Below are 144,179 nucleotides of genomic sequence, written 5' to 3' on the forward strand. Positions count from 1 at the left end.
TCTTTGGCCTAATGGCCAAGCGTTACGTCTGAAAGAAACCTGGCACCATCCCTAAGGTGAAGCATGGTGATGATGGCAGCATCATGCTATGGGGAAGTTTTTCAGCCACAGGGACTGGACGACTAGTCAGGATTGAGGCAAAGATGAACGAACAGAGATCATTGATGAAAACCTGATCCAGAGCGCTCAGGACCTCAGACTGGGGTGAAAGTTCACCTCCCAACAGGACAACAACCCTAAGCACACAGCCAAGACAACGCAGGAGGGGCTTTGGGACAAGTCTCAGAATGGCCTTTAGTGGCCCAGCCAGAGCCTGTACTTAGACCCGATCGAACATCTCTAGAGACCTGAAAATAGCTGTGCAGCAATGCTCCTCATCCAACATGACAGAGCTTGAGGATCTGCAGAGAAGATTGGGAGAAACTCCTCAAGTACAGATGTGCCAAGCTTGTAGCATCATACCCAAGAAGATGCAATGCTCTAATCACTGCCAAAGGGTCTGAATACTTGTGTAAATGTGCTATTTTTGTTTTTAATTCATTAGCAAAAATGTCTTAACCTGTTTTTACTTAGTCATTATGGGGTATTGTGTGTGGATTTGAGGAAGGAAAAACATACATTTTAGAATAAGGATATAACATAACAAACTGTGGAAAAGGTCAAGGGGTCTGAACTATTTTTGAAGGCACTGTACATCTGTCAGATCCATACAGGGTCCATGTATCTGCCCAACCAACAGGCGTACTACACGTGTTAATAGTATACAGTCATAGAGCTCGCCAGCTTGTCGTCCTAAAACCTGAAATTAGTTACCTTTTGTTCGTTCAGCCATTCCTATGGGGGAAATTAATGGAGAAATATAATGGAGTTTTGGGATAAACGCTGAAAACAAGGTTCACACAGGTGTAGATCTTTTGCGTTTTGTTCTATGGGATAATATCAGTCAGTTAACATGACCTTTATGAATTATGAAGTCTATATACTTTTTTTGATTGCATAAATGTTCCAAAATCCATTGTTAGCTGATGAAGATTCTCATAGAACAAAACATATAAGATCCCCTACGCCTGTGTGAACCATGTTTTCAGCGTTTATCCCAAAACTCTGTTCTATTGCTCAATTAATTTCCCTCATAGGAATGGCTGAATGAACCAGAAGTAACTAATTTACCACAGACCTTATTTTTGCATTTTATCCAAAAATCCCCCCCCAAAATGTAATTTCACCATAGGCTTTGGCTAACAAGCAATGGTAGAGTTCAGTGCCAACAAAAATCTGTCATTACTATTGCTCTCTATTGGTTAAAAGCGTAGAGTGAAATAGTAATGCCGTCTTTTTGTCTGCACTAACTCCGCCATGGTTCCACCCTATTCTTTCCCTATTCATTTTCCCCATAGAGCAGTCAAACAGGGAAATGGTTCCAATATATTTTTCACCATTCATTTTCCCCATAGAGCAGTCAAACAGGGAAATGGTTCCAATATATTTTTCACCATTCATTTTTCCCATAGGGAATTTCAGAAACACTTAAAATAAGGGCTGTGTTTTGTGTAGACTTACACTGGCATGACGTTTTGATAACCATGTAACTCTTTCTCGGACAAAGTGATTTAGGGGAAAAAAACGAGCTCCGACTGGGGGCGGGAACGATTAAACGGTCATCCAACTTGAAATTCCAACCCGGGTACTCGGGCCTCTTTCTAGAACTCCGACTTTCCGACCTGAAGATTCACTGACGTCATGATTTGTTCAAATTTTTCTGAGTTCCCAGTTATTTGCATTGTAGGATCTATAGGGATGGCTGAACCAGAGGTAACTAATTTCTGGGTTTTAGGACTACAACATAGATGTTCTCATTGTTATATCTGTGACTACAAGATGTCGAGCTCTATGTCGAAAGATGGTGTTTAGATGGAAAATAAATATGGCTAGATCGTGTACACATACGAACGGAACTTCTTAATTTGCATTGTAGGATTTTAACCAACCCTACCCCAAACCATTTTCCTAACCATAACCAAATTCTCCTAACCTACTACGTTAATTATCCTAACCTGCTGCGTAAGTTCTCCTAACCTGCCATGAAAAGTAAATTCTGTCCGTAGCTGTATACCATCTAGTCTTGACCGGTTAAAAGGCCTGGTGACTGGTTGAACCACAGCTAGAACTACGTTGGGTTGAACAGGTGGTTTGGAAAGCTGAATTATTTAGCACTAGAGGTAATTGTCACATAAGCAAATACACTGAACAAAAATATACATTTAACATGCAACAATTTCTACGATTTTACTGAATTTCAGTTCATATAAGGAAATCAGTCAATTGAAAGAAATTCATTAGGCCCTAATCGATGGATTTCACATGACTGGAAATACAGATATGGGACATTTTCAGCTTCCAGGAATTGTGTACAGAGCCTTGCGACATGGGGCTACGCATTATCATGCTGAAACATGAGGTGATGGTGGCAGATGAATGGCACGACAATGGGCCTCAGGATCTCGTCACGGTATCTCTGTGCATTCAAATTGCCATCGATAAAATGCATTTGTGTTTGGTGTCCATAGCTTATGCCTGCCCATACCATAACCCAATTCCGCCACCACCATGGGGCACTCTGTTCACAACGTTGATATCAGCAAACCGGTCGCCCACGCAACCCCATACACGCTGTCTGCCGTCTGCCCATCTGCCCGGTACAGTTGAAACCACACTTCTCTAGCGTGCTAGTGGCCATCGAAGATGAGCATTTGCCCACTGAAGTCGGTTACGACGACGAACGCAGACAGGTCAAGATCCTGGTGAGGATGATGAGCATGCAGATTAGCTTCCCTGAGATTGTTTCTGAGAGTTTGTGCAGAAATTCTTTGGTTGTGTAAACCCAGTTTCATCAGCTGTCCGGGTGGCTGGTCACAGACCATCCCGCAGGTGAAGAAGCCGGATGTGGAGGCCCTGGGCTGGCGTGGTTACATGTGGTCTGTGGTTGTGAGGCCGGTTGGACGTACAGCTATATTTTCAAAAACTAAGTTGGATGCGGCTTATGGTTGAGAAATTAACATTCAATTCTCTGGCAACAGCTCTGGTGTACATTCCTGCAGTCAGCATGTCAATTGCACGCTCCCTCAAAACATGAGACATCTGTGGCATTGGGTTGTATGACCAAACTGCACATTTTAGAATGGCCTTTTATTGTCCCCAGCACAAAGTGCACCTGTTTAATCAGCTACTTGATTATGCCACACCTGTCAGGTGGATTGATTATCTTGGAAAAGGATAAAGGCTCACTAACATTGATGTAAACATATTTGTGCAATTTCTTTTTGATAAATAAGCTTTTTGTGAGTCTGTACATTTCTGGGATATTTTGTTTCAGCTCATGAAACATGGGACCAACATTTTTAGCTTTATTTTGTTAAATTAACATTTATTTAACTAGGCAAGTCAGTTAAGAACAAACCAAACCCTAAACCGGATGACGCTGGGCCAATTGTGTGCCGCCCTGTGGGACTCCCAATCACGGCCGGTTGTGATATAGCCTGGAATCAAACCAGGGTTTGTAGTGACGCCTCTAGCACTGAAATGCAGTGTCTTATTAGACTGCTGCGCCACTTATTTTTGTTCAGTATAATTAACATCGTTGAATGTTTGATTTACTAGCATTTAATGATGGGAGCAGTCAAGCAAGTTACCAAATCTCAAAAAATATTTTAGAACAACTTTCATGGACACTGACAGCAGAGGCTCTGTTTTTGAGCCAATGAAAATGCCTGACGTCAGTTGCCACCCAAGTTATTTTCTAATCACGTTCGCTCTCTTGTCTGTCTGTCAAAGTCGGTTGGTAAAATTCTAAACACGAGCCTGTTTTAAGACGACGATTTTGATAAATTAATGAACTTATAATTGAAGACTATTTTAAATACAAATATATCCATCTATTCAGGTAGTTATCAAATGTTTAATTGAGACAATTGTAAGGGTGGTGACTTTTCAGTCAGTGAATTATTGGAAAAGTTTCTGGCTACAGTAACTAACTTTAACTAGCTAACATCTGCTAGCTAACATTACCGCATATTTGTACGTTTACTCTTTTTAAGTTGACCAAATAGTACAATTTCAAAAAGCTATTTAGTTGGATAGCTAGCTATATTCCACATTTCAGTAAGATTAAGTGTAGCTCGTTAACTGTATTTTTATTTAACTCGGCAAGTCGGTTAATAAGAACAAATTCTTATTTACAATGACGGCCTAGGAACAGTGGGTTAGGTTAATTGCCTTGTTCAACAGATGTTTTACCTTGCCAGCTCGGGGATTCGATCTCGCAGCCTTTCGGTTTCTGGCCCAACGCTCTAACCACTAGGCTGCCCGCAGTGTGAAGTGAGTTGACATATAGTAGCTGGAGTGTAACGTTAGCGCAGTTTAGATTAAGACGCGCGAGCTGGATTGATCGATCAGAGCGGGAAAAGTATCTTGCTAGTTAGCCAGAGATCAGCCCATTGATTTAGCTAAGGTTATAGACCCCGGTAACAGACAGATAGATAGCTATGTTGAACATGAAAGTAAGTGTTCTTGTTCTAAGCTGACATTAAGCATGTGTTTCTCTCAACAGGATGTCGATGTCGGTGGCATGTAAAACCATTAATGTGTCACCTGCTTGTAAAACCATTCATGTGTCACCTGCATTGGGGCAGTACAACCCAGATTCTGTCGAGGTGATCATGAGCCAAAACGTGTGTGTTCCAAATGATCAAAGCCAGATTTTGGGCACTGAGCTCAACCTGATGGAGATGACAGAAGTGGAGTACACCCACCTTCAGCACATAATCCAGTCACACATGGAGGCACAAGCAGCTGGTCCAGAGGGATCAGGAGATGCCCGGTTCAACACTACCGTATTCACCGTGGAAAACTCTGCACCCCAACCTACAAACTGCGAAGCAGAATACCCAGCCAAGTCTCCCCCGAACACTCCTCCTGATGCTATGTCAACTTCAACTGATGAGCAGCAGTACATTCTCGGCGGCTCAAACCAGGGTGGACAGGTTGACATCAAGGAAATTAAAATGGTATTGGTCAGTGACGGGAACGTTATACCTGGAGAACGGACCCCCACCACTTGCGGTGAAGTCCCCGGCTCCGTGTTGGCTAAAATCAGGAGTGCAGTGGATGCGACCCAAGAACGTGGCTTGGAAGCATACAACAACGGTAGCACACAGCTATTGTCCAGGCCCAACCCACCCGCCCGAGTTCGCTTGGAGAAGAGGTTCAACTGCACCCCCTTTGACATCCCCAGACAACAGGATGTGCAATCAGCAGCTCTTAGCAAGTACGTTTTATCCCTACATTTTGAGTGACGATAATGTAGGCCTATACTAGCCATACTTTGTTTACAGCTGTAAATTCTCTACTACACTACTAAAAACACATTGTCATAGAAGTACTGAGTTACTCAACATTTGTCTTTCTTTTACAGTTTTTTGACAATGCTTCATCAATCTAATGAGGCGCAAGAAGCAGCAATGCATTCACAACCACAGAAGTGGGTGAGGTCAGATCGGGGCAACCCTATTGAGCTGTCATACCCATATGGAAGCATGTTCAACCCCATCGCTGGCGCCCGTCAAGTATGAGCAACAAACTACTGATGTAACTAAATCATAAAAATGTAATTGTTTTATATTGTTACAAGGAAGGGATTCAGTGCTATGTTTTGACAAGTCTTCTATTCTTAGGGATTTGGGAATGTCCCTCATATGCTTGACCCCAATAAGCATCAAGGGTTGATCATTCCAAAGAACTTCACATTCAGCTATCGGCAAGACAAGATGCCTGACAAAGTTCCATGCGTCAACAGCCCCAACCCAACAGAGGAGAAAGTTTGGGTGAAGGTGGAAGGTATGTATGTTCACTGTTCAGCTTGATTTGGAGGGCACTCATAACAAAACTTAATGTACAGTCTTTCTCCAGCTTATTTTGTACATGTATTGTAGTATTGCTGAACATAACATCCAACTCTTTTTTTTTGTTGTTGTAACTCTTAACACCCTCTTTATCTCTTTCAGATGATGCTGTGGCGAAGCCTGCTAAACGCGGTAGGACCCGTGGAACGTGTGCTGTCAAGACCTCTGGCGTTGTCACAGACTCAGTGGAGGGAAGAGCAACTGGAGGAGCAGGCGCAAAAAAGAGAGGAGGGCCACCAGTGGAAAGTAGCCAGCGCAGAGAGAGACACAACAGCAAGGAGCGGGACCGCAGGTAATCAGACCTACACTTGTGCTTACACTTGTTAGGTTTTAGTTATCAGAGTAAGAACTTGACGGACACTACTATGAAAGCTTAGACCAGGTTTATTCTTCCCAAAGAATCGAACAGCTGAATCAACAAAAAACATGTTTACAATAGTGGTGGTATATGTACCCCACTTTGGGTGGAGTCTCCTCCTTCTCGCTAAACATAGTTTCCTGCCTAGCAATAAAGATACAAAGTGATACAGGCAATAAATGGTTCCTCTTCCCTTAATCTTACCTGACCTCGACCTCTTATCCACAGCTCCCTCCCTTTATCAGTACTGCCACATGCGATTGTTTTCCCTGCACTCATCACATTCTAAGCTTAATTGCACCCACCATAACCCTTCCTCCTACAGATAACCATTAACTCCTGGGTTAGACCCTCGTCTATGGCACCCCTCATGTCTCTAGCATAACTAATGATTAATAATATTCAACGTTTTTAGAAATCTGAACCCATCACACTTATACTCAGACACACAAACTGTTGCTTGTTTTACTCTCTTGGGCACGTTATTACTTTTGCTCATTAGCATTCACACTTTTACATGGTACATTTGTCAAAAAGGGCTTCACAGCACAGCAAACCATACCTAAACCATAAAAGAAAAAAAACACACTGACACTGACACCTCAAACAGAAGCTCCTGTCAGTGACACCTTTTACTCTAGGAGGAGGATCCGCTTCTGCTGTGATGAGCTGAATGTGCTGGCGCCATTCTGTAACCACGAGACGGACAAAGCCACCACCCTGCAATGGACCACCGCCTTCCTCAAGTACGTCAGAGAGGTGTACGGGGACTCCATCAAACAGGTGAGTGCCTGATCTAAGTTGATAGTCCCTACGTGGCTATGACCTCACCAACAGACATATTGCAATGTTGTGCTGCTGTAGTGTCCTGATGCACAGGTATTCCTAAAGTGGTGACTGACTCTGCCCTCTTCCTCAGGAGTTCCAGGGCACGTTCTGTGGCAAGACTGGCCAGCGGCTCAAGCCCAGCAGTGCCTCAGGCCAGGTCATGGTCCGCCAGGAGACAGCAGAGCCATCTAGCACCCTACAGGCATCGGAGCAGTAAATACACACACCTATTTAATAATTATTCTATTTATTAATTTATTTTACCCTCAAGAGTAGCTGTGATCCATCGGGTTTGGCTTTGGAATGTTAGCTATCACGAAAGCATCAGGTATTGCCAGAGGGACAGACATCCATTTGATAGTTTTTTTCGGGGGAGAAAGGGGATTTTGGTGTTCTGTTTATTGCTTTATTTCTCCTCTGTGATTATTATCCCCCTTGACAGAGCATGTACTCCAACATGTAATTTTCCGTCTTGATCTATTTGGGCACAGTTTTTGTATCAAGAGATTTCATAAATGTTTATTTTTGCTTAAAAGTGTTCCAAGTTCGACTAATATTTGAAACGAGCTTCCCTTCCAAACCTCATGATTGACAATAATTAAAATGGGTGAAGGTTTTAAGTTTGACCATGGAAGTAACATTCCAACGTGGTTTTGAGGGTCTTGATTGTACAATGCAAGTTTAACTGCACTCCAGGACTCCTATGGATCAGGTTAGTGTGTATGATGAGGAAGGAGAGATGTTTTTTTATACAACTTTACATAATTGTGATTCTTTGAGCCAACAAACCTTTTTATTAAAAAAATGCTTTACTGAAAGTCATGCACAGGAGGCACTGTTTCTCTAGGATAGGAGTTGAACATGATCTACTGACTAGATTTCAGTTTAGTTAACAGATGTAATATAGTTCCATTTTTAATCATACGTGCATCTTTATCTGCAATTGTAATTTGAATGTGTTTTATACAGTGTTTTTTGGTACTTGTGGCAACAGTAAACCACATTAACAACAAATGCAGCCTTCTAAATGTATATTGTTCAGTGTTGCTCCACTCTGTATATACAACTCTGGAAAAAGTTCAGTTTCCGTGACAGTTTTTCATATTACCTTAATATTAGATATTTAAAATAAATGTGACTTAATGTACTTGCCTTTGTGTTTATCTCCTGATTGTTTGATTGCATAAACATTCAGTTGGTTAACTTGATATGTAGAAAAGAGTAATGTTTTACTGAAAAGTGGCTTTATTTGTTATTTCTTACAACATGGTGCTGTAGCAACTTACTGTACATACAACAGTCACCCACAAATAATAAATAGTATTTAAAGTCATGTATATTTAATAGTTACAGCACCGGTACAAAGTGGATGTGGTCATTGCAAAATAAAAAAAGAAAGCACAAATCGTTAATGAGTTATTCTACAATTACAATTTCTGATGCATCCACATTTTTTTATTTTCAAAACTTAATGGAAGAGATTTTTAAATCAAACATGTAATCATGAAATGTGAAAAAAGGAAAAGGGCAACAAATAAACTTGACAACATAAAAAAAACTAGTCTAGCAAGAGTTGAAAAATAACGTGGTTGCATCAATATACAAAATCGGGGCACATAGGTTTCTTCATTGCCTGTTACAGTACACCCAAAGCTCCATGGCAGAGACTTCATTTTGCTCACTGGCACATATCTTCTTATTTTACATTTTGTAAGCTTGTCCTGTGAGGGAACACTCAGGTCTAAGCAGAAAGGACCTTGACACATTCACTGCAAGGACAATCACAGTTTTAGTGTTAGAGAGTTATCTTCCAGACAGGGGGTGAAACAACTAAAATACATATTTTTACACAAATGTTTTTGAAAATAATGGCCTATAAGCACTTTTCCAGTAAAGTTATTTTTCAGTTTTTTTGTTAAATTGTAATTTACTTTCAATGGTATTTGACACGATTGCATGTGTTCTCTAGTGCTCTTGTGAAACGTTTAATCAGCTTTGTCCACTTCATAGATGGATGGATTCTAGATTTTTGTCTTTGTTTCGTCTCTGTTTTCCCAAACTGCTCTTTTCCTTTTGGGATGTCCTCTTCCTCTCAAAATAAATCTCACATCTGTTGTTACTGTTCCCGTCTTGTTTTAAATACATTCAAGAGGAAACTGTGACTTGTCTTCTCTCCTTCTCTTCCTCTTTTTCACCTCCCGGGGGGGCTAGTTCCGGGATGAGGGAAGTAATGTTTAATGGTTCTTGGGATTGGAGGTTTTCCCATGGACATTTGCCCCCTGGCAGGCGGTAGTGTCACAGATTCCTGGGGAGCCCGAGTGCCCAGTCCTTCCTGTCCTACCTGCCTCTCCAGGCTCACCTGGATCTCCTGGGGATCCGTCACGCCCGTCTTTGACGATTCCAAGCACTCCTGGGATACCTACGGGCACAATGTAGGGAATGAGCCAAGTTTCCCAACAGGGATACATTGATTTAAACAGGGAAACCGGCACTACTCTCTCCAATATAGGTTCAGGTGTCCCACAAAAGGGTTTATACACAGGCAGAGACAGTATACTAATGCAACTCCCCAAACCACTCACTGTGAATGCACAGTGTATAAACTGTCATACCTTGGTATCCTTGGTCTCCAATGGGCCCTTCGATGGCCTTTCCAATGGGACCCTTGTCACCCTGTTCACCAAGATCACCTGTTGAAGAGACAGAAAACAAATGTTACTATAAGAAGGTAATCTATTGGCGCTACAAATTGCAATAGGCCCAACATAGAGATGGTCACACTTGTCTGTACACTTCTTATGAGATATACAGTATGTTTTATGCTGCAAAGTTGCTCTGTGATGATCAGAAAGGCAGACATTTTGAGTATGTTCTTGACATGGACCTGTGTATCTCCTGTTACTTACCTCTGGGACCGGGGTCTCCCAGGTCTCCAGGCAGTCCTCTGTAGCCAGGAGGTCCGCGGGAGCCGGGGTGACCGATAGACCCAGTCTCTCCTACTTTCCCTGGAAGTCCGGCAGCACCGGGGCGACCCACTTGACCAGGGGACAGGGGCCTTCTGAGGTTGGCAGCCAGCTGTGCAATCTGATCTGAGGAAGGACAGAGGAAGATACATTTGCAAACACATTCATGTAAAAAAATAAGCTAATGTCCTTTTTTGGTCATTTAGACAAGGACACTACAGCCCTTTTGATCTCCAAAAGCCTCACCATCAATCATAGATCCACACAATTCTCTAATGTGCTGTTCACTTGCCAGTTTACCCTGAAAACAGATGCAGAAAAGACAGACATTTCATTCAGCAGGTGTCATCAATCCGAGGCATTCTTGGCGCAGGGACACCAAGTTTACAGGGATCGAGGTATTATCCCTGGTTACTCACGGGAACACCAATCTTGCCAGCGATTCCAGGCAGACCCTGTTCACCCTGGAAGCCCATTAGGCCTGGTTTCCCAGGAACCCCTCTGGCTCCGAGCTCTCCCTGTGGTCCCACAACACCTTTAGGTCCCAGCTCGCCACGCTTCCCAGACTGTAAACACAAACAAACAAAAATCGAATCTACAGCTCTTGCGTTCACTCAGTAAATGTCAAACAGATGTTCAGTTGTGAGGAATGAAAGTGTTGGTCTATTGCACTCTGGAAAAATTAACTTCTAAGACATCTTGATCTGAGGGAATCAGACAGCGCAATTGTTCCCTTCGCCTCAGAGCTGGTTCAGCAGTTAATTTTAGGTGACCCTGGAAAAAGAAACTACCTGACTTGTCAAAAGCTTTCTATGAAGTAAAAACTGTAGGCCTGGCCATTTCCCCCCACAATAATAAATAAAGTTGTGCAGTCCCTTGAGAACATCAGTGTGGGAGTGTATATGGCGTTGTATCACTTGATAATTAATCTAATGAACACAACAATAGCTCATAAGTGTCAGAGTTACTGTAGCTAGCTAGCACCATGGAGAGTTGTTGAGCCACATCAGCGCCTTGGCTGTAATTACATTAATTCTAAGGCAAACTGTGCTGCAGATTAGCGTAGCTTCCTTCTTTTCTGTGGGGATGGCAGAGAGTGAGCTAATAACACTAAAGCAACCGTACAGCAAGCCAATCCAGCTAATCCTAGAATGGGAGCTGGGAGGATCCCGTGCAATGAGTTAGTGCGTTGCAGTCTGGCCTGGGCACCAGCGCTTAGTAGCAACACCACATCTCTGGCAACACATCAGACATGGTGCAGCAGGCAGAGATGGTCACCTTGCTTTGCGATTTTAACTAAGCTAATCTGAAAACAATGCTCCCTAAATGTTATCAGTATATTGAATGCGCGACCAAGCTGGCAGCATTCTGGATCATTGCTACTCTAACTTTCGCAGCGCATACAAAGCCCTCCCTCGCCCTCCTTTCGGCAAATCTGACCACGACTCCATTTTGTTGCTCCCAGCCTGTAGACAGAAACTAAAACAAGAAACGCCTGTGCTCAGGTCTGTTCAACGCTGGTCCAACCAATCTGATTCCACGCTTCAAGATTGCTTCGATCACGTAGACTGGGATATGTTCCGGATAGCCTCAGACAACAACATACGCTGATTCGGTGAGCGAGTTTTTTAGCAAGTGCATCGATGATGTACCCACGGTGACTATTAAAATCTTCCACAACCAGAAACCGTGGATTGATGGCAGCAATCATGCAAAACTAAAAGCGTGAACCACTGCTTTTAATCATGGCAAGGCGACAGAAACATGACCGAATACAAACAGTGCAGCTATTCCCTCTGCAAGGCAATCAAACAAACTAAGCATCAGTATAGAGACAAAGTAGAGTCGCAATTCAACGGCTCTGACACGAGACGTATGTGGCAGAGTCTACAGTCAATCACGGATTACAAAAAGAAAACCAGCCCCATTGCGGACACTGACGCCTTTCTCCCAGACAAACTAAACAACTTCTTTGCTCGCTTTGAGGACAATACAGTGCCATTAACACGGCCCTCTATCAAAACCTGCGGCCTCTCCTTCACCGCAGCCAACGTGAGGAAAACATTTAAGCGTGTTAACCCTCGCAAAGCTGCCGGCCCAGACAGCATTCCCTAGAAGCGTCCTCAGAGCATGCGCAGACCAGCTGGCTGGCTGGTGTTTACAGACATATTCAATCAATCCCTATCCCAGTCTTCTGTTCCCACATGCTTCAAGAGGGCCACCATTGTTCCTGTTCCCAAGAAAGCTAAGGTAACTGAGCTAAACGACTATCGCCCCATAGCACTCACTTCCGTCATCATGAAGTGCTTTGAGAGACTAGTCAAGGCTCATATCACCCTACCTGACACCCTAGACCCACTCCAATTTGCTTACCGCCCCAATAGGTCCACAGAGGACGCAATCACACTGCACACTGCCCTAACCTATCTGGACAAGAGGAATACCTATGTAAGAATGCTGTTCATCGATTACAGCTCAGCATTTAACACCATTGTACCCTCCAAACTCGTCATTAAGCTCGAGACACTGGGTCACAACCCCACCCTGTGCAACTGGGTCCTGGACTTTCTGACGGGCCACTCCCAGGTGATGAGTGTAGGAAACAACATCTCCATCCCGCTGATCCTCAACACTGGGGCCCCACAAGGGTGCGTTCTCAGCCCTCTCCTGTACTCCCTGTTCACCCATGACTGCGTGGCCATGCACGCCTCCAACTCAATCATCAAGGTTGCAGACGACACTACAGTGGTAGGCTTGATTACCAACAACGATGAGATGGCTTACAGGGAGGAGGTGAGGGCCCTCGAAGTGTGGTGTCTGGAAAATAACTTCACACTCAACGTTAACATAACAAAGGAGATGATCGTGGACTTCAGGAAACAGCAGAGGGAGCACCCCCTATCCTCATCGACGGAACAGTAGTGGAGAATGTGGATTGTTCCTCGGCGTACACTTCACAGACACACTGAAATGGTCCACCCACACAGACAGCATGGTGAAGAAGGCACAACAGCCTTGTCACTGAAAACACTCAAGCTTTTACAGATGCACAATCGAGAGCATCCTGTCGGGCTGTGTCACCGCCTGGTACGGCAACTTGCTCCACCCACAACCGTAAGGCTCTCCAGAGGGTAGTGTGGTCTGCACAACGCATTAACGGGGGCAAACTACCCTCCAGGACATCTACACCACCCGATGTCACAGGAAGGCCAAAAAGATCATCAAGGACAACAACCACCCGAGCCACTGCCTGTTCACCCCGTCTAGAAGGCGAGGTCAGTACAGGTGCATCAAAGCTGTGACCAAGAGACTGAAAAACAGCTTCTATCGCAAGGCCATCACACTGTTAAACAGCCATCACTAACATTGAGTGGCTGCTGCCAACATACCGACTCAAATCTCTAGCCACCTTAATAATTAAAAATTGGATGTAATAAATGTATCACTAGTCACTTTAAACAATGCCACTTTATATAATGTTTACATACCTTACATTACTCATCTCATATGTATGCCGTCCGGCCATCGCTCATCCATATATTTATATGTACATATTCTTATTCTTTCCTTTACACTTCTGTCTATAAGGTAGTTGTTGTGAAATTGTTAGATTACTTGTTAGATATTACCGCACCGTCGGAACTAGAAGCACAAGCATTTCGCTACACTCGCATTAACATCTGCTAACCATGTGTATGTGACCAATAAAATTTTATTTGAGGGGGAAAAGATAGATGGGAGAGAGGCAATAATAATGGAAAGAGCAGCTAAAGATGTTATGTAAGATAGTGAGAAAGGGACAATGATAGACTGGTCTAGTAAGCCCAACTAAGTAGGGGTTTGGCTAAAATGTGTCTCAATGTAGAGAGTTGGGAACTAGGACCTATACATTTTACACTGGCAAGGATATACTCCACAGTTTGGATAAAGATGAAAAGATAACTCACCTCTCCTTTTTGGCCAACTGGACCAAATGGACCCTGAGAATGACCAAAAGATTGTTGACGAATAAGACAAAGGAAATTGGATGACATACATGTTTTCATTGATTGAATGTATATTCATTTGACTGAATTTAAAATATGAAGGATAACTTACAGGTTCTCCATTCTCCCCGGGCAAACCATCAGCTCCTGCCATGCCCTGAACAGAAAACACAAGTGAATATTTGAATAACAACAATTGGGTGTGCATGTGAGCTTCCATAGAAAATATAATGTATCGTTATGTGCCTACAAAAGTCAAATATACCCTCACATTATCTTCCATAATGAGCCCATAAATCCATATCCCCAACTCCATAACCTTTTCCATTATCTTTTTGACAATATTCTCTCTGAACCCCTTAAGAGACAGAAAATCCCCAATATCAAACTGAATGAAGATAGTGGGAAGGGTGTTACTATGGTATTATCATTCTTAGCTTAATTTGACCCCAAATGTAAGGAGCTACAAGTGTACCATGTCTCCTTTAGGGCCTGATGCTCCAACTGGACCCTGTGAGAGAAACAGAACGAGAGAGTGAGGAGAGAGAGAAATGGGTATGAGTCCGTGGTTGTGAAGTCCAGTAGCAGGCTGTGTGTGCGGAGTGGGATGGAGGTGTGGTGGGATGTGGAGTGGAGTGGGGCAGCCTAGGAGCTGGATAAAGCCAGGCTTTGTTCTGCCCTCGGCTCCTGAACAGGAGGCTGGCTATGTTACCTTTCGTTACAGTATGAATACACACTGCCAAGGCTCCACCCTATAATAATCTGATTCTGAGTGAGCCCACACTGCCCAGGTTATAAGCACATACTGCTCTGCTCGTCATGGGCCTGGCAGGAGGAACTATGTGTGTGTGTGTGTGTGTGTGTGTGTGTGTGTGTGTGTGTGTGTGTGTGTGTGTGTGTGTGTGGACGCACGCACGCTGCAGTGTATGTTTCTGTGTAAAAATACAGTTGAAGTCAGAAGTTTACATACACTTAGGTTAGAGTCATTAAAACTCCTTTTTCAACCACTCCACAAATTTATTGTTAACAAACTATAGTTTTGGTAAGTCGGTTAGGACATCTACTTAAGTAATTCAACCGCATATGTACCGTTGAAGTCAGAAGTTTACATCCACCTTAGCCAAATATATTTAAACTCAGTTTTCACAATTCCTGACATTTAATCCTAGTAAAAAATCCCTGTTTTAGGTCAGTTAGGATCACCACTTTATTTTAAGAATGTGAAATGTCAGAATAATAGTAGAGAGAATTATTTATTTATTTTATCACATTCCTAGTAGGTCAGAAGTGTACATACACTCAATTTGTATTTGGTAGCATTGCCTTTAAATTGTGTTTAACTTCTTGATCCTACTTGAGACGCAGATGTCTCAACTAGGCACCTGGAAATGCAAATGCGCTACGCTAAATGCTAAATGTACTCGTTAAAACTCAAACGTTCATCAAAATACACATGCAGGGTATAGAATTAAAGCTACACTCGTTGTGAATCTAGCCAACAAGTCAGATTTTTAAAATGCTTTTCGGCGAAAGCATGAGAAGCTATTATCTGATAGCATGCAACACCCCAAAATGCCTGAATGCGATGTAAACAAAAGATTTAGCGTAGCCGGCGATACACAAACGCAGAAATAAAATATAAAACATTCATTACCTTTGACGAGATTCTTTCTTGGCACTCCTATATGCCCCATTAACATCACTATTGGATCTTTTTTTCGATTAAATCGGTCCATATATAACCAAAATAGCCATCTATGGAAGCTGTGTAATTCAGAAAAAAACATTGTTTTAAAACGCAGCGTCATTTTTTTTAATTAAAAAAGTTGACGATAAACTTTCACAAAACACTTCGAAATACTTTTGTAATCCAACTTTAGGTATTAGTAAACGTTTATAATCTATCAAAATGATTACAGGGCGATGTGTATTCAATAGCTCCTCGTCTTCAAATCAATGGCCGACAATGTGCACTTCAAAACATCCTGGCGGAGACCGGAAGAAATGGAATCCAGTTAGTTGGATTTACCAACAAAAAACTCCCCGATAATGACGACAATGGCGACATCGTGTGGAATCTGTAGGAATTGCATGCAGGTCCATAATTAATTTTGTGCCCTTTTAACAATCCATGAAAGTGACGCATGGATATTATTTTTAGCTTTCAGTGAGCAGTTTTTCTTGCGCTTTTCGATGAAACACACGATCTGTTATAGTCACAGCCGTGATTTAACCATTTTTAGAAACTTCAGAGTGTTTTCTATCCACACATACTAATCATATGCATATACTATATTCCTGGCATGAGTAGCAGGACGCTGAAAAGTTGCGCGATTTTTAACAGAATGTTCGAAAAAGGAGGGGGTAGGCTTAACTTAACTTGGGTCAAACGTTTCGGGTAGCCTTCCACATGCTTCCCACAATAAGTTGGGTGAATTTTGGCCCATTCCTTCTGAGAGCTGGTGTAACTGAGTCAGGTTTGTAGGCTTCCTTGCTCGCACACGCTTTTTCAGTTCTGCCCACACATTTTCTATAGGATTGAGGTCAGGGCATTGTGATGGCCACTCCAATACCTTGACTTTGTTGTCCTTAAGCCATTTTGCCACAACTTTGGAAGTATGCTTGGGGTCATTGTCCATTTGGAAGACCCATTTGCGAACAAGCTTTAATTTCCTGATTATTGTCTTGAGATGTTGCTTCAATATATCCACATAATTTTCCTGCCTCATGAAGCCATCTATTTTGTGAAGTGCACCAGTCCCTCCTGCAGCAAAGCACCCCCACAACATGATGCTGCCACCCCCGTGCTTCACGGTTGGGATGGTGTTCTTCGGCTTACAAGCCTCCCCCTTTTTCCTCCAAACATAACGATGGTAATTATGGCCAAACAGTTCTATTTTTGTTTCATCAGACCAGAGGACATTTCTCCAAAAAGTACGATCTTTGTCCCTATGTGCAGTTGCAAACCGTAGTCAGGCTTTTTTATGGCTGTTATGGAGCAGTGGCTTCTTCCTTGCCAAGTGGCCTTTCAGGTTATGTCGATATAGGACTCGTTTTACTGTGGATATAGATACTTGTGTACCTGTTTCCGCCAGCATCTTCACAAGGTCCTTTGCTGCTGTTTTGGGATTGATTTGCACTTTTTGCACCAAAGTATGTTCATCTCTAGGAAACAGAACGCGTCTCCATCCTGAGCGGTATGATGGCTGCATGGTCCCATCGTGTTTATACTTGCGTACTATTGTTTGTACAGATGAAGGTGATACCTTCAGGCGTTTGAAAATTGCTCCCAAGGATGAACCAGACTTGTGGAGGTCTACAATTCTTTTCTGAGGTTTTGGCTGATTTCTTTTGATTCCCCATGATGTCAAGCAAAGAGGCACTGAGTTTGAAGGTAGGCCTTGAAATACATCAACTGGTACACCTCCAATTGACTCAAATGATTTCAAGTAGCCTATCAGAAGCTTCTAAAGCCATGACATAATTTTCTGAAATTACCAAGCTGTTTAAAGGCACAGTCAACTTAGTGTATGTAAACTTCTGACCCACTGGAATTGTGATACAGTGAATTATAAGTGAAATAATCTGTCTGTAAACAATTGTTGGAAAAATTACTTGTGTCATGCACAAAATAGATGTCCTAACCGACTTGCCAAAACTATAGTTTGTTAACAAGAAATTTGTGGAGTGGTTGAAAATTGAGTTAATGACTCCAACCTTAGTGTATGTAAACTTCCGACTTCAAATGTAGGTATTGGACTAGGAGTGGTGGTGGGATGCCTTCTAGGGGACATTTTTGTCTTTCAACGTCCAGTTGGTGTTTGTGTGTAAATGCAGCCTTAACAATCATGCCCTAACATGTTCTGTGTGTGTGTGTGTGTGTGTGTTGGTTAGGTTGTGTGTTAAAGGCTCTCTAGTTAAGGGATTTTCATTGACAGATATATCTCCAGTGGATGGACTCATTAACTCAAGACAATATTGGGTCAGTTGGTCAAGAGTTCTAATCAGTTTTAAAAGGCATAGCTACAAGTAAAATGCCTTGTTTATTCATACAAGGACATCAGTGTAGTTGATAGGGATGTTTGGGCTTGGAACCACATGGTGAGCGGTTCAAATCTCTGGGGTGGACACCACTTTTGGTCACTTCAGAGAGGTCTTTGGCCAGTAAGCATTCTGTTCGGAGTCACACTCACCCTCTCACCAAATCCGCCGCGAATTCCGGTTGGTCCGGGAAGGCCAGGGTCACCAAGAGCCCCCTTTATTCCCTGTTGAATATGACATAGACACCATAACAACACTCCAACACTCAATCATTCAATTGATATTTGGTGGGACACCTCATTCCGTATCCTATCATGCTACTGACCTGGAAGCCTTTGCTGCCCTGAACCCCGATGTTGCCCACTGGTCCGACGCCCCCCTAGGAAACGCACATCATGTTAGCACAATAGGAAGTACACGAGGGCCTAAAGACAATGGAAGTAAATCTTAGCCTGACCTGTGACACAGACCTGCATTCCCTCATCCAATATTATCAAACCTTGCCTTTATGAGACTACAATAAAGCAGGACATGATTGTGTTTATAACTTTGAAAGAGGAGGATATTGCAGTTGTGTGTGATGAAAGAGGCACAAGAGTCATAATTTGTGTAGAAGTTGATAAAATCATTTGTTTGAATATGTCTTATCTGAGGAATGCTTTGAAAGTGACACTGCACCCAGCTGTGATGGGGAAGTGCCACCTGGCTTTAGACCCAAGGCTGTATCCTGCATTCCCTCCCTCTGGGGTTCTGATGGGGAACCAAAGACAAAGACCCCTCTGTCTCTGACCCTCTTTCCTCCATCCCCATTTCATACATTCCCATCTTCCCTACTGCCTCCATCTCACTGGAGAAGAATAGCTGTATATGGGGAGGTATGGGAATATATTTTCCCATGTGTGTAAGAACATGTTGTATGTTACTATGCAACAGTCTCCTAGTTAATCACAAACTATTGTGTTTTATCATTTAACTAATAAGTGGAAGTTTTCATCTTTATCCTCTCTCAATCATCCCATGAAAATATGAAACAACAGATTTTTCCTACCAGGGGTCTGTTTTAACCATGCGTTCTAATGCTATGTTGACTACTATTCTGATTGGTGTATGGCTCCACTCTCCCCACTGGCATCTTAACAGGTGGATGCTGCCATGTTTCCATAGTATTGTACTTTGACCTAGACTACTTACAGCCACTCCTCTGGGTCCCGCCTCGCCCCTCTCTCCTGGGATACCAATGTCGCCCTGTGGGAGGAGTCAGATGATGGTGCAGGCAGTTGAGAGGAGCTGATACACCATGACTGCATTGTAACAAAATTACCCACAATACAGAAACCCCTGAAATACCCCACAAGTGCCCCAGAAGCCCATCAGATACATACAGGAATACCTGGCTCTCCAGATGGCCCTGCCTCTCCCATCTCTCCTGGGTCACCCTGGGAAGGAAAGGGGAATGGTTATGTGGTGGCTTATGATCTTTACTGCAACTGGCTAAATGGTGCATCTGATTGTATGATATCATTTATGACATCACTGTCTATATATTTTTCCTGAAAGTGTGATGTAATTTGTGACATCACTGTCTGTATGGTTTCTATGATTGTATGATACAATTTGTGACATCACTGGCTGTATGACATCCCTGTACATATTTATGAGATCACTGATTATGATATCACTGGCTGTTTCTCTGATCCTATGATATCAGTTGTGACATCATTAGCTGTATGTGTTAAAACATCCAGCTTCTGTCAGCTGATTCTAGCCATCTTTTATGGTTAGTTCTAGTCGGGCAGCTTAGTCTCCCATTCAGAGGACCCCCACTTTTGTTAGTGCCTTACTGGTCAAGGTCACGCCAAATAATTATCACCACATCACCTTCAGCTTATCAGTGGCCTTGATTCCCGGGACTTCAGTTTCAGTTAGTCTATGACCCCAGCACGCTGTGTGGTCAGAAACGTGCTTTCCCCATCCCGATGAGCACACCCAAAGTTTTCCCTCGGGCTGAACTTTTTTTCTCCTTTGGACTGAATCTCTGTATGTCTGATGTTTAATTATGTGTGCATCTAAACGACCACATAGTCAGTTCTCACTGGACATTATTCTCAGTTATCTGAACCATGAGTGGTCAGATGTCCACATTTACACACACATCTTCTTCCGTTAAACTCCCATTAACCTGGACATCCTTGTTCTGACCAGAAATGAAGTGGTTGCTACCGGCCTTAAGCCAGCACCTAAGGTTTCTTATTACATTCATGGTCCTTTGATTCACTACAATCGTAACCCTACCCCTATTTTTCAGTATGATTCCATCCTTTCATTACACAATATCAATGTGACATCACTGGCTTTATGACATCACAAAACATTTCTGACATGACCAATGATGTGGCACACCTGTACGACATTATTGCTATGAGTCTTTATGACATTCCTATCTGGATTATGTGCATATGACATCATTGGACATATGACATCACTGTCTGTATGCTGTGCCACAATCTTTTTAACGTCACTGTTTATTCATAGCTGTCACAGTGTGGACTAATGGACATTATTAGGTCCTTCTAGGCATTTATGTTGTGTGTTTGACACCCACTGATTGTGACATTGCTCTTATAACTATGATATCCTTCTCTTTATGGCCTCATTGACATCATATCCCTGTCTTTATGAAATCACTATCTTCATGACTTAGTTATGCATACTCACAACTCCTCCTTTGGCACCCTTTGCGCCAGCCTTTCCTTGTAAACCCTGAAATACAGACATAGAAACATGACTCTGGAGTAGTGTCCACAGTAGTAATATGATGCCATGGGACTCGGGACTGGTTAACAGAGTTAAGGGCTAGTTAGTATATATTTCTTTAGTCTACTCTGTCCTGTGTTCTTTACTGCAGAGCATAGAGGCACTAACTGTTGTCTATTTGAGATGTGAGAATGTCTATATTAATTTTTTTTACCTTTTTACTAGGCAAGTCAGTTAAGAACAAATTCTTATTTTCAATGGAACAGTGGGTTAGAACTGAACTGAACTACCTGTTCAGGGGCAGAATGACAGATTTGTACCTTGCCAGCTCAGGGATTTGAACTTGCAACCTTTCGGTTACTAGTCCAACTCTCTAACCACTAGGCTACCCTGCCGCCCTATTGGAAATTAAAATCCATACAGAGTACAGAGGTACTAACCAAATGGCAAGCATCTCTGTCTGTGTAGTCATTAGAGTGTGTAAGAGAATCAGAGTGTGTAAGGGCATCTCCCAGTAGGAGGTACAGTGGGACACTAACCGATAATGGCCAACTAACCCTACACAGTGGGACGCTAGAAAAATGTAATGCTCGATACTCACAGGAAGGCCGTTGGGTCCTTTCTCACCGGGTACCCCATTCCGTCCAGCGTCTCCCTGGCAACGCAGAGAAACACTGTCACTATGTCATAAAAAAATTGAGATTGCTGGACAATGTGGAGCTGACAAATGAAAACTATCGCCTGCGTCTACATGACTGTGTTTTGTTGATTGTTCTTTCCAGTTGTCTGCCCCTTCCACTTGGAACAAGCTTCAAAAGGTCCTGAAATTACAGGAGCTCGTCCCTTACAGGAGCTCGTCCCTTTTAATGAGTTTAATGCTACAGTAGGATAAACATTATGATAGAAAATGAACTGGGGGGCTGTCAATGTTTTGACCCATACGTAGGATCTTAATTTGCTAACTTTTTTGTTGCTGAGAATTTTAGTGTATTCGAAGTTTTAAAAAGCTTGATTTACCATAATGAACATGGATCAACCCCTACAAAAATGTCCACTAATTATAATCCACATAATAATTCACATTTCCTGTTGCTGCAGGAGGATTATCTTCCTGATGTTGCAAACTGGCTCAAATAAAAATCCTACATCTATAGTTGCACCACACTTTCCCAAACCATCTTGCTGTGTACATTTATGTTTTTAAAACTATAGTGCTTTGTGTTTTATGTTATAAGTGTGTTTGCAACTGTGTGTGCTGCTATTTTGGTCATGTCTCCCTTGTAAAATAGATTGATAATCTCAATGAGACTAACCTGGTAAAAATATATCAGCCACACCCTCACTGTGGACTCATGGGAAAGAGAGCAGAGAGCATGTTGGGAGAAAAGGGTGCCACTTTACCTTCTCACCGTCCAGTCCTTGGGTGCCATCTTTCCCGTCTCTGCCTGGGATACCCTGCGGGAGAGAGAAACACTGTTGGTCAGGGGTCCAAGATATCTGTTATCATTTGAGAGATTTGTATTTTATGGCTTACGGGCTCCCCTTTGGGTCCTGCTCCGCCAGAAACTCCCTTTGGACCAATTTTGCCCTGTTGAGAAATGATGAGAAACAATGTTACAGTACCTGCAATGAACTGTTTGTAGCACAACATTAGATCCTTTAAAATCCCCTGTACTCACACCATTTACCATCATATGACTGTTTAGTCTGCTGTTGGATTAGAAATGACAGTTATCAGACATGCAAATATAAATACAAAAATGTATACTGTATGTGTATTATTTACTCACAATCTCTCCCTTTGGCCCTCTAAATCCCTCTGGTCCTTTCTCTCCAGCATCACCCTGGAATTATCAAATGACACACACAGAGCTTTTTATTGATGGGACCAATGGCAGACATCTAACACAATGACATAAAGATCAGCACCGAAGTGAGCAGTATATGCCTTGTGCAGTACGAGTTATACACTCCTCAACAGACAGTACAAACAAGGAGAGACTCACTGTCTTGCCGATGATGCCAGCAGTACCAGGTTTGCCTCGGAAACCTGGTAAACCCTAAAAAGAGAGAGACAAAGAGAGATAATGCATTTTAATCAGTAAAACTGAGAGCACATCAAGTTTCCACTGCAGCCCATTGAAGTGCTGGTCTGTAAATTCCAGAGATCTTGACAAAGACCTTCAGAGGCGTGGTACTCACCCTGTCTCCTACTGCCCCCATTGGGCCCTGAAGTCCCCTCAAACCACGAGGACCCTGGGAAACAACAGCACAGGATGGTTAGGGACCAGCAGAATCAATCATAATCACCATCGGAACCAATCAGAACATTTAACAGTGCATAGCATTCACACATCAGGGCTCAGGCAGAAAGGAATCGACAATGTAAACGGACAGCCAACAGAAATGTCCGTGTTTTGAACCACATTAGGTGACAAAACTCACCTGCAGGCCGACAGTGCCAGGAATCCCTGGAGGACCAGGTGGGCCAGCATTACCCTGGGAGAGAGGACACGCAGTTAACAACACATAGTTAACACCTGGATAAAGACTTCAGACTAGTCAAATACTCTGATTTTCACTCTTTCAACTCTGATCTCACCTTCTCTCCATCTTTCCCGAGCTCTCCCTTATCTCCTTTGTGCCCTGTGTGACCCTAAATAAAGATAGAGAGAGGGAATGATGAAAGGAAAGACAGACAGAAGAAGCAAGGCATACATATTTAGAGATGGATGGTGAGATATAGAGAAAGAGAGAGGGATAGATGATGGGAGAGGGAGAGATACAACAGTTAGTTTTGCTGACACGTTTGGTAGTGAGTGGTGGAAACGCCAACCGGATGTTTCACATTTATACACCCGGTGAAATATCTGGCTCATTGTTTTATCTGCGGCGACAATGTCCTGTACCCACCTTGAATCCAGGCATTCCTGGAGGGCCAGAGGGGCCAGGAGGACAGATGGCAGGACACTATAAAGGGGACAGACAACACTGCATTAGGTAAAAATAATAGTAAAAATAATGGCACACTGCTGTTCAATGTTGTGCATAGCAGTCAGTACAGTACAGGGTTCATGTCCTTAAATGTGTTGGGTCTAAAAAAAAAAACATTCTGACACTTACCAACAGATCTCCACTGCCATCAGGGAGAGCCCCAGGAAGACCCTTAGAAAGATAGAGAATGACATTTAGATTGATATATAAATGAATGAGTAACATTTCCACCTTTCTTTCTTTAAGCATTTCTTCACCCCACATCTGAGGCCATTTATCTCCATTCCTTGTGAAAGCTGCAATTATGCTCTAGAAATCCACTAGGTGGTAGTACATGGATGCACTGACTGATGGCAGTTAAACAATGACAATGGGGGATTTCACTAATGTGAGAAATCAGCAGATAATGTGGATGTTCTGTTCTTACTGGTGGTCCATCAGGGCCGGGAGGCCCGGATAATCCTGGAAGACCCTCAGGGCCCTGGGAGAGAGAGAGAGAACACACAGGTCAATCAACAGGGTTAATTTGCATATAAACTGCACAAAATCAGTGCATAGAGTCACATTTCCCCTACCCTCATCATGTTAAACTAAATCAAAGCTGACTCTTCCTTGCTGCACCCCTGGTCAGCGACTCTGATAAGAAACTCAACTGAAATCATGATCACTCCAATCAGTCCTAGTTCTCTCTCCAGGGACCTCTCCCCACAGAGATGAGACCTTATGCTGGGGTAGCCCACTAACAGGACCCCCTCCACTCATGGGCATTCTGATTCTCCCACTTGACTACTGTAAACGGTCATTGTTGGTTGATTCAAGCAGAGTTTTTTTTTTAAAGGATTGGACTGAAGAGACATGCCTGTCTGTCAGAGGTCTCTAGCCTTGGTCCTGGAGTGATCATGCTTCTGGTACTGTAGACTTTGTTTGTTTGTCATTCAGTGGTTAAACAGTTAACTCGCCAACTTGATTACTTAATCATGAATTAGCAGTGAGTCCACTAGATATCCAGTAGCGGCAGTCAAAGAGCATATTACACAACTGGTTAAGTGTATATTTCCCTGTTTTCTGTCTGTTTGACATCTTTCTTAAAATCGGGATTGATTAATTAATTGGTCTTCACTCACCGCTGGTCCCTGTGGCCCGATTCCGCCCTCAAGCCCATTGGCTCCAGGTGGCCCCTGGAAACAATAGAAATGGGTTAGGTGAGAGCACACACACACGCAAGCATTCATGCACGCAAACACATGCATAAATGTATAATAAGACACACATATACATGCAAAAAGATCCACACACACACACACACACACAGTGACAACATAAGAAAACTGTTTATAATCATCTGTACTCACTGGAGCTCCTGGTCTCCCTCTGCCCTATGGAAGACAGGGAAAGGCATATTAAGACATACATACACATCAGTTTGTGTACACTCCCACATCGGTGTGTCTCTTGTAGGTAGGGCCCAGCATGTTTCTTGGCCATGTGACCTGACCAGGAAACACTCTGGGCCCTAGTTATGGGTTTAGCTGTAGACAGATGAGGGGGTGTAATGGAGGTTATGAATGTGGACAGGTGGGGGGGTGTTCTGATATAGGTGACGTTGATGGCATGTAACAGTGGTGGAAGATTTAACAGTACTTACAGGAGGTCCACCTGGCCCAGAAGGTCCAGCGTCGCCCTGTAGAAACACAGAGACAACCCCTCAGACGACTTCAACAGATAAAATGAAACATGAGACTAGGTGAGAACTAGGTTAAAAACCTAAAACATTAGTTCCATGTTCTTGTGCCAAAATTGTTTCGGGAACTTTGGGAGGGGATGACATGTGTCAGCATTGAGTCATGTATCAGTGAGCCAAAACTAGAGCAACTGCCTTCGTCCACATAGGTGAGAAACAATTGCAATTATTACATTATTATAAACAACAGACCCTGTGCTGCAGTGACACTCATATGACCCACAGCAAGAGCCTAATAAAGATGTACCACCCCCCCACTCCATCCGATGCTTTCCTTATTTTATTTCGCTTTTCCTGTCCACACTTTCATTCCCCCCTCCCTGTTTCCCCTTGCATCCCCTCCAACCCCTCCTCTGTCCTCCTCAATCCCACTCGATCTCAGCTGTGTTTGGAGTGTCTGTGTGGTGTGAGGGAGAAAAAGACTTACAATCAGACTTAACACAGTGGTGTCACAGCAACCCACAATGCATTCCACCCTGTGTCCGCTGACTTTATTGGATGAGTGTAGACCGGTGTACAACTGCACATACTAACACACACACAGTAAGACACTTGCACACACTCACTCACGCATGTACAGTCACATCACTCATGCACCTGTACACATACGCACGCATATGCACACACAATACAGCCACACGCCTGTATGTCTCCTGTGATGTATGGAATGTAATGTATGGTGGTTAGTTTTCCCTTTTCCTCTCTTTACTGTTATTCTCAGTATCTCTGATGTTATCTGCTTGATTTGAACTAAGGTCCATGAAACTACACTAACCTTTGTGCAAAGTGAGGCTGAAGTCTTCACTGCCACAACAAAGCACACATGAATTACTTGGATTTAACAGTAAAAATGTACAGTATCCTTCCCTACTCTGAGCAGTGAAGACGCTGCATATGGGTATGAAAGAGCATCGGGGCATCTCGTTATCTACTGAATGTTTTGGGGAGGTGGTCCATATGTCTTGACAGAGAAAGGGAGTTCTTCTCTGAAAACAGTTTCAGTCCATATTCCTCAGGGGGAGGGAGAGAACGCCCAAGCTTGTCAACCTTCACCCCATTAGTACATGGATGTTAGCCAGGAAATATCAGACAGGGTTTAAACCAATTGCGGCACGGCACATTTAATCCAGGTAATTAGGCAGTCAGTTAACACTCACATCCTGATTAATGGGACTAATTAGTTGAATTGCAGAGGGCTGCCTCCACCTTGACAGTGGAGCCATTTACACCCTTCAAGTTGTAATCACAGAACCTTTTTAACACCCTTTAACCTACTATTTAATGCATAACTCCCAACACTTAACCATAACCAGTCCTGTGGTGCTAGATAACATTAGTGTAGTTCCTTCAAGCCTTCCTCTGGGGATAACGGTATTTATTTTTCCAATAGCAACCAAGCTGCAGATCCCTCTATTTCCTACAGTCTGTGCCGGTTTGGTGGGAAACTGTGCGCATTCCGGGTGGGATTAGGGAAGCAGCGGCCAGCGGCAGATAAATCTGACTCAGAATCACCCGATCTCTCATTAAAAACATTCCCACAAAGGGTCAGAGCCTGTTCGACAAATCCGTCCCGACAGGGAGAAAACAGAGGCCTGAGTAGGTACCAGCTTTAGCCCACCAAGGTCTCTCCAAGAAGCACACTGTAACTAACCCCCTTTCTCTCTATTCTGGAGGGTCATACAGTAATGATACATAGAGGAAAGAATGGTACCTTCCTCAGCCTAAGGTCATAATGTGACCAGCTCTCTGTGTGTGTTTTGATAAACTGAGCAAACTGAAGAACCTCGAATGGTTATTGACTTTGTCACTCTGGACCTGTATCTCTGTGCGTTTTTTTATTTTTTAGTGGGTGATTGAAATATACACTTAACTGCCCAGAGGGGCAGTCTTCAGTTGAAGAGGTCATTAAAGTCAAGGTTCAGAGGTAAACAGCCAGGAACCCGGAGAGGGAGAGGCACTTCACTTACCACCTCCCCTGGAGGACCGTCTTTCCCAGCAGGCCCATCAGCACCTGTCAATCCCTGAGGAAGAATGACAACATCATGGAAACATTATTAGACATTATATTGTGCTATTTCTGTAAATTGCTAAATTCAACTGTTTAGATAGATGGCAGACATATAATGTTCTTATCAAGTTCTCTAACAAGAGGAAGCTATGAGCCAATTGCTCACACTTGTTCTAGAGGACAGGTTACTCGCTCTGTATGCATGAATGCAGGTAATGTCGGTTCAGTCAAAATCAGTCGAATTCCAGGTAGTTAATTATACAATGGGATACACTGAATACTGGGAAGCAGTCTAAGCCACTGTCAAGGACTACAGCTTGAGATAAATAGCCTCAAACTACTGTTTATCTAATAGGTTCTACAGCAACTGAGTTCTACAGCAATTCAGCCAATCTTTTACGCATCTATAACAGGACCAGTTTGTGTGTGTGAGTTTCTACAGGTCACTTACGTCCACCCCAGGGAGGCCAGGCAGGCCTGGGTTCCCTGGTCCTCCTGCTCCCCCTGCTTTCCCCTTGGGTCCCTGAAACATTGGGACAGCTCAGTGTTATAATAATCACACACCCTACACAATTGGGTTGTTGATCCGTTGTTGTAAAAGGCTCTGTTCTGTTGTTATACTCACAGCTTTTCCTGAAAGTCCAGCCGGGCCATCTTTGCCCTGTTAATCAAGAGAAACAACATTCAATTCCAAAAGGACACGTTTAAGAGGCATCTGCCTTTGATTTCAGTCTGGAAAATTGGACAGATTTGGAACATACCATGCTCTTAAATAAGTTGTCTGTGAATACAAATCTAGTTACAAATGTTACTCAATTACTGTGTGTGTGTGTGTGTGTGTGTGTTTGTGTGTGTGTGTGCACATGCATGTGTGTTTAAAGACTAACACCATTTCAGCAGAAAGTTGTGAAATATGGACATCCTTCTGGCCATTTTTTTTCTCATAAAATTTAAATCGAAACACAACTGAAATGAAACCCACCCTAGAGCTATAAATGGAATGGCTACCAGTGATAGACCGACTGGTAGCCAGCCACCCTCTGCCCTAAATCTCCCAATGGGCAATGGAGAGAAATAAACAGTGCTAAAATGGACCTGACGGAGCAGAGTGGTCACATGATGAAAGCCTCCAGTTGGTTTGGACAGGGGGAAGGGGAGGGGGAGGAGGTGTGAGGGGTAACTTTAGATGCTCTCGTAGAGTATGAATGAATGGGTCCTCTGTATGGCTGGCTGGTCTTCCAAGCTGTGGTGAATTGACTTTACTCCACCAAAGCAACACAAGTATTCAATCCCCAAAATATAATAGACATAAAATATATTACACACAAAATTGATAGACATAAAGATACAGTATGTATATCAAATTTATGGAATTTCTGTTATGATCAGTAAAGTTGTTAACATATGACATTTTTGTAGAAGTTATTTTTGTTTTTAAGCACATAATCCAATTTCCCCTCTAACATATAGTATATGGACTTGATGTCTGGTTTAAGTTGCGATTTATGGCTTTTCCCATATCTGTCTGTCTGGCCAATAGGAGGCCTGTGTGCAGAGTGTTTAATGATTACCAAATAAATACCTGTGGCACAGGGATTTGACTCTCAGTGGGAGGAGTCAATATGTTATAAACTGGATTACTAGAGAGCATTTGACCACAATTTTACTGCAAGAGCCATATTGAAACACCGCTATCAATGATGGGAAATTTAATATACTTGATCAAACTTGATTAGAAAAAGAATATCAGTCATACTTGGATTTTCAGTCCATTTGATTTAGATAGGGGGAAAAACTCAATTTTCTCTAATAAATTGTAGAAACTTAAACGACTTTGATTATTATTAGGATCAAAGACAACACCTTCCCTATAAACAATTGGCATAAAGCTTAATGTACCCTAGATCCACGTAGGTAACTGTTCAAATTCGTTGTGACAAGAAAGTGCTAAAGTGACAAGTTTCTTGATTGCCTCAGCCATGACGACAATTTAAATCAGTAATTGGATGGCAAACCTCTGCTCTACTACAACACTCCACTACCTTACAGTGGTAGTGGTCTCAAAACCAATAAGAGAACCCCACATGCATCGGTGTCTGGCTAACTCACATCAGTGCCATCCTTTCCATCGGGTCCCGGGGGTCCTGGCGGCCCGACTGCTCCTCGTGGGCCGGGTCTCTGCAACACAAAACAATGACCTCAAAAATCAATACAACAAAAATTCCCGGAAAACAGTGATCATCATGCTATAAATGGCCTAAAATCAAACTGCTTATGTCTAGGCTACTGTTAAAATTGACATGGAAGGAATGTGCGCATTAAGGATGAAAACAGACAGGATACAATTACACCACCAACAACAAAAAAGCCTAAAATGCTTTGAAAGTGGTCGAATAAGTGTGAATTGATCGTACATCATTATTCAGAACACAAATAAGTGGTCACATTTTGCAGGTTGCAGTAGGCAAGGTTATAATACATTTCTCTTAATCTCCTAAACAATAAACTACAACAAAGTAAACATACATTTCGCTGATTCCGTTGTAAGAATGTGAAAAATATGAATATGTACTACAAAATATGATGCCAAAGCTATGCGAATCAAATAACCGTTAAACAACCATGCGCACTGGCGCAGAAATGCCCCAAATGACGCATAGACAGTGCGAATAAATATTGGGGTCACAAACTCAGAATTTAAGTGTAATAAAAGGATGAACATATCACAAATAATTCATACAAAGAGTATTTGATATGACTGCAAAAATAAGCTTTCGTTCTTCCTAGAGCTTCCCAGGACCACGGCTGAATGAACAAAGGTGTCATTGTGCACAGGCCACTGGTCTCCAGGTTCTGCATTCCTCAACCTCAAGGAAAACATAACCCCGACTCCAGAAACGTGCAAGTAAATGAAAGAGAACTGCTGCAAAGACAGTCCTTCACGGACACCTGTGTACGATTAAATAAACAAATGGATAGTGAGTTTGCTTAATCTGTACAATTTGACCGCATTGCTTCAATCGACACCTTATAAAACAAATACAAACGCAGGAACATAAACGAAATCTAAAACTGGGTCAAATGTTCATGTCAAAATCGATGGTAAATAGCCTAACAAACGTGCAGGTAGCTAGCTGCCTTACAGGTATCCTAATTACTATGAAAGGATTAGACTGTCACATTTACACCGACAGGGTAGCCTAAAGCAGAAACTAGGAACTGAATGAGAATAACCTCATGCTAGTTATCAAATGCCTCTAAATACATCAGGCAGTTTACAAAGTAGCTACTTCCCGCAACTTCGAACACAGGGTAGCGGATGAAAACAGCAGGCATGGATTGATAACGGGCGCCCCAAAGCCACCACTTACCTGGGCTGTGGATGATGTCAAAAGCTGGCACAGCAAGAGCAGCCCGAGAGCTGAAAACATAGCCATGGCTCCCCGCTTGCCCCTCAAATCCGAGTTTACGCGGAAAAAGTCAAGCTCCGTTCCCAGTCCTTATCGCTCGCTCTCCCCCAGGTTTCGTGACAGACCGCTCCTTCACTTTACAGCGCGCGGCTCCTGAATGGCTTTGACGTTGATTCCAGATAAACCCGAGCCTCCAGCCGAAGGGGCTGAGCTCAGTCGTACTGTAGAGAGGGATGAGGGAGGGGTGGGGACGATTGATGGAGGGAAGAGCGGGGTAGAGGGGCACGATTTCTGAGCCAGAAAAAGCGCAAAAACTTTCTTGCAAATCCATGGGGGCACTACTGCCCAATCCGAAACCGACCTCTACAATCTTATCTCCAAGTTGTGCAGATCTAAAATGTTTGGGTAGGTGAAAGCAACATGGTGGAAACTTCACCCGCCTAGAGGAGAGACACCATATCCAAACCATTGAGAGCAACATGAAGTACCCACCCATAGGGCAGAAGCTACACTAGGTTTTGGAATGTATTGGACCTGAAATCAGAGACTCCTGGGAGGACTGACCCTTCCTTGATCCACAACTAAGCTTCCCTTCCACCAACATGCAACTTCAGTTTGTAAAGCTTACAGACTGGCTCATCATACCAGGTAGCACATTGGATAAGCAAGCTACTCTGAATACATTCACCATTTTGACAGTATCCATGCCACTGCACTACACTGCTCCTCAGTGGTTAGCGTAGTGCAGTATTCAGACAAAACCAAGGTTGGAATATGAAGAAATGTATCAATCTATAAATATTTTTTTTTTAAACAAATTCAAATAAGTTGCACAATCTTTATTTTGTTATTTAACAGGAAAAGGGTAGTTGAGGTTGCATGGACAAAGGAATCTGAAATCCCATCCCTCACCCCACCCAAGTGGAGTATATTTCATTAACAACCCTTTCTATACACAATTTCAATACATGTACAATTAATAGGTTCATTCATTTGTCTAATATTTTAAAATGGAATTCATGACAAAATCTTAACCAGGTTGAAAAACAAAGATGACTCAAACAATCTCAGAGATGGAAGAAATGCCATCCAATTGGTGACAGATTTTCATGCGAATATTAAAAAATCGACATAAAGAAACTTTAAAAAAAACACTATGAATGCTGTATGAATGTGAATTTGCACATCGAATGCTGCAAAACCCAGCATCATATGATGCAAAATGGGTCATGCTGACATGCAAAACATTTGGGACTATATCAACAATGGAGTTTTCCTTTTGGTGAAAGTACATTTTGTGTGCAATGTCATCACGTACTGATTTTAATGCACAACTATTCAGTTTGGAGGAAACAGAATAAGACCCTTGATATCTATTGGAAATTAGCATCAAGCTCATCAACGTGCACTTTCACCAGCCTGTGAAGTTCATCATAAATCATTTCACAAACTGCATGGTTTCCTGAGTCATTGTGGGAGGACCACACAGCATATTAACGTGTGACTCCTAGTTTACTTCGATATGATGGTTTCCGCCGCCATATCGCGCATAATTAATTTTAGACACAAAAAAGATCCCACCATGTCGAACAAACTTGCACCGAAAGTTCCTGTTTCCATCAAAGCGGTCTTGATTTTTATTTTTACTAGCATGCAAACAGGATGGAAACGTGATTATGTCCCAAACATAACCTCGGAGATGGAAGAAATGTTGTGTACCATCTCCCACAGGGTTTTCCTGAGTAAAAAGGCATCTGGCAAATCATATAATACATTAGAAAAAGAAACAATTAAACAATCAATAAATACAAATATGCTCCAGAACATAAGGAAAGTGCACCCACATCCCATTGATGACATCATCCAACAAAGCAAAAGATGTTTTACCAAGTAGCTACGTCTCATTATTCCAATACTGCCAAGAAGACAATACAATCAACCAGTCAAATGTTATTCTATTTTTTTGGCAGTCATCTATAGATCATACCTCTCATACTCAAAATAATAATTGTGCAACTTTCTTGAAATAAACAAAATTACATTACAATCCTGTTCCCATTTCACAGTATGGGCTTTCAGTAAAAAAAAATAAAACAATGTCGTCTGACACATGATACATCATACTAGATGCAAAGTATATTTCCAAAATGTATTTTTCCCACCTGTGCAAAACTGTAAAGTTGTAACAAGCAAGCAACATTTCACTGTATGATATGGAATCTATCATTTCAATGTTAGACATTCCTTATCAATCTCCTCAGTACAAAGCTCCTAACTACTTGCAGTATCAACCATGGAGAACTGATTTTGCAGTCATTACCATAATCCCCTCCCCAACACAAATTCAGACATGTGAACAAATAAATTCAGTAATCCATACCAACAAAAATAACATACCCACTCGAATGTGAACACTGAGGACAGTAGATGTGAATATAATACGGCATGAAAAATGTACTGTTAAAAATCAGTGGAAACCACCCATACCCAACATCCTAGGAATCTCTGTAGAAGTCAGAACGTATGCCATTCTGAGAGGATTGGAAAAGTGTAAGCAATATGCAGAGAATTTAATTTGGCATAGACAGCAATATTACGATTTTAACGTATGGCTTATGTTATCTGATGGAGTCAATTTTGGGATTGGCCATAAATGTACACAAGTGAACATATGTCCCTTTAGTCTGCATTGGATTCTTCCCTCCCTCCCTCCCTCCCTCCCTCCCTTCCTTCCTTCCTTCCTTCCTTCCTTCAGGAAGATCCCATGTCTTGGATGGTAGGTGGATTCCACATCCATCACCTCCACTTCATTTTTCACTTATTTTACATTTGTCTGTCCCTTTAAAGCTTTCTCTGTGTTCTCCCCATCCACTGGCACTGCTTTGTTATCAGTCACATCACTAAAGTCAGTCCTTGGGTGTTTTTCACCTCGTTCTGAGGAGTCCGATGGCAAGTGCTTTTTGGGGGAATCCTTTTTGGGATCATCAGTCTTGACTTTGTGGGATGATGTCACGGACAGGCTCACCTGATTGGAGTGGTGGTGGTTGTTGTTGGGGACAACCGTGCCTTCCTCCCGCCTGTTGCTAGGCACGCCCTTGTGACCTTCCCTTTTCTTCTTCTTTTCTTCTTCTTGGTCGGTTGCTCCAACTTCTCAGACTCCATTTCAGATGCAGCTGGCTTGACATTGACTGAGTTCTGGACGCTGTCCTTGGCTTGACTGTTCTCTTTGAGTCCTTCCTCCATACTGTGGTCTCCTTTAACAGACTCAGGGCTGCCTGAATGGTCCATGTCAACATTGTCAGTATCATTACAGTTCCTGTTTCCCAGCGGTTCAGAGTCCTCTGAGGAGACCGCTAGCCCAGGAGGATCAACAGAAGACCCCTCGGCCAGCTTATCTCGGTCACTACTCACTGCTTCATCAGTCAATTTGGCCGTCTCTGTCACCTCCTCCGTGACATCCTTCGCTTCCTTCTGGGCTCCCCCTGCCTCTCCTCCTCTAGCCTTGGCTCGTGGGCACCCCTCCTCTACTCCCTCTCCGTTTCCCTTCTCTGCCTTCTTCAGCTGTTTCTGGATCTTTCGGGGGCACCACACAAACTTGTCCTTGGGCTCGAAGTGCTGGAAGGCGTAGCGCAGCAACTCTTTGCGCTTCTGCTTGTCACGCACTGCAAACAGGAAGTAGTCAAACACGTTGCACTTGATGCTACTCAGGTTCTTTTTGACCAGCATCTCCTCCAGGAAAAAGTGCACCAGTGGGCTCTGGTAATGCTCAAAACCTAGCTCCCCCAGGCTCTTCAGGATGCGCGTGATGCGGGGGTTATTGTGCATGTTCCTGAGGGGGCAAAACAAGAGAAGACACAACCAATATTTAGATGGAGGACCCCTATTTACAGTTAACACCACCTACTACTAAGACAAATAAAATAGTGTTTAGAAATTGGACCAAGAATGGTCATAAGTGCTTCAACATGGCCCCAAGAAACCACACCCTGTAAAGTTGGCCAAGAAATGACTTCAGCAACTCACCGTTCAAGGTTGGCGAAGCGTTCCTTCCAGTTGTCGGCACGTTTGACCTCGCCTGTGTCTTTATTGACCAGCTGGATGCCATAGAACCGCAACATGAGCTCGTAGGACTCTACCAGCCTCTTCTTGGCCTCCTCACTCTCCCGGAAGGCCTGATTACACAGAGGGACAAGAGCACAGAGATCAGATTATAATCATTGCTTTGATGGAGGAGAAGCTCCATTCATATCAAAGTTGTCTGCTTACTGGACCCAAGGGAGTCCTTCGACAAGTCACCCTATGCTTACGATTTCATTAAACAACTCATTTTGAGAAAGGAGCATTGATGTGCCCCTAATACACCACAAAGATCAAGCAAAACGTTATGGTAAAGCACTCACCAGGATCTCCTTCTTGGTGAGCTCAGAGGCCATGTAGTTCACTCCAGGCTCCCGCAGTGGAAACAACCTGAGAGCAACAGTGAATTATAACTTGAGATGGCTACATATCAAAATTGTATTTGTCACATGTGCCGAATACAACAGGTGTAGGCAGACCTTACCGTTAAATGCTTACTTACAAGCCCTTAACCAACAATACAGTTAAGAAAATATTTACTAAATAAACAGAGTAACAGAAAATAACATATATACAGTGCCTTGCGAAAGTATTCGGCCCCCTTGAACTTTGCGACCTTTTGCCACATTTCAGGCTTCAAACATAAAGATATAAAACTGTATTTTTTTGTGAAGAATCAACAACAAGTGGGACACAATCATGAAGTGGAACGACATTTATTGGATATTTCAAACTTTTTTAACAAATCAAAAACTGAAAAATTGGGCGTGCAAAATTATTCAGCCCCTTTACTTTCAGTGCAGCAAACTCTCTCCAGAAGTTCAGTGAGGATCTCTGAATGATCCAATGTTGACCTAAATGACTAATGATGATAAATACAATCCACCTGTGTGTAATCAAGTCTCCGTATAAATGCACCTGCACTGTGATAGTCTCAGAGGTCCGTTAAAAGTGCAGAGAGCATCATGAAGAACAAGGAACACAACAGGCAGGTCCGAGATATTGTTGTGAAGAAGTTTAAAGCCGGATTTGGATACAAAAATATTTCCCAAGCTTTAAACATCCCAAGGAGCACTGTGCAAGCGATAATATTGAAATGGAAGGAGTATCAGACCACTGCAAATCTACCAAGACCTGGCCGTCCCTCTAAACTTTCAGCTCATACAAGGAGAAGACTGATCAGAGATGCAGCCAAGAGGCCCATGATCACTCTGGATGAACTGCAGAGATCTACAGCTGAGGTGGGAGACTCTGTCCATAGGACAACAATCAGTCGTATATTGCACAAATCTGGCTTTTATGGAAGAGTGGCAAGAAGAAAGCCATTTCTTAAAGATATCCATAAAAAGTGTTGTTTAAAGTTTGCCACAAGCCACCTGGGAGACACACCAAACATGTGGAAGAAGGTGCTCTGGTCAGATGAAACCAAAATTGAACTTTTTGGCAACAATGCAAAACGTTATGTTTGGCGTAAAAGCAACACAGCTGAACACACCATCCCCACTGTCAAACATGGTGGTGGCAGCATCATGGTTTGGGCCTGCTTTTCTTCAGCAGGGACAGGGAAGATGATTAAAATTGATGGGAAGATGGATGGAGCCAAATACAGGACCATTCTGGAAGAAAACCTGATGGAGTCTGCAAAAGACCTGAGACTGGGACGAAGATTTGTCTTCCAACAAGACAATGATCCAAAACATAAAGCAACATCTACAATGGAATGGTTCAAAAATAAACATATCCAGGTGTTGGAATGGCCAAGTCAAAGTCCAGACCTGAATCCAATCGAGAATCTGTGGAAAGAACTGAAAACTGCTGTTCACAAATGCTCTCCATCCAACCTCACTGAGCTCGAGCTGTTTTGCAAGGAGGAATGGGAAAAAATTTCAGTCTCTCGATGTGCAAAACTGATAGAGACATACCCCAAGCGACTTACAGGTGTAATCGCAGCAAAAGGTGGCGCTACAAAGTATGAACTTAAGGGGGCTGAATAATTTTGCACGCCCAATTTTTCAGTTTTTGATTTGTTAAAAAAAGTTTGAAATATCCAATAAATGTCGTTCCACTTCATGATTGTGTCCGACTTGTTGTTGATTCTTCACAAAAAAATACAGTTTTATATCTTTATGTTTGAAGCCTGAAATGTGGCAAAAGGTCGCAAAGTTCAAGGGGGCCGAATACTTTCGCAAGGCACTGTACACACACATACACACTACCTTTCAAAAGTTTGGGGTCACCTAGAAATGTCCTTTTTTGAAAGGCCAGTTGTATTGTTTTTTAAATCAGAACACAGTTTTCAGCTGTGCTAACAATTGCAAAATAGTTTTCTAAATTGATAAACATGGATTAGCTAACACAACGTGCCATTGGAACACAGGAGTGATGGTTTCTGCTAATGGGCTTCTGTACGCCTATGTACATGTTCCATAAAAAAATCTGCCATTTCCACTTACAATAGTAATTTACAACATTAACAATGTCTACACTTTATTTCTGATGAATTTGATGTTATTTTAAATGGACAAAAAAAAGAATCTTTCTTTCAAAAACAAGGACATTTCTAAGTGACCCCAAACTTTTGAACACATGCATGCACACGTACACACACACACACACACACACACACACACACACACACACACACACACACATACATATGAGATGGTTTGGGATTAATTGGATGGCAGAGTGAAGGAAAAGCAGCCAACAAGTGCTCAGTATGTGGGAGCTCTTTCAAGACTGTTGGAAAATAATTCCTCATGAATCTGGTTGAGACAATGCCAAGAGTGTTAAAAGTTGTCATCTACGCAAAAGTGTGGCTACTTTGAAGAATCTAAAATATATTTAGATTTGTTTAACACTTTTTTGGTTACTACATGATTCCATATGCATTATTGCATAGTTTTGATGTCTTCACCATTATTCAACAATGTAGAAAATAGTAAAAAAAAAAATTAAAAAAAACTTCTTGAAGGCGTTCCCATATATTTTTATTTTATTCATTTATTTCACCTTTATTTAACCAGGCAGGCAAGTTGAGAACACGTTCTCATTTACAATTGTGACCTGGCCAAGATAAAGCAAAGCAGTTCGACACATACAACGACACAGAGTTACACATGGAGTAAAACAAATATACAGTCAATAATACAGTATAAACAAGTCTAAATACGATGTGAGCAAATGAGGTGAGATAAGGGAGGTAAAGGCAAAAAAAGGCCATGGTGGCAAAGTAAATACAATATAGCAAGTAAAACACTGGAATGGTAGATTTGCAATGGAAGAATGTGCAAAGTGCAAAGTAGAAATAAAAATAATGGGGTGCAAAGGAGCAAAATAAATAAATAAATTAAATACAGTAGGGAAAGAGGTAGTTGTTTGGGCTAAATTATAGGTGGGCTATGTACAGGTGCAGTAATCTGTGAGCTGCTCTGACAGTTGGTGCTTAAAGCTAGTGAGGGAGATAAGTGTTTCCAGTTTCAGAGATTTTTGTAGTTTGTTCCAGTCATTGGCAGCAGAGAACTGGAAGGAGAGGCGGCCAAAGAAAGAATTGGTTTTGGGGGTGACTAGAGAGATATACCTGCTGGAGCGTGTGCTACAGGTGGGAGATGCTATGGTGACCAGCGAGCTGACATAAGGGGGGACTTTACCTAGCAGGGTCTTGTAGATGACATGGAGCCAGTGGGTTTGGCGACGAGTATGAAGCGAGGGCCAGCCAACGAGAGCGTACAGGTCGCAATGGTGGGTAGTATATGGGGCTTTGGTGACAAAACGGATTGCACTGTGATAGACTGCATCCAATTTGTTGAGTAGGGTATTGGAGGCTATTTTGTAAATGACATCGCCAAAGTCGAGGATTGGTAGGATGGTCAGTTTTACAAGGGTATGTTTGGCAGCATGAGTGAAGGATGCTTTGTTGCGAAAAAGGAAGCCAATTCTAGATTTAACTTTGGATTGGAGATGTTTGATATGGGTCTGGAAGGAGAGTTTACAGTCTAACCAGACACCTAAGTATTTGTAGTTGTCCACATATTCTAAGTCAGAGCCGTCCAGAGTAGTGATGTTGGACAGGCGGGTAGGTGCAGGTAGCGATCGGTTGAAGAGCATGCATTTAGTTTTACTTGTATTTAAGAGCAATTGGAGGCCACGGAAGGAGAGTTGTATGGCATTGAAGCTTGCCTGGAGGGTTGTTAACACAGTGTCCAAAGAAGGGCCAGAAGTATACAGAATGGTGTCGTCTGCGTAGAGCTGGATCAGAGACTCACCAGCAGCAAGAGCGACCTCATTGATGTATACAGAGAAGAGAGTCGGTCCAAGAATTGAACCCTGTGGCACCCCCATAGAGACTGCCAGAGGTCCGGACTGCAGACCCTCCGATTTGACACACTGAACTCTATCAGAGAAGTAGTTGGTGAACCAGGCAAGGCAATCATTTGAGAAACCAAGGCTGTCGAGTCTGCCGATGAGGATGTGGTGATTGACAGAGTCAAAAGCCTTGGCCAGATCAATGAATATGGCTGCACAGTAATGTTTCTTATCGATGGCGGTTAAGATATCATTTAGGACCTTGAGCGTGGCTGAGGTGCACCCATGACCAGCTCTGAAACCAGATTGCATAGCAGAGAAGGTATGGTGAGATTCGAAATGGTCGGTAATCTGTTTGTTGACTTGGCTTTCGAAGACCTTAGAAAGGCATGGTAGGATAGATATAGGTCTGTAGCAGTTTGGGTCAAGAGTGTCCATACCTTTGAAGAGGGGGATGACCGCAGCTGCTTTCCAATCTTTGGGAATCTCAGATGACACGAAAGAGAGGTTGAACAGGCTAGTAATAGGGGTGGCAACAATTTCGGCAGATAATTTTAGAAAGAAAGGGTCCAGATTGTCTAGCCCGGCGGATTTGTAGGGGTCCAGATTTTGTAGCTCATTCAGAACATCAGCTGAACGGATTTGGGAGAAGGAGAAATGGGGAAGGCTTGGGCGAGTTGCTGTGGGGGGTGCAGTGCTCTTGACCGGGGTAGGAGTAGCCAGGTGGAAAGCATGGCAAGCCGTAGAAAAATGCTTATTGAAATTCTCAATTATGGTGGATTTATCAGTGGTGACAGTGTTTCCTATCTTCAGTGCAGTGGGCAGCTGGGAGGAGGTGTTCTTATTCTCCATGGACTTTACAGTGTCCCATATGCAATATGCTGAGCACTTGTTGGCTGTTTTCCCTTCACTCTACCATCCCAAACTCTCTCAATTGGGTTGAGGTCAGGTGATTGTGAAGAACAGATCATCTGATGATCATCTGACACAGCCTGGAGGTGTGTTGGGTCACTGTCCTCTTGAAAAACGAATGATAGTGGGAATAAGTGCAAACCAGATGGGATGAATTATCACTACAGAATGCGGTGTTAGCCATGCTGGTTAAGTGTGCCTTGAATTCTAAATGAATCAGACAGTGTCACCATGCTTTACAGTGGGAAATACACATGCTGAGATCATCTGTTCACCCACACCACAAAGACACGGCGGTTGGAAACAAAAACATCCAATTTGGACTCCAGACCAAAGGACACATTTCCACCAGTCTATTTTTTAAATGTAACCTTTATTTAACTAAGCAAGTCAGTTAAGAACAAATGCTTATTTACAATATCAGCCTACTGGGGAACAGTGGGTTAACTGGACTTGTTCAGGGGCAGAACGACAGATTTTTACCTTGTCAGCTCAGGGATTTGATCCAGCAACCTTTCGGTTACTGGCCCAACGATCTAACCAGTGGCTTCCTGCCACTCTAATGTCCATTGCTTGTGTTTCTTGGCCCAAGCAAGTCTCTTCTTATTAGTGTCCTTTAGTAGTGGTTTATTCGCAGCAATTCAACCATGAAGGCATGAGATGAGATGTGTCTGTTACTTGAACTCTGAAGCATTTATTTGGGATGCAATTTCTGAGGTGCAGTTAACTCTAATGAACTTATCTTCTGCAGCAGAGTTAACTCTTCCTTTCCTGTGGCGGTCCGCATGAGTACCCGTTTCATCATAACGCTTGGTTTTTGCGACTGCACTTGAAGAAACTTTCAAAGTCATTGAAATGTTCCGCATTGACTGACCTTCATGTCTTAAAGCAATGTGATCTTCCTGTCTGGGTTGGCACCCCCCCTTGTGTTGTGCCATGGCGGAGATCTTTGTGGGCTACACTCGGCCTTGTCTCAGGATGGTATGTTGGTGGTTGAAGATATCCCTCTAGTGGTGTGGGGGCTGTGCTTTGGCAAAGTGGGTGGGGTTATATCCTTCCTGTTTGGCCCTGTCCGGGGGTATCAATGGATGGGGCCACAGTGTCTCCTGACCCCTCCTGTCTCAGCCTCCAGTATTTATGCTGCAGTAGTTTGTGTCGGGGGGCTAGGGTCAGTTTGTTATATCTGGAGTACTTCTCCTGTCTTATCCGGTGTCCTGTGTGAATTTAAGTATGCTCTCTCTAATTCTCTTTCCTTCTCTCGGAGGACCTGAGCCCTAGGACCATGCCTCAGGACTACCTGGCATGATGACTCTTTGCTGTCCCCAGTCCACCTGGCCGTGCTGCTGCTCCAGTTTCAACTGTTCTGCCTGCGGCTATGGAATCCTGACCTATTCACCGGACATGCTACCTGTCCCAGACCTATTATTTGACCATGCTGGTCATTTATGAACATTTGAACATCTTGGCCATGTTCTGTTATAATCTCCACCAGGAACAGCCAGAAGAGGACTGGCCACCCCTCATAGCCTAGTTCCTCTCTAGGTTTCGGCCTTTCTAGGGAGTTTTTCCTAGCCAACGTGCTTAAACACCTGCATTGCCTGCTGTTTGGGGTTTTAGACTGGGTTTCTGTACAGCACTTTGAGATATCAGCTGATGTACGAAGGGCTATATACAGTGGGGCAAAAAGTATTTAGTCAGCCACCAATTGTGCAAGTTCTCCCACTTAAAAAGATGAGAGAGGCCTGTAATTTTAATAGCTACACTTCAACTATGACAGACAAAATGCGGGAAAAAAATTCCAGAAAATCACATTGTAGGATTTTTAATGAATTTATTTGCAAATCATGGTGGAAAATAAGTATTTGGTCACCTACAAACAAGCAAGATTTCTGGCTCTCACAGACCTGTAACTTCTTCTTTAAGAGGCTCCTCTGTCCTCCACTCGTTACCTGTATTAATGGCACCTGTTTGAACTTGTTATCAGTATAAAAGACACCTGTCCACAACCTCAAACAGTCACACTCCAAACTCCACTATGGCCAAGACCAAAGAGCTGTCAAAGGACACCAGAAACAAAATTGTAGACCTGCACCAGGCTGGGAAGACTGAATCTGCAATAGGTAAGCAGCTTGGTTTGAAGCAATCAACTGTGGGAGCAAATATTAGGAAATGGAAGACATACAAGACCACTGATAATCTCCCTCGATCTGGGACTCCACGCAAGATCTCACCCTGTGGGGTCAAAATGATCACAAGAACAGTGAGCAGAAATCCCAGAACCACACGGGGGGACCTAGTGAATGACCTGCAGAGAGCTGAGACCAAAGTAACAAAGCCTACCATCAGTAACACACTACGCAGCCAGGGACTCAAATCCTGCAGTGCCCGACGTGTCCCCCTGCTTAAGCCAGTACATGTCCAGGCCTGTCTGAAGTTTGCTAGAGAGCATTTGGATGATCCAGAAGAAGATTGGGAGAATGTCATATGGTCAGATGAAACCAAAATATAACTTTTTGGTAAAAACTCAACTCGTCGTGTTTGGAGGACAAAGAATGCTGAGTTGAATCCAAATAACACCATACCTACTGTGAAGCATGGGGGTGGAAACATCATGCTTTGGGGCTGTTTTTCTGCAAAGGGACCAGGACGACTGATCCGTTTAAAGGAAAGAATGAATGGGGCCATGTATCGTGAGATTTTGAGTGAAAACCTCCTTCCATCAGCAAAGGCATTGAAGATGAAACGTGGCTGGGTCTTTCAGCATGAAAATGATCCCAAACACACCGTCCGGGCAACGAAGGAGTGGCTTCGTAATAAGCATTTCATGATCCTGGAGTAGCCTAGCCAGTCTCCAGATCTCAACCCCATAGAAAATATTTGGAGGGAGTTGAAAGTCCGTGTTGCCCAGCAACAGCCCCAAAACATCACTGCTCTAGAGGAGATCTGCATGGAGGAATGGGCCAAAATACCAGCAACAGTGTGTGAAAACCTTGAAGACTTACAGAAAATGTTTGACCTCTGTCATTGCCAACAAAGGCTATATAACAAAGTATTGAGATAAACTTTTGTTATTGACCAAATACTTATTTTCCACCATAATTTGCAAATAAATTCATTAGAAATCCTACAATGTGATTTTCTGGATTTTTTTTCTCATTTTGTCTTTCATAGTTGAAGTGTACCTATGATGAAAATTACAGGCCTCTCATCTTTTTAAGTGGGAGAACTTTGGTGGCTGACTAAATACTTTTTTGCCCCACTGTAATTTGGTCCCTTTCCCCCCCCTCATAACTTAGCCTACCGTTCTGACTTGGTGGTGCACACGTAGCCTATAACATGTTTTAGAGGAATGTCATCATTGAATATTGTAAGAGCTTTGTGTTTATTATGGATACCCATTAGCTGCTACTGAGAAAGCAGCTACTCTTCCTGGGGTCCGGAAAAATTAAGGCAGTTATATAATTTTTAAAACATTACAATACATTCATAAACAGATTTCACAACACTCTGTTTGCCCTCAGGCCCCTACTCCACTACCACATATCTACAACACAAGATCCATGTGTATGTACAGTTGAAGTCGAAAGTTTACATCCACTTAGGTTGGAGTCATTAAAACTCATTTTTCAACCACTCCACAAATTTCTTGTTAAAAACTATAGTTTTGGCAAGTCTGTTAGGACATCTACTTTGTGCACGACAAGTAATTTTTCCAACAATTGTTTACAGATTATTTCACTGTATCACAATTCCAGTGCATCAGAAGGTTACATACACTAAGTTGACAGTGCATTTAAACAGCTTGGAAAATTCCAGAAAATTATGTCATGACTTTAGAATCTTCTGATAGGCTAATTGACATGATTTGAGTCAATTGGAGGTGTACCTGTGGATGTATTTCAAGGCCTACTTCAAACTTGCTTGATTCATGGGGTAATCAAAAGAAATCAGCAAAGACCTAAAAAAAAAATTGTAGACCTTCACAAGTCTGGTTCATCCTTGGGAGCAATTTCCAAACGCCTGAAGGTACCAAGCTCATCTGTACAAACAATAGTACGCAAGTATAAACACCATGGGACCCCACAGCCGTCATACAGCTCAGGAAGGAGACGCGTTCTGTCTCCTAGGGATGAACATACTTTGGTGCAAAAAGTGCCAATCAATCCCAGAACAGCAGCATAGGACCTTGTGAAGATGCTGGAGGAAACGGCTACAAAAGTATCTATATCCACAGTAAAACGAGTCCTATATCGACATAACCTGAAAGGCCGCTCAGCAAGGAAGAAGCCACGGCTCCGAAACCGCCGTAAAAAAGCCTGACTACGGTTTGCAACTGCACATTGGGACAAAGAACATACTTTTTGGAGAAATGTCCTCTGGTCTGATGAAACAAAAATAGAACTGTTTGGCCATCATTACCATCGTTAAGTTTGGAGGAAAAAGTGGGAGGCTTGCAAGCTGAAGAACACCATCCCAATCGTGAAGCACTGGGTGGCAGCATCATGTTGTGGGGGTGTTTTGCTGTAGGAGGGACTGGTGCACATCACAAAATAGATTGCATCATGAGGGAGGAAAATTATGTGGATAAATTAAAGCAACACCTCAAGACATAAGTCAGGAAGTTAACTTCTTGGTTTCACATCGGGCATTCATTTCATCCGGAATTCAACTGCCTGCTACTCATCCCCAGAAGATAAAATATGCATATTATTAGTAGATTTGGATAGAAAACACCCTGAAGTTTCTAAAACTGTTTGAATCATGTCTGAGTATAACAGAACTTATTTAGCAGGCGAAACCCCGAGGACAAACCATTCAGATTTATTTTATTTTTTAGGTCACTCTTTTCAATGGGTTTTCATTGAGAATCCAGATTTCTAAGGGACCTTCTTGCAGTTCCTATCGCTTCCACTGGATGTCAACAGTCTTTAGAAATTGGTTGAGGTTTTCTTTTGTGTAATGGTCATCTTGAACGAGGGTAACTTGAAGTGTACCGTTAGATAGAGGCGCGTGACCAGAAAGCATGCTACAGATCATCCCGTCTTCAATTTTATTAATCATTTACGTAAAAAAATACCTCAAGTTGTATTACAAAAGTAGTTTGAAATGTTTTGGCAAAGTTTACAGGTAACCTTTGAGATATTTTGTAGTCACGTTGCGGTGTTTTTCTGGATCAAACGCAGCAAATAAATTTACATTTTGGATATATAGACGGAATTAATCGAACAAAAGGACCATTTGTGATGTTTATGGGACATATTGGAGTGCCAACAAAAGAAGCTCGTCAAAGGTAAGGCATGAATTATATTTTTATTTCTGTGTTTTGTGTCGCGCCTGCAGGGTTGAAATATGCTTTTTCTTTGTTTACTATGGTACTATCCTCAGATAATAGCATTGTTTGCTTTCGCCGAAAAGCCTTTTTGAAAGGCTGGATTCACACCAAGTGTAGCTTTAATTTGCTATCTTGCATGTGTGATTTCATGAAAGTTAGATTTTTATAGTAATTTATTTGAATTTGGCGCTCTGCATTTTCTCTGGCTTTTGGCCAGGTTGGACGCTACCGTCCCACATATCCCAGAGAGGTTAAACCTTGGCAGCAAATGGGTCTTCCAAATGGACAATGACCCAAAGCATACTTCCAAAGTTCTGGCAAAATGGCTTAAGGACAACAAAGTCAAGGTATTGGAGTGACCATCACAAAGCCATGACCTCAATCCTATAGAACATTTGTGGGCAGAACTGAAAAAGCGTGTGCGAGCCCGGAGGCCTACAAACCTGACTCAGTTTACACCAGCTCTGTCAGGAGGAATGGGCCAAAATTCACCCAACTTATTGTGGGAAGCTTGTGGAAGGCTACCCGAAACGTTTGACCCAAGTTAAACAATGTAAAAGGCACTGCTCCCAAATACTAATTGAGTGTATGTAAACTTCTGACCCACTGGGAATGTGATGAAAGAAATAAAAGCTGAAATAAATCACTCTACTATTATTCTGACATTTCACATTCTTAAAATAAAGTGGTGATCCTAACTGACCTAAAACAGGGAATCTTTACAATGATTAAATGTCAGGAATTGTGAAAAACTGAGTTTAAATCTATTTGGCTAAGGTGTATGTAAACTTCCAACTTCAACTGTATGTGTCGGTGTTGCTTCACAGCCCCCAGTGCTCCATAAAGGTCTATTTTTATCTTAATCTATTTTTGTCTGATTCTACTGCTTGCATCAGTTACTTGATGTGGAATAGAGTTCCATGTAGGCATGGCTCTATGTAGTACTGTGCGCCTCCCATAGTCTGTTCTCGACTTGGGGACTGTGAAGAGACCTCTGGTGGCATGTCTTGTGGGGTATGCATGGTGTCCGAGCTGTGCGCCAATCGTTTAAAACAGACCGCTTGGTGCTTTCAATGTCAATACCTCTCACAAATAAAAGTAGTGATGAAGTCACTCTTCTCCACTTTCAGCCAGTGCATATTATTAATGTTTGCCCTCTGTGTACATCCAAGGACCAGCTGTGCTGCCCTGTTCTGAGCCAAATGCAATTTTCCTAAATCCCTTTGTGGCCACAAGACTGAACAGTAATCAAGGTGCAACAAAACTAGAGCCTGTAGGACCTGCCTTATTGATAGTGCTGTTAGGGTAGAGTAGCACTTTATTATGGACAGACTTTATTCGCTACTGTTGAATCAATATGTTTTGACCATGACAGTATACAATCCAGGGTTACCTTAACTTGCTCAATTTCCACATTATTTATTACAATATTTAGTTGAGGTTTAGTGAATGATTTGTCCCAAATACAATGATTTTATTTTTATATTTTTTATATTTAGGACTAACTTATTCCTTGCCACCCATTCTGAAACTGCAGCTCTTTGTTAAGTGTTGCAGTCATTTCAGTTGTTGTAGTAGCTGACGTGTATAGTGTTGAGTCATCCACATACATAAACACACTGCCTTTACTCCAGTGGCATGTCGTTAGTAAAGATTGAAAAAAGGGGCTGAGACAGCTGCCCTGGGGAATTCCTGATTCTACCTGGATTATGTTGGAGGCTTCCATTAAATAACACGCTCTATGTTCTGTTAGACAGGTACAGTGCCTTGCGAAAGTATTCGGCCCCCTTGAACTTTGCGACCTTTTGCCACATTTCAGGCTTCAAACATTAAGATATAAAACTGTATTTTTTTGTGAAGAATCAACAACAAGTGGGACACAATCATGAAGTGGAACGACATTTATTGGATATTTCAAACTTTTTTAACAAATCAAAAACTGAAAAATTGGGCGTGCAAAATTATTACAGTGAAATGCTTACTTAAAATGTGAAACGCTTACAAAATCCAAGGGGTATGAATACTTTTGCAAGGCATTGTATATGCTTTTACTCATTACGCACATTTTATAGCCATTGAAAACTGATTAAACAACAAGTGACCTACCATCAGGGGAGGCGGGATATTCATTGAGATAGAATTTTAAATTAAACATTCTTTCTCCTGAGCATTCATCTGTTAGATTCTGCGGAGAGAGAAATAGCACAGTCAGATGTCTAGATTACATCTTTAAGACTATAACAAGATATAAGCAGATGTGTAGGGCCTGGAGTTCTGGTCAGGAAAAACATTGTGTCTTGGTAAGCCCAGGTTATCCTAGCTTTTCCTGTCAAGTTCACATGGACAACAAAAACTCCAGACCCTATTCCTGTGTAATAACAAGGGCCCTTATATTTACAGGATACCCTCGTCTGTAGTTCTGCATGTCCTTCGCAGCCCTCATGTTTCTGGAGGACGTGTTTGACCACTGGAAGACATGGTACATCAGAGATACTGGATGTTACATTTGGCAGAAATCTATTGGCATTATTTGTCCCTTTGTGTACCTAAAAAGACTGACCTGGGTGTCAAGTCAATGGAACCGAAGAGGAGACAATAATCATCCCATAGTTTCCCTGTTTGGCCAGTTGCAGAGAAGGATGACAGTGTAGGGGTAACCTGAACCAGCTCCAAACAGCAGCAGAGTTTGTGCATTCTACACATTCCACATTCCACGTCTACCTGTTAAATTTCTGCATGGCGCCCTGGTTGGTGGTCACCACTGAGAGACTGGGGGATAATCTCAATTGCATACTCACATCCTTCTCAAAAACCCATTGGATGAGAAAGCCAGAGGACCCTCCCCTCTGATCTTCTCCAATGGGTTTTGAGAAGGAGGCAAGGAGAGAACACGAAGAGTATGCAATTGAGACTCTCCCTGAGAGTTCACATATTCACTTCTGATTAGCTAGCTACCTGGGCTAGCAAGCCTTTTAGAGACGTAGTTCAATCTACAGTACAAATCAAGTACACACTACTTCAGGTCACTGGTAGAAAGTGTTTGATATAAACCCATCTTCCCAATAGCTAATGTTAAAGGAGAATTTAACCCCAAATTGTTACCCATCTCCACTGCTGTGGCAGTCGGCTACATAAAATGATACAAAATAATCTCAAATATTTTAGGTAGGAAAGTACACATTTCTTGACCCAAAACCAATAGTACTTTTGACAAATTGCTAATTTGGCCTGTAAGCTTTCAATAAAACAATGAATTTGTCCACAGGTCACGAATTTGTGAATCATGCATTCACTGACAATGGAGCAGTGTGAGGCAGGCCTGCAATCAAGCAACATCACAAGTCACATGACCCGTTTTTGCAGTTCTCAAATCTGCTATCCAGGGAGAGGGGGCAAACTCCACTGAACTAGTATAAATTTGGAACCACTTGGGAGTTTCTAGATTTTGGGTCAACTTTTCCTTTAACATTATACAGTGCAGTCTGAAAGTACTCAGACATTACTTTTTCCATATTTTGTTACTTACGGCATTATTCTAAAATTGATTAAATGGTTCACTATCTACACACAATACCCCATAATGACAAAACGAAAACAAGTTTAGAAATGTTCGCAAGATTTATTACAATTAAAAAATATATATATACCTTATTTACATAAATATTCAGACTATTGAAGGTCCAAGACCTCAGCGGCCTCCATCATTCTTAAATGGAAGACGTTTGGAATCATCAAGACTCTTCCTAGAGCTGGCCGCCCGGCCAAACTGAGCAATCCGGGGAGAAGGGCCTTGGTCAGGGAGGTGACCAAGAACCCGATGGTCACTCTGACAGAGCTCCAGAGTTCCTCTGTGGAGATGGGAGAACCTTCCAGGAGGACAACCAACTCTGCAGCACGCCACCAATCAGGCCTTTATGGTAGAGTGGCCAGATGGAATCCACTCCTCAGTAATAGGAACATGACAACCCACTTGGAGTTTGCCAAGAGGAACCTAAAGGACGATGACCATGAGCAACTAGATTTTCTGATCTGATGAAACCAAGATTGAACTCTTTGGCTTAATGTTTCCCGGAGGAAACCTGACACCATCCCTACAGTGAAGCATGGTGGTGGCAGCGTCATGCTGTGGGGATGTTTTTCAGTGGCAGGGAGACTAGTCAGAAGAGAGGGAAATAGGAATGGAGCAAAGTACAGAAATCCTTGATGAAAACCTGCTCCAGAGTGCTCAGGGTCGCAGACTGGGGGCGAAGGTTCACCTTACAACAGGACAACGACCCTAAACACACAGCCAAGACAACGCAGGAGTAGCTTCAGGACAAGTCTCTGAATCACCTTGAGTGGCCCAGGCAGAACCTGGACTTGAACCCGCTCGAACATCTCTGGAGTAGAGGTCGATCGATTAGTCGGAATGGCCAATTAATTAGGGCCGATTTAAAGTTTTCATAATCTGTAATCTGCCTTTTTGGATGACGATTATATTGCAGTCCATGAGGAAACTGCGTAACAGGTGGTAAACCTGCCACGCGAGTGCAGCGTTAAGGACATTGTGGCTGCAAGGAGCGAAGGTAAGTTGCTAGCTAGCATTAAACTTAACTTATAAAAAACAATCCATCTTCACATAATCACTAGTTAACCTAATAATATCAACCATGTGTAGTTGATAAATTAACAGGCACAGAATTGATTATCGAATCACAGCCTATTTCAACTTTGCCAAACGGGTGATGATTGAACAAAAGCGCATTCGCGAAACAAGCACAATCATTGCACAAATGTGCCTAACCATAAACATCAATGCCTTAAAATCAATACACAGAAGTATATATTTTTTTAAACCTGCATATTTAGTTAAGAAATTAAATGTCAGCAGGCAATATTAACTAGGGAAATTGTGTAACTTCTCTTGCATTCAGTGCAAGCAGAGTAAGGGTATATGCAACAGTTTGGGTTGCCTGACTAATTACGGTCACACAGTTCGCAATGAATTTGCCAAAATTTTACATAATTATGACATAACATTGAAGGTTATGCAATGGAACAGCAATATTTAGACTTGGGGTTGCCACCCGTTCGATAAAATACAGAACGGTTCAGTATTTCACTGAAAGAATAAAAGTTTTACTTTCAAAATTATAGTTTCCGGATTGACCATATTAATGCCCAGAGGCTCGTATTTCTGTGTTCATTATATTATAATTAAGTCTAGGATTTAATATTTGATAGAGCAGTCTGACTGAGCGGTGGTAGGCAGCAGGCTCGTAAGCATTCATTAAAACTTTACTGCATTTGCCAGCAGCTCTCAGCAATGCTTGAGGCACAGCGCTGTTTATGACTTCAAGCCTATCAACTCCTGAGATTAGGATGGCAATACTAAAGTGCCTAAAAGAACATCCAATAGTCAAAGGTATACGAAATACAAATGATAGAGAGAAATAGTCAACGTATCATAATTACTATAATAACTACAACCTAAAACGTCTTAACTGGGAAAATTGAAGACCCATGTTAAAAGGATCCACCAGCTTTCATATGTTCTCATGTTCTGAGCAAGGAACCTAAATGTTAGCTTTTTTACATGGCACATATTTCAATTTTACTTTCTTCTCCAACACTGTTTTTGCATTATTTAAAACAAATTGACCAGGTTTCATCATTTATTTCAGACTAAATAGAGGTTATGTATTTAGTTAAGTTAAAATAAGTGTTCATTCAGTATTGTTGTAATTGTCATTATTATAATGACGGAGTTGCAATCTACTGCAGAGATAGCCTGCAGAGTTCTGTCATACTATCCAGGTCTGTGCCAAAACAATTCGAGCTTCTACTTCTAAAAATCCACCTTTTCAGAAACAAGTCTCTTACCGTTGCCGCTTGTTATAGACCACCTTCAACCATCAGCTGTGCCCTGGACACCATATGTGAATTCTTCTTTAGATCTTTAGAGCTCGTACTGTTAGGTGACCTAAACTGGGACATGCTTAACACCCCGGCTGTCCTACAATCTAAGCTTGATGCCCTCAATCTCACACAAATTATCAATGAACCTACCAGGTACAACCCCAAATCCGTAAACACGGTCACCCTCATTGATATCATCCTGACCAACCTGCCCTCTAAATACACATCTGCTGTCTTCACCCAGGATCTCAGCGATCACTGCCTCATTGCCTATGTCCGTAATGGATCTGCAGTCAAACGACCACCCCTCATCACTGTCAAACGCTCCCTAAAACACTTCAGCGAGCAGGCATTTCTAAATCGACTTGGCCCGGCTATCCTGGAGGGATATTAACCTTATTCCAGCAGACCCGACTGCCCTTGACCAGCACATAAACATCCTGTGGCATACTGCATTAGCATCGAATAACCCCTGCGATAAGCACCTTTTCAGGGATGTTAGGAACCAATTTATACAGGCAGTTAGGAGACCAAAGGCTAGCTTTTTCAAACAGAAATTTGCATCCTGTAGCACAAACTCAAAAGTTCTGGGATACTAAAGTCCATGGAGAATAAGATAACCTCCTCCCAGCTCTCCACCGCACTGAGGCTAGGAAACACTGTCACCATCGATAAATCCACGATAATTGAGAATTTCAATAGCATTTTTCTACGGCTGGCCATGCTTTCCACCAGGTTACCCCTACCCTGGCAAACACATCAGCACCCCCTGCAGCAACTTGCCCAAACTCCCCCTGCTTCCCCTTCACCGAAATCCAGACAGCTGATGTTCTGAAAGCGCTGCAAAATCTGGACCCCTACAAATCAGCTGGGCTAGACAATCTGGACCCTCTTTCTAAAATTATCCGCCGCAATTGTTGCAACCCCTATTACAAGCCTGTTCAACCTCTTTCGTATCGTATGAGATCCCCAATGATCAGAAAGCTTCTGCGGTCATCCCTCTCTTCAAAAGCTGATACAACCCAAACTGTTACAGACCTATATCTATTAGAGGTCGACCGATTATGATTTTTCAGCGCCGATACCGATTATTGGAGGGCCAAAAAAGCCGATACCAATTAAATCGGACGATTTTTATTTATTTGTAATAACGACAATTACAACAATACTGAATGAACACTTATTTTAACTTAATATAATACATCAATAAAATCAATTTAGCCTCAAATAAATAATGAAACATGTTCAATTTGGTTTAAATAATGCAAAAACAAAGTGTTGGAGAAGAAAGTAAAAGTGCCATGTAAGAAAGCTAACGTTTAAGTTCCTTGCTTAGAACATGAGAACATATGAAAGCTGGTGGTTCCTTTTAACATGAGTCTTCAATATTCCCAGGTAAGAAGTTTTAGGTTGTAGTTATTATAGTTATTATAGGAATTATAGTTATAGGAATTCTAGGACTATTTCCCTCTATACCATTTGTATTTCATTAACCTTTGACAATTGGATGTTCTTATAGGCACTTTAGTATTGCCAGTGTAACATTATAGCTTCCGTCCCTCTCCTCACTAGGCTCGAACCAGGAACACAACGACAACAGCCACCCTCGAAGCAGCGTTACCCATGCAGAGCAAGGGAAACAACCACAGGCTCAGAGCGAGTGACATTTGAAACGCTATTAGCGCGCGCTAACTAGCTAGCCATTTCACTTCAGTTACACTAGCCTCATCTCGGGAGTTGATAGGCTTGAAGTCATAAACAACGCAATGCTTGGCGCACAACAAAGAGCTGCTGGCAAAACACACGAAAGTGCTGTTTGAATGAATGTTTACACGCCTGCTTCTGCCTACCACCGCTCAGTCAGAAACTTGTATGCTCAGTCAGATTATATGCTTGTATGCTCAATCAGATTATATGCAACGCAGGACACGCTAGATAATATCTAATATCATCAACCATGTGCAGTTAACTAGTGACTTTGATTGATTGATTGTTTTTATAAGATAAGTTTAATGCTAGCTAGCAACTTACCTTGGCTTACTGCATTCGCGTAACAGGCAGTCTCCTTGTGGAGTGCAACGAGAGAGCGCACAAGGACCAGTTAACTGTAAGGTTACAAGATTATATCCCCCGAGCTGACAAGGTGAAAATCTGTCGTTCTGCCCCTGAACGAGGCAGTTAATCCACCGTTCCTAGGCCGTCATTGAAAATAAGAATGTGTTCTTTAACTGACTTGCCTAGTTAAATAAAGATTAAAGGTGTAAAAATGAAAAGAAAAAAAAGACAAATTCAGTGCCCATAAATACCGATTTCCGATTGTTATGAAAACTTGAAATCAGCCCTAATTAATCGGCCATTCCGATTAATCGGTCGACCTCTAATATCTATTCTATCCTGCCGATCTAAGGTCTTCGAAAGCCAAGTTAACAAAACAGATCCGACCAAATCCCACCGCACCTTTTCCACTATGCAATCTGGTTTCCGAGCTGGTCATTAATGCACCTCAGCCACGCTCAAGGTCCTAAACGATATGATAACCGCCATCGATAAAAGACAATACCATGCTGCAGTCTTCATTGACCTGGCCAAGGCTTTCGACTCTGTCAATCACCACATTCTAATCGGCAGACTAAACAGCCTTGGCTGGTTCACCAACTACTTCTCAGATAGAGTTCAGTGTGTCAAATCGGAGGACTTGTTGTCTGGACCTCTGGCTCTCTCTATGGGGGTGCCACAGGGTTCAATTCTCAGGCAGACTCTTCTCTCTGTGTACATCAATGATGTCACTCTTGCTGCTGGTGATTCTCTGACCCACCTCTATGCAGACGGCACCATTCTGTATACTTCTGGCCCTTCTTTGGACACTTAACTAACCTCCAGACGAGCTTCAATGCCATACAACTCTCCTTCCGTTGCCGCCAATTTCTCTTAAATGCAAGTAAAACTAAATGCATGCTCTTCAACCGATCGCTGCCCACACCTGCCCGCCCGTCCAGGATCACTACTCTGGATGGTTCTGACCTAGAATATGTGGACAACTACAAACACCTAGGTGTCTGGTTAGACTGTAAACTCTCCTTTCAGACTCACGTTAAGCATCTCCAATCCAAAATTAAATCTAGAATTGGCATCCTATTTCGCAATAAAGCATCCTTCACTCATGCTGCCAAACATACCCTCGTAAAACTGACTATCCTACCGATCCTCGACTTCGGCAATGTCATTTACAAAATAGCCACCAACACTCTACTCAGCAAACTGGATGTAGTCTATCACAATGCCATCCATTTTGTTACCAAAGCCCTATATACACTACCCACCACTGCGACCCGTATGCTCTCGTTGGCTGGCCCTCACTACATATTTGTTACCAAACCCACTGGCTCCAGGTCATCTACAAGTCTTTGCTAGGTAAAGCCCTGCCTTATCTCAGCTCACTGGTCACCCTAACAGCACCCACCCGTAGCACACGCTCCAGCAGGTATATTTCACTGGTCATCCCCAAAGCCACTCTCTCTTTTGGCAGCCTTCCCTACCAGTTCTCTGCTGCCAATGACTGGAACGAATTGGAAAACATTTTTTTTTTTTTACATCACTGAAGCCTCATATCTCCCTCACTTTAAGCATCAGCTGTCAGAGCAGCTCACAGATCATTGCACCTGTATATATGCCATCTGTAAATAGCCCACCCAACTACCTCATCCCCATATTGTTTGTTTTGCTCCTTTGCACTCCAGTAGCTCTACTTGCACGTTCATCTTCTGCACATCTATCACTCCAGTGTTTAATTGCTAAATTGTAATTCTTTCGACACTACGGTCTATTTATTACCTTACCTCATTTGCACACACTGTATATCGATTTTTTCTATTGTGTGATTGACTGTACGTTTGTTTATTCCATGTATAACTCTGTGTTGTTGTTTGTGTCGCACTGCTTTGCTTTATCTTGGACAGGTCGCAGTTGTAAATGAGAACTTGTTCTCAACTGGCCTACCTGGTTAAATAAGTGAAATAAAAAAAATATATATATATTTTTTTAAATATCAGCATTCGCTTTTTTTGGACCTCCAATAAATCGGTATCGGCGTTGATAAATCATAATCGGTCAACCTCTACTCTGGAGAGCTGAAAATAGCTGTGCAGCAACACTCCCCATCCAACATGACAGAGCTTGAGAGGATCTGCAGAGAAGAATGGGAGAAACTCCAAATACAGGTGTGCCAAGCATATAGCGTCATATCTAAATCAAATCAATTTATATAGCCCATCGTACATCAGCTGATATCTCAAAGTGCTGTACAGAAACCCAGCCTAAAAACCTAAACAGCAAGCAATGCAGGTGTAGAAGCACGGTGGCTAGGAAAAACTCCCTAGAAAGGCCAAAACCTAGGAAGAAACCTAGAGAGGAACCAGGCTATGTGGGGTGGCCAGTCCTCTTCTGGCTGTGCCGGGTGGAGATTATAACAGAACATGGCCAAGATGTTCAAATGTTCATAAATGACCAGCATGGTCAAATAATAATAAGGCAGAACAGTTGAAACTGGAGCAGCAGCACGGCCAGGTGGACCGGGGACAGCAAGGAGTCATCATGTCAGGTAGTCCTGAGGCATGGTCCTAGGGCTCAGGTCCTCCGAGAGAGAGAGAAAGAAAGAGAGAAAGAGAGAATTAGAGAGAGCATACTTAAATTCACACAGGACACCGGATAAGACAGGAGAAGTACTCCAGATATAACAAACTGACCCTAGCCCCCCGACACAAACTACTGCAGCATAAATACTGGAGGCTGAGACAGGAGGGGTCAGGAGACACTGTGGCCCCATCCGAGGACACCCCCGGACAGGGCCAAACAGGAAGGATATACCCCACCCACTTTGCCAAAGCACAGCCCCCACACCACTAGAGGGATATCTTCAACCACCAACTTACCATCCTGAGACAAGGCTGAGTATAGCCCACAAAGATCTCCGCCATGGCACAACCCAAGAGGGGGTGCCAACCCAGACAGGATGACCACATCAGTGAATCAACCCACTCAGGTGACGCACCCCTTCCAGGGACGACATGAGAGAGCCCCAGTAAGCCCGTGACTCAGCCCCTGTATGACCCACTGAAGAGATGAGTCTTCAGTAGAGACTTAAAGGTTGAGACCGAGTTTGCGTCTCTGACATGGGTAGGCAGACCGTTCCATAAAAATGGAGCTCTATAGGAGAAAGCCATGCCTCCATCTGTTTACTTAGAAATTCTAGGGACAATTAGGAGGCCTGCGTCTTGTGACCGTAGCGTACGTGTAGGTATGTACGGCAGGACTAAATCAGAGAGATATTTAGGAGCAAGCCCATGTAATGCTTTGTAGGTTAGCAGTAAAACCTTGAAATCAGCCCTTGCTTTGACTGGAAGCCAGTGTAGGGAGGCTAGCACTGGAGTAATATGATCAAATGTTTTGGTTCTAGTCAGGATTCTAGCAGCCGTATTTAGCACTAACTGAAGTTTATTTAGTGCTTTATCCGGGTAGCCGGAAAGTAGAGCATTGCAGTAGTCTAACCTAGAAGAAGACTTGAGGCTGTAATTGCTGCTAAAGGTGCTTCAACAAAAGTACTGGGTCTGAAAACTTATGTAAATGTGATATTTCAGTTCATTTTCAATACAATTGCAAAAATGTCTAAAAAGTTCTGCTTTGTCGTTATGCAGTATTGTGTGTAGTTTGAGCAACAACAAAAAACAATTGAATCAATTAGAATAAGGCTGTAACATAAAAAAATGTGGATAAAGTCAGGTCTGAATACTTCCCAAACACACTGTAGCTAACTTAGCCATCTAATCAACAGGGCAACAACGGCAAATCTAGCCAGTGTGAGGATTTATGCTTATGCTCTATAACCCGCTACCATATTACGTAAGATTGAATTGTTTTAACAACAGCTGCTTTGTCTGTGTCTGTGTGTGACAAGAACTGAGCAACATGGTGTGACTTGAATGTTGCAAAGCGGTGTACTGTTTACTACATTTGCCTTGCCCGTCTGTGTGTGAGACAATATTGAGCACATGGTGTGACTTGCTGCATGTTACAAAGTTGTGGTTAATCAGGTATAGGGAGGGGTGGTCATCGCGAGGTTTAACTGAGATGGAAAAATACTGAACACCACAATAGCAGGAACTGAGCAACTGTTATAACTTGGGTGTGATACCAGAACAGTAAGAATCTATACATCGACAGAGGGTGGACTCCAAGAAGCGCCAAGAGGCTGGGACTAGCCTGAGCGCCTGCGATAGGCTGAGCAAGTCTAAACCAGGCTCAGCCTCTACAGTGATAGACATAGTTCCATCACAGTATAAGAACAGCTGTTTACTTACATCCTGTCAGTTCTCTGTTCTACCCTGTGTGGTGTTACAGTGAACCCATATATACGAAAAATTGCATTTGCCATTTATTGACAGATTCTGACTTTTATTTTTCCTGATACCGGATTCGAAAGACGCAGCCTCTAACACCAGCTAGCCAATTAGCTATTGCTAGCTATCAACAATTTCTTCCCGCCAGACTTTGTCAATACTAGTTAGTGTTAGTGATCAAATACTGGAGAGTTGAGACCAAATCACGGACGCTGGACAGAGTGGATTTCAGTTGTAACAAAAGACAGTTTTAATGAGTCAGAGATATCTTGTCCCGCAGTTTTACGTGCACGGACCTAGTTCACATAACTCGGCAAGGAGCCAGGTGAAAAAGAGGCCTATACAATGGTTACATACATTTTTATACATAGAATAAAGTAGGTGGAGTCTTGTCGTTTCGGTCTTCTTGACTGGTCGGAGGGTTGGAGGCGGGCCTTGCTCTAGCCAGAGCGGGCCCCATTGGTGCACAGCAAAAGTTCTTTGCTCTTGGGACCGGCCAGTTAGAGGGAGATGAGATGTGTGTTTATATAAGGAAGAGGGGGTCAGTCTTATGGCTGGGTGTATGTGTTCTTACGACGGAATGTCTTTGTTTATATGAGCTATGTGTATGAATATTTATATAACAAATCCCCCTCTTCACATCTATTAGACGTGAAAACTATAGCAGAAAGGTGGCAGTTGCAATCGTGGGTATACATAAGGTGGTGCTCCTAACCTTGTCTGGTTTGCATGGTGGGTCTGTAGGTGTAGTGCTACGTTTGGGACGGGAGTGATTGGAGGGAGTGATATCAGGAAAGGAGTTAGGGACATGTGTAGGGGTTGGTGTATGTGATGTGGCAGGGTGAAATAGTTGTTCAATTAACCATGTGAAAGTCCTAGGGTTACTCCAAATATCAGTAGGAATATCACAAATAAGGGACCAGATATCCCCAGCCTCACCCAGAGAGGGAGAAATTTCCCTCTAACTGGGCGAGGTTCCCTTCTCAGGGGAGGCGGAGTTTGATGCCGCATCACCTGAGGAAGGAGTGTCTTCATTTGGAATCGAATTTAGGCCGCTCAAATCAGCTCTGACTTCAGTCAGTGTTCTAGAAGGAATTGGGGCTGGGGTGCAATGTGTAAGGCGGTGCCAAGGTGTGCCTGATTTACCTTTGACTTGGACTGAGTGTGAAGTAACCTCCTTCACTTCGTACGGTCCAGTCCACCTGGGTTCCAGCCACTTTCTCTTGTGGACTGTAACCCACACCCCGTCACCAACCTTTACCTTCAGTAGTGGCGTGTCCCCCGGCAGCTCCCCCTCCTGGACCTTGTGAACCTGGGTAGAGAGTGCTGCAGAGAGAACCGTCAGTTTTTTCACATAATTAGACATTACAATTTGTTGTACATCAAGGGCGGGCATATGACCTCCCTCCCTTGGTGGACCATGCATGACTCTACCAGTCATTATCCCATGAGGCACATACTTTAGCTATCTTAGCTTTTGCTTTTGGTTTGACGTTCCACCAGATTTTGGGATTGGGGCCTGTACACAGATCCACATCTGTGGGTTATGCCAAATCTTTCTTCCACCTGTCTCAGGTGTTTGTTAAATGTAAGCCATTTGTCAAATTTGATTTGTCTTGGGATGCCATACCTGGGTATTAGTTTGGTTTGTAGCCACTTAAAGACTGACCTAGCATCCTCCCCTTTTGTTATTATTGCCTCTACCCATTTGGAGAACCTATCTACTATGACTAGGAGATAGAGTTTGCCTTTAGATACATTTTCGGGGCCCATGTCGGTGTAGTCTATACTAATGTCCTGAAAACATGCATTAGGTATTACGTATGAGCCCATTGGTGTTTGATATGGTTTCTTTGGGTTGTGTCTGTCACAACCATTGCATTCGTCACAAAATAAATCATCGTCATAAAATAAGTCAGTCGTATTTTTTATGTGAGGGTGCCACCAGATGTGCGAGGCCTTTTTGGAGGGTCTTTAGTTTGCCTTCGTGTGTGGGGCCATGTGTTTCTCATAAAAGTTCTGGGTCCATCAGTGTGGCCTGCTTCATGGGCATGGGCTGAGTCTGTATAGATATTCAGTCTTTCCTTTTCCTCTGATGAGGACCTGCGTCAATCCGATGATTTCAGCTAATTTGGCCGATGCTGGTTGAGGGATGATGGCTGATTGAAGGGTGACATCACGAGGTGAGCTGTTTTTTCAATAGCTTTTGCTACTGCAGCAACGTATCTGGAGCATGTTGACTGTCCTACCTCAATGTGGTCAAGTTTGAAGAGTAGTACATCAAGACCCTTCTCTCCCCCTCTTGTTTCTGGAATAGGACGGATGAGGTGAATCCTTCCCTTTCAGAAACATCCAAATGGAACTTGTTCTTGTAGTCAGGTGCAGTCAGAGCTGCCGCCGCTGATAGATCTGTTTTCAGGAGTGCTATGGCTGTTGATGCTTCAGCCGTCCAGGCCAGGGGTGCATGGAGGTTCCTTGATCGTAGGATGACCGGTGCTGCCACCCCCTCTGGGCCACACCCAATGGTACAACACCTGATAGGTGGGGTCAGGTGCATCATGTCTTCGTCCCAGTCTGCAGTGTAGAGGCAGTCATCAGTTTCTGTTGCATTGAGTGTGCAATGGATCTCAGCTTTGGGAGTCTTATATGGGTGCAGAGTGTAGATTTGAGCTTTCAGTTGGTTGAACTTAAACTGGATGTGAGGGGTGGCAGGCCCTGTGGGTAGGCATTTTAGCCAGTACACTTCTTGGGCTTCAGACAGTGTGGTCATCGGCAGGAGTGGCATCCTCATCATTCTTACTGGGTGATCAGGTGTTGAAGTGGGAGGGTTGGTTGTAATCTTGCTGCTCCTGCTGCATGTGTCTAGGAGAGGGTCCTCTTCCTCTTCCTGGTGCCCCTCCACGTCCTCTTCCTCTTTCTCTCCATTGCTGTTGCTGCGGGGAGAGTGGTTTCGTGCAATATCTGGCATAGTGACCGGGAATTCCGCAGTTATACCACTGGTAGTTTCCCCCTCTGTATGGTCCAGTGTAGGGGCCTCGTTGAGCCCGTTGCAGGATATACCGCTGTGGGGGAGGGTAATGGGGTGGTGGGGCTGCCTGCTGTTGGATCATCTGAGAGACAGTCTGTGCCACGATCTGAGTGTTATCTGGCTGCTCCCCTTGGTCTTGAGTTTCTACTGCAATCATTTGTTTGGGCGTGATGGCTGCAGACATTTTATCTAAGTCGTCTGATAATGTGCATAATGCGTTATTTAGGTATATTCAATCCTTACTATGTGGTGTTTATTTCTATCGTTGTATGCTTAGCCTGTCCCTGGTCGAGACAAAGGGGGTTATCAGTATGTGACGCCCGCCACGTGTGTATTTCACCGGTATTTTATTTGAATTTGTTCAGCGATTCGTTTAGGTATTTTCTATAAATGATTCTGCGATTTCCTTTTGGAACAATATATCAGTGAATATATGCGGTTCTATAACAATTTTCAGATTTAATTCTAGCTCTTTAGGAAATATAGATAGAATTTCTAGACAACTAAGAGTTGTTCAGTGAATTATTTAAATACTTTCTGTAAACAATTCAGTAAATTCCTTTATGAACTTATATCAGTAAATTCGAGCGATTCTATAGCAATTGTCAGAATAATTATATATCTTTAGGAAATATGGATAGAATAGAAAAACCCAAAAATCAGTGTGTAGCTTTTAGCGTCTGTCAAACAAAGTCTGTACTAAGCTCGGCGGCTTATTTAAATACTTTCTAGAAACAATTCAGTAAGTTCCTTTATGAACTTATATCAGTAAATTCCAGCGATTCTATAGCAATTGTCAGAATAATTTTAAACTTTAGGCAATATCAACAGGAATGAAAAAAACGAAAATCAGTATTCCAGCCCGGCTGCTGTCAATCAAAATTGCACGGCCATTCGATACTAAGGTGGCTTTGTCTACCAGCACGTGTGCCTAATAGCCCAGTTACGTATCCCAACCTACTCCGCGACAAACGTTTCTTTCAATTTAATTTCCCCCATCTCCAAATCATGGAATGTCAACTCTGGTTCATATTATGTTTATTGTTTGATGTGCAATAGCCACCTCATTCCCGATCTCTGTCTTGTGGAACGCCAAACTTACATATCCTGTATCTACTCGACTACACCTCTTACAAAACCTATTAAATAATACACAGCTTTTTTAATAGGGCATTTTTCATGCAGATTCATTCAATCCAACCACACCTCCACAAGACCTATTCGATGTTATATGTATCAACAGGAGATTTTACTTGCAGATCCGGTTCATCCATAATTCAACTATAACCACACCTCCACAAGACCTTATTCGATAGTATAGAACGTATCAAAAATTTGACATTTTTACTTGCAGATTCGGTTCATCTATAACCAACTATAACCACACCTCCACAAGACCTTATTCGATAGTATAGAACGTATCAAAAATAGGACATTTTTACTTGCAGATTCGGTTCATCTATAACCACACCTCCACAAGACCTTATTCGATAGTACAGAACATTTTTACTTGCAGATTCGGTTCATCTATAACCACACCTCCACAAGAACTTATTCGATAGTACAGAACATTTTTACTTGCAGATTCGGTTCATCTATCATTCATTCATTCGTATGAAATTCTCATTGAATTTCCAACATCCATAATTGTGTCCTTTACGTGTTAAAACACAGCCACTATTTAACGTCACCTCTATACACAACCCAATACATATATAATTAGGACAGTTTTCTATGCAGATTTCAGAACAAATAGGGTCCCTGGAGGAATTTAACACATTGGTCAATCACAATTCACACATTCCTATTAAAATAACTGAGTATAGGCCCATTAATAAGAATATATATATATATTTTTTTACAAAACAAGATATCTTTAATCAATGTCTTAGGTTCTTATGTAAAAAATTTGGGCACCGATTCATACTCACGCCCAGTACTTTCTGATCAAAATTTGGTTTAGGCTATAATACAATATGCAGATTTCGATATAACGGGCTCTGCTCACCTTTATATAGAGCGCTCCGATCAGATTTCCTGAGGCAAGATGAATGGCTGGGGAAGTCACTCTTCCGTCTGATTTTTTAGCCGTGATCAGTCTCGTCCTCTCACACTAACTTATAATAGATCGAATTCAAGAACAACCATCCTCTGCTACCAATTTTGTTAGTGATCAAATACTGGAGAGTTGAGACCAAATCACGGACGCTGGACAGAGTGGATTTCAGTTGTAACAAAAGACAGTTTTAATGAGTCAGAGATATCTTGTCCCGCAGTTTTACGTGCACGGACCTAGTTCACATAACTCGGCAAGGAGCCAGGTGAAAAAGAGGCCTATACAATGGTTACATACATTTTTATACATAGAATAAAGTAGGTGGAGTCTTGTCGTTTCGGTCTTCTTGACTGGTCGGAGGGTTGGAGGCGGGCCTTGCTCTAGCCAGAGCGGGCCCCATTGGTGCACAGCAAAAGTTCTTTGCTCTTGGGACCGGCCAGTTAGAGGGAGATGAGATGTGTGTTTATATAAGGAAGAGGGGGTCAGTCTTATGGCTGGGTGTATGTGTTCTTACGACGGAATGTCTTTGTTTATATGAGCTATGTGTATGAATATTTATATAACATTAGCGTTAATATTGCCATAAATAATGTGCGTGTTAGCTAACATACTTTATCTTTCTAACCCTTGTTAGCCAAGGTTGACTAATTATGTACTGACTAGTTCGGTTCAAATAGATGAAAAGCTACTTCCAGTCAGTAATGTTAGCTAGCTAACAGGCTAAAGGCTAGGTAGAGTGCTAGCTAGTTGGCATAGTAGCTTTGTAGCAAACAAAGATTAGAGCCATTTTAATGAAACAATATTCAAAATATTTGGAGGTAGCTAGCTAATGTTAGTTGAATTGGCTAGCTAGGCGTCCATTAGCCCTCGATCATGAGTCCGTTCCATTACAAATTAGAGTTATTGGACGAAGGGGGTCTTCTGTACAGTTTTGTTAAGAGCCACGACGCACGGTCTTAATACTAACACACATTACTTGCAGTACAGTTTTGGAAGAAAGAAATATACATTTTAAAAAGTTGGTACACACCTTTATAGGTTTTGGTTTCCTACACTGCCATATTACTGCCCTTCACTGAAAACAGTACTGCACAAGACTAACGTTACCTGTGCTAATTAGCCATCTGTGTTCTTGTGCAGCCGTTGCTTCCAGAGGCAGTTTGGAACAAAGTAGTGAGTGTTGCAAGTTGATTTTTATGGCTTCAGCTGTCCCGTTCTGTCAATTTAATAATTTTGCACGCCCAATTTTTCAGTTTTTGATTTGTTAAGAAAGTTTGAAATATCCAATAAATGTCGTTCCACTTCATGATTGTGTCCCACTTGTTGTTGATTCTTCACAAAAAAAATACAGTTTTATATCTTTATGTTTGAAGCCTGAAATGTGGCAAAAGGTCGCAAAGTTCAAGGGGGCCGAATACTTTCGCAAGGCACTGTATACTTTTGTATATATATAGTGTATGCTATATAAATTAATAAGGCTGATGGAACAGATCAGAATATTTAGTTAAATTGATAAATGATTATTTCTTCACATTTTAGGTGCAGCAATACACACACACACACACACACACACGACAGTAGGTCTGTGTGAACAATCCAAAATGCGCGCCGCACATGCGAGCGGTTTCATGGACAGAGATGGAAGTATCCATTACAACTATCATGGGTTGATAATATGACTAGGATAATGCCTTTCAAATCTAATTTTAAATTGGTCACATACACATGGTTAGCAGATGTTAATGCGAGTGTAGCGAAATGCTTGTGCTTCTAGTTCTGACCATGCAGTAATATCTAACAAGTAATCTAACAATTTCACAACAACTACCTCATACACACACACACACACGCAAAGGAACGAATACGATTTTTTACATATAAATATATGGATGAGTGATAGCCGTGCGGCTGAGGCAAGAGGCAATAGATGGTATAGAGTACCGTATATACATATGAGAAGAGTAATGTAGGGTAACATTTAAAGTGCCAATTTTTTATTATTAAAGTAGCTAGAGATTGAGTCAGTATGTTGGCAGCAGCCACTCAATGTTAGTGATGGCTGTTTAACAGTCTGATGGCCTTCAGATTGGCTGCTAGACGATGAAAGAGTTTTGGAAAAAAAACAAAAACGCATATGAGTAAATCTTTCCCTCCGTGTTTCTATGGTGGGGTTTTGGTTATAGGGTACCTTGAAGCAAGGTAAGGCATGCCTCATAATAGGAAGTAAAACATCCAAGTGTCGAATAATTAAGGAATTTTGCTAACTCCATCTCATGTACAATAGAAACACTGCTAACCACAGTGCTAAGTGCCTGCACACTTGAATTAAAAGGAAACTGCACTCAAATTTCCCTGATGTAGTTCAAACATTGCTATGGTATTAGAACATACAATTGTATTTCTGTAAAAAAAAATAAGACAGCCTCATTTATCCGTTTCAATAGTAAGCCTACTATTAGCCTACTTGCACAGTACTGCTTTGGTTGGCCTGACTGAAAGACCAATATAAGATAAATTATTTTAGGTCATTCAGAGTGCATGTCACTTTTTTTTTATACATAAGTCGCATTTCCATCGCTGGGCGGGCATTTTGGAAATGTTTTGGAAAAAATTGAGTATGTCCACTTTCCAGGCACCACAACATCACTGGGGTACAGTAACTGTATTTGAAAAATGTTTTGGGATGTGATATGAAAGTGAAGGAATTTATATTTATAGAACTGTACTGCAATTGAGAATCGATTCACGTTTAGATTGAGTATTTGGCTACCAGAGCCAAATTTCCCTTTAAACTGATCATGTAACGCTAAAGCCCTTGGACTGAGGAGTAACGTTAGACTCTTTTAGACCCAATATTGAGCTTCCATTAGCTAATTTAACATACTGTCAATCTAATGTTAGCGGCCTGGTGCTAGATTTAGCATAATCGTTTGCCTTGTTAATAACGCACACATTTTTTTTATAACTGACGGTAACTAGTTACACAAGATTAAGAAAAAAAAATAGGAATGCAACGTACTAAACCTGATTTCCAATACGATTTAGTTTTGTCCTGGTTTAAAAGACGGATTTGGTTCTCTCCTGGGTCGTCTCCATCATCACTCTCTGTGTCCCAGGTTGAATCATACTCGCACACTAAATCGTCATCCTCCATCATTGAAAAAACAATGTGGGCTTGAGAAAGACTAAAAGCGAAATCTGTTTACATACGACAATTAGACATGAGTTGAGCTTCTAGCTCCAAGTTCGACTATTTACGGCGACCAACCATCCCTCCTCCCGGTCATGCAAATCCATCGTGTTTCGCTAATGTGACCACCTGATGAAATGGCCCTTGCAGTTTGTGCCGGTAGGCTCGTTCGACAAAGAGCTCGCCAATTTGTATTCCCAAACCGGAAATTAGTTCTCTCTTGTTTCGTTCATCCATTCCCATCTGAAAATAAATGGGGAAATATTAAGGTTTTGGGATTTAAAAAAATAAAGTCTGAGGTTAACACAGGTTTATGAGATAATAGCAGTCAGTTAACATGACCTTTATGAATTATGAAGCATTTTATGTGCTTTGCGTAATGGATTTGATGCTTTCGAAAACGGCCAATGCACGTCTACAGGCTGAGCAGCTGTTGAGAATAATGCGTTTTTGGAGGATAGAATTACTTTTTTAATGGGGCTATATCGTGTATATTTCAGTAGCCTTGCTGGGCTTTTTGAGAAATGTCAAAGTCATCATCAACACCGCCATCCTCATCACCACTAATGGCATGTCTTCTCTCAGTGATATTATAAGTTTGGACACACCCCTACTAATTCCGGGGTTTTTCTTTATTTTTTTCTTTACTTTCTTTAAGACATCAAAACTACGAAATAACACAAATGGAATCATGTAGTAACCAAAAAAGTATTAAACAAATCAAAATATATTTGATATATTTCAAAGTAGCCAACCTTTGCCTTGATGACAGCTTTACACACTATTGGAATTCTCTCAACCAACTTCATGAGGTACTCACCTGGAATGCATTTCAATTAACAGGTGTGCCTTGTTAAAAGTTAATTTGTGGAATTTCTTTCCTTCTTAATGCGTTTGAGCCAATCAGTTGTGTTGTGACAAGGTAGGGGTGGTGTACAGAGGATAGCCCTATTTGGTAAAAGACCAAGTCCATATTTTGACAATAACAACTCAAATAAGCAAAGAGAAACGACAGTCCATCTTTACTTTAAGACATGACGGTCAGTCAATCCGGAAAATTTTAAGAACTTAGAATTTTTTTTCCAGTGCAGTCGCAAAAACCACCAAGCACTATGATGAAACTGGCTCTCATGAGGACCGCCACAGGATAGGAAAACCCAGAGTTACCTCTGCTGCAGAGGATAAAATAATGAGTTACCAGCCTCAGAAATTGCAGCCTAAATAAATGGTTCACAGAGTTCAAGTAACAGACACATCTCAACGTCAACACTTCAGAGGAGACAGCGTGAATCAGGCCTTCATGGTCGAATTGCTGCAAAAAAACTCTACTAAAGGACACCAATAAGAAGAAAAGACTTGCTTAGGCCAAGAAACACGAGCAATGGACATTAGAATGATGGAAATCTGTCCTTTGGTATGATGAGTCCAAATTTGAGATTTTTGGTTCCAACCGCCGTGTCTTTGTGAGACAAAGAGTAGGTGAATGGATGATCTCCGCATGTGTGGTTCCCACCGTGAAGCATGGAGGAGGAGGTGTGATGGTGCTTTGCTGGTGACACAGTCAGTGATTTATTTAGAATTCAAGGCACACTTAACCAGTATGGTTACCACAGCATTCTGCAGCGATACGCCATCCCATCTAGTTTGCGCTTAGTGGGACTATCATTCGTTTTCAACAGGACAATGACCAACACACCTCCAGGCTGTGTAAGGGCTATTTGACCAATAAGGAGAGTGATTGAGTGCTGCATCAGATGACCTGGCCTCCACAATCACCCGACTTCAACCAAATTGAGATGGTTTGGGATGAGTTGGACTGCAGAGTGAAGGAAAAGCAGCCAACAGGTGCTCAGCATATGTGGGAACTCCTTCAAGGCTGTTGGAAAAACATTCCAAGTGAAGCTAGTTGAGAGAATGCAAAGAGTGTGCAAAGCTGTCAAAGGCAAAGGGTGGCTACGTTTTTGATTATTTCATGATTTGGTTGCAAGTTCAAATCCCTGAGCTGACAAGGTACAAATCTGTCGTTCTGCCCCTGAACAGGCAGTTAACCCACTGTTCCTAGGCTGTCATTGAAAATAAGAATTGCTTCTTAACTGACTTGCCTAGTTAAATTAAGGTAAAATAAAATAAATGATTCCATGTGTGTTATTTCATAGTTTTGATGTCTTAAAAATAAAGAAAACCCCTTGAATGAGTAGGTGTGTCCAACTTGTGACCGGTACTCTACGTACACACACACACACACACACACACACACACACACACACACACACACACACACACACACACACACACACACACACACACACACACACACACACACACACACACACACACACACACACTTCTGACATATCTCCTTCCCACAACAGAAGATGAATGTTATCACCGTTCTGAGTTACAAAGTATGTCCATGTTTAGTATGCTAGTTAAATTGGGATCTATCCTTGACATTCTGGGATGTGCTCTTCCAAACACAAGGATTGATTGCTCAAAGAGGTGACATTAATGTGAACATGTAATTGGATTTACAAAGACTGTGTTCTGCTCATCTTTTTGGCAGTAATTGTAAGCTAGCCGAGGAACATGTCTGCCTTTCTCACGTGGTACCACACCATTAGAAGATATAAATAGTATCCTGTGCTATCAAGTGGGTATTCTGTGTGTAATGGCCGCTGGTTTGGGTTGCTATTTTTGGTCCCAGTTACTGTGGAAACTGCAGGGCTGTGCCAGCATCCAGCATTTTGAGTTAATTTCACAGATGCTGCTATAGCTGGGTCATATTGGATGGATTCAGGAATGATTTAGTTACAAACATACAGTGTACTGTATGTCTCCACCATTTAGCTGCTTGAGCTAAACACTGGAGTTTACAGAGAGTTTCAATAGAAAAAACACATTGATAGATGTCACAGGGTTGGCCTGATCAACAGAACAAAAATTGTTATGTAAATGGTTTTAAAAAGGAAATGGGTTTATGAAGTTTGCTTCAGAATTTAAGTTGATTATTTCCGAGTACACGCATATGTCATCAAACTACTGGCTCCACAAATGTAGCTGGGGGCTGTAACAGAGATCAGGGGCAGCAGGTGAGTGTGTTGCGGGCACTGGCAGACTTACCATTAGGCAGAAGAGGCAATTGCCTAATTTGAAGGGGTGTCCTTTTCTTTTTTGCATGGGCTGCATCTCAATACAAAGCTAATGTTGGCCTTCCACATCAGCGGTGGAAGGTGGCTGAGCTACAGCAGTGTGTGTCAGACCAGTAGACATCCCGAAAACTGTTCTTCTCACAAAAATGCTTCACACTAATATGACCCATCTATGGAATGATGAGACTCTCACAAATCCGATATTTGTTTAATCAAATATATGTATATTTTTATACCTACAAGGATTCTAATATTCTAAATCAAATCGCTAAAAGATCAATGGTATGACCTTCTTAAAACACTTCCATATGTTAATTTAGTAGAAACACACTGGCCCTTAAGCCAGGTTTAAGTGACTCAAATCCATTTTATTTAGCGTATTCTGTTATTTTTCCTACAGTCTGAACTGCCAAAAAGCACATGAATCATATATTTCAAGCCACATTTCAGGTACAAATCTGATTCCTGCCCATACAACTGAATGGTCAAATCTGATTTATTTGCCCTCAAGTGGTTGACTGTTATTTGGAATAACTTGTTGCTTGCTGGCTATTCTGTTGACAGTTTGACGAGAACATCTGGTAGCTAACTAGCATGTTAATTGTTTACAAACAAATTAGTGAATGTGCTAGAAAGCTAAACAGCTACCTAGCTACGTAGATTCATTATGTGGCTAGACAAAAATTAATGTTTTTGAAAGTTGGATCATGCTTTGAGGCTTTAAAAGTATTCTTACTCTAGAATTTTTAACATTCAAAGCAATTTTGGAAATGTCCATGGCAGGGATTTAGCTTGCTATGTAACTTCTGAGTGATAGGAAGCAAGAGCACCACCACCACCAATCAGCCTACACCACTGCGCACACAACCGTCATTGCTATGACAACGAGAGTAGCCATGTCAGCAAATGACTGTTGTCCGAACACACAAAATCCAATTTGGTCACTTGTAACATGGACAGTCAGTATCCCAAAACGGATTTGAAAAATAAAACTGATTTGACCATTAAAAACCACTTAAGGATCGGTGTCCCGCTAACGTAAACTCACCCCATTCCGTACAAATGTGCGTAACCGCAATATTCAAACGAGGCTACAAAGAAAACTAATGGGACTGTAGCGACTGTGTTGACTTCAAAATCGGGGGGTGTGAACTAGGTTTCTATTCAAGCGTAATGGCTCTATATTATTGGGGAAAAGTTGAAAAAACGGACCCTCCATTACATCTAGACGTGTCATGTCGTAACGTACAGCACGCATAAAGCAACTATTTCTGTCTTACAATCTCTCTCCACCAGTGTAGCACTTCTCTCATCCTTTAAAAACAAGAAATGGACAGTGACGGGGGTAAGGGGGGATACTTCGTCATTTTTTGCATCTTCATTGCATGCCATCATCATTCTCAAAGCCGCTGTTTACTTCTAAGATCACTTTAGCACCGCCCTAAAAACCCGATTCAAATTCGACACAAACCTTCAAATAGGTATTTAATGACACATTAAATCAACTCTTTATAGTGTTTTATTTACAATTTAGAGGCGATAAGGTGATAAGTTGGACAGAGCGAGTGAAAAAAAGCAATTTTCCCACACAACATCTCTCCTTCTCACTATCACGCATTAGTTTCGCTTCCCCACCCGCCATTTTTAAAAAGACCCGACGGAGCTCATTGCCTGCTTGAATTATGCAGAAACGGACAGCGTTTAGGTCATGTAATTAATTATGTTGGAAAGGGGAGAAATTGTGCTTTACAATGGTATTGACATTACAGTTACAGTTTTGGGGCGCTAAAATAAGGGCAATTGTACGGACCAAGACGATGTACGAGTTTACGTGAGTTTACGTTAGCAGGACAACTTCCGGTGAAACTGGAGGGCACGCAATTCAAATAAATAATCATTAAAATTATGGATTTTAAACACGTTTCATACATTCACATATAAAGATGAAATATTCACTTACTTTTTGAAAATCTTCTTCTGATTTATCATCCAAAGGGTCCCAGCTATAACATGTAGTGTCGCTTTGTTAGATAAAATCCTTATTTTTATCATTTGACTGCAGGAAAGGGCTGACATCACTGATGTGTCAGGTTTTAAAATATAAAATAAAATGTTATTGGTCACATACACATGTTTATTAGATGTTAATGCGAGTGTAACGAAATGCTTGTGCTTCTAGTTCTGACAGTGCAGTAATATCTAACAAGTAATCTAACAATTTCCCAACAACTACTGTACCTAATACACACAAATCTAAAGGGATGGAATAAGAACATGTACATGTAAATATATGGATGAGCGATGACCGAGCGGCATAGGCAAGATACAGTATATTCATATGAGATGAGTAATGTAAGATATGTAAACATTATGAAAGTGGCAATATTTAAAGTGACTACTGATATATATTAAAGTGGCCAATGATTTGAGTCTGTACATTCATTATGGATATGAAAGGAGAAGACAATCCAAGCCACCCTGACTCAGGCCAGGCCTTAGTCTGGGGTTCTGGGGTTCTGGGAACCCGGGACACCTGCGATTGCCTCATAGATGACAGAAAACACACACTCTCTCTCTTTCTCTCATACACAGACACATACAGTACATTCACAAAGTATTTAGACCCCTTTTCCACATTTTGTTACATTACAGCCTTATTCTAAAATGGATTAAATAAAACATTTTCCTCATCAATTTACACACAATACCCCATAATGACAAAGCGAAAAAGTGTTTTGAGAATTGTTTGCTAATTTCTTAAAAATACAAAACAGAAATACCTTATTTACATAAGTATTCAGACCCTTTGCTATGAGACTCGAAATTGAGCTCAGGCGCATCCTGTTTCCATTGATCATCCTTGAGATGTTTCTACAACTTGATTGGAGTCCACCTGTGGTAAATTAAATTGATTGGACATAATTTGGAAAGGCACACACCTGTCAATAGTTGACAGTGCATGTCAGAGCAAAAACCAAGCCATGAGGTCAAAGGAATTGTCTGTAGAGCTCCGAGACAGGATTGTGTCAAGGCACAGATCTGGGGAAGGGTACCAAAACATTTCTGCAGCATTGAAGGTCCCCAAGAACACATTGACCTCCATCATTCTTAAATGGAAGAAGATTGGAACCACCAGGACTCTTCCTAGAGCTGGCTGCCCGGCCAAACTGAACAATTTGGGGAGAAGGGCCTTGGTCAAGGAGGTGACCAAGAACCTGATGGTCACTCTGACAGAGCTCCAGAGTTCCTCTGTGTAGATGGGAAAACCTTCCAGAAGGACAACCATCTCTCCAGCACTCCACCAATTAGACCTTTATGGTAGAGTGGCCATATGGAAGCCACTCCTCAGTAAAAGGCACATGACAGCCCACTTGAAGGTTGCCAAAAGGCACCTAAAGACTCTCAGATCATGAGAAACAAGATTCTCTGGTCTGATGAAACCAAGATTGAACTCTTTGGCCTGAATGCCAAGCGTCACATCTGGAGGAAACCTGGAACCATCCCTACGGTGAAGCATGGTGGTGGCAGCATCATGCTGTGGGGATGTTTAAAAATTAACAAAGCAAAGTACAGGGAGATCCTTGATGAAAACCTGCTCCAGTGCTCAGGACCTCGGACTTGACAACAACCCTAAGCACACAGCTAAGACAATGCAGGAGTGGCTTTGGGACTAATCTCTGAATGTCCTTAAATGGCCTAGCTAGAGCCCGGACATGAACCCGATCGAACATCTCTGGAGAGACCTGAAAATAGCTGTGCAGCAATGATCCCCATCCAACCGAACAGAGCTTGAGAGAATCTGCAGAGAAGAGTGGGAGAAACTACAGAAACTCCAAATATCAAATTCAAATCAAATGTATTTATATAGCCCTTCTTACATCAGCTGATATCTCAAAGTGCTGTACAGAAACCCAGCCTAAAAGCCCAAACAACAAGCAATGCAGGTGCAGAAGCACGGTGGCTAGGAAAAACTCCTTAGAAAGGCCAAAACCTAGGAAGAAACCTATAGAGGAACCAGGCTATGAGTGGTGGCCAGTCCTCTTCTGGCTGTGCCGGGTGGATATTATAACAGAACATGGCCACGATGTTCAAATGTTCATAAATGACCAGCATGGTCAAATATAATAATCACAGTAGTTGTCGAGGGTGCAGCAAGTCAGCACCTTAGGAGTAAATGTCAGTTGGCTTTTCATAGCCGATCATTAAGAGTATCTTTACCGCTCCTGCTGTTTCTAGAGAGTTAAAAACAGCAGGTCTGGGACAGGTAGCACGTCCGGTGAACAGGTCAGGGTTCTATAGCCGCAGTTGAAACTGGAGCAGCAGCACGGCCAGGTGGGCTGGGGACAGCAAGGAGTCATCATGCCAGGTAGTCCTGAGGCATGGTCCTAGGGCTCAGGTCCTCCGAGAGAGAGAAAGAAAGAGAGAAAGAGAGAATTAGAGAGAGCATACTTAAATTCACACAGGACACCGGATAAGACAGGAGAAGTACTCCAGATATAACAAACTAACCCTAGCCCCCCGACACATAAACTACTGCAGCATAAATACAGGTGTGCCAAGCTTGTAGCGTCATACCCAAGAATACTCAAGGTTGTAATCGCTGCCAAAGGTGCTACAAGAAAGTACTGAGTAAAGGGTCTGAATACTTATGTAAAATTGTTGTTTTTTATTTTTAATAAATTAGCCACACAAAAAAAAATTGAAATCAGTTTTTGCTTTGTCATTATGGGGTATTGTGTCTAGATTGATGAGGGGGAAAAAACTATTTCATCCATTTTGGAGTAAAGCTTTCACCTAACAACATGCACTGTATGCACGCACACACACTCTTACTCTTATTGAAATTATCCCAGTACAATAATCTCTGGATAATTTCTAAGAGGCTTTGCCTGAGTTCCATTAGAGACTTGTTAACACAGGGACATGGAGAGTAATTAAGGTTAGTTTCTTTCAAGATCTTAGTGCAAGTGTTTCAGGACTCAGGAGAAGTGTCTAACATTCCCATAAAAATGCACTCTGCTGAAAGGCAAACTCAACTCAGTGCTTTTAACTGAGTTTTGAAAAAGGATAATTAGCAAAGAACATTTGCAGTCTATGGACTAAGCCAGGGATTGAACTCCTAACCTTCCAATTTCAAGGCAGACACTCTTACTACAAGGCCACTGAGTTTGTTAGCAAAAGGAAGAAGCAAGCAACAAAATCTGATAACAGCAATTACTTAAAAATTTAGCCACCTTATTGTAAACAGAGAAAAAAAGTGTGGATTAAGTTTCAGATTGAAGCAGACCATATTAACAGGGTATCAATCTCCGTTCTAATGCTGTCCTCACCTCATCTGCCATTCTGTCTTGCTCTCTCTCATGATGAGGGAAGTTATCTTTATAGGCAAAGTAACCTGGTGACGGTTGGTTTACGCCTCTAGAGGGCGTTCTTGTCACAGTGAATCTCCCCCTCTGTGTATCTCTCCACTTATCATCAGTACCAGGGAGAGACTTGAGGGCCCCACTACCTCTCCAGTCTTCCTCGTCGTCTCCTGGTCTCCTGCAGCGACATGGTCTCTCTGCGCCAACCAGAAGGATCCTAGTGCATAGAGATTTATGGCAGCACGTTCTGACTCACTGCTTGGTACTCCCTCGCTCCTCTCAAGACATTCGAAGGGGGACACTTGTCCCCTGCCCCACCCCCTCTCCAACAATACCCCATCTGCTTAGGTGACATGTGTGCGCAAGCCACATGGAATGCTCATCACTCTCTCCATCATCACGATGTAGCATTTAGAAGTCATGAGTCAAGGGAGACATCTGCTAAAGGAGCTTGGTTTACAAGCTCTCACAGTCTCCCTTTTGCCATTTTCATCTGTCTGGGTGTCGGTAGGTAGATCCTCTTGTCTGATCCCTCTCTCCTTTGGGCTTGTCTCATTATATTATTACTTTTATTCAAACACCTCTCTTATTCCTGTGGTGCCCCCCTCTCTCTCTGTTCCCCTCATCTCCCTACATGGCACCTCTCTCTCTACTCCTCTCTCCCTCACCTTAGACGTTTATTTATTTCCTAACATTTTACTTATTCTAAGGTGATTCATTTTCTAAGCTCTCCGCCGCTGTGCCACATTTACATTTCTCTCCAGGAATTGATGATGGATCAGCTTTGCTGATATACAAGGATCTTTCCAGGTTCACAGCCTTCTTTTCACTGCCTGATGTGTGGGAGAATAAAACATTGACAAAGGTTGGCACGCTCTCTATGCATTCACCAACGCTGGGATTCTAGGTTCCAGATGTCTGGTGTAAAAGAGATTCAACAGAGGGGGTAAAGTGTGGACTGGGTGGAAGGATGAAACAACCAGGACTTCAATGAGCTGTATTAGCCACTTAACAGAGTTCTGAGAGGAGGATGCTGCTGGGACCAGAGCAACACAATATAGAACAAACAATCCAGCTGCAATAGTCTGATGCGGCTGTTGGCCATTTCAGTAGACAATGTTTTAACTTTCACTTTCCCTTCGCTCCCTTTTCCTATCAAAATATGTAATACTTTGCGGAGGGGGAGAATTTGGGTACATCTCAAGTAGCTCTGTTGTTCAGTGGGATGGATGACATCATTGTGGTGTTGATAAATGAAGGACAGGATCATTGCACTTAATTTGTCAGCTTCAACCTTGGTGAAGCCTGTGGTGCTGGTCTGAGTTACTATGGTAATCACTATCACCTGTAGGTTTGCACATTCACCCAGCACATACACACATGCACACACACGCACACACACATGATTAATTAAGCAATAAGGCCTGAGGGGATGTGGTATATGGCCAATATACCACGGTTAAGGGCTGTTCTAACGCACGACGCAACGCAGAGTGCCTGGATACAGCCCTTAGCCATGGCATATTGGCCATATACCACAAACCCCAGAGGCACCTTATTGCTATTATAAACTGGTTACAAAAGTAATTAGAACAGTACAAATAAATTTCTTGTCATACCCGTGGTATACGGTCTCATATACCACCCACGGCTTTCAGACAATCAGCATTCAGGGCTCGAACCACCCAGTTTATAATAATGAGTATAGCCTATTTCAAATATTAATGAATAAGATTTTGGTACAGTAGCCATTATGTATCAAAATGTATTGCAGGGACATCCCATCAGCATGTAACTCCCATACACCACAGCCATTAGGCTATGCATGAGAATGTTGACCAAATTCACCGTTGGAGAAGAGAGGAGTCACTGATGCAGTTTGATACTGGGGAGGATTGTGTGGCTTTGGTAGGGATTTCAGGGGTGATGGTGTAGAATGGAAATGGTCTCAGATAGGCTTGGCATAGCTCTTTGATAGTCTCTAAACTGTCATTTCTTCTGGGCTTGAGCCAAACAAGTCCTTTATCCAACTGAACACACAAAGTCCAACCTGTTTATCTTTAGGCTAAATAACATGTGTGCCCATTTAATGAAATAAGCCTATTACATAGTCATCTCATGAAATCAAACCTATTGGCACATAAACGCTGCAAGTTCTGGAATGACTGCACTAAAATACCCAGCATGTTGCCTGTAACGAAATGATAGAGCATCTGCCTTCTTGAAAAAAAATTTCTGGGAACAAACACAGTGTGTTTTAATTTGTCTCTTATTGAGCTGAGTGTGTGGGTGGGAAGGGATCACATGGCTATAAAATATATAAAAATGGCACAGGGATATTAATTCTGCTTCCCTGGTGACTGCTGACTTAACTGAATAGTCAATATTTGGTTATTAGTACACTATATAGCAAAGTTATAGAAAGCAATGAGAAAAGTAACACAATGTTGCTAGTAAACCTTAAAAGCTGGTTCTCCTACTTCAATAACCAATGTACTGTTTTCTTACCCTGATCACAGCTGACCCATAGTCTATAGATGCGGGCATCACATCGATCCACCAGGTAGGCTACAAAGTGCGCCTCATAAAGAGTCATCTGTGCCAGTGGGGCCGCTCCTCACTTGGAATAATGGGCCTACATTATCAGAGTGTCAGTCTTTCCCGCGCACACGCTTCACAAAGCAAGGCAATCAAAGCAGTGCAAGCGGAAAAGCCACCTGTTTTCTCACCAGCGCCTCTACCAGGGATGGGAGTTGAAGACTAGATGAATAGGTAGTATTGTTAACACCAGCCTCTCTACGTCCATGTTCTCCATGTAGTCAAGTGGGTCGCAAATTACAAAATGGGGTTATGAAATGTGTTATTTTAGGAGTTTATCAACTGAATTTGGTTTAGACTAGTTTAGACAGCCGGGAAGAACTATTGGATATAAGAGAGACGTCAACTTACCAACATTACGACCAGGAATACGACTTTCCCGAAGAGGATCCTCTGTTTGGACCACCACCCAGGACAATGGATCTAATCCCAGAAGCCGACCCAAAACAACAGCACCGCAGAGGGGCAGACGGAGCGGCCTCCTGGTCAGGCTCCGAAGATGTGCACATCGCCCACCGCTCCAGAGTATACTACTTGCCAATGCCCAGTCTCTTGACAACAAGGTAGACGAAATTCGAGCAAGAGTGGCCTTCCAGAGAGACAGAGATTGTAACATCCTCTGTTTCACGGAAACATGGCTCTCTCGGGATATGTTGTCTGAATCAGTTAAGCCACCGGGTTTCTCCATGCATCGCGCTGACAGAAATGAGCACCTCTCTGGGAAGAGAAAGGGCGGGGGTGTATGCTTCATGATTAATGACTTATGGTGTAATCATATACAGGAACTCAAGTCCTTCTGCTCACCCGACCTAGAATTCCTTACAATCAAATGCAGGCCATATTACTTCCAAGAGAATTCTCATCAGTTATCATCACAGCTGTGTACATTCCCCCTCAAGCAGACACCAAAACGGCCCTCAAGGAATTTCACTCTATGTAAACTGGAAACAATATATCCTGAGGCTGCATTTATTGTAGCTGGGGATTTTAACAAAGCAAATTTGAGAACAAGGATACCTAAATTCTATCAGCATATTGATTGCAGTACTCGCGGGGGTAATACACTCGATCACTGCTACTCTAACTTCCGCGATGCGTACAAAGCCCTCCCCAGTCTTCCCTTCTGTAAATCTGACCAATACGCCATCTAGCTCCTACCGTCTTATGGGCAGAAACACAAACAGGATGTACCAGTGACTAGAACCATTCAACGCTGGTCTGTCCAATCGGAATCCACGCTTCAATATAGTTTTGATCACGCGGACTGGGATATGTTCCGGTCAGCCTCAGAGAACATCATCGGTCTATACGCTGACTCGGTGAGTGAGTTTATAAGGAAGTGCATTGGAGATGTTGAAACCTACCCTAACCATAAACCGTGGATGGATGGATGGATGGCGGCATTCGCGCAAAACTGAAAGAGCGAACCACCGCATTTAACCATGGAAAGAGGTCTGGGAATATGACTGAATATAAACAGGGTAGTTATTCCCTCCACAAGGCAATCAATCAAGTGAAATGCCAGTACAGGGACAAAATGGAGTCGCAAGTCAATGGCTCAGACGAGATGTATGTTGCAGGGTGTACAGGAAATCACAGACTACAAAAAGAAAACCAGCCACATCACGGACACCGACGTCACGCTTCCAGACAAACTAAACACAGCTTAGCATTCAACACCATAGTACCCTCCAAGCTCATCATCAAGCTGGAGGCCCTGGGTCTCAACCCCGCCCTGTGCAATTTGGTCTTGGACTTTGACGGGACTCCAGTGTTGTGGGGCCCCCAGTGTTGAGGGTCAGTGAAGTGGAGATGTTGTTTCCTACCTTCACCACCTGGGGGAGGCTCGTCTGAGCCTGTACTCCCATCTTCACCCACGACTGCGTGGCCATGCACGCCTCCAACTCAATCATCAAGTTTGCAGACGACACACAACAGTAGTGAGCTTGATTACCAACAATGACGAGACAGCCTACAGGGAGGAGGTGAGGGCACTCAGGTTGTTTTCCTGACACCACACTCTCTCACTCAAGATCAACAAAACATTGCGCCTTCTTCACCCCAGTGTGGTGAAGAAGGCGCAACAATGCCTCTTCAATCTCAGGAGGCTGAAGACATTTGTCTTGTCACTCAAAAACCCTGACAAACTTTTACAGACAAACTTTTTTGAATCCCACCGTACCTTCTCCGCTCTGCAATCTGGTTTTCGAGCTGGTCACTGGTGCACCTCAGCCATGCTCTCGCGTGGTTCACCAACTACTTCTCAGACAGAGTTCAGTGGGTCAAATCGGAGGACCTGTTGTCCAGACCTCTGGCAGTCTCTATGGGGTGCCACAGGGTTCAATTCTTGGGCAGACTCTTTTCTCAGTACATATCAACAATGTCGCTCTTGCTGCGGGTGATTCCCTGATCCACCTTTACGCAGACGACACCATTCTGTATACATCTGGCTCTTCTTTGTACACTGTGTTAACTAACATCCTAATGAGCTTCAATGCCATACAACACTCCTTCCATGGCCTCAAACTGCTCTTAAACGCTAGTAAAACCAAATGCATGCTTTTCAACCATTCGCTGCCCGCAACTGCCTGACTAGCATCACTACTCTGGACGGTTCTGACTTAGAATATGTGGACAACTACAAACACCTAGGTGTCTGGCTAGACTGTAAACTCTCCTTCCAGACTCATATTAAACATCTCAAATTCAAAATTAAATCTAGAATTGGCTTCCTATTTCGCAACAAAGCCTCCTTCACTCACGCCGCCAAACATACCCTCGTAAAACTGACTGTCCTACTGATCCTCAACTTTGGCGATGTCATTTACAAAATAGCTTCCAATACTCTACTCAGCAAACTGGATGCAGTCTAACACAGTGCCATCCGTTTTGTCACCAAAGCCCTTTATACCACCCACACAGGTAAAAACGACGCCACTCAAACAAATGCCCCAAAACACAGGGGAACTAAACAGTCCCGAATAACTCACGTAAACGAACAACCGTAACTTACAGGCATGTACACAAGTACACATAAAACAATCCCGCACACCCAGCAGGCGGGCCGGCTGGATAATAAAGCCCAACTAATTAACCTAACTAAACACAGGTGTAACTAATAAACAGACAAGGAGACGGCTCGTTTGGAGAACACACACTTCTCAGCCTTGACGTATAGGTCATGCTCCAGCAGTCTACCATGCACCTTGCGTACCAGAGACACATGCGCGGCGCGGGTGGTGGAATAGATCAGAATATCATCGATATAAACAACCACGCCCTGCCCGAGCAGGTCCCTGAGAATCTTGTCTACAAAGTATTGAAAGACGGCTGGAGCATTCTTTAACCCATACGGCATGACAAGGTACTCATAATGGCCCGATGTGGTACTAAACGCGGTTTTCCACTCGTCTCCATCCCGAATACGCACCAGACTATACGCGCTCCTGAGATCCAGTTTTGTGAAGAACTGTGCTCCGTGAAATGATTCCACCGCTGTAGCGATGAGAGGTAGTGGGTAACTAAATCCCACTGTGATGGCCTTTAGACCTCTATAATCAATGCACGGACGCAGACCTCCCTCCTTTTTCTTCACAAAGAAGAAACTCGAGGAGACGGGTGAGATGGAGGGCCGAATGTACCCCTGTCCCAGAGACTCCATGACATATGTCTCCATAGCCAACGTCTCCTCCTGGGACAATGGGTACATGTGACTCTTGGGAAGCGCAGCGTTTACCTGGATATCTATCGCACAATCCCCTCCCGGTCGATGAGGTGGTAATTTAGTCACTCTCTTTTTACTGAAAGCGATTGCCAAATCGGCGCACCGTGGAACCCTGGTCTGGACTCTCCACCGACGTGGCACCGATGGAAACTCCCAGACACCTTCCAGAACACTCCTCTGACCACCCCTCGAGAACCCCCTGTCTCCACGGAATCTTGGGATTGTGACTAGCCAGCCAGGGAATCTCCAGCACCACTGGAAACGCAGGCGAATCGATAATGAAGAGACTTATACGCTCCCTATGATTCCCCTGCGTCACCATGTCCAGTGGAACCGTGGCCTCCCGGACCAACCCTGACCTTAATGGCCGGCTATCTAGGGAGTGCACGGGGAAGGGAGAATCTATCAGCAAGAGCGGAACACCCAGCTTGATGGCGAGTCCGCGATCCATAAAGTGCCCAGCTGCCCCTGAATCGACTAGTGCCTTATGCTGGGAAGAGGGGAAAAAATCAAGGAAAAAAATCAAGACAAACATGTGACCAACAGGGGGTTCTGGGTGAGTTTGGTGCTGACTCACCTGGGGTGACCGAGAAGCGTTCCGCCTGCCATCTCGACTCCCAGACGGGCCCACCCCCAGCACCGATCGGCCGTTTGTCCTCTCCGACCACAGCTGGTGCAGGGGGAGCCTCCTCCTCTGGTACCCCTCGGCACGGCCCCTCCCAACCCCATAGGAATAGGAGCGGGGGCGCTGGGTGGTGGAATGCACAGGACCCTCTCCAAACACCCGCGGGCAGCTAGCAGATTGTCCAGCCGGATGGACATGTCAATAAGTTCATCTAGGGAGAGAGCGGTGTCCCGACACGCTAGCTCCCTGCAGAAGTCCTCCCGGAGACTACACCGGTAGGGCCCTATCGTTCCATCCAGACCCAGGGAGAGAGGAGAAGGGGGATCCTGGGCTGGGGAAACCAAAGGTGGAGAGAGGAGACCACTCTTCTCCCATCGGTCCATTCTCTCCATCATCTGGCCCATCGCGGATCCGATCCGATGGAGGACGGTGGTGTGGTGGAAGACACGTTCCTCCATTGATGGGAGGGGGTTGGCAGCTGCTCCTGCTGACTCCATTCAATAGGTGCGGGATTCTGTAATGCCCGGGGTGTAGTGGAGGAAGAAGTCAGACGCAAGAAACAGAGTTCAGAGTAGCGCTATTTCTTTATTCATCACACAGGTGAGAACAACGCCACTCAAACAAATGCCCCAAAACCAAGGGGAACTAAACAGTCCTGAATAACTCACATACACGAACAACCGTGACTTACAGACGTGTACACGAGTACACATAAAACAATCCCGCACACCCAGCAGGCGGGCCGGCTGGATAATAAAGCCCAACTAATTAACCTAACTAAACACAGGTGTAACTAATAAACAGACAAGGAGGGGGAGAAAAAGATCAGTGGCAGCTAGTAGGCCAGTGACGACGACCGCCGAGCGCCACCCGAACAGGTGGAGTCCTTCGGTAGGAGTCGTGACACCCACTGGCTCCAGATCATCTATAAGTCCATGCTAGGTAAAGCTCTGCCTTATCTCAGCTCACTGGTCACGATACAACACCCACCCGTAGCACGTGTTCCAGCAGGTATATCTCACTGGTCATCCCCAAAGCCAACACCTCCTTGACCAATGACTGGAACGAATTGCAAAAATTGCTGAAGCAGGAGACTTATATTTCCCTCACTAACTTGAAACATCAGCTATCTGAGCAGCTAACCAATCTCTGCAGTTGTGCATAGCTCATCTGTAAATAGCCCACCCAATCTACCTACCTCATCCCCATATTGTTTTTATTTACTTTTCTGCTCTTTTGCACACCAGTATTTCTACTTGCACATCAACATCTGCTCATCTATCACTCCAGTGTTAATTTGCTCAATTGTAATTACTTTGCCACTATGGCCTATTTATTGCCTTACCTCTTCACGCCATTTGCACACACTGTATATAGACGTAATTTTTTTTCTATTGTGTTATTGACTGTACGCTTGTTTATTTCATGTGTAACTCTGTGTTGTTGTTTGTGTCGCACTGCTTTTGCTTGATCTTGGCCAGGTCGCAGTTGTAAATGAGAACTTGTTCTCAACTAGCTTACCTGGTTAAATAAAGGTGAAATAAAAAAAATAAAATATGCACAATTGAGAGCATCCTGTCGGGCTGTATCACAGCCTGGTATGGCAACTGCACCTCCCTCAACCGCAATGCTCTCCAGAGGGTGTTGCGGTCTGCACAACGCAAACTACCTGCCCTCCATGACACCTACAGCACCCGATGTCACAGGAAGGCCAAACTGATCAAAGGACAACAACCACCCTAGTCACTGCCTGTTCACACCGCTACCATCCAGAAGGCGAGGTCAGTACAGGTGCATCAAAGCTGGGACCAAGAGACAGAAACTGTTTTTCAGTCTCAAGGCCATCAGACTGCTAAACAGACCCAATCACTGGCCACTAATAAATAATCACTTTAACAATACCACTTTAAATAATGCCACTTTAATAATGTCTACATATCTTACATTACTCATATCATACTGTATTTTATACCATCTATTGCACCTTGCCTGGGCCGCTCGACATCTGTATATGTACATATTCTCATTCAGCCTGAGCAGATGTGTGTATTAGTTAGTTGTTGGGGAATTGTTAGATTACTTGTTAGATATTACTTCACGGTCGGAACTACAAGCACAAGCATTTCGCTACACTCCCATTACCATCTGCTAACCATGTGTATGTGACCAATAACATTTGATTTGATTTGAAGAAAGGAGTTCCAATGCGCAGGTCGCCAATGCTCGCCTCCGCTAGTCGCTATCCATGATGCTGAATGTTTTCATTCGGAGAGTCAGCACTCTGTCAATATTGAGTGATAAGAGAGAGAGAGCGGCCATGTGGTCGCGCATTGACTTCGCTTTTTTACATTCCGTGGGCGCTTGGGGATTTACGTAATGTTTTATTATGTGGGTTTATAGGGTTGTGTTGGGACACTTGTTGAATGTGAGTAGGTTTGGATACTCCAATAGAAAACCAGGCGCAACAGTAACCTATGCATTTTGTAGAATAATAAAGTCAGACATTTTTTAATCTAGCCTATATGCTCTCATATCACGCACGCACAAACTAGATGCAAACGCTGGAGGAACGTATCTTTTGGACAGAATGCGTTGGATCTCAATCATCTCGAGGACAATGATTCTCTCTCTACATTCTACAATATACATGGAAGATATGGTGATTGAAAATGTTTAGAAACTCTACAGACTCAGTGCTGGAAATTTTTATTGAGGGAATAATCGAAATGTAAACGCACGTTTTTTTGGAAGGGGAAAAGAACCCAACGTTGCCTACATTTGAAACCTTCCATACACTTCCTATTTTATCTGTGTGCACCTCCTCCCCACGCTACACCTGCTGTTGGATTGATTCTACGCCACAGCCAGAGAGGCGAGAGCTAAACCACAGTGAGCACCACTCCCACCTGTAAGAGTTTCTCCGCCCTGGGGGCTTGAAGATGAAGAAGCAAAATGTGCGGACCCTGTCTCTTATCCTCTGCATGTTCTCCTACCTGCTGGTGGGCGCTGCGGTGTTCGACGCACTGGAATCCGAGACGGAGAGCTCCCGCCGACGCATCCTTGAGCTGAAGCGCACTGAGATGAAGAAGAAGTACCGCTTCTCGGAGGACGACTACCGGGAGATCGAGCGGGTGGTGCTGCAAGCGGATCCCCACCGCGCCGGGAGACAGTGGAAATTCGCCGGGTCTTTTTACTTTGCCATCACGGTCATCACCACCATTGGCAAGTTTTGCTAGCTTCCCTTAGGCTACTTTTCTCATGGCTGAGTTTAAGTGTTACAGGTATCAGGAAATGGTTTTATAATACAGTGTCTCTGCAGTGTTCTGCATCGGCTAATAGGCTATTGTACAGAAGAGTCAGCCATTTGCCTATTGTAAAGTCTAATTTAATACATTGCACATCTATACCGAATATCGTAGCATGTTATTACATATTCTCGGCATCCCTTAACCATTGGCTTCAACAGCATCATTATTAGTCTACAATAACACACAGTAAAGAGTAACGGTGTTCCTCTGGGTGGCCATCTATCTCCACAGGCTATGGCCATGCAGCTCCAGGCACAGATTCAGGGAAGGTATTTTGCATGTTCTATGCCGTGCTGGGCATCCCACTCACCCTAGTCATGTTCCAGAGCCTGGGCGAGAGGATGAACACGTTTGTCTGCTATCTCCTGCGCAGGGTCAAGCAGTGCCTAGGGTTACGAAGGACTGAGGTGTCCATGGAGAACATGGTCTTGGTGGGCTTCCTGTCCTGCATCGGCACCCTGTGTGTTGGGGCAGCAGCCTTCTCCCACTATGAGGCCTGGACCTTCTTCCATGCCTACTACTACTGCTTTATCACGCTCACCACCATTGGGTTTGGGGACTTTGTGGCCCTGCAGAAGAAGGAGGACCTCCAGGAGAAGACACCCTATGTGGCCTTCAGCTTCATGTACATCCTGGTTGGACTGACAGTGATAGGAGCCTTCCTCAACCTGGTAGTGCTGCGCTTCCTCACCATGAACACAGAGGACGAGAGGAGGGACGCCCAGGAGAGGGCCTCCATCAAGAGGGAGAGGGGCCTGCTGACCATGGGGCTCCATGGAGGAGAAGGAGGACCAGGGAAAGGCAGAGGAGTGCTTAGGGTCAGGGAGAGGGACAGGATGGGGCAGAGCCGCAGTCACATCAATCTTTCCCTGCCCATGGAAGAGGGCACTAGCCGCACCAACCTCATCTCCTCCCCAGCAGAGGAGCAGGAGGATAGGGACAGGGCCAGGGGTGCCCCCTGCAGGCAGAGGCTGCATTTACAGCTGCATGGCACTGGCAGACAAAGGCCAGAGTCTCCCCTGGGCTCCTTGTGTTCCTGTATGTGCTACCGTCTGGAGGTGTGTGAGAGCCCCCTGCCTTCCCACAGGGAGCACCCTTTGTGCAACATTAACTCGGTCTACTGCAACTCCATCTCTTACAGGATCCAGAGCTGGAGCCCCAGAGACAACACAGGACTCTCGTCCCCAGGGAGCACACTCTCGCTTGGGCACAACTTCAGGGAGTACCCCTGCTGCCGGAGGAAGTCAGTGTAGCACCACATGGGACAGAATCTTTGTTTGTAACGGTTGGATTAATAAAGTATTTTATACATATTTTTAATACACTACATAGGCAAGGTGTTGTAGTACACTGTAGATGCACACACTCAATTATAAATAAATTGGTGTAAAGTATTGGCAGAGGCAAGATAATCTGTTTTATAACAGGAATTTTAGAACCTATTTTCCCTAATGAAATGATTACAATGCTGTATTTATACAGGATGAATTTAAGTTGTTTTTGCATTATAGCCGCTGGAGATGTATCTTGTGAATCAATTCACTTATTATTTTAATACTCTATGAGTTGTTTGTTTTTTCCCCAATATTGTTTTCCTCCCAGATAGTTTATTATTATTATCTGCATTATAGATTTTTTTTTGCATGCAAATAAGAGTGGAGATGCATGATTGAGATGATACACATGGCATGAAAATTATATTAACAAAAATGTAATGATGCAAATGACTTTCACTATAGATATTTGGGTATTATGATTGTTTTTTAAGTACACACACACACACACACACACACACACACACACACACACACACACACACACACACGAGTAAAGCAGGTCCTCAGCGTGATGGCTGCTGCGGATTCTGTGGAAAGTACTTCATATTGCATGCCTTTAATGGAATTCTGTTTTAATGAGGAGATTAATAGATAGGAACGTGAATATGGTAGCAATGGCCTTTAATTAACCATATCAATGACATATATAAATCATCAAAGTACTTGTCCCTATAGCAGGAGGTTAAAAACAACCCCGCATGCATTTCCCTGTACTAATGCACAACACATGCAACACATGCACAGAGACAGTTTGCCTTCTATGTGTTTATTTACATTTTATGGATGTAGCACATGCCTGATATGTAGCAAGACCTTTCAGAAATATGTAAGCCTATTTATTTCCATGCTCCATGGGCCTTTAAACCATATTATGTTTTCAGATGAGACAAATCTTGTTTTTCTTGCAACTGTCATTGAAATTTATATCAGGTTTGGTTTTTAATCTTGGGAAGCCCTGTCTTGATGTTGACAAAATATTCTAACATATTATTAAAATTTAACTAGGGAAGTCAGTTAAGAACAAATTCTTATTTACATTTGACGGCCTACCCCGGCCAAACCCTGATGACACTGGGCCAATTGTGCGCCGCCCTATAGGACTCCCAATCACGTCCGGATGTGATACAGCCTGGATAAGATGAGAAGGAATCATAAACAAAATGAAAAGAATGCATATTTTCGATGTTTTTCCCCCAATCCCTTAACATTGCTATATAATAAACTCTACAACTAGCTGTCTATCTTTAATAGAGATAACATGCTCCAGGAACCAACACTGAGACCATTTGACTGCTTGAAGGTCATGTGTAGTTTCACACTCATACACACACACACACACACACACACATGCACGCACGCACACACACACACACACAATGGTAGAACAGTTTATTATGGCACAAAAACACATTTAAATGTGACTAACAAGAAAACTGATTCTCTATGGACTTCCCATTTGTGCTGAATAAGACCCTCTGTGCATGAAGTCAATTACCAGATGCTATTGATTCTCTCACTTCACAGAAAAAGTTAGGATAAAAGAGAGTCAGAAAGAGATAATCTCAATAAGATATTTTAGAAAGATACTGTATTAATGACCTTTGGGAAGTATTCAGACACCTGGATTTTATCCACATTTTGTTGTTACATCCTTATTCTAAAATGGGTTTAAAAAAAATCCCTTATCAATCTATACATTATACCCCATAATGACAAAGCAAAAACAGGTTTAGACATTTTTGAAAATGTGTATATACACTGCTCAAAAAAATAAAGGGAACACTAAAATAACATCCTAGGTCTGAATGAATGAAATATTCTTATTAAATACTTTTTTCTTTACATAGTTGAATGTGCTGACAACAAAATCACACACAAATTATCAATGGAAATCAAATTTATCAACCCATGGTCTGGATTTGGAGTCACACTCAAAATTAAAGTGGAAAACCACACTACAGGCTGATCTAACTTTGATGTAATGTCCTTAAAACAAGTCAAAATGAGGCTCAGTAGTGTGTGTGGCCTCCACGTGACTGTATGACCTCCCTACAACGCCTGGGCATGCTCCTGATGAGGTGGCGGATGGTCTCCTGAGGGATCTCCTCCCAGACCTGGACTAAAGCATCCGTCAACTCCTGGACAGTCTGTGGTGCAACGTGGCGTTGGTGGATGGAGCGAGACATGATGTCCCAGATGTGCTCAATTGGATTCAGGTCTGGGGAACGGGCGGGCCAGTCCATAGCATCAATGCCTTCCTCTTGCAGGAACTGCTGACACACTCCAGCCACATGAGGTCTAGCATTGTCTTGCATTAGGAGGAACCCAGTGCCAACCGCACCAGCATATGGTCTCACAAGGGGTCTGAGGATCTCATCTCTGTACCTAATGGCAGTACCTCTGGCGAGTACCTCTGGCAGTACCTCTCGGGCTGTGCGGCCCCCCAAAGAAATGCCACCCCACACCATGACTGACCCACCGCCAAACCGGTCATGCTGGAGGATGTTGCAGGCAGCAGAACGTTCTCCACGGCGTCTCCAGACTCTGTCACGTCTGTCACATGTGCTCAGTGTGAACCTGCTTTCATCTGTGAAGAGCACAGGGCGCCAGTGGCGAATTTACCAATCTTGGTGTTCTCTGGCAAATGCCAAACGTCCTGCACGGTGTTGGGCTGTAAGCAAGACCCCCACCTGTGGACGTGGGGCCCTCATACCACCCTCATGGAGTCTGTTTCTGACCGTTTGAGCAGACACATGCACATTTGTGGCCTGCTGGAGGTCATTTTGCAGGGCTCTGGCAGTGCTCCTCCTGCTCCTCCTTGCACAAAGGCAGAGGTAGCGGTTCTGCTGCTGGGTTGTTGCCCTCCTACGACCTCCTCCACGTCTCCTGATGTACTGGCCTGTCTCCTGGTAGCGCTTCCATGCTCTGGACACTACGCTGACAGACACAGCAAACCTTCTTGCCACAGCTCGCATTGATGTGCCATCCTGGATGAGCTGCACTACCTGAGACACTTGTGTGGGTTGTAGACTCTGTCTCATGCTACCACTAGAGTGAAAGCACCGCCAGCATTCAAAAGTGACCAAAACATCAGCCAGGAAGCATAGGAACTGATAAGTGGTCTGTGGTCACCACCTGCAGAACCACTCCTTTATTGGGGGTGTCTTGCTAATTGCCTATAATTTCCACCTGTTGTCTATATCATTTGCACAACAGCATGTGAAATTTATTGTCAATCAGTGTTGCTTCCTAAGTGGACAGTTTGATTTCACAGAAGTGTGATTGACTTGGAGTTACATTGTGTTGTTTAAGTGTTCCCTTTATTTTTTTGAGCAGTGTATATAGCATTTACATAAGTATTCAGACCCATTACTCAGTACTTTGTACTTACAGATTCAAGTATTCTTTGGTATGACGCTAGAAGTTTGGCCGACCTATATTTGGGGAGTTTCTCCCATTCTTCTCTGCAGATCCTCTCAAGCTCTGTCAGGTTGGATGGGGAGCATTGCTGCACAGCTATTTTCAGGTCTCTCCAGAGATGTTTGATCAGGTAAAAGCCTGGGCTCTGGCTGGGCCACTCAAGGACATTCAGAGACTTGTCGCAAAGCCACTCCTGCATTGTCTTGGCTGTGTGCTTAGGGTCGTTGTCCTGTTGGAAGGTGAATCTTTGCCCCCAGTCTGCGATTCTGAGCGCTCTGGAGCAGGTTTTCATCAAGGATCTCTCTGTACTTTGCTCCCTTCATCTTTCCATCGATCCTGACTCCATTCATCTATCCCTTGATCCTGACTAGTCTCTGCCTCTGAAAAACATCCCCACAGCATGATACTGCCACCACCATGCTTCACCGTACGGATGGTACCAGGTTTCCTCCAGACGTGATGCTTGGTATTCAGGCCAAAAGTTAAATCTTAGATTCATCAGACCAGAGCATCTTGTTTCTCATGGTCTGAGTCCTTTAGTAGCCTTTTGGCAAACTCTAAGTGGGCTGTCATGTGCCTTTTACTGAGGAGTGGCTTACGTCTGGCCACTTTACTATGGAAAGTTCTCCCATCTCCACCGAGGAACTCTGGAGCTCTGTCAGAGTGACCATCAGGTTCTTGGTCACCTCCCCGACTAAGGCCCTTCTCCCCCAATTGCTCAGTTAGGCCAGGCGGACAGCTCTACGAAGAGTCTTGGTGGTTCCAATCTTCTTCCATTTGAGAATGATGGAGGCCACTGTGTTCTTGGGGACCTTCAATGCTGCAGATATTTTTTGGTACCCTTCCCCTGATCTGTGCCTTGACACAATCCTGTCTCGGAGCTCTACGGACAATTCCTTCGACCCCAGGGCTTGGTTTTTGTGCACTATCAACTGTTGGACCTTATATAGACCGGTGTGTGCCTTTCCAAATCATGTTGAGTTTACCACAGGTTGACTCTAATCAAGTTGTAGAAACATCAAGGATGATCAATGGAAACAGCATGCACCAGAGCTCAATTTCGAGTCGCATAGCAAAGAGTCTTAATACTTATGCAAATAAGGTATCTGTTTTTTATTTTTAATACATTTGCAAAAAATTCTCAAAACCATTTTTTGCTTTGTCGTTATGGTATATTGTGTGTAGATTGATGAGGGGAAAAATGTAACAAATGTAACTAATGCTGTAATGTAACAAAATGTGGAAAAAGTGAAAGGGTCTGGAGACTTTCAGAATGCACTGTTTAGTACCTTCAGAAAGTATTCACACCCCTTGACTTTTTCCACATTTTGTTATGTTACAAAGTGGGATTAAAATGGATTTAATTCAAATTTTAACATATAATAAAACACAAATATGTCTTGATTAGATAAGTATTCAAAGCCCCTGAGTCAATACATGTTAGAACCACCTTTGGCAGCGATTACAGCTGTGAGTCTCTGGGTAAGTCTAAGAGCTTTCCACACATGGATTGTGCAACATTTGCCCATTATTATTTTCCAAATTCTTCAAGCCCTGGTTGTTGATCATTGCTAGACATCCATTTTCAAATCTTGCCATAGTTTTTACTTAAATCTGCTTCAGCCACTCAGGAACATTCACTGTTTTCTTGGTAAGCAACTCCAGTGTAGATTTGGCCTTGTGTTTTAGGTTATTGTCCTGCTTAAAAGGTGAATTAATCTCCTAGTGTCTGGTGGAAAGCAGACTGAACCAGGTTTTCCTCTAGGATTTTGCCTGTGCTTGGCTTCATTCTGTTTATTTATCATGAAAAGCTCCCCAGTCCTCAATGATTACAATCATACCCATAACATGATGCAGCCACCACTATGCTTGAAAATATAGAGACTGGTACTCAGTATTGTGTTGCATTGGATTTTCTCCAAACATAACACCTTGTATTCATGGCAAAAAGTGAATTGCTTGTGAGAGCAATTACAAGATTGTTATAATACTTTTATTCCATCAAATGGTTGTTTTATGCAACAGAAGAGGGTTCTTATAACTATATTGTGTCTGTGTGAACTGAAAGTGGGCCTCTGGGAGATTTAACACTGACATTTAACATTTTCTCCTATCACAGCCATTCAACTCTGTAACTGTTTTAAAGTCACCATTGGAGTCATGGTGAAATCCCTGACCGGTTTCCTTCCTCTCCGGCATCTGAGTTAGGAAGGACTGCTGTATCTTTGTGACTGGGTGTATTGATACACCATTCAGAATGTAATTAATAACTTCACCATGCTCAAAGGTAGGGGTGTCAAACTCATTCCATGGAGGGCCTAGTGTCTGCTTGTTTTTGTTTTAAATTGAAACCTAGACAAGAGAGGAGCGAAAACCCGCAGACACTCAATTCTCAGTGGAACGAGTTTGACACGTGCTCAAAATATTATTCAATGTCTGTTTAAAAAAAATAAAAATCTACTAATACCTGGTCTTTGTGGTTGAATCTGTTTGAAATTCACTGCTCGATTGAGGGACCTTACAGATATTTGTATAGGTGGGGTACAGAGATGAGGTAGTCATTCAAAAATGTTGTTAAACACTATTATTGCACACAGAAAGACATGCAATTTATTATGTGACTTATTAAGCACATGTTTACTCTTGAACTTATTTAGGCTTGCCATAACAAAAGGCTTGAATACTTATTGACTCAAGACATTTCAGCTTTACATTTGTAAGTAATTTGTCAAAAGAAATCAAAAAACACAATTGCACTTTGACATTATGCGGTATTATATGTAGGCTGGTGACAATTTTTATTGATTTTTTATCTATTTTAAATTCAGGCTGTAACACAACAAAATGTGGAAAAAGTCAAAGGGTGTAAATACTTTCTGAAAGTAATGTATAGAAAGAGAGCGAGAGAGCAAAACAGAGCGAGAGAGAGCGAGACAGAAAGGAGCTCTGTGACAAGGGCGCCCTCTAGAGTTGTAAATCAACGGTCACTGGGCACTTTGCCAATAAAGACAACTTCCCATCATGTGTTATTGATTGAGATTGACCAGTCAGCTGTGCTAATCTGACTGTCCTTTAATTGTTTAACTCCCAGCAGAATATTTCTGAAGTAATCCAAATCTCCACAGAATGATACAGACATACCAAGCAGAAAATAAGGCCAACAGAGAGGAGTGATTATTACACACGGTCTAAATCATTGAACACCAGAGGCCAGTAGTACTCTATTTCTGGTGAGTTAGGGGCCTTATTGCTGGTGAGTTAGGGGCCTTATCTGTTTGTAATGGAAAATATTGAGGTGATGGAGTTGAATCACCTTGCACAGGGAGCCACGCTTTGGATCCTCAGATGAGAGGTACAGTCTTTTTCAATTCCATCCACTGTCACAATCGTTGTATAACGTTTAAGTAAGCAGTAGCATGCAGTCCCTTGTCTCAGGAGATGGCCCAAACCTCCAGGTCGTTGATTAGGAAGTCGTCAGAGGAGGACAACACGTCATTGTCAAATGTGTCACACCTATGGCTCTGCCCACGGATCAGACCATCGTCTAACCACAGGCCAAAGAGACCCCTGGGAGCATGATAGAGCAGGAGAAGGGGGAAGGGAGAGAAACAAAAGAGAGCATAATTCCTCAACTTTCAAGCACTCCTTTAAACCACTAGTTACTTCTATATGTTGTTGAATTATAGTTAGAGCCCTGGGTTTTGGTTAATTATGTCACATGATCAGGATTTTAACATTTATTTTACACCTATTCCAGAAATCTGAATTAGACCTAAAATGAAAGGAATTGTCTGAGGATGGTACTGGACCATCTGACATAAAAATAAAAGAGGACAGTTTTATGAAAAAGCTTTCATTTAAAGGTTAAAATCCAGGTCATGTGCCGCGATTAAGCAAAACACAGGGCCCTACCCACTGGGCACAGACGTCATTTCAAAGTCCAGTTTTGATTTACATGAGTTTCCAACTAATGAGACTTCAACGTGAAATCATCAACAACAAAACAATTCACCATGTCATTGGATTTAGGTTACAAGTTGGGTGAAACAAAGACAATGTCCTTTAGTCAAAGATTTTTTTTATTCAAATCAAATCGGTTTTCCACGTTAATTCAACGTCATAACATAGATTTTTTATTGTTGAAATGACGTGGAAACAATGGCGATTCAACCAGTTTTTGCCCAGTTAGTAGTTATAGTTTATTAATGATAGAGGACCTATTTTCACTTACCCTCCTCCACCAAATGCCAGGTAGTCTGGACTTCCCTTCACAAAGAAGGAGTTACTAAACTTCCATTTATAAACCTGTAAAATAAACAATGATCATAGCTTGTTGTCAGTTGTTGTTTGGAAACAGCAACACTCATTTATGCAGTAATACAGTATTGGTAATTTAGGTTAGATTGAATCCAGCCCTAAACCAGTGATACTGAGACTCGACATGGGGATATCTCACCTGGAGTTGTGGAGAGAAGGAGAAGAGGAATGTGTGTCCTGTTCCATAGTATGACAGACTGATTCGAAGAGTAGTAGGACAAAATGCACCAAACACCTAGGACAAAGAAATAGAGTTACAGAGCAAGGGATAAAAATCCCAGACAGCCTTATGGCATAGGTGGGAAAACTTGGTTTAGGCAAGTAAAAGGCCTCAGCTTTTCCTCACCTGTCCACAGTTGTCTCTGATGACAGTGAGGGTACTGGTGCTGCAGTCCATGCCCCCCATGCTCTTGTACAGAGTGCCCAGGCTGGTGCCGTGTCTCTGGGTGCTGTAAACCAGAGACCAGGGGCACTGCTCTAGCCGGGCAGGAAGATGCTCATTTAGCTGGAAACCACAGGGAATTACACTGACATTACTATTTGTATCACTGATATTCATGTGGCAATTTATCATGACTTGTATAGGGAGCATATTTAGCACAGCAATAATTTACCACTGTACATGTGATGCATTGATTTAACGGAGAATGGTGCAACTGCAGCCTGCATTTCGGGGCGTCCTGCTGTTTCAATATGCTTGGTTTTCTAATCATGACAGATATATACATTAAAGATATATAGATATATACATTAAAACAAAAATATACACACAACATGTAAAGTGTCGGTCCCATGTGTGACGACCCTCCCACTCTGTCTGCCGTATTTTCTCTTTGTTCTTGTTTCCTTATTAGGATGCCGGTGGGCGGAGTTGGGAGGGTCGTCAGCTACATGGGAAACACCTGGGCCAGGTGTGTCCCAGGTTAAATAGACCTCTTCCACATTCATGGAGGAGACTCTCTCCATGCAGACACCTTTGTAGATTGTGTTGTGGTTCTTGGTGGCCTTTTGTTTGTTTGCTTTGGCACCTTTCAACACCCTGCATTATCACATTCATGCATGCAAAACACTCACTTACACTACTGATTACACACACCATTGTATATTTTCCTTCGTTGCATTAGTTAATAAATATATATTTTGTTACTCCTTATCTCCACGTTGTCTCCCTTTGTTACGGGCTTTGAGCCGGTTCGTGACACATGTTTCAAGAGCTGAAATTATAGATCCCAGAACGCACAAAAAGCTTATTTATCTCGAATTTTGTGAACAAATTTGCTTACATCCCTGTTAGTGAGCATTTCTCCTTTGCCAATATAATCCATCCACCTGACAGGTGTGGCATATCAAGTAGCTGATTAAACAGCATGATCATTACACAGGCGCACCTTGTGCTGGGGATAATAAAAGGCCACTAAAATGCGCAGTTTTGTCACAACACACAATGCCACAGATGTCTCAAATTGAGGGAGATGCAATTGGCATGCTGACTACTGGAATGTCCACCAGAGCAGTTGTCAGAGAATTTAATGTTAATTTCTCTACCATAAGCCACCTCCAACGTCGCTTTAGAGAATTTGGCAGTACATCCAACCAGCCTCACGTGTATGGCGTGGTGTGGGTGAGCAGTACCTGATATTAACGTTGTGAACAGAGTGACCCATGGTGGTGATGGGGTTATGTTATGGGCAGGCATAAGCTACGGACAACGAACACAATTGCATTTTATCAATGGCAATTTGAATGCACAGAGATACTGTGACAAGGTATCTGTGACCAGTTATGTGAAATCCATAGATTAGGGCCTAATGAATTTTTAAATTGACTGATTTTCTTATATGAACTGTAACTCAGTAAAATCTTTGAAATTGTTGCATGTTGCACCTGACCAATCTATGCGAAAAAAAAGCTGCACCAGGGTATTTATTGACAAGCCAGTCAGCCAATCGTTGCTCCCATATTTTTGCCAATCACCTCGCTGGTGTGTGGTGCCCTGTCCCTGGGTGTCAGGGGCCTCTTTATCAACCTTGTTTACATTTTTCACTAAATTCTGGTTTGGTGGAGATTCTAGGATTTGTGTGCGGGTAAACAAATTATTGGAAAAATCTGTCACATGCAACATGACCCAAACACATGACTGTTTATATCTCCTGCCTTGGTATAATAGGCTATGAGATTAAATAGGCTATGTAGCGCTACTATTTCACAACAACACTGTAGCCTACACATGATGTTAAATAATTTACCCTCTAAAAGTCTAAGCCGTTGAGAGGGGGCACAAAACTATCTTCTTACTTCCATTAGTTTGTATGGATTACCTTCAGATGAGTCCCATGACAATGTGGGGGTCGTTGAGCAAAATGGAAAACACCATCATGGGGTCATAATAGTTTGTAGGCCAAACCGTTCGGACACTACAGACGTTTTTTTTAGGAAGACCGATTTCTGGGATGTCTCATGGTCTGACAAACAACCGAGATAAAGACAGTTTCATTTTGGATAGTCAACGGATAGTTGCCTGAAGTTTTCTTTAAGTCCACAAACAGCAGTTAGGGACCGTCAACATAGTGACAAATCAAAATGTTAAAATTTCAATAGCTCTTTAACCATTACTCCTAAAACTTCCAAGACTTATTGTAGCTAACCCGATAGCATAGACACACATTGCACACATTTTTGTTTTGTCGATTTACATCTCGCACTATTTTTTTATTATTTATTTAAATGTTTTAATTTCAATAGCTCTTTGGTCATATGACCTACTGACTTCAAACAAGGTTCAGAATGTACATTCAGTGGCCCTACACAGTGCACACCCTTTAGTTTGGCAATTTTCATCACGCAATTTTACATGAATATTCAATGTTTTTCAATCTTTATAATTTCAATAGCTCCTTGGTCATGTGACCTACCGACCTCAAGGTTCAGAATGTCCACTACCCTCCTATATTGCACACCCTTTAGTTTGTCCATTTTCATCTTACACGTTTTTACATTAAATGTGTAAACTTTCTAATTTCAATAGCTCCTTGGTCATATGACCTGACTTCAAACAAGGTTCAGAATGTTTAGTGGATTATAGTTATTCCATTGTACTGGATCAAATACATGTTAGCATTTTACATACATTCCTAAGTGTAATAATTTTTTATGACATACTGTGAAATACTCTTGGCTGCTGACTGTCACTTTCAGACATGCGCAGAGCAGACTGAAAAGGGAAGGGTAGCTCTTGACTTGAACCACAGGGGTTCTCTGCAAAGAGAGAGTAATCCAAAAGGCACAGACACATCCCTTGACCTGTATGCATTCTCTCCTGATTGGTCTCTGTGGTGCTTAGTCACTTGGCACTCCGTTGCTGACCCCATCATAAAGTTTTTACACAGTCTGACTAGTGCCAGAGGTATGAGAACAGACATCCTCCTTTGTATTTGTGGAAACAAATATTTCCTAACACTTTGGATCCTATTCTTGGACAGTTAGAAGACACAATGTGTAAAGGCACATTTTTATTTTTTATTAATTACTGTACATGAGTAACCTCAACCCTATGGGTCTGTGGGTGTTTGGGCCAATAAAGTGCCAACTCAATTCTACCACTGACTAGTCTCTCATGCCCATATGAACGGGGACAGGGGGCAATAGTTTTTAGTTTTTAATCTAAACCAGACCTTTTTTACTGGAGTACACTAACCCCTAAGTGGGGCTCTTTCTTGACACAAAGTAGCAGTTTACCAGATAAGAACTCAAGAAGATCAAAAAGTAGATTGTTGTAAGGGTGTATTACGTTCTGTGCTGTGGTAAAATCATGCCTCTGTGTATACTGTATGTGGGAATGTCTTATGTCCGTCCTACATGTAGTGTTGGTACATGGAATATTCCTCAACTGCATATATCATAAATTGCTATTGCAAATAGAAGTATTATGTTCAACTACTGACATTTTCAGATGTTATTTTGACAAACACACTTTAGTGCTTACAATTCATTCTCTATTGTCATAGATTTGGTGGGCACTGTCACCTGTGGTCTTTGTGATATGACTTTCTTTAAGCACGTATGTCAGGACCCGGTTACGAACCCGGGTCTCCGGAGTGAGAAACAGTCACTTAACCTACTGAGCCACGAATAGTCGGCAGAACCCAGAAGATGAGGCAGACACAGCAGTACTTGAGACGGTGTATTTAATGAAGTAAAAAGTCCTTCAGGAAAACATGTAACTTCACAACCTCAAAAGGAATTCCACAAGAACAAAGGTAATCCTCCAAGACAAAAAGGTAAATCCACAAGGTGGTAGGAATAGCATAAAAAGCCTCAAAAGATACTCAAAAATAAATAAACAAGAACAAAAACAGAATTCCATAAGAGAGTCCACCGGGATCAACAAGAGTTCACAGAATACTAGGGCTGGGTGCTAACATACAAACACAGAGCAAAGAACTGAGGAAAACTAAGGGTTTAAATACAATCAGGGGAAACGAGGCACAGGTGCAAATAATAATGGGGATCAAGGGAAAACAAAAGGTCAAAAAGCACAATGGGGGCATCTAGTGACCAAAAACCGGAACAACCCTGGCCAAATCCTGACAGAACCCCCCCCCCAGGAACGGCTCCTGACGTTCCTACCAGCTCTCTCGGGGTGGAGGGCCCTGAACCGACGAATGAGGTCAGGGTCCAGTATGTCTTTGGCAGGAACCCAGGAGCGCTCCTCGGGACCGTAGCCTTCCCAGTCCACCAGATACTGCCAGGACCGCTGCACCCGGCGGGAATCCAGTATCCGATGGACGGTATAAACCGGCTGGCCTCCAATGACACGAGGCGGAGGGGGAGGTCTGTCTGCCGGGACAAGGGGAGAAAAAACAACAGGTTTTAATAAGGAAATGTGAAACGTGGGATTAATCTTAAGGGATCTGGGTAAGTGTAGGCGATAAGAAACTGGGTTAACTCTCCTGGCAACCTTAAAGGGACCGATGTATTTTTGGGACAGCTTGCGAGACTCCACCCGTAGTGGTAAGTCTCTTGTGGAGAGCCAGACTCTCTGGCCGGGGCGCAGGGTAGGTCCGGGACGGCGACGTCTGTTGGCTTGTTGTTGGTACCTCAGTGAGGAACGCATAAGATTAAGACGGGTCTTCCTCCACATAAGCCGACAGCGTCTGACGAACTTCAAGGCTGAAGGCACTCTGACTTCTGCCTCCTGGTCCGGGAACAATGGAGGGGCATAGCCAAACTGACACTCGTGCGGGGACATACCAGTGGAGGAGGAGCGCAAGGTGTTGTGCGCGTATTCGGCCCAAACAATGAAGGACGACCATGTGGACGGGTTGTTACGAGTCATACATCGGAGGATGGTTTCCAGCTCTTGATTCATCCTCTCTGTTTGACCGTTGGACTCCGGATGGTCCCCTGAAGATAGACTGGCAGAAGCCCCCATGAGTTGGCAGAAGGCCTTCCAAAACCTTGAGGCGAACTGGGGACCTCTGTCAGAAACCATATCTTGAGGAATGCCGAAGACTCGGAACACATGATTAATTACCAACTCAGCAGTTTCCTTGGCAGAAGGTAACTTAGTCAGAGGGACGAACCTGGCCGCCTTAGAAAACCTGTCGATTATGACTAGGATAGTAGTATTGCCATGGGATGGAGGAAGGCCAGTAATAAAGTCCAACGAGATATGGGACCAGGGTCTGTGGGGAACAGGTAAAGGGTGAAGGAGTCCTTGAGGGCGGAGGTGAGAAGATTTGCCCTGGCAGCACACAGGGCAGGCATTGACGAAAGTGGCAACGTCTTCTCTTATGGTAGGCCACCAGAACTTACGCTGGATGAACTCCAAGGTGCGACCTACGCCCGGGTGACAGGTGAGGCGAGAGGAGTGCCCCCACAGAAGGACCTGAGTCCTCACTGCCTTGGGGACAAACAACCGATTGGCAGGGCCTCCTTTCGGGTCCGGTTCGATAGCTTGAGCTCGTCTCACGGTATCCTCAACTTGCCACGAGATCGGAGCCACGATCTTAGCAGCAGGAAGGACAGGCATGTCCGTGTCATCTCGAATGGCAGGAGCGTAGACTCGGACAGGGCATCCGGTTTGAGATTCTTCGACCCGGGCCGATAGGTGAGGATAAACTGGAATCGATTGAAGAAAAGAGACCATCTAGCTTGTCTAGAGTTCAACCGCTTCGCCTGCTGGATATACTCCAGATTTTTGTGGTCCGTAAGCACTTGAAACGGGTGAGAAGCCCCCTCGAGCCAGTGTCTCCATTCCTTCAATGCCATCTTAACCGCTAGGAGTTCACGATCCCCCACATCGTAGTTCCTCTCAGCCGGGGTAAGCCGGTGTGAGAAGAAAGCGCACGGATGAAGCTTCTTGTCTTCACCCCTCTGAGACAGGACAGCTCCAACACCAACCTCTGAGGCGTCTACCTCCACCACAAACGGTTCATCCGTAGTCGGTAGTATCAGGATGGGAGCAGAGAGGACGCGCTGCTTGAGTCCTTGGAAGGCCGTCTCAGCTTCTCTTCCCCACAAAAACCTTGCATTGCCACCCTTGGTTAAAGCTGAGAGAGGGGCTGCCACCAAGCTGAAGTTCTTGATGAACTTGCGGTAAAAGTTTGTGAAGCCCAGGAAACGCTGAACTTCCTTAACGGATTTGGGGGTGGGCCAATCCGCTACCGCCCCTACCTTCCTGGGGTCCATTTGGACTCGACCGGGTTCCACTACAAATCCCAGGAATTGTACTCGGGATGAATGGAATTCACATTTTTCCGGCTTAACGTACAGATGGCTGTCTAGGAGGTGTTTGAGTACTTGTCTGACATGCTTTGTGTGTTCTTGAAGAGAGCTCGAAAAGATGAGGATGTCATCCAAGTAAACGAACACAAATATGTTAAGCATATCCCTAAGCACATCGTTTATGAGCGCTTGGAACACCGCTGGGGCGTTGGTCAGGCCGAAGGTCATCACCAAGTATTCATAGTGACCAGTAGGCGTGTTGAAAGCGGTCTTCCACTCGTCACCAGGTCTGATCCGCACAAGATGGTATGCGTTCCGCAGGTCAAGCTTAGTGAAAACAACTGCTTCCTGGAGCAGCTCGAAGGCTGTGGCCATAAGGGGTAGCGGGTAACGGTTACGGACGGTTATGGCATTGAGTCCCCGGTAGTCGATGCAAGGACGTAATCCACCGTCTTTCTTGGCCACAAAGAAAAACCATGCTCCCGCCGGGGAGGTGGATGGACGCATGAGGCCTGCTTCCAGAGCGTCCTTGATGTAGGTATCCATAGCAGCTCGTTCGGGTGGAGATAGGGAAAAGATCCGACCCCTGGGGGGGCAAGTGCTCGGAAACAGTTCGATGGGGCAATCATAAGGTCTATGGGGTGGTAGCATGGTGGCCCTCTGTTTGCTAAATACCAGTTTGAGGTCATGGTAACACTCGGGAACTCGGGTCAGGTCGATGGATTCTAAAGACTCGGGAGTAGAACTCGGGGAATTCGAGAAAATACAAGTAGCTTGGCACGTAGGACCCCACTGCTTGATAGTGCCCACAGACCAGTCAATGTGAGGGTTATGGCTGTGAAGCCAGGGGTATCCAAGGACGAGAGGGAACTCGGAACAGGAGATCAAATGAAAGTTCGTCAATTCCTGGTGTTGTGAAACTGAAAGTCGCAAGGAGGTAGTGACATGAGTGACAAGTCCAGATCCCAAAGGGCTTCCATCCAATGTAGTAACCCTCATGGGGTCACTTAGAGGTTCAGAGGGAACGCCATTCTCCTTCGCCCAGACACCATCCATGAAGCTACCTGCGGCTCCAGAGTCTACCAAGGCTTGAAGGTGAAGCTTGTGGTTGTCCCAGGAAAGGGTGACTGGAATGAGCAGACGGGAGTTGGACGGATGGGAGGAGGTTATGTTTCCCGTTACAGTTCCCCCCGGTCTGTACGGGACAGAGCGTTTCCCTGGAGCCCGGGACACGTGGAACGGAAATGGCCCAGTTTGCCGCAATATAGACAGCGTCGCTCCCTCATCCGGCGGTCTCTCTCAGCCTGGGAGATACGTCCAATCTGCATGGGTTCCGGTGGAGCCAGCGAGGATAAAGGTGGGGACTCGGAGCTGGGACTGATAGGAGCTAGAGGTCTACGGTTGAGTTCTCTCTCTCTCAGACGCTGGTCAATGCGTGAGGCCAACTTGATCAGGGACTCGAGATTGTCCGGTGGTTCCCGAGTGGCCAGTTCATCTTGGATAGTGTCGGAAAGGCCTTTCAGAAAGCACACCGTGAGCGCCTCGTTGTTCCAGCCACTCGCTGCTGCTACCGTGCGGAACTGGATGGCATAGTCCGTCACGCTGCGCCGACCTTGGTGGAGAGTCAGGAGCTGTTTGGCTGAGTCAGGACCACTGCTTGGGCCTTGAAACACTCGTTTGAATTCCTCAGCAAAGGCAGAGTAGCTGGCACAGCAGGAATTATGGGCATCCCACACAGCAGTAGCCCAGGCCAGGGCTTTTTCCGACAGCAGGGTGATGATATATGCGATCTTAGACCGGTCGGTGGGGAACGACGAGGGTTGCAGCTCGAAGGAGAGAGAACATTGGGTGAGAAACCCTTTACAAGCACTTGGATCACCTGAGAACCGTTGGGGAGGTGGAAGACGAGGTTCAGCCAGGGGGTTAACTGCCATGGGTACGTGAATCTGAGGTACTGGGACAGGAACTGTTGCCGGGGTAAGTCGATCAGATATCTGCTTTATGGAAGTCAGCATCTCCGACAGAAGATGAGAATGTCTAGCCATTAAGGCCTCTTGCTGAACCAGGGCGGCTTCGTGGCGTTGGACAGTCTCCTGGTGGTGGGACAGCATGGCAACAAGGTCCTGGGAACTGGCTGCCTCTGGGTTCATCTTTGGCTCTGTGTTTCTGTCAGGACCCGGTTACGAACCCGGGTCTCCGGAGTGAGAAACAGTCACTTAACCTACTGAGCCACGAATAGTCGGCAGAACCCAGAAGATGAGGCAGACACAGCAGTACTTGAGACGGTGTATTTAATGAAGTAAAAAGTCCTTCAGGAAAACATGTAACTTCACAACCTCAAAAGGAATTCCACAAGAACAAAGGTAATCCTCCAAGACAAAAAGGTAAATCCACAAGGTGGTAGGAATAGCATAAAAAGCCTCAAAAGATACTCAAAAATAAATAAACAAGAACAAAAACAGAATTCCATAAGAGAGTCCACCGGGATCAACAAGCGTTCACAGAATACTAGGGCTGGGTGCTAACATACAAACACAGAGCAAAGAACTGAGGAAAACTAAGGGTTTAAATACAATCAGGGGAAACGAGGCACAGGTGCAAATAATAATGGGGAACAAGGGAAAACAAAAGGTCAAAAAGCACAATGGGGGCATCTAGTGACCAAAAACCGGAACAACCCTGGCCAAATCCTGACAACGTACTGATGAAACTGTCACTTAATATTTTTTTCTTAAAGTCTACAAATGCTCTACATTTATTCACACTGGGATAGGGTTTGATAGTATATGCTACTTATATTATTGTCCTGTAAGTGGTTCAGTGCCTATAATTTAGGCTGTGTGTAGAATGGGGCATAAAGGAAATTACCTCTACTAGATTAAAGTGATAAAGAAATCACCATACAGTTTTGGTGTATCCATTTGTGTATCCATTTGCCTATAACTAATCAGAATGCCATTATGTTTACATAAAAAAGAAAATACTTCAAAATGAGAAGATCCTGCCATGCAAAAGACGACTGGGTGGACATAAAGTGGAAAGAAGGGGAAATAACTCACACCATGCAGCAGGACACCTTCAGCTGTGGGGTCTTTATAATTCAGGTTTGATAGTTATATTTTCAATAAATGAATGGTTAGCTGTTATGTGATAATTAGGTGAGAAACCATTTTATTTTTTGGTTTAGATGGCCAAGGAAGTTGCACAGAACATCCCCAACACCCACCCCCCAAAAAATGTTTTTGGGGTATAGAACCTTCACAAAAACACATGGAGCAACTGCGAAAATAAATGGTGGAGGATATACTAAAAATGTGTGTAATGTATGTAATGACATTTTAAAATGTTGTAAAATATATATATATTTTTGACCCCTTTTCTCCCCAATTGGTAGGTGTTACAGTCTTTTCTCATCGCTGCAACTCCCATACGGACTCGGGAGGGGAAAAGGTCAAGTGCCATGCGTCCTCCGAAACACAATCCAACCAAGCCGCACTGCTTCTTGACACAACTCCCATCCAACCCGGAGGCCAGCCGCACAAATGTGTTGGAGGAAACCACCACAGGAGTCGCTAGTGAGACAAGGATATCCCTGCCGGCCAAACCCTCCCTAACGACGCTGGGCCAATTGCGAGCCACCCCATGGGCCTCTCGGTCGCAGCCAGCTGCAATAGAGCCTGGACTCAAACCCAGAATCTCTGGTGGCACAGCTAGCACTGCGATGCAGTGCCTTAGACCACTGCGCCACCCAGGAGGCCCATGGTATGTAATGACATTTAATTCAAAGTAAATGTACATTTTTTGTTGTTGTTGTTGTGTGGGACACCTATGATTTCAGAGTTCAACAAAGCCAACAACTGTTTCATGTGTGCCACTGATAAAGAACCTGGATGTGGCCCAAAGACCGACTGGGTTAGTAACTTTATTATTCGTTTTTATTTTTTTTAATTTTACCCCCTTTTCTCCCCAATTTCGTGGTATCCAATTGTTAGTAGTTACTATCTTTTCTCATCACTACAACTCCCGTACAGGCTCAGGAGAGACAAAGGTTGAAAGCCATGCATCCTCCGAAACACAACCCAACCAAGCCACACTGCTTCTTTAACACAGCGCGCATCCAACCCGGAAGCCAGCCGCACCAATGTGTCGGAGGAAACACTGTGCACCTGGCGACCTGGTTAGCGTGCACTGCACCCGGCCAGCCACAGGAGTCGCTGGTGCGCGATCAGACTAGGATATCCCTACCGGCCAAACCCTCCCTAACCCGGACGACGCTAGGCCAATTGTGCGTCGCCCCACGGACCTCCCGGTCGCGGCCGGCTGCGACAGAGCCTGGGCGCAAACCCAGAGTCTCTGGTGGCACAGCTAGCAACTGCAATGCAGTGTCCTAGATCACTGCGCCACCCGGGAGGCCCTAGTAACTTTATTTAACATGTTTATAATCTTTTGACAACAGTGATGGCATATAAGACAAGTCATGACACAATGGATGGCTAATTCGTCATACTGCATTGATATTAGATATTACTTATAACGTGTTACGCTTTGTTTTGTTTTAGATTGAATGTTTTGCATGCCAACGGTGGTTCCATGTGCTGTGCCTAGGAATGAAGACAAAGAGTGAAGAACACAAACTGGAAGTGCTGTCTGTGTTGTTGAAAATGTATGCTATACCCCATCCACACTGAAGAGGCTCTGAAATGTAATTCAACCAGGGATAAAGAGAAAGTTAACACTGTGAAATGTTTTGTACTTATTTGAAGTAAAGTTGACATGTTGGAAAAGATTAAAGGTCTACAATATCTGTTTAATTTGTCAATATTACATTTTTATTAATTGATTTTCTGGCAACCATTACTGTGGTTCATTGTTCAGTATATGTATTGACCAGCAAACCCACTGCAGCCTACCTCACTAGCTCACCCTCCATCCCTGCTTTGGACAATTAATAACATGACTCTCGTACTTTGCCCTTTTCCTTTATGGTTGATATTAACGATGAAAGGAGATATTATCTGCCTCCTATGTATACCGCTGTTAAATACTGTGGCAAAATAAAAAAACAGGGAAAATAAGTACTTAGAACTACCAATTATTATAGATAAATATTAAAGAAAAGGGTAAACACAACACTGGACTGAACCCCTTAATTGTCAAAGTAATATTAATGTACAACAATATAGATATATGACTAGAGGTTATGCAATATGGGTGTATATCCACTGCACACTTCTTAGGTGTGTAATTGACATGACCAAGGAGCTATCGAAATTTAAAACTATGAAAATGTACGTTACACTGCGTGATTTTACAGTACTCAAACAAGAGTGTGCAATATATAAGGCTAGTCCGTGGACATTCTTTGTTTGAGTCCAGTAGGTCACATGATCAAGGAGCTATTGAAAATGTAAATTTTGAAAAATGAATGTAAAAACACGTGAGATGAAAATGGACAACCCAAAGGGTGTGCAATATACAAGGGTAGTCAGTGGACATTCTTAACCTTGTTTGAGTCAAGTAGGTCACATGACCAAGGAGCTATTGAAATTTGAATGTAAAAAAAGTTTGTACTTTGTTTACACTCCCTAACTAATTAAACTAGGAATACAAAATGCTGCTCAAATTTCCACATGTTTATTAGCTTTGGAAAGCGAATTAATGTCCGAATCGTGAAATGCAATGTTGTGCGCAATTTTTCCAACATCATGACACTTATTTGGAGTCTGTGGATCAAGTGGTTTGAAAGCTATTGAGGTTTGAATGTGCGAATATTCGTTGAATATCCAACTTCAAACTGTCTTTACCTCGGTTGACAAACACCCCGTAGCTCGGCCACCTTCCACTGCAGATGTAGAAGGCCGAGACGCAGCCAATGCACATTTTTTATTTATTTTTATGTGACTTAGATTGACGCACAGATTTTAAATAGACTACAGGACTATTTACTTTCGAGCATGATTGGCTATTGAAAAAGCGATGGATAAATGGTATTTGTTGTGTAGCAGGAACAAACCAGTCATGTCAGAAAAGGAGACACATGCTCTGCAAATATGATTATGATTTAGGCCTATATAATAAAAGTAATATAAATATATTAGGCAATACGCCTGCAATGTAATCTTCTCACCAATGGCAAATGGATCTGTTTTATCATTAGGCCTACGTTTGAATGTTTATTACCCTACCATGATTATAATTCCTGTGCATTAAACACCACATTTTCCCCAAAAATAACAGTATTTGCTTGCAATACAGTTGATCAACCACTAGAAGTTGTGCTTACGTATGGTCTGAGATTTGCGTGGAGATACACACTTTACTGTCAAATTCAAAATGGATAAATACCAACCTTTGCGGGAGAATTGGCGCACTCAAGGTTTAGAGTATTTTTTGTGCACATGCACCTTTGATAAATAATCCCCCTGGTTTACGGGAGTTTGGTGGTAATGCGTCATTAATAATAACATTGGTTCCAACCTCCATATAATAAAACTTTTTATTTAAGCTTTATTTTGACAGGGAAGTCATACTGAGACTAGGATCTCTTTTACAGATGAGCCCTGCATAAATACATCAAACACATACAATATACAAAATTACAAAACAAAGAAAAATAAACATCAACATAGAGGTCTCCAATCATGACTCTGAACTGACCAAGGGGGACCAGAACATCTAATTTCAGAGGGCTCTGGAAGTTGTTCCACATAAAGGGCACAAAAAAAACTAAAATCTGCTTATTTTTTATTTAACTAGGCAAGTCAGTTAAGAACAAATTCTTATTTACAATGATGGCCTACTGCGGAACAATGTGTTAACTGCCTGTTCAGGGGCAGAATTACAGATTTTTACCTTGACAGCTCGGGGATTCAATCCAGCAACCTGTCGTTTACTGGCCAAACGCTCTAACCACTAGCCTCTAACCACAAGGCCTACCTGCCACTAGGCTACCTCTAACTCTTTGGAGACCGAAGTGGCCTCCAGTGATATCCAAGCCTGAGACCAAGTTAGGTCATTTCTAAGTCTAAATTGAATTAATGATGATAGATACATTGGAAGTTTCTGCATGAGTGCTTTGTAGATAAACACAAGAAAATGTTGCCCTCTCCTTTACTATTTTCTACATTGTAGAATAATAGTGAAGACATCAAAACTATGAAATAACACATAGTCATGTAACCAAAAAAGAGTATTGTATATTTGAGATTCTTCAAAGTAGCCACACTTTGCCTCGATGACAGCTTTGCACACTCTTGGCATTCTCTCAAACAGCTTCATGAGGTAGTTACCTGGAAAGCATTTCAATTAACAGGTCTGCCTTGTTAAAAGTGAATTTGTGGAATTTCTTTCCTTCTTAATGCATTTGAGCCAGTCAGTTGTGTTTTTACAAGGTAGGGGTGGAATACAGAAGATAGCCCTATTTGGTAAAAGACCAAGTTCATATTATGGCAAGAACAGCTCAAATAGCTCAAATAGATAAACTACAGTCCATCATTACTTTAAGACATGAAGGTCAATCAATATGTAACATTTCAAGAACTTTGAAAGTTTCTTCAAGTGCAGTCGCAAAAACCATCAAGCGCTATGATTAAACGGGATCTCATGAGGACCGCCACAAGAAAGGAAGACCCAGAGTTACCTATGCTGCATAGGATAACTGCACCTCAGATTGAAGCCCAAATAAATGCTTCACAGAGTTCAATTAAAAAGACACATCTCAACATCAACTGTTCAGAGGAGATTGTGAAATTGGAGTGCGCTCAATTCAAATGAATAATCGTAATATTAAACATTTATGATCATACATGTATCTTAATTAATTTAAAAGCTTAAATTCTTGTTATTCTAACTGCATTACCTGATTTACAATAGGCGTTACAGAAAAAGCATACCATGCGATTGTTTGAGGATGGCGCCCCGCATCAACATATTTTTCAACCAGCACAGGCTTTATAAATCACAAATAGCGATTAAATAAATCACTTACTTTTGAAAATCTTCCTCTGTTTGCAATCCCAAGGGTCCCAGCTACAACATGAATGGTCGTTTTGTTAGATAAAATCCTTCTTTATATCCCAAAAAGTCAGTTTAGTTGGCGCCATCAATTTCAGTAATCCACTTACAAACAAAGGAGTCCAAAAAGCTACCTCTAAACTTTGTTCAAACAAGTCAAACTACATTTCTATGTAATCCTCAGGTATCCTAAAATGTAAATAAACTAATATTTCATTCGGAAAGAAGTATGTTCAATAGAAAAGTAAAATGAGTAAGGGCTCGTCCTCTTCGTCGCATGCCGACAGACTGATATTGTACCAGGACTCTTTGTACAAAACCACAAAATTCTTGCTCGTTTTTGAAGAAACAAGCCTGAAACAATGAACAAAGACTGTTGACATCTAGTGGAAGCCATAGGAATTGCAATCTGGGAGCTGGAATTACATAAGACTCATAGCTTTCCATTATATGAGCCTGGGATCTCAACAAAAAATAAATAATTCTTGGTGGTTTTCCTTTGGATTTTTAGCCTGCCATATCAATTGTGTTATAGTCTCATACATTATTTTAACATTTCTATAAACCTCAACGTGTTTTCTATCCAATGCTACCAATTATATGCGTATCCTGGCTTCTGGGCCTGAGTAACAAGCAGCTTACATTGGGCATGTTAGTCAGGCGGAAATTGAGAAAAATAGACCCTATCCCTAAGAAGCTTTAGACCGGTGGAAATCTGTTGTTTGGTCTGATGAGTCCAAATTTGACATTTTTGGTTCTAAGCACCGTGTCTTTGTGAGACGCAGAGTAGGTGAGTAGGTGTGGTTCACACTGCGAAGCATGGAGGAGGAGGCGCTTTTCTGGTGACACTGTCTGTAATTTATTTAGAATTCAAGGCACACTTAACCAGCATGGCTACCATCACATTCTGCAGCGATACGCAATCCCATCTGGTGTGCGCTTAGTAGGACTATCATTTGTTTTTCAACAGGACAATGACCCAACACACCTCCAGGCTGTATAAGGGCTATTTGACCAATAAGTATAGTGATTGAGTGCTGCATCAGATGACCTGGCCTCTACAATCACCGACCTCAGAGTGAATGGTTTGGGATGAGTTGGACCTCAGAGTGAAGTAAAAGCAGCCAACAAGTGCTTAGTATATGTGGGAACTCTTTCAAGACCGTTGTAAAAGCATTCCAGGTGAAGCTGAGAGAATGCCAAGAATGTGCAAAGCTGTTATCAAGGCAAAGGGTGGCTACTTTGAAGAATCTAAAATATATTTTGATTTGTTTAACACTTTTTTGGTTACTACATGATTCCATATTTGTTATTTCACAGTTTTGATGTCTTCACTATTATTATACAATGTAGAAAATAGGAAAAACAAAAGGAAAAACCCTTGAATGAGTAGGTGTGTCCAAACTTTTAACTGGTAATGTGTGTGTATATATATTTATATATATTTTTTTACAGCATTCCCAATGTTATTTACATAGATTGTAAACTGTAGTGGGCCGAGTATCGAACCTTGGGGCACTCCTCTATGTAATACAAGGAACTCAGATTTGACCCCAGCTACCTTGAAGGCCTGAGTTGTGTCATTGATATAATTATGAAACCATTGACAAGCATCAGTACCCAACCCTATCGAGGACAGCTTATTCAACAGAAGAATATGGTCTACACTACAGTATCAAAAGCTCTTGGTGTCAATAGCTAATAAGGCAGCAAGAACTTCTGTTTCTGTGAGTTACCCAAAAGAAAAACCCTGACTACCATTTCCCAAGTCACGTGAGGTTGAATGATCATCCATCGAGGCAACTGGAGGCTGTACATGGGAAGAACAGTCAACTGACTGGCCAAGACCAGCATGACCACCATTACTTTCAAATAGGAAACCAGCTGAGATAAAATGCTGATTAAAAGCATCACAAATCTGAACTTTTTTTGTAACAATGCAGGAGCCTAAAACTACTTGCTTAGGCAGGGAAGTAGAGCAATTACCCCTCTTCAGTGAATTAACGGTTTTCCAGAATTTAGATGGATCACTAACAGTCTGTCATAGCACTAAGGAAGTAGTTTGATTTGGCCTGTTTAAACGAGGCAGTGCATCTATTTCTCAAATGCCTAAATAGCTGACAATCAGCTAACGAGTCAGCTTGTCTAACCTTGGCCCAGGCTGGATTTCTTATTAAAAAGTCTAAAGCCTTGTTCACATTGGCAGTCACTCAGAGGTGGGACCAAGTCATTGTTTTACAAGTCACAAGTAAGTCTCAAGTCTTCGCACTCAAGTCCCAAGTCAAAACAGACAAGTCTGAGTCAAGTCTCAAGTCAAGACTGTCAAGTATCAAGTCAAATCTCAAGTCTTAAACTTTGAGTTTTGAGTCCTAAACAAGTTATAATGTGCTCTTCGCCAAATGTAATACCATTACATATTTTTAACAAGAGTAATTGTTAGTATATTACATTTACGCAAATCATGAATGCTTTTAAAAATATCTATATATTTATTTCCTTCCAAACAAACGTTATATTTCCATGGAAATACCTGGGTAGCCATGAGAAAGACCCCCCCCCCCCCCATAGTGATCGACTATCAAGGATCGCTACCGGGCGCAATCGGACGATGTAGGCTTGTACACAATCGCTCAACCTTAACACACAGACACAAACACACACTCTCTCGCTCTCTGTGTGGTTACAGTAGGCTAATGTATGCCAATGGTTTTAGGAACAGCAATAGCATCAGGCAGGATTTAGGCTCCCAACTGCCTAGTCAGTTGTAGCTCAATCTTGGGTGCAATGATCACGTTCCCACACTGATTGTGTGGAGGCTCATTGATTTAACATTACGTTAGCCTACATGATACACTAGTAAAGTAATAAAATATATTGCTGTCTGCTATATTAGCCATGACCTACCGTTCTTTGTGCAGCTTCAAATGTCGAACAAAGTTGGAAATTGTTGCGCCTCCGTCTGTCATTTTCTTCCCGCATGTTTTGCAAGTTGCAATCCATTTTTTGTTGATACAGCGTCGTCTTTATAGCCGAAAATAATAATTTGGGGTATCTTTCCAAGGGCTACATCTGAATTAATCCGCCGACGTTCCTCTACACTGCCACGCACAACTTTTTCTCAGCTGGCACAATTTGATCGGCTGCTGTCCGATTCAAACTTTAATCTGTTAAATGAAGAGTTGATGCGCTGCACACTTTTTTTAATAGCACCATTTTTTTATATTTGGGATTGGGGATGGTATCAAGTCAGATCGAGTCATAAGGCTCAAGTCGAAGTCACGTCACGAGTCATTGGTCAACTCAAAGTCGAGTTGCAAGTCATCATATTTGTGACTCGAGTCTGACTCGAGTCCAAGTCATGTGACTCGAGTCCACACCTCTGCAGTCAGTACAGCCAAAAACCACATAGAATCAGATATTTTAAGCCAAATTGCAAACCACCTTTGTAGGTAGTTTGAAGTCAGATCCAAATCTGAATACTGGCCATGCAACTTGTATCTGAATGTTCAAATCTGATTTATTTGCCCTGAAGAGGTTTTTAGACTTATTTGTCATATCTTGTTGCTTGCTATCTACTCTGTTGACAGCTTGACAAGAACATGTGGTAGCTAATTAGCTTATTAATGGTTTACAAACAAATTAGTGAATGTGCTACCAAGCTAGCTAACTTAATTGACTGTCTTGGCTAGCCAAAAAGGACTAATTTTGAAAGTTGGATCATCTTATCTTTTGAAGCTTTAAAAAAGTGAACACCACGATTTACAAAGAGTCAATACGTTTTTGCTCAGTTTTGGTTTTTCAAATGCAAGCAATAAGGCAGTGGTCGCAGATATAATTTGCAAAAACACCACTAGACACATTTTTATGAGGACAGTTAGTCAGGATAAGGTCAATCAAGGAGGAGTTTGCTAGTTTTTTTAAAACGTAAAACCGTGTGGTTTTCATTATCAACTGAGTCAAATTAAAATCAAGACAGATTCTTAACACACTCTGCAACTCTTCTGATGTCAAGTCTCACACACCCAAATACCTCTCAGTAAGGGATGCGTAACTGGTGGCAGCGAAGTCAGACGCAGGAGAGCAGAACTGGTTAATAACCGGAGCAGTTTAATATATATATATATAACCACCGGCATCCAGAATAATAAAGAATGGGTACAAAACCCGTCACACACCAGACAACAATATGCACAAGCACTTACAACAAACAATACTACACAAAGACATGGGGGGAACAGAAAGATAAATACACAACACGCAATGAAGGAATGAAAACCAGGTGTGTGTGAAAACAAGACAAAACAAATGGAAAATGAAAAATGGATCGGCGATGGCTAGAAGACCGGTAACGCCGACCGCCGAACACCGCCCGAAAAGGAGAGGAACCGACTTCGGTAGAAGCTGCCACCACGACCTCAATTTTCTGCGACTTACGTTCCATCCCTGCAGTACAGTTGATAACCATTGCTATAAATGCAAAACATCCAATCTTAGAAGGCCTAGAAGGCCAGCATCCTGGAGTCGCCTCTTCGCTGCTAAGGTTGAGATGGGTGTTTTGCGGGTACTATTTGATGAAGCTGCCTGTTGAGAACTCTGTTTCTCAAACTAGACACTCTTATGTACTCTTGCTCAGTTGTGCACCGGGGCATCCCACTCCTCCTTCTATTCTGGTTAGAGCCAGTTTCTGGCCATTTTGAGCCTGTAATCAATCGCACAAATGCTGGTGCTCCAGATACTCAACTAGTCTACAGAATGGCAGTTTTATTGCTTCTTTAATCAGGACCACAGTTTTCAGCTGGGCTAACAAAGTTGCAAAAGGGTTTTCTAATGATCAATTAGCCTTTTAAAATGCTAAACTTTGATTAGCTAACACAACGTGCCATTGGAACACAGGAGTGATGGTTACTGATAATGGGCCTCTGTACACCTATGTAGTTATTCCATTAAAAATCAGCCGTTTCCAGCTACAATAGTCATTTACAACATTAACAATGTCTACACTGTATTTCTGATCAATTTGATGTTATTTTCATGGACAAAAAATGTGTTTTTCTTTCAAAAACAAGTACATTTCTAAGTGACCCCAAACTTTTGAACGGTAGTGTATATCTCTTGTTGGCCTATCCCTCTGCACTGGTTCAGATCTACTACTGACACCACTCCTCTCAGGAACCCTCCCCCTTGACCCATCTTCCTCTACTATCTTCACTGCCTCAGCATATGACAACTTCTGCACTACTCTAACCCTGGAAATCTCAACCTGCCGCTCTTGCACGGGACATTTCTGATTCCCAGCCCCATGGGCACCCTTACAATTGACACATACCACTACTTTCCCCAATGCTACCTTTGCCTAATGCCCTTCTGCACACTTTGCACACCTAGGAACCTCCCTCCTACACACAGCTGCCACATGCCCATAACCTGTAATGTATTCGGCACAAAAGCTTGTACAGGATAACTTAAATATCCTAACATCACTTTGTCGGGCAAAGACTCAACATCAAAACTCAAAAGAACAATGACACTTATGTTTCACCACTCACGCCACCCTGTGTGCGTCACACCAAACGACGACCATCACAAACACCGGAAATCTTTCCCTTCAGTTGGTCAACTTTTACATTTACTTCTACCCTAGTAATCCCTCCTTTCAATGGCGTCCTTTTCCTGAGAGCAAAACAATTCACATTTCTTGCCCCCATTCATTTATCGCGGAACGCCTTCACCCTCTAACCAGCAGAAACACAAACAATTATCACCAGACCACTTCTGGTTACCCTCACCGATTCCACAGCACCCAACTCTGCTTTCACCCACCCTGAAACCACAAATGGATCAGCCAAAAGGCAAGGGTCCACTTTTTTCCCAAAACTTTACTCCTACTGTCACATACTTATCTTTATCCTGACCCTCGGTGCAAGCCTCGGGCTATGAGAACTTTAACACACCTACCACCTCCGATACTTTGGCCTCATTCACTTCCATTTCTCTTCCTGTCTTCAGCTCACTCTACTTACACTTTCTACCATTCTTCTTTAACAAACCATCTCCTTTTTCCCTGCCCTTTTTAACCGACTCAAGCTCACCCTCTTCCTCCCTCTCTCTTTTAGACCTCCTCTGCCTCTCTTTTTCCCTCCATTCCTTCTCCATATTCCAAGTATACGTCTCCTTATGATAATACTGTAGTTCTCCTGATATGTATCTTGTTCTTGCCTTCTCGAGGGACGCCATTTAACTGGCTGTCACAATCTCTGTACCCTCGGGATGTAGCGCTCAACAGTGCATCCCAATTATAAAGCAGCTGCTTTGTCTTGATGTCCTTCTTTATCAAAAGCTACCACACCGCTTTTCCATTTCAAACAAGCGCGCTCTTCCAATTACCATCCACCGTCTCGCTTCATCTGGTTTGGAGGAAGATGTTTAGGGGTGGGTGTGCTGTTTGTTGACTTTTTTCTCCGCTCATACGGAGAAATTAAAGGGTATACTCATACCGAGTATTAAAGGGCCAGGCACAATTTTTTTAATTCTGAATTATTAAGGGGTGCTGCAGCACTCTCAGCACCCATACTTCTCGTGGTTATGAACCATATTCAACCTCTAGTTTTGATTTCCATTTGGTTGTAAGTCAACTAACCTGAATTCAACGTGAAATCAACAAAAAATGCACCATGTCATTGGATTTAGGTTAACATTTGGGTAAAAAACTTTTTTTCAAATCAAATCAGTTTTGCAGTTATCACATTCAACCAGTTTTTGCCCAGTTGGTGGGAAGAATTCGTTTTGAAAGGTCATCTATGTCGGAATTCCAAGTCGGAAACTCGAGAAACCTATTTGTAGAGCTTTGACTTTCCAACCTAAAGATCACTGACATTATGATTTTACCTAGGTTTTTCAGTCCTCAGTTGTCTTGAACTTATCATTAGTATATTGTTTGGCATTGTTTGTAGTGTTAATATACTAACATGTAGTTGCTCAGTTGACCAAACCAATGTTGTAGTCATATTTATGTCAAGCTAAGTACTCAAGTCAAGCATTGCAGTTATCATCACCAAGCAAATTTTGTTATGTGTCACTTGCATTTGGTTAACTTCTAAATTTGGCTACTAGGAAGCAGGCAAACATAACTGTCTTTGAGAGCTGGAAGTCATACCTGACATAGCTGACCAATGTGAAGGAGGCTGCTTTGGTCTGTGAGCTCAGGCTTCGTTGGGTCTTCCGAGCTGAGATAGTCTAAATCCTGCCTGTCTGAAAGGCACCGTCTTTGTGTATGAAGACTGTCCACTTCGACAATCTCAAAATCTTTTTCCTGATTCTCTTCATCCCTACTATTGATCCGCTGGAATGAGGGTGAGGCCTGTCTGACACGGTTGACCTGTGTGACACACACACACACACACACACACACACACACACACACACACACACACACACACACACACACACACACACACACACACACACACCTGGTGAGAGGAGTAGGAAGACAGCTCAGAGTTCCATCAGACATCACTCAAAGTTCCAACAATCGATTTTGCGTTGCTTTCTCTCTTCTTCTCCATCGCTGCTCCTCACTTTGGTCTCCAAGCAATTAGCCAACTAGCATTCCACTGAGTGCACAGTGCTACATGTTTCCCTCCTCTCTCTCCCTCTTTTCTTGATCAATTCCTTTATCCCTCTCTGGAAAGTGCTTGGTGGCTTTGGCTGTCCGGCACCCATAACCGAAGGTGTTTTAAAACTAACACTAATACCCTTTGTTGTTCTGCAAAGGGCTGTTGTAGGGAGACAGCAATGGATTTGTGTCTGTGTGTGCATGTCTGAGTGGGGATGTGTGTCTGTGTGTGTGTGCGTGTGTGTGTGTGTGTGTGTGTGTGTGTGTGTGTGTGTGTGTGTGTGTGTGTGTGTGTGTGTGTGTGTGTGTGTGTGTGTGTGTGTGTGTGTGTGTGTGTGTGTGTGTGAGAGAGAGAAAAGGAGTTTTTACTGTGTTTGTGTGTGTGTGTACCCGTGCACGCATGCACTCTGTATATGTCTGTGGGGATGTGTGTGTGTTTGTGTGCTTCTTTACTTCACAGTCTTAAAGAACATTCATCAACCCCGAGGGTAGCCTTCTCTGTTCCCATAGTGAGAGGCTTTTTGCATCCTTCTGCTGATCTGGCAGGCTGCAGTACGCAATCACAGCTTTAGAGTGCTGAGCTTTGTGTGTGTGTTTGTGACTGTGTGTACTTTCACAGTCTATATCCATCAGGACTTCAGTGCAATGGTTTCCCTATGGATCTATAGCCAACACAAAGCCTTACAGTCAGTTAACTGGCTTATGATTGTCCATTCTTTCCTCAATAGCTTGCTCTATGGGTAATGGTCTTCTTCAGTTCTGGTGGACAAAAGCTATGTTCTGATGTTTGAAAATGTACCATAAGCACAGAGCTGGAATTTTGCATTTGGGGTCCCGGGGCACCTACCTCCAGGGGGCCCCCCCAAACAGATTTTTGGGGAAAATAGCTTCCTGCATTTCAACACATTTTGCCATGGGGCCGAGAGAAGGATTTGCATTTTTTTAATGCTATTCTACAATTTTTTCGTAAGGCTGAAAGCTCATTTTGCTGTTTAAAGCAAATTTCCTGATATTCTACACATTTTGACATAGGGATGAGAGTACATGCCTGGTATTGTCCCAAATACCAGAAAAACTTTGGTTAGTGTGCAAGCTATAATCCATAATAACTATACAGTATCAAGTGTTTAAGTGCACTGAACTCTTCTCTAACTATTCCTTTGCCTCCCAGTCCCAGCCAAAAAGAATAAATCAATGAAATGGTTGCCACACGACTGTACAGTAAACAGCTCGCTGCTGTCTTTCTGCATGCGGTGACCTGCGAATAGGGGAGCACAGACGTGCTGCCTATGTGGCACTAAGCCACGCAGAGACTCGCTTGTCACAGTGCCAGCGACTGCGCTTGTGTAGAAACACAATATGGTCATCTTGGCTGGGCGCTCAGATAGACGGAGGTGGGGAAACAAACGTTTGCCAGCCAAGTTGTGTCATTCTTTAAAAACATTTTTTTCGCTCTCTCTTTCTCTACTCTCAGGCCATTCTCTGCAGGGAGCCGTGTGAGGAAGGAAATAGTATTTCTGGACTGATAGGAAGGAGTGATCAAATGCACAGTGTTCTCAAAAACAATCCAACATTGTGACATTATTGTGTTGTTTGATTTTTCAAGTTCTCAGATTGATAATGTATTTATTCCATTTCCCTTTTATATCCTACAAAGATTTTACTGTTTTATAAAGGAAACTTCTGGGAAAGATGAATCCATTAAGTAATCGTTGCATAATATATATTTGTCCCAGCAGTGTGGAATTGAAACTGTGTCTTGTATAACAAATGGAAGCCATTATCTCTTTTACATAATAGCGACATTAATAGAACTGATAACAGCTTTATCATCACCTTGATCTGTCACCCCTCTTTTCCCTGGAATAATGGCAGCTAATAACATCTCTTTCCACAGAAAATGTTCTGATTAATATAGAATTGACATATCTGCCAGCCCTCCATAACGAATTGACATCATTAACTATACTGGAAAGTGAGTAACTAGAGACAAACCATTCAGAACACAATATTATGTTTCCACAATATGTTCCCATCAACACTGCTCTTTTATTCTGGTAATGATACACAGTGCTATTGGCATATATTATCATACGTCATTGGAATATATTTCTACACACTAGCACTCACCCTATATCGTCTACAATGTCAAAGGACATCTTAAAAAAATAAATAAACACCAATCACTGTGTAGGGCAACTGCCGTGTTTATATATACACAGCAATGGCTTTAAGCAGTAACACACAACCACCTCTATGTCTGTTTTTCACGGAACACTGAACACACCATGGAAGTTCTTTGTTCTTACATGAACAGTAGAGGATTTTCATGTATTACATTATCATTGACCACTGCCTTCCGTTGCAAAACTTTGGTTTAAGGTCTAATGTTTATGAAGTACACTTTACTTTAAGCCTGAGTGACAGGGTTAAAGCCCCATCTAACTAATAACCAATTGGTAACTGATTATTCCAACCCTACACATACACATTGTACTCACCAAGAGGTTGTAACGCAAGGCTTTGAGTATATCCATATTCTTCAGTGATTCTCCAATGAAAATGTCTCCCTGTATGAACATTTATTCCCTTCTCAGTTAATCAGGTAGGTAGCCTAGCCTAGTGGTTAAGAGCATTGGGCCAGTAACTGAAAGGTTGCTCTGTGCCCTTGCTCCTCCTGTAAGTCACTCTGGAAAAGAGTGTCTGCTAAATGTAATTACACCTTCACCTGGACACACCTATTCCCTCCCCCTCTTTTGCTCTGATGAGGGTGGTTAGAAGGTGTGGAATATTGCTAAGTGACATCTAATTTCTCAATGTACTCAATAGGGGAACAGCAGTTTGAATGATGGTTTGAGCACAATTGATAGGTTCCTGTATGTCATTGATATGTTTGATTGCAAGTATGTGTGCGTGCGCACATGTGAGTTTCTAGGCCTACTACAGTTCATGCATGTTAGAGGGAAGGAATTAATCGAATATGATCATCAGGAGCTGCTGAACTTCACTTTTACTTCAGAGTTTGATCTGACTGATTTGTAGTATCTTATGCCACAGGGAAATCAGGAACCAATATACTCAGTCAGTTAGGAAAGCTAAGGCTAGCTTTTTCAAACAGAAATATGCTTTCTGTAGCACTAATTCCAAAACGTTTTGGGACACTGTAAAGTCCATAGAGAATAAGAGCACCTCCTCCTAGCTGCCGACTACACTGAGGATAGGAAACACTGTCACCACCGATAAATCTACGATAATCAATAATTTCAATAAGCATTTTTCCACGGCTGGCCATGCTTTCCACCTGGCTACCCCTACCCTGGCCAACATCTCAGCACCCCCTGCAACAACTTGCCCAACCACCCCGCTTCTCCTTCATCCAGACAGCTGATGTTCTGAAAGAACTGCAAAATCTGGATCCCTACAAATCAGCTCAGCTAGACAATCTGGACCCTCTCTTCCTAAAATTATCCGCTGAAATTGTTGCTACCCCTATTACTAGTATTGTCTGAGATACCCATAGACTGGAAAGCTCCTGTGGGCCTCTTCAAAGGGGGAGACACTAGAACCAAACTGTTATAGACCTATATCCATCCTGCCCTGCCTTTCTGAAATCTTCAAAACCCAAGTTAACAAACAGATCACCGACCATTTTGAATCCCACCGTACCTTCTCCGCTATGCAATCTGGTTTTGGAGCTGGTCATGGGGGCCCCTCAGCCACGCTCAAGGTCCTAAACGATATCATAACCGCCATCTTCATCAACCTGGATTTTGACTCTGTCAATTACCACATTCTTATTTTTACCCCTTTTCATAGTAGTTACAGTCTTGTCTCATCACTGAAACTCCTGTACAGACTCAGGAGAGGCGAAGGTCAAGAGCCATGCGTCCTTCGAAACACAACCCAACCTAGCCGCACTGCTTCTTGACACAATACACATCCAACCTGTAAGCCAGCCGCACCAATGTGTCAGTAGAAACACCGTACACCTGGCAACCTGATCAGCATGCACTGAGCCCGGCCCACCACAGGAGTCACTAGTGCACAATGAGACAAGGATATCCCTGCCAGCCAAACCTTCCCAACCCGGACGACGATGGGCCAATTGTGCGTCACCCCATGTACCTCCCGGTCGCGGCCGGCTGCGACAGAGCGTGCGCTCAAACCCAGAATCTCTAATGGCACAGCTAGCACTGCGAGGCAGTGCCTTAGACCACTGCACCACCACATTCTTATCGGCAGACTCAATAGCCTTGGCTTCACAAAGAACTGCCTCACCTGGTTCACCAACTACTTCTCAGATAGAGTTCAGTGTGTCAAATCGGAGGGCCTGTTGTCTGGACCTCTGGAAGTCTCTATGGGCGTGCCACAAGGTTCAATTCTCGGGTCGACTCTTTTCTCTATACATATCAATGATGCCGCTCTTGCTGCTGGTGATTCTCTGATCCACCTCTATGCAGACGATACCATTCTGTATACATCGGGCCCTTCTTTGGACACTGTGTTAACAAACCTCCAAACGAGCTTCAACGCCATACAACACTCCTTCCATGGCCTCCAACTGCTTTTAAATGCTAGTAAAACTAAGTGCACGCTCTTCAACCGATCGCTGCCCTCACCCTCCCGCCCGACTAGCATCACTACTCTGGACGGTTCTGACCTGTACTTCCGGCGCCGACAGAGATGGCCGCCTCGCTTCGTGTTCCTAGGAAACTATGCAGTATTTTGTTTTTGTACGTGTTATTTCTTACATTGGTATCTTAGGTTTCATTACATACAGTCGGGAGGAACTACTGAATATAAGAGCAACGTCAACTCACCATCATTACGACCAGGAATATGACTTTCCCGAAGCGGGTCCTGTGTTCTGCCTTCCACCCAGGACAATGGATCGGATCCCAGCCTGCGAGCCAAAACAACGGCGTCGTAAAAGGGGCAAACGAAGCGGTCTTCTGGTCAGGCTCCGGAGACGGGCACATTGCGCACCACTCCCTAGCATACTACTTGCCAATGTCCAGTCTCTTGACAACAAGGTTGATGAAATCCGAGCAAGGGTAGCATTCCAGAGAGACATCAGAGACTGTAACGTTCTTTGCTTCATGGAAACATGGCTCACTCGAGAGGCTCTGTCGGAGTCAGCTGGTTTCTTCACGCATCGCGCCGACAGAAACAAGCATCTTTCTGGTAAGAAGAGGGGCGGGGGGGTATGCCTTATGATTAACGAGACGTGGTGTGATCATAACAACATACAGGAACTCAAGTCCTTCTGTTCACCTGACTTAGAATTCTTCACAATCAAATGTCGACCGCACTATCTACCAAGAGAATTCTCTTCGATTATAATCACAGCCGTATATATTCCCCCCCAAGCAGACACATCGATGGCCCTGAACTAACCACATATCCTGAAGCTGCATTCATTGTAGCTGGGGATTTCAACAAGGCTAATCTGAAAACAAGACTCCATAAATTCTATCAGCATATCGATTGTGCAACCAGGGCTGGTAAAACCCTGGATCATTGTTATTCTAACTTCCGCGACGCATATAAGGCCCTCCCCCGCCCTCCTTTCGGAAAAGCTGACCACGACTCCACTTCGTTGCTTCCAGCCTACAGACAGAGACTAAAACAAGAAGCTCCCGCGCTCAGGTCTGTTCAACGCTGGTCCGATCAATCTGATTCCACGCTTCAAGACTGCTTCGATCACGTGGATTGGTATATTTTCCGCATTGAGTCCAACAACAACATTGACGAATACGCTGATTCGGTGAGCGAGTTCATTAGAAAGTGCTTTGACGATGTTATACCCACAGCAACGATTAAAACATTCCCAAACTAGAAACCGTGGATTGATGGCAGCATTCGCGCGAAACTGAAAGCGCGAACCACTGCTTTTAACCAGAGCAAGGTGACCGGAAACATGACCGAATACAAACAGTGTAGGTATTCCCTCCGCAAGGCAATCAAACAAGCTAAGCGTCAGTATAGAGACAAAGTAGAGTCGTAATTCAACGGCTCAGACACAAGAGGTATGTGGCAAGGTCTACAGTCAATCACGGATTACAAAAAGAAAACCAGCCCCGTCGCGGACCAGGATGTCTTGCTCCCAGACAGACTAAATAACTTTTTTGCTCGCTTTGAGGACAATACAGTGCCACTGACATGGCCTGCTACCAAAACCTGCGGACTCTCCTTCACTGCAGCCGATGTGAGTAAAACATTTAAACGTGTTAACCCTCGCAAGGCTGCAGGTCCAGACGGCATCCCAAGCCGCGTCCTCAGAGCATGCGCAGACCAGCTGGCTGGTGTGTTTACGGGCATATTCAATCAATCCTTATCCCAGTCTGCTGTTCCCACATGCTTTAAGAGGGCCACCATTGTTCCTGTTCCCAAGAAAGCTAAGGTAACTGAGCTAAATGACTACCGCCCCGTAGCACTCACTTCCATTATCATGAAGTGCTTTGAGAGACTAGTCAAGGATCATATCACCTCCACCCTAACTGACACCCTAGACCCACTCCTATTTGCTTACCGCCCCAATAGGTCCACAGACAACGCAATCGCAACCATACTGCACACTACCCTAACCCATCTGGACAAGAGGAATATCTATGTGAGAATGCTGTTCATCGACTACAGCTCAGCATTTAACACCATAGTACCCTCCAAACTCGTCAGCAAGCTCGAGACCCTGGGTCTCGACACCGCCCTGTGCAACTGGGTACTGGATTTCCTGACGGGCCGCCCCCAGGTGGTGAGGGTAGGTAACAACATCTCCACCCCGCTGATCCTCAACACTGGGGCCCCACAGGGGTGCGTTCTGAGCCCTCTCCTGTACTCCCTGTTCACCCACGACTCCAACTCAATCATCAAGTTTGCGGACGACACTACAGTGGTAGGCTTGATTACCAACAACGACGAGACGGCCTACAGGGGGGAGGTGAGGGCCCCCGGAGTGTGGTGTCAGGAAAATAACCTCACACTCAACGTCAACAAAACAAAGGAGATGATTGTGGACTTCAGGAAACAGCAGAGGGAGCACCCCCTATCCACATCGACGGGACAGTAGTGGAGAGGGTAGTAAGTTTTAAGTTCCTCGGCGTACACATCACGGACAAACTGAATTGGTCCACCCACACAGACAACGTTGTGAAGAAGGCGCAGCAGGGCCTCTTCAACCTCAGGAGGCTGAAGAAATTTGGCATGTCACCAAAAGCACTGACAAACTTCTAAAGATGCACAATCGAGAGCATCCTGTCGGGCTGTATCACCGCCTGGTACGGCAACTGCTCCGCCCATAACCGTAAGGCTCTCCAGAGGGTAGTGAGGTCTGCACAACGCATCACCGGGGGCAAACTACCTGCCCTCCAGGACACCTACACCACCCGATGTCACAGGAAGGCCATGAAGATCATCAAGGACAACAACCACCCGAGCCACTGCCTGTTCACCCCGCTATCATCCAGAAGGCGAGGTCAGTACAGGTGCATCAAAGCAGGGACCGAGAGACTGAAAAACAGCTTCTATCTCAAGGCCATCAGACTGTTAAACAGCCACCACTAATATTGAGTGGCTGCTGCCAACATACTGAGTCAACTCCAGCCACTTTAATAATGGGAATTGATGGAAATTGATGTAAAAATGTATGACTAGCACTTTAAACAATGTCACTTAATATAATATACAAGAGGAATACCTATGTGAGAATGCTGTTCATCGACTACAGCTCAGCATTTAACACCATAGTACCATTGACATTACTCATCTCATATGTATATGTATATACTGTACTCTCTATATCATCTACTGCATACATGTATCACTAGCCACTTTAAACAATGCCACTTTGTTTACATACCCTACATTACTCATCTCATATGTGTTTACTGTACTCGATACCATCCACTGCATCTTGCCTATGCCGTTCTGTACCATCACTCATTCATATATCTTTATGTACATATTCTTTATCCCCTTACACTTGTGTGTATAAGGTAGTAGTTGTGGAATTGTTAGGTTAGATTACTCGTCGGTTGTTACTGCATTGTTGGAACTAGAAGCACAAGCATTTCGCTACACATTTCGCTGCACGACATACATGAGGTTTGGGTTTGATTTACAATCATGCCCACTTGCCCACTAACACAGGATTGTAACAACTAGGGAGAATTTTAATGCCCTTAGAAACGTACGCTCTATCCAATCATAGCAGCAAACCTCTAGACCCCTCAAAATCAACTCTGGACCTAGAAGCCAGTTCCACTGTATTTTTTCATTGTTCCCCTCTAATCAGGGACTGATTTAGACCTGGGACACCAGCTGTGTGCAATTAATTATCAGGTAGAACAGAAAACCAGCAGGTTCCGGACCTCGTAGGGTAAGAGTTTAATACCCTTGCTCTAGACAGTCAAGGCAGACCTGCCCATTACACAGACCCACTGGGTACACACTGGTTGAATCAACATTGTTTCCAAATAATTTCAATGAAATTACGTTGAGCCAACGTGGAATTGACGTCTGTGCCCAGTGGGGAACCTTGGAATCTGACTTGATTACGTAAGACAAAACAAAACGAGTCCTGAAAAGATGGACACTTGCATCCCAACTGCCACTTGTCAATACCCAGTTTACACTCTTTGGACTTAGGCGCCCCCGGAAAAATGCTTAGATGATTTCAATGGAATTTCAATGGATTTGAATGGAAGGAAAATCCCTGACTTCATTGACAATCACAGAGATGGAACGTAGCTAGCTAGCTAGTGATTTTGGGCACAGATAAACAGTGTGTAGCCGCTTATGCTTTATTTATGATAGTTTGACAGCTTGCTGATGATGAAGTTGTTGACATGTTCTCAGAAATCAGTCCTGCACGCAGCCAGCAGCAGCTGACTCCATACTGTCTGCAGTGCACTGATTCATTTTTTCATGCAAATTTTTTGGGGAGAAATACTGCACCAAACTCCTTAGCTAGATGTAAAATTGCATGACTAAGAAATAATCATTGTCAAAATTCATCACAGATTTATTGATTTATCTTATGTTAAATCTGACTATTTTGAAGAAGTGGTAGTGACTGTGTGGTTGCTACCATGACTCAAGAGGGACAAACAGCAGTAACTGCCAGGGTATGATAAAGTGAACATTACACACCCCAAAGACTCACATTTTCTTAATGAGCCACAGAAAAACACATGCAGAATCGCTTAGTTCAGCCGCTCTTTATTATATGTAGAATCATCTAAATTATGTTGCCACGAGCAGCACTGCAGATATTGCGATGAGCAAGTTGCAAGACTTAGCGCTCACACAGTCAAACACAGTATCTGCACATGTGCAAGGATTAGTTCGCTTCACACTGTCAGAGCATTAGCTTCATGTTTCAACACTCTTAGTTGTTACGGAATATGACCCACAATACTGTTTACTTTGTGCAGCTATGTCATGTAGCGGAGTCTACTTTTAAATGTCCTTGAGAAAATGCAGAAATAGACTTGTCATATGTATTTTTATAAGAAGTAGGCCAACTCTTGTTTGTCCCTCAAACTCAAGTGCTTTTTGTAAGACCTTGAGAAAATGGGAACTTTCCCACTAAAAACATAAAGTAGACAGAAGAGTTCAAGATAGAGATCAAAAGGCATTTTCTTTCAGTCAACACTTAAATCATTTTTTATTTATTCAGAAAAGTTTTTTTCTAATTTCAATAAACATTTTACCAGATGCTTTTATCCAGTGCAACTTGGGTTATGTGCCTTGCTCAAGGGCACATCAACTGATTTTCACCTAGTCAGCTCAGGGATTCAAACAGAAACTTTTCAGTTACTGGCCTAATGCTCTTAACCACTAGGCTACCTCAAATACCATCTGATGAAACTTGAGGCAAGTGCTAGGACTGGCTTCTCTAGGGGCTGAGAATCTCTGGGATCTGGGGATGTGGAGGATGATGATGAAACATAACACTACTACAGGAAAAACACAACTAAACCCAATAAACAGTCAAAACTTAAACTATGCATTTTCTGTATACCAGTTGTGTCTGCAAAACAACATCCAGAGTCAAAGTCTGGCAGTGGAGGCTGCTGAGGGGAGGACAGCACATGGAAAACATGTGATTCCACTAATTCCGCTCCAGCCATTACCATGAGCCTGTCCTCCCCAATTAAGGTGCCACCAACCTCCTGCGAAGTCTGGGTATATGAGAAAAGAGCTAGAGCTACTGGCATGTTTTTTTCCCCTATACTGAAAACATCAGTGATTTTACTGTATAATTAGTGGGACTTGAGGGGTTGTTAAGCATTTGGCCCTTGTTTCATGAAATTAGGTTTTCAGTTTGATGGCAAAGTGCCATCATTGCAAATGGCTGCTCTTGAGGCTAGAAGCAAAATCTCAGCTAGATGAATGGGAAGTCACGGTCATAAATTATTTCAAAAGACAGAATAGAGGCATACATGGGAGGGGAGATAGTAATTGCAGATAAGATCACATTCAGACAAATGTACAAAATAATTATAGATTTTTTTGCTGAGCAGGCATTGAAATTTAGGACAGCCCACACATTTTTGTCTATTAAATTAAAAAGTTATTAAACTAGGACAGTGAGATTACAGGACTTTAATAATAATACCAAGGATATTCATAATTATTACATACTGTAGTCATAATTTTAATACAGAATTTGCCATTAGTTCAAGTGTTGTTACAACACATCCTTTTTTTACAGTACATCTGCTTCCGGGAATTTATTTGTGCTCTTCTTGTGCTCATCCTTAATATTATCATCATCGTTCTTATTATCATACTTACTCTAATGGTTCTTGTCAGAGTTGCAACTTTTTCCCAGTTTTAGGCTTGCTATTGAACATTTACTGGTAATTGAACATTAACGAACTGTTGTGAGACCTGCATTGAGTGAGTAATTGATTGTGATGGATGCGTTTGTGGGCATGTGTGTGTGGCTTGCTGCTGGTTGGGTGAGCGGGCAATGTGGAGCAGGCAGTTGCTGTTTCTGTGACTATGAAGCTGTAGTTACTCTTTAAGCCTGTGGATGGGGGTGGTACTCTTCCTCTCTGTGAAAAGACTTCCTGGTAACCTCACAGTTTATTTATTTTATTTTTTATTTAACCTTTATTTAACTAGGCAAGTCAGTTAAGAACAAATTCTTGTTTACAATGACGGCCTACAGTTGAAGCTGCAGGGTATTCAGTCAGAGCTGCCAAAGGAAAGGGTTATGGACCACAGGGTGTTCAAAAGCTACAGGTAGGGGCTCTTATGGATTAAGCTTTAATGTGTGGTGCAGAGTTAAGGAGTAAGTCGATGACCAACAATGCCAGTGTAACAGAGGCCCAGTGCAGTCAAAATGCAGTTTTTCCTGTGTTGTAAAATCAGCTGCCAAAACTAACACTGTAAAAGTTTGTTCCTGATACAGTAGTTGCTGGTTGAAAATACAATCTACACAGGACCTTCTAATCAGCAGGTTTGCATGGGTGGAATTTCAGCTTTCCATTGTGACATCACAATGCGGTAAATTGATTAATATAGCAATAACAAAGAGAGTTCCAAATCTTTCTGCCAATAACAGCTAGTTTTCAGTTTCCCCCTCCCACTCAGATCACCCAGACAGTCAGTAAAATTCTTGCAATGTTTTTTCTTCCTAAAAAGCTATTTTTGCCCATTTGAATAAAAATCTATAAAGAAAATTGTCACAGGGGTCAAATACAACAGGTGTAAACTTTACTGTGAAATGCTTACTTACAAGCCCTTTCCGAACAATGCAGGGTTACAAAGTAACACAATAACACAACAAGGCTATATACAAGGAGTACCGGTACTGAGTAAATGTGCTGGGGTACGAGGTGGTTGAGGTAATTAAGGTAATATGTACAAGTACAGTGGCTTGCGAAAGTATTCACCCCCCTTCACATTTTTCATGCTTTGTAGCCTTACATCCTGGAATTAAAATGGATTTTCACAACATGCCTACCACTTTGAAGATGCAAAATATTTTTATTGTGAAACAAACAAGAATAAGACAAAAAACTGGACACTTTAGCATGCATAACTCTTAACCCCCCCAAAGCCAATACTTTGTAGAGTCACCTTTTGCAGCAATTACAGCTGCAAGTCTCTTGGGGTATGTCTCAATAAGCTTGGCAAATCTAGCCACTGGGATTTTTGCCCATTCTTCAATGCAAAACTGCTCCAGCTCCTTCAAGTTGGATGGGTTCTGCTGGTGTACAGCAATCTTTAAGTCATACCACAGATTCTCAATTGGATTGAGGTCTGGGCTTTGACTAGTCCATTCCAGTACATTTAAATGTTTCCCCTTAAACCACTCGAGTGTTGCTTTAGCAGTATTCTTAGGGTCATTGTCCTGCTGGAAGGAGAACCTCCGTCCCAGTCTCAAATCTCTGGAAGACTGAAACAGGTTTTCCGCAAGAATTTCCCTGTATTTAGTGCCATCCATCATTCCTTCAATTCTGACCTGTTTCCCAGTCCCTGCCAATGAAACACATCCCCACAGCATGATGCTGCCACCACCATGCTTCACTGTGGGGATGGGGTTCTCGGGGTGATGTGAGTTGTTCAGTTTGCACGAGACATAGCATTTTCCTTGATGGCCAAAAAGCTAAAGTTTTGTCTCATTTGACCAGAGTACCATCATTCATGTGTTTGGGGGGTCTCCCACATGCCTTTTGGCGAACACCAAACACGTTTGCTTATTTGTTTCCATAAGCAATGGCTTTTTTCTGGCCACTCTTCCCGTAAAGCACAGCTCTGTGGAGTGTATAGGTTAGTGGTCCTATGGACAGATATTCCAATCTCTGCTGTGGAGCTTTGTAGCTCATTCACGGTTATCTTTGGTCTCTTTGTTGCCTCTCTGATTAATGCCCTCCTTGCCTGGTCCGTGAGTTTTAGTGGGCAGCCCTCTCTTGGCAGGTTTGTTGTGGGGCCATATTCTTTCCATTTTTTAATAATGGATTAAATGGTGCTGCTCCGGGGGATGTTCAAAGTTTCAGATATTTTTTTATAACCCTGATCTGTATTTCTCCACAACTTTGTCCTTGACCTGTTTGGAGAGCTTATTGGTCTTCATGGTGCCACTTGCTTGGTTGTGCCCCTTGCTTAGTGGTGTTGCAGACTCTGGGGCCTTTCAGAACAGGTGTATATATACTGAGATCATGTGACAGATCATGTGACACTTAGATTGCACACAGGTGGACTTTATTTAACTAATCAAGTGACTTCTGAAGGTAATTGGTTGTACCAGATCTTATCTAGGGGCTTCATAGCAAAGGGGCTTATTTAGGGGCTTCATTCATATGCAGGCAACCACTTTTCCGTTTTTTATTTGTAATAATTTTTTGAAACAAGTATTTTTTTTCATTTCACTTCACCATTTTGGACTATTTTGTATATATCCATTACTTGAAATCCAAATAAAAATCAATTTAAATTACAGGTTGTAATGCAACAAAATAGGAAAAACGCCAAGGGGGATGAATACTGTTGCAAGGCAGGCACTGTAAGTAGGGGTAAGAGTGACTAGATCATAGATCAGAGTAGATCATAAACAGTAGCAGCAGCGTGTGTGAAGAGTGTGAAGGTGTGTCTATGTGTGAGTGTGTGTGGCATCAGTATGCATATGTGTGTGTATGTGTTCGTTGGAGTGTCAGTGTAGTATGTGTGAGTTTGTGGGTAGAGTCCAGTGAGTGTGCATAGAGCCAGTTCAAGAGAGTCCGTGCAAAAAAAAGGGGTCAATGAAAATAGTCCGGGTAGTCATTTGATTAATTGTTCAGCAGTCTTATGGCTTGGGAGTAGATGTTTTTCATGAGCCTTTTGGTCCCAGACTTAGTGCTCTGGTACCGCTTGTCGTGCGGTAGCAGAGAAAACAGTCTATGACTTGGGTGGCTGGAGTCATTTAACCTTTTTCGGGCCTTCCTCTGACACCACCTGGTATAGAGGTCCTGGACGGCAGGGAGCTCGGCACCTGTGATGTACTGGGCTGTTTGCACTACCCTCTGTAGTGCCTTGCGGTCAGATGCCAAGCCGTTGATATACCAAGCCGTGAAGCAGCCAGTCAAGATGTTCTCAATGGTGCAGCTGTATAACTTTTTGAGGATCTGATGGCCCATGACAAATCTTTCATCCTCCTGAGGGGGAAGAGGCGTGGTCGTGCCCTCTTCACGACTGTGCTGGTGTGTTTGGACCATGATAGGTCATTAGTGATGTGGACACTGAGGAACTCGAAGCTCTCAACTCGCTCCACTACAGCCCCATCGATGTAAATGTGAGCGTGTTCAGCACTCCGTTTCCTGTATTCTACGATCAGCTCCTTTGTCTTGCTGACGTTGAGGGAAAGGCTCTTGTACTGGCACGATACTGCCAGGTCTCTGACCTCCTCCCTGTATGCTGTTTCATCGGAAATGGTGATCAGGCCTACCACTGTTGTGTCATCAGCAAACTTAATGATGGTGAGAGGAGTTGTGCACGGCCACACAGTCGTGGGTGAACAGGTAGGGGGCTCCCGTGTTGAGGGTTAGTGCTAGCGTATGTGTTGTTCTGCCGACCCCCCACCACCTGGGGGCGGCCCATCAGGAAGTCCAGGATCCAGTTGCAGAGGGAGGTGTTTAATCCCAGGGTCCTAAATTTAGTGATAAGCTTAGAGGGAACTATAGTGTTGAACGCTGAGCTGTAGTCAATAAACAGCATTCTCACATAGGTGTTCATTTTGTCCATGTGGGAAAGGGCAGTGTGGAGTGCAATAGGGATTGCGTCATCTGTAGATCTTTTGGGGCTGTATGCAAATTGGAGTGGGTCCAGGGTGTCTGGGATGATGTGGATATGTATATACAGTCACTGTGGGGACGACGTTGTCAATGCACTTGAAGCCGGTGACAACTGACTAAATATTTTATTAAACTTATGTGTTTTTATGTGTAAAAAAATAGTAAACTTGAAACTTCAAGAACAGTAAAACTTTTGTCTTTAACAAGATATTTTATCAATAGGAGTTAAAAGGTAGTTGCATTGATAACCACATCAAACCACATAAAAGTAACACAATAAAGATGGCACTTTAACAAGCCTATTTCACACCATAGCCTGCTGAACTTGCAAGATTTCAGCACAAATGAAAATGTGGCCCATGGATTGATGTTTAAGCATTATCTTAATGAAGAATATGGCGTTCGACTAGCCACATACGAGGTGCTTATGCAGTTACAAGCCTGCTAGAGTTAGGGTCAGGTGGATGAGTAATATCCACCTTCGTAGTACGGAGGAAGCCTGAGCTGGAATGTGAAGCTAACTGAAACTCTCTGGCTTTAGTTTTCGTAGTAAACCCCTCATCTGTGTATTTATTTAATGTGTCCTGCAGATTTAAGGAAGTCGATGACCAACAATGCTAGCTGTGTATCTATTTTAGACTCGACCAGTGTCCTATGACTCTAGCTGCCTCTTCACTTTTTCTCTTCACTTTCTCACCTCTCACTTTCTCTCTCTCTCTATTTGCTTGTCTTTTCATCCCTTCTTTTTCTTTGCTTCACTCGTTAATCAGGCAATGTTTCCCCTCCCTCCCTACGTTTAGTTTGACGTTGGGCAAAGACCACCAACACTGACCTCCCAGTCACCTCACACTCTTGTCTCTTTTATCTGTCTCTGGCTGAGGTGATCATTGTGAAGGTTTTCTTTGAGCACAGATGGCGAGCTACAGGGAGCTACATGGACTACCCAGGCTAATGGCCAACTGCTAGCTTGCTAGCTCCTCTTTGTGTGGGCGTCTGGAGGTAAAGAGTAGAGATACTATGACAACCAGCAGAGATCAGGAATACAACAATATCAACCAAATGATAAATCATTCAGAAAAAAGTACAGTTATCACAGAGGAATGTTCTAATCTCATGATCTGGAAAACAAACAATTAGACTTGGAAATAAACAATGGTCTCATCAGCAAGACGTGATCCTTTTGCAAAGAGGGTGATTAATTCAAGCCGATTGAAATGTTTTAGTTCTCGCAACAATTGGTCAGGGACAGAGCTGAAATGGGCTTGACTGTTATGAAGAAATAATATTCTACACAGAAGAAAGACGTCATGGTTTGCGTTGTTGTGGTGAATAGTCACCATCTCTCCATCTATTGTCAGCAAAAAAAGAAAGTCCAGCAGAACCTTTGCCAATTAACAATTGATCCCCATGCTTGAGATGTTCAATAAGTGCAGTTCATCCGAGTGTCAGTGCAGCCATGAATATCCACAATTCATTGTCTGAGCTCGGTCGGCCGTAATAGAGAGAAAGGGGTCAGGCAGAGACAAACATCAGGAGGACAGAAGTTCATGATGAACTTTGTGATCTTCTGATTCCCTGTCAACTCCAAGTCTCATGTTCCCCATCACACAGTTGAAGAGGTAATTTGCTCTCAAACAGAAAAAGCAACAAAGAGAGAATCATCTCACGAGGAGGAGATCTGTCACTCTTTGTCTTCAGTAGGCTATGGCAGAAAGCAGCCAGCTCTTCCCTACTCGCGGTTAATGACTGCTTGGCTGAGTAGGGCCATTACCGAAGATAGATTCCATTATACCATTTACATTGCTCTAAATTAGATTACCTAGAATCTGTTCTATTTGTGGACGATGGTTGGGTAGTAGAGTACGACAAGACAAAGATGCACATTATAGATGTAAGCCCGAAGGAGCTCAGAGAACCTGTGGTTTATACGGGATTTATTACGAGGAACTACTTATCTTAATTGCTGATTTAATGTGTAGAGTTTCTCTACATTCTCTCTTTGTTTGACCCTGTTGGCTATTTCTGTGTCCATCTGTTACTCTCTCGCTTTCTCTATTTTGGCAACACTGCAAATATTCAAGAGGGAAGTCATCTTAGATTGTCAGTCATTTTAGCTTAATGTTAACAAATAACACAAAACTGTGGAGGACTATGGAGTTTGGAAACACTAAATGACAGAAACAGAGAAGTTGCTAGCAGGCAGACCAACCATAATGACTGTGCTGTGTTACTAATTAGCAGTGATCAATCAGGTGAGTGTAGGAGCACCCACTCCAGAGAGATAGGCAATGGGTTAATTATGAATTAGACCGGGATGCCCTCCCTGGCTGAAATATATAACAGTATCATCATATTTACTCATGAACAAACCTACATGATCTTTGTACGTGAATACTCTTCTGCCTTATAGAAACAATTTGAATTTGAAAAATGGGGAAGAACATGAAGGAGTCGTCTTCGTGTTGTGGCTGATACAGGCGAATAAACTGTTATATGCCAAACGATGTTAAAGAAAACATCTGTTACCCTTTAAGGATTAGTTCTCACCCATCGCGCACCACTCCCAAACATCATGTCTGTACTGTCAGACACATCCTTATTGTACTGCTCATCATATTCCATAATTACCTCTATTTTCTACTTGCTGCTGCATCACTCAAACATTGTGCTTTAAGTAAGTGGAGTTCAAGTGAGAGGCACCTTGTCAAAACTCCTAATTGAAGGAGGTGATGGGGTTGGATGAGTTGCTCTGACACCAGAATGGGATTTGATTACTCAGCTATGACAGCACTGAAGGCTTCTTTAAAACAATCTCAGAGGCAGACAGACAGGGAGGTATGGTGAGGATTGTGTGATAAAAGCACAGGTATGACAACACAACAGGCTGAGTTACAGAGCTGATTACAGATAACTCAATCCCCTATGATGCTGCACTTTCACAGCAAAACACTGCTCACTGTGCTGTGTGCCCTCACTTCAACAGGAGCAAGTTCCATCACATATGACACCATAATGCTATTACATTAGTTAGTTAGGGGCTTAGAACAGACTGGAAATGAGAAGGGGTTGTATTTGCAGACAGTATATTCACTACATTCGGGTAATGTAACTTGTCTCAGACTTTCACTCAGGTTATGCCTTAGATATTTTTGGTGTTTTTGACCAAGGCCTCAAAAGTCTAATGAGTTACCATTCTATTTCATTTGTATTTTTTTTTGCATGCAACAGCCATTACAAAACAAACAAAGCCCTCTTATGGCCATGTTGTGACAAAACTGGTTATTGTATGTAACACCAACAAGCTGTGAGTTATTCTAACAGGCAACATACAGCTGGTGAGCCATATCTCACACACAGAGACAAAGGGTGAATTATTCCACCAGGATTCCCACCGTGTTGTGTCAGAGACGTGACATTTAACAGCGATATGCGCTGAGGAGGAAGCTGTATTTTCTCACTGGAGATGATTAACAGAGCACTTGAGTTGGGAGAGTTATTGCTCACGCTCCTCAGCCTAATGGTCAGCCAGAGGAGAGGAGGAGAGGAGCTACCTGTGTCTTTCTATTACTCCCTCCCTCTCTCTATCACACTCTTGCTGCTCGTTCACCTCTCTCTGTCTTGTCTCTCTTCTGCTAAATTCTACATTACCCTCTCTTCCTATTTCTACATCCATTCTCTCTATCCACCTTTCCTCACTGTCTACCTGAAGTTCTATCATTAATGAGAGACAATACAGAGCACAGGTTTGTCTTTGCGAGTGTGAGGGGAGAGGAGGGGGGGGGGGGGGTTAGAGAGAGGGAGGGTGGAGTAAGGACTCCGCGAGTGCGCTGTGGATAAATAATCATATTTTTATGCACCCACGATGCTGGAAAAGCACCATCTGGGATACGCATTGGATTTGCATTACAATATAAATGGGAAGTTGCTGGAGCTGAAAGGGTGATATGGAGTCATTCAGCCAGCCACCCTCACTCCCTGACAGGTCACGTCTCCCTCCCCGCTCCCGCATGCTGCCGCAGCTCCCCGGAAGCAGACAGACACTAGGCGCTTTGTTGGCAAGCAGCACGCCGTCATACTTTCCTTCGCTCTTCTGCTTCTTCCCCCACCCTTCACACTCATCCCTTGTCTTTTTTAACACGCAAGCTCGTCTTCTTCAAATGCCACATTTCCACATGCGTCGCGCACAGTGCAGCCCCGATAGCGTATGCATCAATGGCTTCCTGCTTAGATGTGATCTTCAGTGAACCTTGTTCATAGACAAGAGGGTGTGAGGGGGAGGAATGGGAGGAGATGAGGGAGAGAGAAGGTGGTGACAACAAAAGTGTTTTGAGGGTGCAAGAGGGGAAAGAAGTAAGGATGGTTCGGGAAATGACAGGATGCAATGGGGAGGGGGGGGGTTCAGTTCTTCAATTTTGTGCAAGATATAAACAAAACTCAACAGATTTGGAACAGCTCCAACTCCAGCTAACAGGTAAAAGAGGATGGACATGGATTATATAGGATCTAGTCAATAGGAATGGAAAGCTAGCTGAATACCAATCATGGTCACAGTTACAGTAAACAAGTCCAGCTTCTGCCTGGCAGTCTGCTAAATAAAGGTATTTCTGTTTTGCTAAGTACATTTGGAAGGAAGAGTAGATGACAATGCAGAGCATTGAGAATTGAGATGATTCACAATAGCTTTGTGTAGATGATGGATATTATAAATGGACACATGACGCGCATACAAGCACACACACACACATTCACACAGCCCCCCATCATCTATTCTCTATTTCAGAATTGTTCTTATTTTTGCAGACTCTCTTTGTCTCTCTCTCTTTGACTTTCTCCATTATCCCCCATCTGTGTCCTTCTCCCCATCCGTTTTTATTTTATCCCATTTTCTCTCTCTTTATCCATCAAAGCCATCTCTCGCCCCATCTCACCCCTCCCTTTCTCTCCCATCTTGAAACCATTGGAGGCTGGTGGCTCAAAAAATGTAGGAGGATAGGAGACTGATGGTATAGGCTTGGACCACACAGTGACAACAAAGTGTGTTTCAGAAAACGTCAAAGGCAAATTATTTTAACCTAAAACATTTAATAAAGTAATTTATAGTAAAATATTATGGGAATGGGAATGAGAGGTCTATTTACACAGTGTTGGGATGGGATCACAGCAGTGATTGAATGAGGGTATCAGGCAGGAGTTCAGGTGTTCAGAGGCTTGACTTCAGGACAGGACAGGAGTTAAGGTGTTCAGAGGCTTCATGGTCATCATGGATGGTTGTTGCCAAAGAGCTCAACTCTTCCACTGAGGGCAGGATCTGACTGGGAAGACACAAAACAATAACACAACACAGTTAGACACAAAATCGCTAAGAATTAGTTAGTCCAAGCAAAGATTAAAATCACATTCATCTCTAATAATGTGATTGTGTTTGTGTGTGATACACTCTACAGTAATGAGAGAAAAATGATAGGGCTACTCACAGTGCTTGGAGAGGAAACATTCAATGTGCCAGTGGATGAGAGGGCAAATGAGACATGGCTTCAGTTCATGTCAGGAGAGAGTTGACACTGGTATTGGAGTGTAGTGGTCATCACCTCTTAAATCGGGGACCAGGAGGGGAATACAAATAGCAGATAAGTTCAATTTCAGCAGCGCCGTCACAGGTTTGGGCAACACATTTCTTCATGAAGTTAATCTTCAGAATTCACACAGTCAAACACTGCGTATAGAGAGACTGAGCATCTCGCCCACTTGACACATCAAAATAGCCCAAGAAACATTCCTGAATAAAGCCCTGATCGTCTGACGATGGCTGACAGCTGATGTCTGTGGTTTCATCCAATTGAATATTCCTGAATAAAGCCCTGATCATCTACATACCTCACGATGGCTGACAGCTGATGTCTGTGGTTTCATCCAATTGAATATTCCTGAATAAAGCCCTGATCATCTACATACCTCACGATGGCTGACAGCTGATGTCTGTGGTTTCATCCAATTGAATATTCCTGAATAAAGCCCTGATCATCTACATACCTCACGATGGCTGACAGCTGATGTCTGTGGTTTCATCCAATTGAATATTCCTGAATAAAGCCCTGATCATCTACATACCTCACGATGGCTGACAGCTGATGTCTGTGGTTTCATCCAATTGAATATTCCTGAATAAAGCCCTGATCATCTACATACCTCACGATGGCTGACAGCTGATGTCTGTGGTTTCATCCAATTGAATATTCCTGAATAAAGCCCTGATCATCTACATACCCGACGATGGCTGACAGCTGATGTCTGTGGTTTCATCCAATTGAATATTCCTGAATAAAGCCCTGATCATCTACATACCTCACGATGGCTGACAGCTGATGTCTGTGGTTTCATCCAATTGAATATTCCTGAATAAAGCCCTGATCATCTACATACCTCACGATGGCTGACAGCTGATGTCTGTGGTTTCATCCAATTGAATATTCCTGAATAAAGCCCTGATCATCTACATACCCGACGATGGCTGACAGCTGATGTCTGTGGTTTCATCCAATTGAATATTCCTGAATAAAGCCCTGATCATCTACATACCTGACGATGGCTGACAGCTGATGTCTGTGGTTTCATCCAATTGCCACAAAAAAAAGCTCTGTCAACCTCTCTATTAATCTCACTTTTAATAGTTAGTGAGATGGAAGCTATCAAATCATTCTGAAATGATTTTGATATCCCAGAGAAGACAGTAGAAACATCCATATGCTCAGCAAGTAAAGCATCATAACGTGCAATTAACTCTACAAGCTCTTTGTACTATAGTTGCCCTTGTTAGCAAGACTTTCCCTCTCATCGTGCCCCTAAAAGCCAACTCTTACATGCCCAAAAATACAGTAGTGTCGATAAGCTGCTTGAGAACATTCCTGTTTCTTACTTTCTCGTTGTGTTGCACAGTTTGAATACGCAGACCTTCGTTCATTACATGATCCATGAGGTCTTTTTTTCCAGAAGCATAAATCTAATGTGGTCAAATAAAGGGGTTCTTCAACAAAAAATCCACTACATTGTCATTAGCTTAAGCTAGCCCTTCTGGCGAAAAAAACTGCACTAAATCGACACAACAATAAAGTCATAAAACCAAGAAAAACTATATATAATCTACCTCCTCCATCTCCTGTAGTTTGAAGAGACTCATTTGAATGGCATAATATCCCAAAAATGCTCAATTATCACTACTCACTATCTCAATCTCTCAACCTATCCAACATTGTCACTAACTCACCAAGCTTCTAAATCACACATGCGTAGTACTAGATTCAGTCTCTGATCCTTTGATTGGAAAGACAACATGTTAGTCGATACTGCAAAAGCAGTCTTCTGGAAGTTGTCATAATTACCATGTATGTCTATGGAAGGGGGTGAGGAGCATGAGCCTCCTAGGTTTTGTATTGAAGTCAATGTAGTCAATTTCACTCTCTGAAATGTAGCACCCACCTGGGTGATGCTTCGGCGACTGTAAAAGCGTCAGTAAGACCACCACACCTCAACAGCAGTCCTGAAAATCCCCCTATGATCAGGTGTTGCTGCTGCATCATTCAAATCGAGCTAGCTAGCTAGCGAAGCCATAAATAAACTGACTTGCCATAATTGCCTTACCTCCTCAAGCCATTTGCACACACTGTATATAGACTTTATTTTTTTCTATTGTGTTATTGACTGTAAGCTTATTTATTCCATGTGTAACTCTGTGTTGTTTCTGTCACACTGCTTTGCTTTATCTTGGCCAGGTCGCAGTTGTAAATGAGAACTTGTTCTCAACTAGCTTACCTGGTTAAATAAAGGTGAAATAAAAATGTAATTAAAAAAATAATTCTTCCAATTCCGTGGGTTCCAGATATTACAGTTAATCGTTCAACAAGTTATTAAAAACGAAAAAGTTGACACAAAAATGCAATTAAAAAACACTTAAAAGCAATAAAATATGTAAAATATTTACAGAGCTCTCTGCCCAGGTTACCTCATGGCACTATGGCAACCACAGAATGTATAGTTTTCTAGTATCTTTTTATCTAAAAAGGATAAGTTGATATAAGGTTTCATATTTTTTTTCCTTCTGTAATTCACTGAATAGGACAGTCCTCCCCTTCGTCCTCACACCTTTGAAGTTGCGTATCATGACAGTCTACAAATAGATTGTAAATACTTTATATAGATTAGCACCATTACTCATGATGGCATGGCACCCATGCTGGCATCCTGAAGATGTAGATTTGAATGGTGTTCAGATGACTGGCTCTGCCGTAGCCTTGTTCTGAAGAGGCACTGAGCCTGATGGTAATATCTCTCTAAGTGATGTATTGTGTTTACTGGTGCGCCATAAGAGATGTAATCAAATTATAATTACATTTTAAGAATGAGCTTGTTGATTTAAACACATCACGAGCTTCCACTTTCAACTGTCAGAGTGGGGGTTTGTCTTTTACATGAAATACTGTAAGTCATATACTGCTCACCCTGGATAGGATTACTCATCAAATTTTAACACTACATGAATCATTTACAGTGCAGTCTTATAATGAGCTGGCCCCTCCCTGGATTCTGTGATAAACGCTCTACAACAAAGCTTTCTTAGTGTCCAACAAGCTTTCCCTGCCCTTAACCTTCTTCTGAACACCTCCAAAACAAAGGTCATGTGGTTTGGTAAGAAGAATGCCCCTCTCCCCACTGGTGTGATAACTACCTCTGAGGGTTTAGAACTTGAGGTAGTCACCTCATACAAGTACTTGGGAATATGGCTAGACTGTACGCTTTCCTTCTCTCAGCACATATCAAAGCTGCAGGCTAAGGTTAAATCTAGATGTGGTTTCCTCTGTTGTAATCACTCCTCTTTCACCCCAACTGCCAAACTAACCCTGATTTAGATGACCATCCTACCCATGCTAGATTATACAGACGTAATTTATAGATCGGCAGGTAAGGGTGCTCTAGATGTTCTTTACCATTTGGCCATCAGATTTGCCACCAGCTAGCGACTGGAACGAGCTGCAAAAAACAGTCAAACTGGACAGTTTTATCTCCATCTCTTCATTCAAAGACTCAATCATGGACACTCTTACTGACAATTGTGGCTGCTTCGTATGATGTATTGTTGTCTCTACCTTCTTACACCTTGTGCTGTTGTCTGTGCCCAATAATGCTTGTACCATGTTTTGTGCTGCTACCATGTTGTGCTGCTGCCATGTTGTATTTCTACCATTCTGTGTTGTCATGTCTTGCTGCCATGCTATGTTGTTGTCTTAGGTCTCTCTTTATGTAGTGTTGTGGTGTCTCTTTTGTCGTGATGTGTGTTTTGTCCTATATTTTTATTTTATTTATTCTTTTTTAATCCCAGCCCCCGTCACCGCAGGAGGCTTTTTACCTTTTGGTAGGCCGTCATTGTGAATTTGTTCTTAATTGACTTGCCTAGTGAAATAAAGGTTAAATAAAATAAATAAATACATAAATAAATACAAAATCAAATTTGAACACTACATGAATCATGTATTATTCCCAGAGGAAACATGCAAACAACTGAACAAAGTCCAACAAAATCCTACTCTTAATTCTGTAATGACATGTTTGACACTGTTTGTAAGGCATGGCATGTCACAATGCAATTTTGGCAATGGAACAACTTGACATTAATCAAATCAATTATTAATGTATAACGATGAAGTACCACAGTTCAAAGTGCCACAGTACTTTGTTCTGTCCTTTTTGAACCCATTTCAGTCAGTATGTCAGCATGCAAGGGTCATTCAGCGAGGAGGCATGCACTTTTACATTTTTGATTGTTTGCTTATTGGTTCTTAGCTTTAACCTGGTAACTATGGACAATTGTTGAAATGGTAATTTTTCATGCATCCTCCTCCATACATACTGTATTATGTAAATTTGAACATGAATTTAAGACTCACATTCACACCTGCTTTTCTTCCTGGGGCTAGTCGTGAGGGGTAAAGGACAGTATTTCACTGCTTTTAATAGAAGTAATAACAGGAGTAGGAGACTTAGCTTTTCTTACAGTGGCTCAGAGGCAACGCCAGGGACTGTTCCTATTCTATTCATCCTGTACGCAGCAGTGGAGACCTTTCATTCGGCAACTCCATTGTTTTCTGCTCGGAATTCAAGAAACTCTTTCCTTCTGGGAAAAAAAGAGAAAAGAATGAAGGCTTTTGTTGGACACTAGGCGGCTTTTGAAATATCATATATTAAGGAAATACATTTTTTTAAAGTGCAGCGGCGGCTGAGTTTGAATGAGAGCGATAAATATAGCGAGGGAAGATAAAACTCATTAAAGCACAACCATTCTACACTGAAAGATAATTCATGCATTCACTCTCCTCCCACAAAAAGACAAATGGAAAGAAAAGAGAAGGGAGATGATGGCCATGGAAATAATTCTAAAAAGTCAGAGGCAAAAAAACTGAAAATGGAATTATGAGAATTATTCACAGTTTCAGCTCTCAAAACAATAGAAGAGAGAGACTAAACATTTTTCTATGCTTTCTCTCATCTCACTACCATAGATAATCTCTCATTATCAGGAAATTGATTTGAGAATAGTTTCTTACATTGTTCAGTGGAGTCTTGTCATTTTTTGTATTTAGGTACTGTTTTCCTTCTTTGCTGCAGTGCTTTTATACAATATGTAAGAAATTCCACATCTTGACCTCATCTTTGGTATGTTTTCAGAAGCGAACAACATTATGCATAAAACGTCAGTGAAACAAATGTAAACAATAATCAAATTCATGTTTATCAATTAAACAAGGACTATTACATTTGTGATTCGCTGAATGTTCTATGGCTGCTAATGTCTCTCTCTCTGTTAATGATGCTTAATGGCCTCTGGAAGTGTTGACATAGAGCATTTTACCCACCATGCTCCTAGATAAAACATGGATAATGTCTATGCAGATTGCACATTATCATAACCTCTGTAGCTCTAATGGTCTCCTGAATGCCAAACATTCAGGCGTCAGGTTATTGGCTTTAAAGCTTTCATTTTCAAGATGACTATCACTTTTACAGTCTGCTGTGCAGATTTTTTGGGGATTGTTTCGTTAGTGTCTGGGCTGTTCTCAGAACTGTATTAATTGCTAGCGCTCTCTACCAGAATCACTTCATTTAAAAGGTCTAGCTAATTTAATGGGTTATATAATTAGCTTTCTGAAGTGCTGTTGGTTGCCAAGAATTACAGGCACTCATCGTTAGGGCTAAAAATACTTTTTTGGGGAGAAGAGGAGCTTTTCTCTCTTGGCGCTGCAGTGTCTTGGTTGACTTATACAGGTGGGTTGAGGCAGGCTGTCCTTCACACCTCTACATATTACTATTGGGCGATTCCATGCCAGTTGGAGCGTAAAATATTTTTGTGATCTCAGATTATTCTGGCAATTCTCACATAGATGTTTAATTGGGACGAAGGATGTTTAACATGCTTGATACATTTCTATCCCTAACATTTTTCTTGTTGTTGAAAATCCTGCTTTAGACCTATGAGACCCTATGATCTGTGAACCGCAGATGATACAGACAACATCATGGTGTCATTATACTCCTTATAGTGTTCTCTCAAATATGGAGGAAGTCTAGTTTCCCGAAATGCACATTCTAACATTCATTTTTCAACATAAAACATATTAATATCTTAAATCTACCCTTTTAGATTTTGCTTATTGTCAGACATACAGTGCCTTTGGAAGGTATTCAGACCCCTTGCCTTTTTCCACATTTTGTTACTTTACAGCCATATTCTAAAATGGATCAAATGGATAAAAATCATCAGAAATCTACACACAAGACCCCATAACGACAAAGCGAAAACAGGTTTTTAGAATTGTTTGCAAATGTATTAAAAATAAAAAAACAGAAATTGAGCTCAGGTGCATCCTGTTTCCATTGATCATCCTTGAGATGTTTCCACAACTTGATTGGAGTCCACCTCTGGTAAATTCAATTGATTGGACATGATTTGGAAAGGTACTCACCTGTCTATATAAGGTCCCATAGCTGACAGTGCATGTCAGAAGAAAAACCAAGTCAGGAGGTCGAAGGAATTGTCTGTGGAGCTCCGAGACAGGATTGTGTCGAGGCACAGATCTGCGGAAGGCTGCCAAAAAAATTCTGCAGCATTGAAGGTCCCCAAGAACACAATGGCCTCCATCATTCTTAAATGGAAGAAGTGTGGAACCACCAAGACTTTTCCTAGAGCTGTCCAACCGGCCAAACTGAGCAATCGGGGGAGAAAGTCCATGGTCAGGGAGGTGACCAAGAACCTGATGTTCACTCTGACAGAGCTCCAGAGTTCCTCTGTGGAGATGGGAGAACCTTCCAGAAGGACAACAACTATCTCTGCAGCACTCCACCAATCAGGCCTTCATGGTAGAGTGGCCAGACAGAAGCCACTACTCAGTAAAAGGCACATGACAGTCCGCTTGGAGTTTGCCAAAAGGCACCTAAAAACTCTCAGACCATGAGAAACAAGATTCTCTGGACTGATGAAACCCAGATCTTTGGCCTGAATGCCAAGCGTCACGTCTGGAAGAAACCTGGCACCATCCCTATGGTGATGCATGGTGGAGGCAACGTCACGTTGTGGGGATGTTTTTCAGCGGCAGGGACTGGGAGACTTGTCAGGATCGAGGCAAAGATGAATGGAGCGAAGTACAGAGAGATCCTTGATGAAAATCTGCTCCACAGCGCTCAGGACCTCAGACTGGGGCGAAGGTTCACCTTCCAACAGGACAACGACCTTAAGCACACAGCCAAGACACCTTAGGAGTGGCTTCAGGACAAGTCTCTGACTGTCCTTGAGTGGCCCAGCCATAGCTTGGACATGAACACGTTCAAACATCTCTGTAGAGACCTGAAAATAGCTGTGCAGCAATGTTCCCCATCCAACCTGCTTGAGAGGATCTGCAGAGGAAAATGGGAGAAACTCCCCAAATACGGGT

The 144,179-nt window shown here is 42.9% G+C and overlaps 4 protein-coding genes and 1 pseudogene across 5 annotated transcripts; 2 read left to right on the forward strand and 3 right to left on the reverse strand.

Moving 5' to 3' along the window:
* The first annotated feature begins 4,607 nt into the window (after positions 1 to 4,607).
* On the forward strand, positions 4,608 to 8,541 carry LOC139368775 (transcription factor-like 5 protein). Its single transcript, XM_071108106.1, has 6 exons — positions 4,608 to 5,323; positions 5,471 to 5,621; positions 5,730 to 5,892; positions 6,060 to 6,249; positions 6,957 to 7,098; positions 7,235 to 8,541. The coding sequence occupies exons 1-6, from the start codon at positions 4,608 to 4,610 to the stop codon at positions 7,358 to 7,360; spliced, it is 1,488 nt and encodes a 495-aa protein (XP_070964207.1). The 3' UTR covers positions 7,361 to 8,541.
* A 509-nt stretch (positions 8,542 to 9,050) lies between these two features.
* LOC139368774 (collagen alpha-3(IX) chain-like) lies at positions 9,051 to 31,237 on the reverse strand. The gene is made up of 32 exons (XM_071108105.1): positions 31,002 to 31,237; positions 29,740 to 29,808; positions 28,256 to 28,291; positions 28,082 to 28,153; positions 27,590 to 27,643; positions 25,527 to 25,562; positions 25,234 to 25,257; positions 25,006 to 25,059; positions 24,309 to 24,362; positions 24,011 to 24,052; positions 23,801 to 23,857; positions 23,490 to 23,543; positions 23,333 to 23,386; positions 23,090 to 23,143; positions 22,894 to 22,947; positions 22,678 to 22,731; positions 22,422 to 22,475; positions 22,289 to 22,342; positions 21,489 to 21,542; positions 20,849 to 20,893; positions 19,516 to 19,569; positions 19,325 to 19,378; positions 18,459 to 18,512; positions 18,286 to 18,357; positions 14,568 to 14,603; positions 14,205 to 14,249; positions 14,054 to 14,086; positions 10,526 to 10,672; positions 10,353 to 10,407; positions 10,050 to 10,232; positions 9,756 to 9,833; positions 9,051 to 9,562 (listed from the first exon to the last, which is right to left on the reverse strand). The coding sequence occupies exons 1-32, from the start codon at positions 31,065 to 31,067 to the stop codon at positions 9,378 to 9,380; spliced, it is 2,037 nt and encodes a 678-aa protein (XP_070964206.1). The 5' UTR covers positions 31,068 to 31,237; the 3' UTR covers positions 9,051 to 9,377.
* A 2,554-nt stretch (positions 31,238 to 33,791) lies between these two features.
* On the reverse strand, positions 33,792 to 66,343 carry LOC139367354 (opioid growth factor receptor-like; annotated as a pseudogene).
* Positions 66,344 to 84,628: 18,285 nt separating this feature from the next.
* LOC139367716 (potassium channel subfamily K member 15-like) lies at positions 84,629 to 86,250 on the forward strand. The gene is made up of 2 exons (XM_071106025.1): positions 84,629 to 84,911; positions 85,229 to 86,250. Exons 1-2 carry the CDS (start codon positions 84,629 to 84,631, stop codon positions 86,248 to 86,250), a joined length of 1,305 nt encoding a protein of 434 aa, XP_070962126.1.
* A 6,300-nt stretch (positions 86,251 to 92,550) lies between these two features.
* On the reverse strand, positions 92,551 to 119,058 carry LOC139367717 (TLD domain-containing protein 2-like). 2 transcript variants are annotated; one of them, XM_071106026.1, is made up of 6 exons: positions 118,924 to 119,018; positions 115,964 to 116,185; positions 94,418 to 94,576; positions 94,211 to 94,306; positions 93,986 to 94,059; positions 92,551 to 93,321 (listed from the first exon to the last, which is right to left on the reverse strand). In XM_071106026.1, the coding sequence occupies exons 1-6, from the start codon at positions 119,002 to 119,004 to the stop codon at positions 93,186 to 93,188; spliced, it is 768 nt and encodes a 255-aa protein (XP_070962127.1). In that variant the 5' UTR covers positions 119,005 to 119,018; the 3' UTR covers positions 92,551 to 93,185. The 2 variants fall into 2 exon arrangements, with proteins under 2 accessions (XP_070962127.1, XP_070962128.1); XM_071106027.1 differs by lacking the exon at positions 115,964 to 116,185 and having other exon boundaries at positions 118,924 to 119,058.
* Between the last annotated feature and the right edge of the window lie 25,121 nt (positions 119,059 to 144,179).

This window comes from Oncorhynchus clarkii, chromosome 16 (genome assembly GCF_045791955.1).
Source record: "Oncorhynchus clarkii lewisi isolate Uvic-CL-2024 chromosome 16, UVic_Ocla_1.0, whole genome shotgun sequence".
Taxonomy (NCBI): Eukaryota; Metazoa; Chordata; class Actinopteri; order Salmoniformes; family Salmonidae; genus Oncorhynchus; species Oncorhynchus clarkii.

Excerpts from the sequence above, each read along its gene's own strand:
- LOC139368774 (XM_071108105.1), bottom strand. The coding sequence starts at position 31,067 with ATGGCTATGTTTTCAGCTCTCGGGCTGCTCTTGCTGTGCCAGCTTTTG. Across the intron at positions 27,644-28,081 it reads CTGGCCTCCCTGGGGTGGAC|GGATTGACAGGTGCTGATGG; the intron begins GTAAGTGACCTG and ends ATTCTTCCTCAG. Across the intron at positions 21,543-22,288 it reads AAGGACTGGACGGTGAGAAG|GGAGACGCTGGACGGAATGG; the intron begins GTAAAGTGGCAC and ends CTGCGTTGCCAG.
- LOC139367717 (XM_071106026.1), bottom strand. The coding sequence starts at position 119,004 with ATGTTCATACAGGGAGACATTTTCATTGGAGAATCACTGAAGAATATG. Across the intron at positions 94,577-115,963 it reads ACATTGGTCAGCTATGTCAG|CTAAATGAGCATCTTCCTGC; the intron begins GTATGACTTCCA and ends TGTGGTTTCCAG. Across the intron at positions 94,307-94,417 it reads TCAGAGACAACTGTGGACAG|GTGTTTGGTGCATTTTGTCC; the intron begins GTGAGGAAAAGC and ends TCTTTGTCCTAG.
- LOC139368775 (XM_071108106.1), top strand. The coding sequence starts at position 4,608 with ATGTCGATGTCGGTGGCATGTAAAACCATTAATGTGTCACCTGCTTGT. Across the intron at positions 5,622-5,729 it reads CCATCGCTGGCGCCCGTCAA|GGATTTGGGAATGTCCCTCA; the intron begins GTATGAGCAACA and ends TTCTATTCTTAG. Across the intron at positions 6,250-6,956 it reads AGCAAGGAGCGGGACCGCAG|GAGGAGGATCCGCTTCTGCT; the intron begins GTAATCAGACCT and ends CTTTTACTCTAG.
- LOC139367716 (XM_071106025.1), top strand. The coding sequence starts at position 84,629 with ATGAAGAAGCAAAATGTGCGGACCCTGTCTCTTATCCTCTGCATGTTC. Across the intron at positions 84,912-85,228 it reads CACGGTCATCACCACCATTG|GCTATGGCCATGCAGCTCCA; the intron begins GCAAGTTTTGCT and ends CTATCTCCACAG.